Source organism: Ambystoma mexicanum, chromosome 4q (genome assembly GCF_040938575.1).
Source record: "Ambystoma mexicanum isolate Mex_15411 chromosome 4q, UKY_AmexF1_1, whole genome shotgun sequence".
In the NCBI taxonomy this organism is placed as follows: domain Eukaryota; kingdom Metazoa; phylum Chordata; class Amphibia; order Caudata; family Ambystomatidae; genus Ambystoma; species Ambystoma mexicanum.
In genome coordinates, this window is record NC_090928.1 from 321,483,046 (window position 1) to 321,627,224 (window position 144,179).

Genomic DNA, 144,179 nt, shown 5'->3' on the forward strand with positions numbered 1-144,179 from the left:
GACCTCTACGAGGGCCCCCCACACCCGGGTGACCTCTGGATTGTCTACCCATATTCCCAAATGTGTTATTCGACCTCTGTTGAAGGATGGGGCATTGTGCACGCCAATGGCCCTCTTTTCGACAATAGGCACACTGGTTAATGTTCACAGGACGCAAGGGCACATTCCCTTGCGGAACATACTGACCTCTAATCTGCGAACTACCCCCTCTGGGGCCTCTAACAATTTGCTGTAATAGTACTTTAGTCTTTAAATCACCTTTTCGTTTTTCAACTCTATCTTTTTCATTGTTGACACGATTCTCGTAGTACTGAGCCATGTGCAGTACTTCTGATTGGGACTTCGCCTGCCAAGCGCTCTCAGAAGACATAATTTGTGACTGGATGTCGGGCAGCAATCCACGCACAAATTTGTCCACAAATAATCTTTTTCCAGACTCTGTGCCTAAGTCTTGTCCGCTGAAATCCGAGAATACATGTTCAAACCGATTAAAGCACTCGGTAGCACCCTCAGACTTCCCTTGGACACAGGCCGTAAGTTTGTCCCAAATAATTCTTTTCTCAGGAATTATGGTTTTCAATTTTGCAATAATTCTATCCGGCAAAGTTAGTATCACCTGGGGCGGTCTTTCACCAGCTGGCCTTTCCCCATCGAATCTAGTTACATTCGCCCATGCATCTTCCAACCCTGGTACGTCGTTTATAGTCCTAACTTGTTTCCACAAATCTACGGGCAGGAGTACAGGAAATAACAAATCAATATCACCTAGGGTGAATACTGAGGACTGCAAGACAGACTCTATTTCTTTATAGAATCCTGTCAGATTTTTCCTAACATCAGGGATAGATTGTCTAATAGTATTCACTTCCTGTCTTGAGAACGGGACGTGAACAAACTGTGACACATAATGTGCAGGAATGCTCACAGCAACTGCATTTGTTGCAGGATCAGCCGCAATCTCAACCTTCGGGACAAATGTCAGAGGAACCTCTCTCATAGGAAACTGAGAAGTAGATGACTCCGAATGCTTACTAAGCAACAGAGCTAAGTCGAGCGATAAAGCAGTCGAAGAAGTGTCAAGTGAAAAAGCTGTCTTATAAATACTCAATAACTCTGTGGGACAACTAATCTTTCTTTTTACACAATCATCCTGTAGGTACTCTATAATTACCTGTATCTCTTTCCTCTGCATTTCTCGCGTATACTGACTATATGTGTCATATACCTCAACTGGAGTTATCGACATATCTGAAATCCATCTAAGCGCATCTTTCGTACAAATTCGTGCTTCCTCAGATATCGATTTACGACAAGGAAGGAACCGTTTCTGTACATACATACTTTCCCCCTCGACATCCTCATTCTGTAACCTTTCCAACTCCTTTCTATACTCAAATAACCTCTCAACATGCTCATTTACTTTCTCCACAGTGTCTCTTGAAAACGCTAAAGTATTTAGATCCCTTAACCCTTGCGGGAGATCTGTATTATTTAATTTTCCCCACATTACACATAAATGAATCCCTAAACCTTCAATGAAAACATTTTTCTCAGGAAAATTATCCATATTAAAAAGTGTGACCAAAACATTAGCTTGATCATCTCTCGCCATACAATGCTTAACCCATGCAATCAAATCACGTTTCTTCTCTGGCGGTACAGTATTGCGAGTGTCAACCCTTGACCCCGCACCCTGATCGACTACAAGTGGCACAGGACCACTTGGAAGAGAGGGAGCAGGAAATTCAATGGAGGTACTGTTACTGGTGCAATAGGAATGGGTGGAGGAATAGGTGGAGGAACAGTAACTGGAGGAAGAGGAACATTAGGAGGAGCAGGAACAACAGGAACAACAGCAGGAAAAGCAGGAATAACAGGAGGAAGAGGCAAAGCAGCAGGAAGAGGAACATACGGAGGTGGCGCAGATGCACCAGGACTTCGTTCATTTAACAATTTGTCGATGAATTCATCGGAAACATGGAGATCTTTAGAAGGATAGATTTTCTGAATGCCAAGTGAGAAAGCCCTATCCATATTCCTAGTTGACTCAGAATGTTTATCTTGGTCATATAATAAAGCTTTTTCGGCGTTCGTCTTATGACAGCGCGCATGTTTTTCTCTACTCTTAAGTTGCTGCAACGCTTCTTTTTTCCAATTCTGCAAAACATCAAATGTTGCAGGTCTAGTCTTTTTCTCGAATAGAATCGACAATAAATACTCAATACGAGGGATTTCAAAACTACCATTGATTGGCCACTGAAGTACGTAGGCATGTCTGTTTGTCTGTGCCAAATATCATTAAACGCTATACTTCCAATGCCATGCTTACAGTACATAGTGCACGCCGGTGACCCCTCCTGTGGTGCCAGACGGCTAAATTCAAAGATTGTCTATCACTCCGGAACAACCCCCTGAAGCAGGAAGACAATTTCCCAGGCATATCAAATTATTGTTGTTACCTGGTCAATAATTGTGTCTGCAGATACAATACACCAAAATCAAATTATCAGGATTATTTAAGAGTCGGGTCACGGCTCACCTGATCAATTCCTAAGGAGGTCCAATCGTAATACAAAAGAATCTTACCTAACTAATCTTACCTTGTGTTTGGTGATTTCAGCAAATCTGCCCACCTCGATAAGTGGACCCTCGTCAAGATGCTGTCTCGGACCACAAGCTAATCATCCAGGGATCGGGTCGTGCAGCACTGCTGAGGTGTCACGTCTCGTTCAGTGGGGCCCCTTTTTGTCACAACCTCCAATCCCGGTCCGATTGCGAGGGTCAACCTTCGATAATCCGGCATCAATCTTGAGGGTCCCTAACTGTGAAAATAAAATCAAAATATCGAGGCTGAGTACCCCAAAAGGAAATACACCGAACACGGGTTACAAAGGAACATACAAAAGAACTTTATTTTATACTGAACAGTTTTCCAAGAAAAGTAACAGATAGCTATCGGCCCTCAGTACAACACAACGAACTTCAGCGTGGTTCAGTTTGTTCAGTGAGAGACCCTATACATTAGAATTTGTTGCTCTTTTATACCATTTGCGAACATGATGTCCAACCCTACTTCGGGTTAATATTCCTCTAATACATTACTGATCTAAGTTTCATGCCGAGTTTGCATATCCACATGCAACTAGTTTGCTTTTAATACATATGTCAACAAGCCTACACAGCAACTGTGTATTTTAGGATCTCATAAAGGTCTTCTCAAACATTAATACAATGTAGTTTAAACAAGTGTTCTTAGTTCAGTATTTGGATACATTGTTCTAAACATATGCTCATGGATTAGTTTCATTGGTGCGAGTAATCCTTTACACACAGGTCAATGAAGAACAAGGTCTCAGTTCACGACCCCAACAAGTGGCCTGCAGGCAAGTTACATATTAATTACACACAGAGGTCAAGACGGCCATTTTGTATTTCGGAATGACATCGTCCACCATTTTAACTCACAGGGTGACTTTACAGAGAGAACCTAAAATGGCGGATTGACCTAAAATGGCAGCTTACTTTGATTCTAAGGTCAGGACCTTGCAACACGGATTTCTTCGCAAGTGGCTTATAAGCAGCTTGGCATAGGCCAATATACATATATTCGTTGCAATAGGAGGTACAATATAATTTCTCGTTTGACAAGATGAAATACACATACATATAATACTTAGAACCAAACAATCCTGTTGCATTTGATACATGGTTAGTCCTTGGATGCCTCCTTTATTTGTTGTCTGTGATTAGAACTCATATTTCCTGGGTTGTCCCACAGTGCAGCCATGTTCAATCTCTGTAATTCTTTATGGACGAGCCTAAACCATGTGAGTGATTTTGATCCACTCAAACAAAGGAAACGCATGAGAGCTGTTCGATAATCATTTAATCCTGGATTAGTCCATATTCGCACCCAATATAATAATGCTTTGGTGCACAAGATCTCTGCTACAGGGTGCAGGTTACACTCCCAACATGGGCTAGCCAAGTCGATCTCTCAAGTAGAGATTCTGGGATTCACTCAGAGCACGTACCTTAGAATGACCCCACAATTCTGCCCCATAAAGGGCTGCTGGCAAGGCTTGTGACCTATACAATTGTAATGCCAGTGAGATTGCTCCTCTGCCGTGAGTGTTATAAAAATGACGTATTCCCCCGCAGTATTTACCAATTGCGGCTGTTGTTTTTACCTGCTGGCTAAACCATTAAAGGTTTTCTGTAATTCTAATCCCAAGGTAATCATACCTTTTCACCTGCTCCAGAATATTACCTTCTACCTTGATTTTTAAGGTATGTCTCCTGGAAAGGCAATGCCTGAATATCACCAGCTTAGTTTTTTCTGTATTTATTACCAGGGGTAGACTTGTACATTTCCTTACGAATATATCTAAGTTGTGTCTTAGGCCCATAGGGTATGTAGCCAGAATCACAGCATCATCCGCAAAGAATAATTCAGGGAACCTATGTATTCCCAATTTTGGGGGGTCCAAACTGTTTTCTACAAGTTCTTCTATTAGATCATCGATTTATAGGCAAAAAAGGGGGCCACCACACAACCCTGTGGCACGCCCTCTCAACAGCCTTGTGGCCTTGTTTTCCATATACACAGGTTGCATACACCATAATAGGTCCCCGGAATACCCTTCCTCTGGAAGGCCACCCACAAATGTCCACGTGGGACACTATCAAAAGCATGCGTAGGTCGATTAAAATTGCATAGCCCTGACCACGGCTGAGCTAAACATCTTTGGCCAAAATCAGTTTTAATCGAAAACCCTGATCAACAGCCTGGATTAAACCCAGCTTGTAGATGATTAATGGGTTCAACCTCATCTACCCAGGTCTGTAATCGATTAAGTATCATTTTAGTGTGGATCTTCCCAGCAACATCCAACAGGGATATTGGCCTGTGATTCCTGGGGCTGTTCCTATCAGCTTTTCTAAAGGTAGGTATTCTTTCTGCATTACGCCAGGAGGTTGGTGCCTTATTACTTAATACAACTGCATTAAAGACACAACTTAATACCGGTGCGCAGCTATTTATCTCATCAATAAAAAGATCTATTGGGATTCCAAGATGGAGGCCGCAAGGGGAAGACGTGCTTGAGCTTTGCTCCGTCTCCCCCCAGGCCGCAGCACAAAAGACTGACAAAGAAGCAGACTTTTGCTTCAAAATCTCCTTGCCTTAAAGGATGGCATAGAGGACAAGCTGAGCTGACAACGAGGTGGCCCCCGGCAAGCCTCCCAAGACAAACAACGAGCAATAGAAGTCTGATTCTGTGAACAGGTACGCACACTGCAGGAGCGGACCCAGCAGGGCAGATCCAGCACGGAGAAAGAACCCGGAGAGCTGCGTGTGGCTGAGACAGGGAGCCCATTGACACTGCACCAGAAGGAACACCCCTGCTAATGGACCACTTTCAGCGCACAGTCCCAAACATAGGGGAGGACCCAAAAAGACTCCAAACAACCCGAAACCCGCAGGTGGAATTACCGGAGGAGGAGGAGGGGCCACATTAGTTGGAACCCAAGACAGCAGAAGAATGAAACCTTAGGATCTGTCATACGGCGGACGGCGAGGGCCTATCAGCACACATCCACAAGGTAGATAAAAAGAAAGAGGGAACGGAACCCCCACCATGGACGCCGACAGGAGCCATATGAGAATGGACACACAGTAAGGGCAGACGCACAGAGCCACGCAAACTCCTTCTCCCTCCAACACGCTGCCATGGACACACCAAGCGCCATTGGCTTCCGAGTACACCCTTCCACGGGCCCCGGGGTATATACAGAAAACTACGAGACACTCTGGTACCCCACGGAGAGAGTCTCACATGGTGGACCCAAAAGGGGGTCCAGAAATCATAGAGACATACCCCCCAGGGGCTAAGGGCACAGAGGCGTCCCATACGAGAGAACCCCACATCCTGGTAGCCAGATAATTGGCAAAAGAGCAGGGACAAAGGACCAGAACACAGGAATAGAGGCAAGTCAGGATAACGCATCGACCCCGCAAGACCCCGCAAATGCCAAGCTGTGGGGCCCCATCAGGCGAAATACATAACCAGGAGATGTGCCAATACTGAATTACAAAGGGAGATGGGCTAAGCCCAGCAGCGGGCCAACAGAGACTTGAGGCTCACCCAGTTCGCCCCTAACAGACTCTGAATGACGAGCACCGGCACACATGTCGAAATCCAGGGGAAAACAAACCAGGCCGTGGGGCGCAGATCACGCAACCCAGACAAGAATCTAGCCTGGTGCAACTGTGGGGAGCGGATCCCATAACTCAAACAAAAGGGAAGATTTGAGGTGACCAAAGTGCAAGAACAGTCACGGAAGCGGTGCAGACGGAGATGGCCACAAAGGAAGACATGAAGTCCTGAATGGGAAATTCCAGGCACAATTTATGGCATCGGTGCACACTCAATTTGAAACCATGAAAAATGAACGGAAACAAGCGGTTGAGAAGATAAAAACTGACGTGGGAAACCTTGGGGAAAGAACGGACACCCTAGAAAAAATCATGCAAAGCATGGAGGAGGAGGCACAACTAAACGCAGAGACACAGGAGCACCTAGTCCGCCTGACACATAATCTTGAACTCCAGTGTGAGGACTTAGTAAACCGCTCCCAGGGATCGAATATCAGGATCAAGAATATGGTGGAATCAGTGGAGGATAAAGATCTTACGGATGCAGTCCAGCAAGTTTTCAAAGAAATCCTCGCAACCGAAGATGACAATGACATCCCAATAGATAGAATTCACTGGGTCGGTCCACGAAGAACAGACGAACCTCGAACCCGCCCTCGTGATGTCCTGATAGCACTCACGTCACACTCCCAAAAGGAGCAAATCCTACGTAAGGTGAGAACAATGGATCATTTTCGGATGAATGGAGAGGACATACACCTCTATCAGGACCTCGCGCAGTCGACACTTCAAAAACAGTGAGAGATGGGCCCTGTATAAAGGAACTTGTGGCAAAACAAATCAGGTACGAATGGACATTCCCCTTTGGGCTGCTCTTCTCATGGGAAGGGAAGCAGCAGACAATAACTACATGGGAGGAATGGCTGCAGATCTTGAACATACAGGAACGAGAAGGACACCTGGGCAGCCGGAGGGAGGGACTTGCCACGCGTAGAACCCCCTGGGAGTGGAAAACGATCAACAGGAAAAACCAACGACCCAGCAAAAAGAATTAGGACCCACACAAAACACACTGGAAACCATACAGTGGGACGAATGTTCAACGCCCTCTAACGCCATATGCACCGAGCAACTCAGAAATCATAGAGAGCAAGAATCTACTTTCCAGGTGACGGAGGGGGGAGGGACAACCCTGGTGCCATTGGAGGAATCCACGTGGGGTTTACGACTCCCCACAAAGTTATCCCTGAGCGCATAGAGGGCATGCAAGACACTGGCAAAGATGAGACAAGAAATAACAGAAGGGAAAGTGCAAAACATGTGATGAAGGCGATACAAATCTTAACATATAATGTCCCTGGTAAAAAGGAAAAAGGTTGAACACTTCCTCCAAAAAGGGAAATATGACATCACAATGCTCCAAGAAACCCACATAAAGGCACAAGACAAAGTGAAGGTACAACTGAAAGGGTACAACCAAATCTTCCAGGCAAATGAACAGGAGAAGAGGGTAGGGGTCCTAATAGCCTTCCATAACTCCCTGAACCTACAATTACATAACACATACGCAGACAAACATGGGAGGTACCTCTTCGTAAACACCCGAATAGAGGGATACACGCTGACACTAGCGCCAATATACACCCCGAACTCGGGTCAAGACGGCTTCCTCAGAGATGTCCTGGACAAACTAGAAAACTTCGCCACAGGGGAGGTGGTGCTGTGGGGGACTTCAACCTTGCATGGTACCCTAATATAGACAGATCAGGCTCTATACCACAAGGATAGGGAACCCCATCAAAAGCCATGCGGGTGAAAATGGGAACACTCTCACTGGAAGATGTATGGCTGGGCACAAAAGGGCCACAACGAGGATAAACCCACTTCACACACTTTCACAACTCTATGTCCAGAAAATATTATATATGGGTCTTGAGGGGTCTCTTGGGGAAAGCTCAACACACCGAGATCAGAGCGATATCACTCTCTGACCATGCCCGCTCTGAGTGGAACTCTTGCTCTCCCAACGACAAACAGGGCTCTGGAGGTAGAATATGCCACTGGACATCATTCAGGACTCAGTCTTGGGGACCGAGCCAGGGCAGGCATGGTAGAATATTTCTCTCAGAACAATCTGCCCGAGACATCTAGGGAGGCCCTGCGGGAAGCCTGTAAGGCTGTAACCAGGGGATAATTCATAGCACTCAAAGCAATGAGGGGCAAACAATGGACAGCACAGCAGATATTAGGAACACATTGAAAGAATTCTATCAGAGCCTCTATTCCTCAGACCACCCCAACGGGGAAGACCAACAAGCGTACCTAAATGACATTTCCCTCCCGACCATATCAGAAGAGGAAAAGCAGCACTTAGACGAGGCAATTTCCGAAGCAGAGGTAAGAAAAGTAATTCGGGACCTGTAAAGAAATAAAGCCTCAGGCCCAGACGGCTTTACCACACATTTCCATAAAACGTATACAGACATACTTGCCCCCATCCTTAGAGAACTCTTCAATACCTTCAAAGAAAAAGGCAACATAACCCAGTCTGTGAATGAGGCAAAGTTGTTAGTTTTCCATAAACCAGGGAAGGACCCAGAGCTACCCAGCTCTTATCATCTGATAGCATCAATCAATTTAGATGCCAATATTAGCCCATAGGCTCAAACAGGTCCTCCCAAAATTAATTCATCAGGATCAGTCAGGATTTGTCCCGGGTAGACAGACTCACGATGATATAAGGAGAATAATCCACCTGGTAGAAAAAATAGGGATCACCCACTCACCAGCCATATTGCTGGCTCTCGACGCAGAGAAAGTGTCTGACCGCGTTGAATGGTCGCTTCTAGTCCGGATTTTGGAAAAAATGGGGATGGGGGAATCATTCATCAACATGATGCAGGTTTGCTATGTTTCCTCAACCGTTCGCATGGCAGTAAACAGAGAGGTATCCGACAGGGTCCAGATCGAGAGAGGGACAAAACAGGGGTGCCCCTTTCTACAGAGAAAACTACCCCCAAAAATTAGAGAAGAGTAAAAGGGACGTAGAGAGATGGAACCCCATGTCAACCTCTTGTTGATGCCGGATCTCAGCGGTAAAAATGACAGTCCTCCCCCGAGCCCTGTACCTATTTCAAGCGTTACCAATTAAAGTCCCCAATTCATATTTCAAATCCCTGTCCAAAATAATATGGAAATACATATGGGGGAAAAAGACCCCCTGTGTGGCTAGAGCAGTCCTCACATCGTCGAGACAGAAAGGGGGCTGTGCCCTCCCACCTTTCTGCAAATACTATGAAGCAGCCCAACTATGGGTACTGACAAACTTTTTGGAGTTGTGTTTTAAATTGGAACATCTCAATAAAAACACTTTAAAAAAAAAGATCTATGGGTATTTTATCGGGCCCAGATGCCTTCCCTGCACCTAACGACTCGATTGCCTCCTTCAACTCTTGCTTTGTAATAATTATTTTGTTGGTTCCCTCCCCCAACAACTGGTTCCTTTGCAAACAATACTTGAAAAAATCCTGAGGCCAAAAAACTAAAGGTGGATCGCCTCTAGTTCATTACTAGGTATTGACCTTACCCCACAGAACATCAGCAATAACGATGAATGGAATGAGATTGAAGCCTTGAGAAAGAGAATTATTCGCACAGAACTGCATGGAGCACTGATGACCGAATATCTAAGGGCGCATGCAGCCCCAAATGGTCTTATTATTCGCATCGAACCACGGATTTTTTTGGATAACTTACAATTTAGAAAAGACTGGTCCTTTATTGCCAATAAATGTACACGTGACTGGCTGGTACTCATCATTAACACCGCTAAAGCAATTACAGATAAACTAGTACGCGAACTGAATGAGAAAAGTGCCCTTTTGAAAACCAAAATAGCCACAGACATCTATATAGCCAAACTAAGTCTACTGGATACCACACTGAAAGATTTTAAGGAAACCAACCTTAGCCGTAAGATCACAAAACTGAAAAAAGATCTCACAGCATTTACACATGTGAAGGTGTACCCATACGTAGGGGAAGAATATTTTTCAGAAGAGGCTAAACAATCCAGACGAGACGCTGCACAACTACGTTTCCAAACCCTCCAACGAAGTAACGCCAACCGGTCTTACAACAGCTCGAGTAGCAACTCCAGCAATAGCTCGGGCAAGCAGCATTGGGACAAGAGGCGTGTAAATTTCGGCGGTCACAATCAAGGAACTCCCCCTGCGCTTCCTTTTTTAGGCCCACGAGGAGGAGGCCAGCACCGGGCACGATGGCAGAACCATCCGCCGCCCACGATAATCACGCGCAGCAGAGGACAAGGCAACATACCAGCGCTGCTCCCTCATTGATTGTCAACCAGTCCACGCATGTACTGACCAGAGCAGAACAAGAAATTCTACAGAAGGGGCTTTCCTTCATTCCCACAGCACGGTATGACCCTTTTCAAACGCGTGTCGAATGTACACAATTGATGCGAAAAATAAGATTAAAACAGTACTTCAATAACGAGACCATTGCAGACACCGACGCTACGGGCCTACGCCCACCCTCTCAATTCTTCCCTCCACACTGTACCAACACCCCAGAATCAATCACTTTCGAACAAGCACTGCTCAAGAAAATAGCAGAATTCGAGAAGACCATTCCATTTATCAATAGCAACTGTACCAAACCCCAATTGACAGCCCTTTCCGATCTAGCTTCCAATCCAGATATCACCATTAAGCCGGCTGACAAAGGGGGAGCCATTGTTATCATGGACACCACCAACTATGTTAATATGGTCAATATCCTTCTGAGTGACAACATCAGTTATAAGAAACTCCGCATGGACCCCACACCTTCCCTTCAGGCAAGAATAGCTCCTATCATCTACGAAGCAGAGGCCGAAGGTTACATCAGCAGCCGTGAAGCTGCTTTCCTCTCTCCACCCCACCCTCGCATTCCGGCCATGTATGCTTTACCCAAAATTCACAAGGGTATCGTGCCACCACCCGGACGCCCCATTGTGTCAGGCATTGGCTCGATCCTTGAACCACTCTCTCAATTCGTTGACTTTTTTATAAGGGATCAGATCCCTAAAATGACAAGCTACATAAAAGATTCTACCCAGATGCTAAATTTAATAGACTCCTTGCAGTATGATCCACAACAAGAGTGGTTAGTCACGATTGATATCGAGTCTCTGTATACTCGGATCCCTCAACAAGAGACTCTAAATATGTTAAGCAGGTTACTACATTCTGGCATCGAATTACATGGTGTGCCGCCCACCTTCATCCACCAATTGGCAGAGATTGCATTAACCAACAATTATTTTTTGTTTCAAAATACCTTCTACCAACAGACATCCGGCACTGCGATGGGAGCCACTTTTGCCCCTAGTCTAGCCAATTTATACGTCAACCTCTTCGAACAAGACCACATCTACTCAGCCACCAACCCTTTTGTCGTCAACCTGGGCATATGGCGAAGATACATAGATGATATCTTCATAATTTTCAAAGGGACCGAATTGGACCTGGTGTCTTTCCATGCTTGGCTTAACTCTCTTAACCCACACCTTCAGTTTACATTAGAAAAAGACAAACAATCCATACACTTTTTGGATCTCGCAATCTCAGCCAACAATGGGGGACTAGTCTCAAGCGTGTACAAGAAATCTACGGATAGAAACTCTCTGTTATCCTACTCCAGTTACCATCCCAGAGCACTCAGAGACAACCTGCCCTTTGGACAATTCTTAAGATATCGCAGGCTGTGCACCCAGACCCCTACATATACCACACAGTCTAGCCTCCTAAGGGAACAATTGGCAGCAAGAGGATATCCACAAAGAATCATCAGAGACACTTACAAAAGAGCCAGAAACATCCCGAGATCTGTAACCCTCCAACAACACTTGAAACCAGCTAATACCACAGGAATCACAGCAGTGTTTAGCTACTCGCCTCTTCTCAATAAAATCAAGCAAGAAGTCAAGAAGCTATGGCCGATCTTAAACACAGGAGAGACTACCATCCCTATACCCCGTTTTGCCCTCAAAAGACGGACTAACCTGCGGGATAAGGTAGTTAAAACACTAGTACACACTACTTTACCCTCAAGACCCAATCAATGTACCCTCTGGGATACAGCACCAGCCAGAGGACACGCACCATGTGGTAATTGCTCCATGTGCCCCCAGACATCTCGCACAACAGAGATAGACATAGGCTGGCATACACCTTGGAGGCAAATGACATTGACAAACTGTAATTCCAAAGGAGTGATATATATGATCACATGCCCCTGCGCTCTTAGATACATTGGCATGACTGCCCGGGCAGTTCGGATCCGCATGGTGGAACATAGGTCATGTATACGTACCAACAAACTCACAGCCCCCCTAGTCCAACATTTTGCAGCTGAAGGCCATACAGCAGACTCATTCAAATGGACCATCATAGAAAGGGTCACACCCCCTGCAAGAGGGGGTAACTACAACAACATACTCTTTAGAAGAGAACAGCAGTGGATTTTTAAACTCAACACATGCTCAAAAGGGCTTAATGAGAATATCCAGTGGCACGACCTAGCAGTGCTACCATAGTCTGCCTGTAAATACAGGCTCTGCCTAGCATATTTTGCCCTGGAAGTGAGGGATCGCCTGTGTGCCTCCCCTCTTTTTGATCCTTTCCTCCTTTTTTCGATCCACTCCCTTATTTGGTCCTTCCCGGTAGGTTTGCCTGCTTCCCGACATTCATTGATTTATTTTACGCTTTGTCCGGGCCCCCCTGGGGCATTAGTCATCTCAATTGCCCCCTTTTCCCGGTTTTCCCCGCCCTCCCCTCCCTTACCCCCCCTTCCTCCCCCCCCCCTTCCTTCCCATCCTTTCCTCCCCCCTCCCCCCCCTCCCCCCTCCCCCCTCCCCATCCCCTGCCCCCCCTCCCTTACCATACAGGGGTCCTCCACACACCCAGCCCCTCGGACTGTCTTCACTGAGGAGGACCGTGTTCACGTGTTTTGTGGCACGTTCTACGGGCGATAGAGCACACTCTCCCCGCAGTACCCACACCGCTCCACGCTACGCGGACACGACGCCAGCGTACGTCACGTGACGCGAGTGTGGAGCGCGTTTTTCCCATTCTTTAGAGGCGGTTGGCCCCGTTTCCACATCAAGCTCATTTCGAGCTGCAGCAGTTGCCGCGAGCGGACGCCTACCGGCAGACGGATACCAGGTAATGCTGCTCCTGTACTCCAGACTAGCTGGCTCGTTTTTAGTGTCATAATTCATTGATGCTAACAGCACCTTACCTCTTGTCTTCCAGAGTGACTGATCTGGCAGCACCAGCCCAGTCTGACATAAGGTACTCATGACACTAGCAGCTTTTCTGCTTTCCTCTCATACTCACGCCCTAGTTCCCTTCGCTGTCACCTCCTTCCCTCCGCCCATCCCTCCCACCTGCCATGTTGAGACACTGTAGTACACACCGGTGACCAGGCACTCCAATTATCCTGTTACTTTGCACCTCCAATTTACATTGGTGAGACTCACAAGGTTCCCTCTTACTCATTTGGGCTTGGTGTCCATCAAGTAAGCACTTCTCAATGATAGAGTGTTCAAACCTTCATGCTCTCCTCTTTTGTTTCTCCCCCCCTTCCCTTCTGTATCCTTACAATACAGCAATTGTCCTGGTTTCAGCCTCCTGAAACCCCGATTCATTCCTTATTTTGAACTACGGTCCTGAAGAAGATGGTTTAAATTACTACTAGCCATCGAAACCGGTCGACCCCATAGGTCATGAGGGCTCTCATGACCTCCAGCAAATATCTCAATTGGAAGGAATAAGATATTGCGTGAACTACCTCTCCAGCACACCCCCAGATGCTATGAGGGTGCAATTTTAGAAGAGCTCTCTCCGATCTCTCGGCCCCTTGGCCAAGAAGTCTCCCCCTTGTTTTAACTTTTGTGCATCTCCAAATGGTCAACACTTCTGATTCTCTGTTACCTACGGGAACCATTAAAGAAACAACACAGAATACAGTAAATGAACAGCCACCCCGATCTTGATCGGACCATCAGCTTACAGCTCCAGAATCTAATCCCCAGTTCTGAACACTGAAGCCCTTTCCCTCTTTGGAGCTGCTACCCTCCTGAATTTTCCTTGCCCTTGTGAACTAGAGGCGATCCACCTTTAGTTTTTTGGCCTCAGGATTTTTTCAAGTATTAAATTATTATTTCCTACAAAACCGTTTTGTGTGCTACCATCCTTGATTTATAGTTAACGGTTCAAAGGAAGCCAACGGCTTGTCCGTGCTCTCCCTCTATTGTTTATCCCAACAATATACCCTGTTTGTTACTATACTTCCTTTGCAAACAAGTCTCACCCCCATCATATATTTCACTCCTATACAAATTACCAAAATGTTGACACCAATCAGCTGGAGAATTCTGACATTGAATAGGTTTGGCTGCATTCAATTCCCTCCCTAATATTAGTTTCCAAAATCTAATGTAATCTCCACAGCTTTAAGCAAGCTGCAAACCCTCCCACAGATCTTTCGCAAAAGCAATTTTGTTTATTATGCACATGGATTTATCGTTTGCCCTAAGTTGCCTTTTATGTTGTTTATCTTTTACACTAGCATTCTTTAGATACTGTAATAAATTATTCTTGGCATTTCTACAATCCTCATCATACCATTTGTGTTGGAAACTGCAACCTGTCGTACCTTGCTTATAGGTTTGGTAAAGAAGGAAAACATTGTTGGTACCATCTCAACATAACTTGTCATAATGTTATCTGGTCCTGTGTCCTCAGTACAAATGACTGCAAGTTGGGCTTCTATCAGCGCAAATAAACACAGTTTGATGGCAATAAAGTCAGTAGCGTTTGTTTTATACTGCGCCTGGCATGGCTGATCAGTGTTATTGCTACAGCATCAGACAATCCCAATTCCATGCCCTCCTGTTGCCCACCACTAGTGATAACACAAGACACTGGGTGATGATCACTCTCACTACGCTTAATTACTTCCAAACTAACAACCTTACCCCCATCACATGCACTTATGAGGATATAATCGATCCATGATCTACCATTAAGCCCAACTCAGCCGTTTGGTCAAGATTAATTCTACTTTTGCATGCTCTCAAGTTTGCCTCAACCACATATTGATGGGATCGTGTTGGTTTATCAAACATCAATGTTGGTATTCCACATACGAGATCCAGGTCGTCCGATAGGCCCACTAAATCCTCAAGGGGTTCCCGTTGCTGATTAATGTCCCCCATTGCCAAAATCAAAGGGTTTACCATACCATTCTGCTCAAGTTCACGAATTATCGCAAGCATCCTCTTAATACTCTCCAGTGCAGTGCTACCATGAGGTCTATTACATATATTAAATAGGACAATGTTCCTCCAATCCTTGCTGCTTGCTACTAGAGATTGCAGATCACTAGAGCCAGTGTGCCTAGACTTAAAAGCTAAGGTGATCTTGGGACTAACCAGAGTCAGCAGACCTCCCTTGGGCCTTCGCCTGGGGACCTCTACTAGCAGGTAACATGAATGAACTGAAACCTTGTATATCCATCATTTCTGTAGCCCATGTTTCCTGTAAACATACCAAGTCGAAATCATGAATAAAGTTTAACCAATCCTGATCAATCACATGCTTTTGTAAACCTGCAGCTCAGGCCAGTAACATTGGTTACCAACACAGGAGGAACAATATATGGGGGGTTTATCATTCAAACAAGCCAATAATGGTCAGTTCACTTCATGAAGGCCCTCATTCCCCACTACGCCCACTTCAATTTGGCAGATGTTGTCCTAGCCACTTCGATGTTGCCCACCTGATCATGGGTAGCAGTTCGCTGCTCACATCCCAATATTTGTGGGTGCAGGCAAATTCTAGAGCCTCTTGGTGAATTAGTACAATGGTCAATAGACAATAACCCATCCACCAGCCAGTCATTTACCAGAAATAGCCGGATGTAGTCACCTCTACCTTCCGGCATATTACCTCTCTCCCATTTTACAATGGGCCTCATTACATGGCTGGCGGAATGAGATTAACGACGCCGGTAATGGTGCTGGCGCCATTAATCCCAATCAGCCCTATTATGAGGTTCCCTTGTGGGACCCGCTCTGGACGTCTGGTTTTACCAGATTTCCAGAGCGGGTGCCGTGAGGGGACCAAGGAGCTAACAGCGGGCCCGTTATTAACGGCCCGTTGTTAGCTCCCTCCCCATTCCCATTGAGCCCTATGGGGGCTCGAATGGGAATGGGGAAGGACCGGGTCCGGGGTCCCTGAAGGAGGAAATACCGGGCCCTCCAAAGTCAGAATGGCCCGGTATTTCCCTATTCAGGGAACCCGGACCCGGACACGATTTGGAGGCAGCCATGCCCTTTGTAAGGGCATGGCTGCCTCGAAAGTCGTAATGAGGCCCAATGTCTTCTCGTATAATCGATCGACAACCTCTAACATGGCTTAGCCAGTGAATTGGTTTGTTGACAAGAGATTATTGGTTTTCATAGTGCCCCATTTGTAATTTTGGCACATTAACCATACACACAGAATTTACAGGATTATTTTCCCACCCCTCACAACGGTATCCCGATCCCAATGGGGTAGTATCACTGATGTGTCCTTGATATGGTTTATCTAGTTCGCCATTGGTTCCTCCAGTGCCCTAAACCTGACTGGTGGATTCAATTGAGAGAACCTATGTAGGGTCTCTGATAATGCTCTGGGTGCAACCTGATTATTACTAATTCTGTTTACAGATACCGGTTTCGTTCCAGGGGGGCTTAGCTCTAAGAACCACCCTCCATTCTATTCTCCATCTGTCCCAAAGGCTGGGTTATTTGGTTGTTACGGGGACACTGGTCCCACAGTTGTGCTGTGGTTTTTATGGCAGTATGCGCCCTATTCTCAGAGGACAGAGACTGAGAGGTTTTAATAGTATTCACTTCAGGTAACTGCTTATTTCCTTCGCATAACGTTGGTTGCTGCACTGCACATCCAGCAACTATTGCAACCTGCTCTTCAAGGAAGCAACCTCGATTAACAGCCCCTCAATACATTTACCAATCGTGTTCAAGATCAAATCCTTTTTTTCAAGGAGGCTATCCTCAACACTTATACCATGTGCAAATAATCCACAGGTAAGAAGGTGCAGGGGATGGGCTGGACATAAAATCCATTAGGTCCATATCAGTTGTATACAATACCATCCTTGGATTAATGACCCCTATTTCCTGTGCTTTTCGTCCTCCATTTAAATCTACAATTATTATGCCCTCATTTTCTCCCACCTTGTCACTATCAGGGGGACTAAGATCTGAAAGCACTGAGAATCTATTAGAAGTTGTTATAAGGGGGTTGACAATTACTTCCTCCCCTACAAATTCATGCAGTATTTTGTCAGTACTTATGTTTACATAGTAGATTTTAAGGAACAATTTAGCTCTAAATTCTCCTTTTCTCAACCTACTTGCTCTAGTATAATCAGGTTCATCCGTGTACAGCATTTTTTGTAAGTTCCCCTGAAGATGAATTTCGACCATATTTGCCACAGGGCCCTCGTTCCCAGAGTTTGCCTTACTCGCTCAGAGGACATAGTTCTTACCCTCCTCTGGCCCCGGTCTATGTACAATTAAGAATGGATCAAGAGGGTCCTCTACTGATCCATGTTCCTCTGACTAGGTCTGTTACTTTTGGCAATTACTGATACAATTTCATTGGGGATGTACATATCTTATCATTTACATCTTTAACAATACCATTTGAAGCACTACTCCCCTTAACCTGCACTACCCCAGGTGTGCCGCAGTGTATAACATTCGGCACTAGCAGGTTAGGCTTGGGCAGGCCTATGCAATCAGTATCACAAAAGAGCCCTTGGATTTCTGAAATTAGTGTCTTAACTTCTGTAATAGGCTTTAACATTCTAGGAATGTTGTTTTGTCTTGCTTCCTGGGAGATTAAAGTAGTTGCTTTTCTTTTTGACATTTTAATTATAAATGTTTCAATAGCAGAAAAAAGTACCAGCATTACCCGTAATGCAGTTATGCAGACCAAATAAGGTGCTAACAGTGCAAACCGTACTTAAACTGCAAAGTGCATACAGTACATGTCGTGCAAAACAGGAAAAAGTGCGAGATGTACCACCTTCTCAAAGTGCAAATAGTGCGACCAGAATATGAAATACACAGTGCAAACAGTGCAATCAGTATAGATACTACAATTAATGCATAAGACCCAGACTTGAAGTAATTAAGACAATTCAAGCCAGCAATACCACCTTTAGGATCTGGGCTATACAAATGTACAAGTAATTCAAACAGTTGAACATACCTTTCTAAGGTGTCTCCTTACACTACCGTTGGGTACCTCTAATGCCTTACTAAGGTTTGAGGTCGACTTGTGTCCAATTGAAGACAAGATCAACTTGAGACCGGCTTTGTACTGGGCCAGACTTTGGGGAACCCCTGGGTTCAATTTCAGTGACCAACATTTTAACATCAAAAGATGGGAAATCTTTATGAAGCTGTGCTGCACCACAGATGATCGAGATGTGGTGTATTGTGTGGCAAAATACATACACGGGGCATGATTGAAGCGTAGCAAAACACTTAAAGGAAAGTAAATGTATGTATATAACCCGTTATCAAATTGTACCTTGATTACAGTCATGACATTGTTATGAAAGGCCTTTTATGGTTTTTAAAGTATTCATGTTTGTTGATGTTATCTGTGTACCTAATGATCAATATCAATTAAAAAGGTCATCGAATCAAATAACCCATTTATTTTGTTCTTCATGTCTTCCTTCATGCGATCTTGTTGAAGAGGGTGTAGCGATCTTAGGTTTACGGAGTTCGTCACTGATACAAGAGTCCTTGTCCCCAAAGGGGAAGCCTCTCCCGGTGTGTTCCAGCTTACCTCTACCCCTAGGGGGGTATTGCGTAGCTGGCTCACCTCCTTAGCCTCACAAGGAAAGGCCCCCCCTTGGGGAGAAGTGGCAGAATCCTGTGATTCCTCACAGTGAACCCAAGTGGCCTTGAGAGAATTATGTTTTCAATTGGATAGTCATTTTACAATTAAGTGGAAGGTACATCAGTGAGGGTTCCCAATGTGTAAAATCTTGAGAAAGCATCCATTTGTAATATAAACAACTGCATCAAGGCCAATTATTGACTGGAGAAGACACTGACATGACTTACTTTTGATTTGGAAAGGAAATGAGAAAACTGCACATTTTATTTCTGGAATGGATTCACCAACAAATCTTCCATGTCAAGAATACCTCCACCTGCAATAGCCACAAAGAAAATCTCTTAGCTCCCACAATCTGTAAATCAGAATGTGGCTTGGATTTGAAGACTTTTAAAAAGATCTGTTGAAAAAAAATATATATATATGGTTTAAACCATGTTGATTTACAGCTCAGTGCATCCTAAATTACACAAGCAGAGTCATGGGGGTCATTACGAGTTTGGAGGTAACCATGGCGCTATTAGCGCCATGGCTGCCTCCAAACCCATACCGACTCCGCCCTGGTGAATGGAGGTATTACCGCCCCATTCCAAGGTTGGTGGGGGCGGGAATTCCCCATTCACCAGGGCCCTTCCCCATTGCTATTTGAGCCCCCATAGGGCTCAATGGGAATGGGGAACATGGTAATAACGGTACTGCAAATTGCGGTACCGTTATTATCTCCAAAGTCCCTTTGCGGGTCCCGTCCATTAACGCCTGGTAAAACCAGGCGTTAAGGGAGGACCCGCAAAGGGACCTCGTAATAGGGCGGTAAGGGATTACCGGTACCGGTGCCCTTACCGGTACCGGTAATCCCTTACCGCCCGGGTCGTAATGACCCCCATTTTGTACAAAGTGATAACCTTGTGCACTGGATCACCAACGTAAGCACTTACATGCTTTTGGGGTCAAAGCATGCAAAGAGTAAAAACAGGCGACATTCTCTTTACTCTTTACTTTTACTATCCGTTTTGTAAAATATGTACATACAGCAAGCAAATAACTCTGTGCAGGTGGCATTTACAAAGGATTCTAACGCAATCTGCCTGTCTTTAGCAGATGTAGGAGCCTATTCATTTGAGGTCTGCATGAAAATCACATGCAGGCGTGAAAGCACATGTCTTTGGAAGTCAGGGGAAGAATCTATGCCGTTTTGGGCTCCTTCTCTGACTCTGAGTGGCAGCAAAATGCCCTGGAGTGGAAAGTAAAACATACATAGCTAATACTTGGCTTTTGCACTCCAGGGCTTGTAAAATGACCTCCTGGGATAATGTACCTGTTGGGCAATGTTCACAGTTGCATCATAGTAGTACCATCACGGAAAGGGAAGAAAACATCAATTAAGGCATTCGAGACCAAATTGAAAAACGAGATAAAGCAATGGTGGAAAACGAGGGGCATTCATCTAAAAGGACTATCTGCTTTTTGTCAGTACATTTTCCCCTTCGTCATACAATATAATATCTGTCATTACCAAGGACTGGAATATTCTTAACACCCCTGCTCATTGCATACGAGTGAAGTAGACCCACAAGCAAGAGAGCTATTCAGAGTGAGATGAGACACAAGACATCTGAACCATGCCAGACTAGCAATATTGCACCATTGTGAGGTGTATCCCCCTTAACTGGTCATCTTTCGTGTGGGACCTTCTGATTACACGTCTTTATACCAAATTAATTTATAGAGAATGCCCATATATCGATTCTTTTATATTGAAAAATGTTATAATGAATGCACTTTTTTTGTTTGTTGGAGGTGCGGGGTTCCCCACAAACCCCTGTTTCCCACACCTAAAAACCCATCCCGACCGTTTCCAAACAACACTTAACCCTTTACCCCACCCTAAATACATTCACTATAAAAGTTTTCAATATGAAATATTCAAAATATATGGGCATTCTATATAAAAGATTCGATATAAACACTGTATACCTGACCTTCTGAGTCTGGAAATACGCTAACTATTCAAATGATGTAGACATTACCATATCACCATGAATATGTGTTTTCAAATTGGTAAAACAAAAAAGAAAGTCAAAATACCGATGGGGGTGCACAGAAGTTGTAGCCGGAATAAGACATTTAATAGGCAGTTGGCCTTCTAAAGTGCTGTCCTTAATATGAACGTTTCCTTTGACCTATCTAGCCTGCCGTGCATTACTTATTTTAAAACCTTACACCTAATTTAACTCGCTCATACTGCTTTCTGTGATTTATTTACCAAATCACCAGAGGCGTTGCTAGGGGGCGGCTGAGGGGGCTATATATCCCCTGATCTTTTGGTTGTAGCCCCAGATAGAATCTCAGGGACTACAACCAAAAGGCTAGCTAACCCCGAGTCCCGACAGTGCCGGCATTAGCATAGCCGTGGATCTTTTCCAGACCTAGCAACACCCCTGCAGATCACTACATTCTCTCTACTCCACCAAAGGCCAAGCTGGTATGGCTTGGGTGGGGAAAATTCTTTGGCATGCTTTCCTTAGCCGCCCCCACAGGACTCATTCTGCACACAGACAATTCCTGGCTCTTACACGCTGTAATTCTTCCTTTTCCATGGACAGCTTTTAATTTACTCTTAACCTTCTCTTGCATTCGAGGCTTATAGGAACATCACGCACCAAACCTTCACAAACACTACCAATCACAGTCCACCTTTTTGATTATGTTTGCAGTTTGTTAGCCTTTTTGTCTCCACCCCAACTCCCTTCTCTTTTATCTTTCCATGCAGAATATGGGCTGGTCATCCCCTGTGGAGATGATTTAATGCGGTATGAGCATTTCCAAACATAACAAAGGGATCTGGCACTTCTGACAGCAGGCTGAGCAATCCCAGATTTATTTTCCTTCCATCAGATGTCTTACAGTTTTGGGTAGCATCTAACAGACAATTAGACCTCGATACTTCGAAGGTATGCTGGAGCACACCCATATATTTATTGGGTTGGCTAAATGTAGGGGTGGGAGCTGGCACACACACACTTGCATACAAACCTGCACTTGTGCATTCACAGATCACTCCAACAACTCCTTGCAGGCACACATACATACAAACACACCAACATACAAGCACACATACATACATACACATGGGGGGAAAGTTTGGAATTGAAAATTGTATGTACTCCCCTAGTATACAGTTGCATTATAATATTGAGTAGGCACTGTAACCTGCCATGTTTAAACACTTTCTTGCCCCTGCGAGGAGAGTCTTTAGGCTTTACTGTGCATGTATTTGCAATGACGGCGCTTCGCCTAGGGTGTACAAATGTTCACCTTCACATCTCTCGCTTCCTACGTGTTTCCCTTTTGGCAAATGTAAGCATGTTTTATGCTCCCACTTTCTTAGGAATAGCATTGTTAGCAGACAAAAGTCATCATACTGTAATTGTTCTCGCCTGCCACAGTGAAGCTTTGAGGAGTATATTCAACCTCACTAAATGTATCACGTTGTTCTGTCCTCCCTGAAGTTTATTGTTATGTGTTGTAAAGTATTATCTGAAACGGGTTGAGGTAAATGTTTGTCTCTGAAATCTGAAGTCTGATATCTGTTGTCATTATACAAGGATACAGGAGGGAAAGTAACCTGCCTATAGAAATGTTTATCTGAGTAACAAAAAGTAAAAGCGGCTGGCCACTGCATATTAGAATACAAATGAAAAAGCAGTGCATCCATGCTCCCTTCTGATTTAAGAGAACATGAGACCAAATTAAATTACCCATCAGGGTAGTGTAGTATGGATTAGGGACTAGGGTGAATGTGTTCTGCAAGAGTGGGAAGAAAATATTTCGATGAGAGCCCTGTGGTTGTCTTGTCTAAAACCTGTACTGTGATACTGAAAACCCTAAATGTGTAACTCAGTTGCAAACCCGCTGCATATTTCACACCCTTCCCCTATTCCAGTACGGGAGCTGTAATAGGCTTTGTTTCTACCAATTATGTGTCTTGTCTTTGACGCTTTCCTACCAAAAACTGTGAAACAAGGTGAAATGCTGCTCTGCATTGTAGGTAGCAAAATGGGAGATATAGGCTGTGAACCAGCAGTACTCTGAATCAGACCAACACCTGCAGGTGTTTCTGAAATGTCTGTAACTGGGGAGGAACAGAGGTTGGGAGTTGATACCTCAGCCTCCGGATAGTTGTGGCAGAGCGGTCAACAATGAGCCGTATCGTCGCCGCCGCCATGGGACACAATTGCGCCCTGATGCAGACGGAGTTAGGAACGGACCTGGATATGTAATAACACATACCTTGTCTAACCCCTGTGAGAATGGGCTCAGGGCAGTCTAGACAAGTGGCACATCCTCCTAAAAGAAGTCCAGCATACTACGTTCTTTATCACTATTTGCCCAAAGCATTTAAGTACCTGGATAAATGGCATGAATATACACAGAGAGGGTCACTTAGACAGTTTCCTCAGAAAAGGCATATTTGACTTATGAATTTTAGCAAGGTGTTAGAAAAGAAAGACACACATGTACACCAACGGGACAGTTATTGTTATTGGTATACCGAAGCTGCTAGGAGACAGGCTGAATCCAAGACCCGAGCATCAAAAGACACTCAAGAAAAGCTCCAGGAGCAAGCTAAATCCTTAGGAACTGAGTACTCTAACCGGACAATAAAGGCAGGTGCAAAAGATTCTATCCAGTAATCCAAGGGGAGTCCCCATTGAAGGAAAGTCCCAAAGATATTTTGGAGAAGAACAACCCTGCTATTTGAAATGTTACACCTGACCAATAACTGGCTAGCCAAGACCCTACCCAGCCGCCATCCTATTATCAGTACACACCAATACATTCTATGGTCAGCCCGTTCAGCCCTTAAATGCAAGCTCTGATTTCCAAACTTTCTTTACCTTCCCAGGCATGTTTGAAGGTTTCCCGAATCTGACTGCCAGTACAGGTACATTTCTTCTTTGGCAACTCCTGGTAGGATGGCAATACTTTAATTAACATGCATGCCCCCTGGAGTGATACTGATTTTTTTAACATTGCTCAGAGATTTTCAAAGATACGAGAAGATCCTGAAAAGCTCCAGGGGGAGCTTCAGGTCATAATGTATTGCTGTCACCCCACTGGTGTAGATTTGAATCAATTGTTGTGAGCAGCCAACAGATGTATTTACCTTAATCAAAGTGCGCGCCAATTGGGCACCTGAAGAACCTGCCACCTCTAGGGACTTGAAAACTTTTACTGATAGACTGGTACAAACTATCACTGAAATTTGTCCTTGAAAGACCGATTGGTCTAAAATGAATGTATGCAAGCAAGCCAAGGTAGAACATCCTGTGGAATATCTCAAGTATTTTAAATGATGCTTTAAACAATATTCTGGGATTGTTGAGGCAGCCCTTATAGTGCCTCAAGCCTTGGTGGCTCAGTATACAATGGGTTTGAAACATAAGGTATCTGAAGGAATTAAAGCAGTACTAATAGGATGGGAAGGTAAGGGTTTGGTAGAAGTTGTATTAGCTGCACAGCACTTTCATGAAAAGGTTGAAAGACAAAATGTTACTACTGAAGACAGACTTAGGGCACTGCATATACAGAGTTTACAACCGCTCGCGGGATGGGGACGGTTTCACCCTGCACCAAGTGGGCGAGGACAGGGAAGGGTGAGAGGAGCCATTCAGTATTAGAAGCCAGGGCACATTTCTGAAAGATATTGCACAAACACATACAGTGATCAGTGCAATTACTGTATGGAAAGCTGATTGTCCACATCGGCCTCAGTATGAAGGTCGAGGTGGACAGCCAAATGTGGTAAGCAGAATAACAAAATCCCTGCCTCCACCACTTCAAACCAATGGTTAGGATTGCCAAGGGGTCTCTGAACTTGTTGCACCACTTACATCAATTGATCCTACTGCCCCGTACATTGATTGTGTTATTGGTGGTCTAAAGATGTCATGTTTGGTTGAAACTGGAGCATCATGCTCCACACTAAAAGCTTCTGAGTTTTCCAGAATGATGCATTCTGATGAAGTAGTCAATGCTGTAGGTATAGGGGGTACTCCACTACCTCACCCTGTGTCTACTCCTCTCATGGTCATAATAGGTCTTATTTCTGACCAACATGCATCTTGCTGAGACCCTGTTGTCCTGTGACTTTGTTTGGATTAGATGTATTGTGTAAGCTAGGTTGTTCTATGTACTGTTCCCTTGATGGTGTATACCTTGATATTCCTGCTAACAGAGCGCACAAGCTGCTGGAAGTATTACAGGGAATTACCTATTAGAACCCTTGAGAATAGATGGACACTCCCGCAAACGACAGGAACTGTTGGACAGAGTCCCAGTCAAATTGTGGTCAACCCATGCAATGACACTGATTATATGGATAATGTTGAGCTAGTCAGAATTACTCTAAATCCTGTCAAGCCCCTGCCATGTGTACACCTGTATCCTATTTCCCGACAGGCTGAAGAAGGTAGTCGCCCTGTGATTGAATCCCTTCACCAACAAGGTATTATTGTATCAACTCGCAGTCCCTGCAATGCTCCAATTTAGCCTACTAAGAAGCCAGGTAAAGAATGCCTGCATCTCATCTCTTAATTCATGAAAAAGATTCTCGAGTGACCCACCAGAGGGTTCTGTGGGATCCATCACAGCTCAGGCAGAAGGTCAACATGGGCCTTTCATACTGTCAGAATCACACTCTATCTTCTCCGCAGGAGCTGCTGATCCCACAGAACCCCTCTGGACGCCTCCAGCCCAACCTACCTAATTACAGTTGAGTAACCCCAGGAAGGGTAAAGGGGTAGTGGATAAAATAATAAAGAGACAGATGATTCTCTGGCAGGCTGACTCTGCTCTGGTTACCTCGTTCTGCAGCCGAACAATAAAAGCATACAGTTACTTCAAATCTATTCTCCTACATTGATGTCATTTAAGTTTACCCTTACCTGTCACACCGCTTCCAAAGCCTAGAGATTGATTTTGAAATAAAAAAAACTCTCTTTTTCTTTTAAAAAAAAACTGCTGAAAGGTTTCTTGGTAAGAACTTCTTAGTCCATTTCTTGTTGCATTAACTTAACTACTAAACATCTGAGGCCTCTGAGGCCTTTGTGTGGTGTATTCACAGACTTTGATTCATACGCATATGATATACTTGAGCTATGATAAATAAATGTATACATGCTGAAACAAGTAATCTTCATTCTGGGGAGTGTCGTTTGGGGGTGGCATCGTGCGGCGGGCAAGAGTCAGGTAGAGTGGGCTTAGTGTGAATGTGAGAATGGGGAGGATTGGTCATCGATTCACACCCCCGAGACTTGCAGGAACTCTAGGGGTCCCATTCATGGAATATTTGCCCGGTTCAAAGTGAATTTGCGCTGCTGAAAAGTGACATTACACTGCCGACACAAACCCTGATTCATGGAACTGTGCAAAGTGTATATTTGCAGTGCAAAGTCCACTTTATATAATGTGTTTACAAAGCCTTTGTCTAATGATCTTGACTATTTGGGTGTCACCTACACGAATTATGCGGATGACACCCAAATACTCATCCCTATTACCGGGGACTACACAACAGACTCTAAAGCAATTAATGACATTTACCTCATTATGCAAGCATGGATGGCTAGGCATGGACTCTGTCTTAATGATGATAAGACAGAGCTACTCCTCCTAGGATCCCAACACAAACTCAACAGATTAGACGGATAGTTCAATGCCTTCAATATTGATGGTAACATCATTAAGGTTTCTAAGGCTGTGAAAGCACTAGGCATCTACATCGACTACGCACTCTCATTAACAAGAAAAACGAATGTGATAGCATCCTCCACGGCCTACACCTGCAAACTGATCACAGCCTGCAGACCATTCTTAACTACCGCAAACTGCATCTCTATATCTAGAGCACAAGTCCTCTCAAAACTTGACTATTGCAACGCTCTTTACTTGGGTACCAGCCAAAGGAACATAAAAAAGATGCAAGTAATACAAAATAATGCTATTAGATCAGCATTGAGCATACCCAGATCCCATCACATCTCTGCATCCAGACGCAACCTGAACTGGCTCTCTGTCAATCAAAGAATTGCATTAAAAAAACTGTCAATCACACATAAATGTCTTGCGAACCTAGTGCAGAGATACTTAACTAACCACTTCTAACGCCATATTTCAGTTCGCCCTACCAGATCCGCTCAAGCACACTGCCTCAAAATCCCCAAGTTCAAACTACAAAGGGCAGGAGGCAATAGCTTCCCTGTGCTAGCAGCTCAATTGTGGAGTATTTTACCTCTTACTTTAAGATGTGAACCTTCCTACTTTACATTCAGTAAAAATGCGAAAACCTGGCTCTTCGAGCAAGAGACTTAGTAAATGTCTATGTCCACTTGTTACTGTACTGCACTTTAATGAACCTGTTACATCCACTATTCCGTATGTAAGTATAATATGCATATCTTTTTTCCATGTATAATTTGTACATTCTTTTCTATGTGATCTTGTAACAAATGTATATGCAAGATATGCGCCCAGATGCCTCAGGGCTTGGTGCACTTTACAAATAAACTAAACTAAGCTAAACTAAACATTTGACCTTATTAACCATATTAATCAACATTAAACACCTTACATTAGTGCAGGTTACCAAAACTGCGGAGGCATGGCTTGAAGATAGTACCTGCAGTTGGGGAGATGCATTCAACTACTAATCCCCAGTGCTTACTTTGTGGGGTGTTTGCCAGTGCTCAGCCCTGGCACTTATTTCTGAGCCCCAGCACTTAATGTCTCAGGCTCACTTTAATTATAAATTGGTGATAGTGCATCCATCAACCACAAAGAGCTGGTGCGAGCTTTAGTGTAACCCCAAATATGTCAACACTGTAGGAGGCAGCTATGGGTGCAGCTAGCAGGGGTGCCAACCTGCAGTGGCACAGGAGTGCTAGTAAATGTTTGGGTCTTTGGCACTTATTTTTCTACAAATTAGGCCCTGGCATACAAATGATGCACTGCACGCACGTGAAGGCCGAAAAAGCGTAGCTAATCAGTAACATACCCCACTAAAAATCACCAGGCACACGGCTCTGCCAACAACTTGCACATCGGCTGGGCAGATTCCATGTACAGCCACGCCATGGAGCGAGTGGAGAGGTGTCTTTGCATTCTCTCACAATAAAGCACCCCAAGGTCACTCACAAAGACTTGCATTGCGCCAAAGGTTGGAGGAACCCATGGCAGCCAATATGCCAACAATCCACAACAGGTACAATACAGTATTGACACAATCTACCGACACAGGTAAGAGTAATTAACTTTCTTTATTGGCGAGAACCCACAGCCACAAGCTACGGCTCCCCTCGCTCAACGGCCACTGTGGAATGTTGATTGCTGAACGTGCATCAACATTCCACTAGTGTGCCTATGCACGAGCCCGTGCATATTACAACATATCCTCTTCCCTTGGATAAAAATGTTGGCACCCACAAACAATTTCCTTTTTTTTTCCGAACATGGAAAACAAAAACAAACATCACATGACATGTCATATTTCAACTTACTTTAACAGCTGTATCCATACAAGTAGCATGGTAATATTAAATGTACTTCACTCTTAACAAACATAATCCCTGAATTTTATGGGCCGTCCACAGCTCCTACCCACACGACCCCTTTGTTGAACTGCATCAGGTTGCTGATCCATAGCAGACTGAAATTCCACATTGACCTGTGGATCAACAGGACCTGGAAGTGGTACCCCCTCTTGCTGTTCACCCCCGATGGGTTGCGAAACCACAGGATTATAATCCAGTGCATTTTCTTGTGAAATTCCACACCATCCCTGACCACACGTCTGCATCCATCCACCACCACTCGCCTCTTACTCCACACAGATCCATCCTCCAAGTGCACATACCCTTTTCCAACTTTAACAACCTTCCTTAAGGGCATAAAAGTGCTGTATCCTTTATGAACTAACCTAGGATTCTTTATGTACACCTGATCCCCAGGCTTTACGTTCAACTCCTTCCTACTCATTTGGGAGGACCCCATGGTCTGCTGGCGCTCTAAAATGCTGCGATGAATTGCTCGCAAATCCATATCGCATGGACCACCACCCCCCATAGCCAGTGTTCTCAACATTGTGCCTGCCTTCCTGCCCCTCATTAATTCAAATGGAGATCTACCCGTAAGCATGGCAGGTGTTTTCCGATATGCAGCCAGGTATTGTGACACAACTTCTTGCCAGTTCAAACCATTGGCCAAAGCCAATTGTATGGCTGACTTAATAGTGCCATTGGCCCTTTCAACCAAACCATTTGCCGAAGGATTATACAGAGCTGTCCTATAGTGAGAAATGGCATGCTTTTCCAAGAATTCTCTCATGGCTCTAGAAGTGAACTGCACACCATTATCCGTAACTAAACTTGCCGGTAAACCCTCACGGTCAAATACTTTTCTCAGAAAATCAATTACGGTATTGGTCGTAACATCTGAACACCCCGCCACCTCAATCCACCTGGATGTGTAATCCACCAACACTAACATATATCTGGACTCAGGCTCTAAACAGTCAAACGGCCCCATAATATCCAAAGCCAATTTCGACCATACCTGCTCTGGAACCTCAACAGGATGCACCGGTTGTGGATGCAGTACCTTGCTCTTATCACTGACAGAACACGCTTGACACTCTTTCACCACTTGTTCTACATCATTGTCCATTGACGGCCACCAATACTCCTCTCTCAATCTCCTTTTGGTCAAAGATTGGCCCAAATGACCTTCATGTGCCAATTCCACCATTCTTCCCCTCAAACTTATCGGGGGTATCAATCTGCTGCCCCTAGACACACCCCTGGGACCTTCTGCTAATTCCGGGAGAACCGGGGCATATCCTTTCCCTTCCGGCCTTTCCTTCACGGTGTGCCACCCCTTCACCAGACCTTCCCTAATCCACTTTAACTCAGTATCATCCTCAGACTCCTGATCCCACGCCGACTTCTCCACAGCAGACGTGACCAATGCAACCTGACACTCCTGCAAATCATCCTCCTTAACTACTCCCCCCTCACTGTCCTCCTCTACCCCTGGCAAGCGGGACAAACAATCCGCGACAACATTAAACTTCCCCGGAAAATACTGCAAGGAAAAATTGTAATCTTGTAACTGTACTGACCACCTCGCAATCCTCTGGGATACTGCCATGACTCCCTTGGAAGAAAATACCTGTACCAACGGTTTATGGTCTGTTCTCACTACATAGGGTATGCCCCACACAAATGTCCGAAAATGTTTTGAATCCCACAGCACTGCCAAAGTCTCTTTCTCAATTACAGAGTACCTGGTTTCCACATCTCTCAATGTCCTTGAAGTAAAAAGCCACCGGGACCCATTCACCATTAATGTATTGCTCTAGGACTGCCCCTAGGCCCACCTCACTTGCATCCACCGTCAACGCAGTTCTATTTTTTGGGTCAAATGATTTCAGACAGGGAGCCTTCTCCACCTCCCTCTTAACCAACTCGAATTCTGCCGCACACTCCGCAGACCATACAAATCTTACGCACTTCCTCATGAGAGCTCTCATGGCCACTGTCTTTTCAGCGTAATTTGACACAAATTTAACATAATACTCTGCGAGACCCAGAAAAGCCCTTAGCTGATCCTTATTAACCGGAGCTGGCGTATCCCTCAACACTTGTACCAACTCTCTTTTTGGACTTACACCTTGTGAACTCAACGTGTGTCCCAAATATGTGACCTCCTCCACCCCCACTTGACACTTTGTTAATTTTACAGTCAGACCTCTCTCTTTAAGAATCTGCATGACCTTCCTCACCCTTGCATCATGTTGCTCCCTGCTGCTGCCCCAAACCAAAATGTCATCTTGAAAGTAGTTGACACCCACCACCCCTTCAAACAACTGATGCATCAGCCTCTGAAATACTGCCGAAGCCGAAGCTAAACCAAAAGGCATGCGACAAAATCTGAACGCCCCAAACGGAGTCACAAATGACATAAGAGGTCTAGATTCAACATGCAGGTCAATTTGGTGATACGCCGTTGACAAATCAAAAGTTGAAAAATATTTAGCTTCACCCAACGTCAATAGCAACTCATTAATATTAGGCAAAGGATGCCGATCCACCCATATGCTGGCATTTAATTCCCGGAGATCCACACACATTCTGATGCTGCCATCACTCTTCTTCACTAAAACCACAGGAAACAACCATTCCGAAGCCTCAATGGGTTCTATTATTCCTGCCGACTGCAACTTAGACAATTCCGCCTTAAATGCCTCCCTCACTGAAACTGGCACCCCCCTCACCTTGTGAACTTTAGGCACTGCACCCTTCTTCAACACAATGCGATGCGTAAAGCCCCTAAGCTTACCCAGGATGTCAGAAAATACTTCAGGAAACTCACTCATAAGCACTGTAGGGGTAACTCTTACATCCTTCTCTTCCATTCCCTCCCTGACACTGAGAACCGGTTCTTTTTCACCTGGATGAATTTGTATCTTTAGTGCAGCCTGCTCATCCCATCCCAACACACTTTTCCCTTTTTGAGCCACATACAATTTACCTAAGGTCTGCCTTCCTTTGAATGAAAAATTTGACCAATCATAACCAAGTAGATCAATGGAACTTTGCCCGTATGCATACGGTCTGATGTTTGGTGCCAACAGCGTAGAGATCGGCTTACCCAAAACCTCTTGATACACTTCCGGAGACACCAGGGTATAAGGTGACCCAGAGTCCACCAGCATATCCACAGGGTGCTGGTCCACCAACACCGACACCCATGGACCCTTTCGCCCACCACCCTCCACATGTAATATGACACTCTGTTTGGGATCCCCACCTGATGCTCCCTCCAGCCCCGTGGTAAACTCTTCTGCAGTTACATTTGCGACCACCTGCCCTTTACACATTCGTGCAAAATGGCCCACCCGTTTACATTTCCTGCACTCTACATTGCTAGCAGGACATGATTTCGAATCCACTGTGTGACTTGACCACCCACAATTTTTGCACACCTCTTTACCTTTAGGTGCTCTGTTCCCTTGTACAACCTCTTTGTCCAAACCCTTCTTGCTCCTTGACACCACCGCATGCACCGTTTCCCTATTTCCATCCCTTTCAGTAACAATTTGTACACTCGCCTGGAGGCTTCAATTGCTCTAGCAATCTCCAAAACCTTATCAAGAGAAGGATCGCTCTCAATCCACAATCTCTCTCTAATTTTTTGATTAGACGTTTTCATCATAATCTGATCCCTTACATGTTCCTCTCCGTTACCCGGGAACCCACATGTAGCCATGAGCGCACGTAAGGCAGTAACGTATGAATCTATACTTTCCGCGAAACCTTATGCCCTAGAGAAAAACTTATAACGCTCTAAAACCACATTAACTCTTTTTCCAAAACGTACTTGCAGTTTCTTCAAAGCCGTCTCATAGGCACTTACAACCATTTCCCCTTCGCCTCCCCCTTGAACCATTACATTCTCTCCAGGCAGGTGACGAAAAACTCTCAAGCCTTCAGTACCAATACAATTAAGCAAAGCAGCCTCCTTTTCATCATCGTTGAACTTTGCCCCACCCGCAGCCCGCAAATATACCTTAAAGGCATCTACCCACTGCTCCCAAGGCGCAACCGGCTCTCCTGGGTTAGGCAAAAATGCTGGTGGAGGCCTAGCAGCTGTATGCAACATGGCCGAAATTTACTGCCCAAGACCTTGTGCCCACCAAAGTAACCGACACAAAACTGTTCTTTTGCGTGCCCCCTTATAATCCAAGAATTTTCCTCTCTTTCACTTAAAGTCAGTGGTCACCACACCAACCAAGGTGACCGCACATGCATATCTTCCCTTGTAGCCTTGTGAGCGTGCACCCCCACGCATATGCAGTACAACAGGTCCTGGAACAGAGTGAGTCACAACCAATGATGTCTTTTTTTCCAGCACAGGGTAATCACAACACCAACCAGAATGACCGCACACGCATATCTTCCCCTGTAGCCTTGTGAGCGTGCACCCCCACGCATATGCAGTACAGCCAGGTCCTGGCACAGGGTGAGTCACAACCAATGATGTACCCAAAGATGTGTACAATCCCAGCCCCAGACAAGCTGCAGCTTTAACTTGTCTGGGCCCAATGGAACAGGGTGTTCCAACCTTACCAGCAACACCCCTTCATATCCACCTTAAATCTGAACTGTGGCTCTGCAACTTGCCACGTATTTAACGGTGTTCTCCTCCTGTCTTCACTCATCCGGCAGCCGCCGCAGTAGGATGCTGTGAAAGCACCGCAGCCCCTCCTGCTTCCCTGGAGTGACCGCAGGCAGCGCAGAGCGGCGCAGGCATCACCACGGCCCCTCCTCGTTGGACTCAGCCCACGCTAAACCGGATAGCGTAAGCACGCTATCGGGGGCGGAGCCAACTGCCGCGCACAGGCCTCCGATCCACCTGGAGCAGGACCCCAACTGGGGCACACGCAGACTCCGCCGCGACCAGTGGAACAGAAAGCTACGGCCTCCGCTCCTCCACAGAACAGCCGCCCGCCCGGCGCCCCAACAAATCCAGGCACCAGCGCGAGCCGGCAGCAGCCAACAGCTCCTCGCCCTGCGCTCCTCCACTGGGGCACACGCAGACTCCGCACGCCCGACAGCAGCCAACAGCTCCTCGCCCTCCGCTCCTGCACAGGGCACCCTCCCGCCCGGCCCTGCACCGGTTCAAGCCCGCAGGAGACGCTGCAAAAGATCCAGCGCCGGTCGGCCACCGTCCACGCCGACTGCGCCCGAGACGATGGGGAGCCACACAGCCGATCCGCACACACGTGGGACAGGGTCTCGTCAAGATCCTGATCCTTGTCGCCAATGACACAATCTACCGACACAGGTAAGAGTAATTAACTTTCTTTATTGGCGAGACCCCACAGCCACAAGCTACGGCTCCCCTCGCTCAACGGCCACTGTGGAATGTTGATTGCTGAACGTGCATCAACATTCCACCAGTGTGCCTATGCACGAGCCCGTGCATATTACAACATGTATCCATGTGTTTGAAGCCGATTTACCGGAAAGTCGTTAGGAATGCGCATACCACTCAAACATAGAAATAGCCATTTTACAATTTCCTTCCATTTGAAACAGTACACCCCTGTTCCTAAAAAAACAATTTGGTAGATTTATATCAAATTCTAGTTGTAGTACTGCAATTCTTTTATTTACCAGGCCATTTCGCATTGTTTGGTGATCGCTTAAGTATGAACGTGGGAAGTATCTGTTTTTAACGAGGTCATGTTCCTCGTTTGCACATTGGTCGTGCATTTTTCCCCCCGTGGCCGTTTCTTTAGATTTTTTTTAATGGGGTGCTCTACCCCAACCTTCCATCTAATACACCCCATACCACCTCACCCTGCCACCCACCACACCTACTGCCAAACAAACCACATATCTATATAAACAAAAATCGACGAAAACGACCACGAGGAAAAACGCACGACTTATGTGCAAACGAGGAAAGTGACCTTGTTAAAAACATGGCATAGGAGGGCTGCCTTTTACTCCAGTGTACCCATGTGACTATGCCCTGGCTCAGTTGTGCAATTCTCCTGGCAGACAGAGCACAGCAATCAGGTTCATGAGTCACTGGGACACGGCCAACCCCAAGCTTACATCCCCAATGGACAATTCCAATCAACCTCGTTCAATTCTGCAACTTCTGCGGGGTGATTTCGAAACAGGAAAGTGCAAAAAGATCGAAATGGCCTTCAGCATAGTTGACCCGGCAAGGCAGCAAATATCAAGGCCGCAGGAGGCAGAGTTAATGTGAGTGAGTGCTAATCCTGTTAGCGCAAATGCCTGTGTATACAGGATTAATGCTAAGCCTTACAGATGCCCGCACGAAAAGCCGGTGATGCAGAGCTTCCCCCGTTAAACCCATTCCATGGCTGGATCGGCTGCAAATGGCGCCCTATCCACGCCCCTCGCCCCTTATCCGTGGGCTGCACTGGCTCCTAGTGCGGCAAGCACCGTGACTAGATGAAGTGCAAGTTTATTGCACGCATGCGCGATGTGGGCGTGGCAACGACAACTCCTTTCTGCAGGTTAAGGTCTAGCAGATATTCCCTTGAGCAAGTGCTGCTGTTAACTTTCATTCCTTAGCTTTCCATTCCCTTTTTTACCAGGAAAAGATGTGCGGTGCCTCCATTTATAGCACAACAGATGTATGTGTAGGGTGCACATTCACTCTCAGATGGGTATATTGGCGCTATGTGTATTGTTACCCAACTCAATGCCACTCATTTTATCCAGCTCTGAAGGATTTATGCTAGGGAGCACTATCAGTAGAACGGTTTGATCTTTGTCGTCCGAGGCCATCTGTCGTTCCACGTGCATCGGCAGTCAATACATATTACACTAAGCATACTCCTCCACAGCCGCCCCAAGAGACCCTCGAGTGAATGTGCACTTTATACATGACCATAAAAGAAAGCATACAATAATATCTAGCAAACCAGTTACACAAGGTTGTACTGGATCCAACTTCTTAGGATAGAATTCCATATGACTCCTGTTCTACCTCAGGAACTGGTAACTGTCTCTTAATTGTGTCCATTGGTTTCACTTGGTAATTTTACTTGTAATTGTAATTGTTTATTTGTAGAGCGCTTAGACACAGGTGAAGTGCTTCAAAGTGCTTCAAGGCGGGAAGGGTACAAGGGAATACAGTCGTAATCTTAGGCCTTGAAGATTCTGCATGATCTAACAACAGTAACTAGCATACTAGGCCTGTTTCTTTTGTATCCTTCAGGGACACACCATTTAAGGAGTTATTTGCACACGTATACATTTTACGGATGTCCTATCTGCATACGTATTCAATTCTATTCACTGGATATCAGACGGGACTAGCAATACCTCATCGGTTTGCGGAGTGCCATCCGGTTTATTATTATTCACCAGGTACTCCTCGACACAGAAGTGTTCTGGTGCACGGCGCCATTTGAACCTGTCCGATCCAACTGAACCTGTGACACCCAACTCGATTTATAGAGCCCTGCCTTGATAAGGACCCAGGAAGGGTCGAAACACGTGTTGGCATAGTTGATACAGTTTACTTCTTAAGTTTTGTGATATCTGATGCAAAACTGTGATTAAAGCACAGCTTTTTGGCTTAGATGATATAGTTGACTTTCTGTGTATGGCAGCACATTTCCTTGGAACAAACAATTTTGTTTGCCTTCTAATACTGTAGGTTGGGGGACCCTATGGTTCCAAAGGTTTGCAGCAGCTATCATTTCATTTCACTTTAAACCAGTAGTTCAGTAGATCATTTAACCCAAGTGCTCTATTATCTGACACACCCTCGTTTTTTGTCTTACACAGGAATATCTACTAGTGAAGTGCTTGACAAATGGTGCGGGGAGGCGCAAAGAGGGAAAGGAACATAGAGATCAATAAACAACAGTCCTGGTCTGGCGAACATTTCAGTTTGCTTGGTGGTTGGTCATCTAGTGCGCATGACCAGGCTAGGGAGGCGAGACAGAGGGAGGACTGGCCAGATAGACTTGCTATGCCTAGAGAATGCAAAGTTGTGTAATTGCGCAGAACAGGAAGTGCAGGGGGGGGGACAAGTGCGCCCAGTCCAGCATGGGCCAGGATTAAGTGCAGAGTGGTTGCCCCTATCATGGAGCATATTGCAGTAGTGCCAGTCAGAGTGCAGAGGCCTGGAAGCGTGAGGCCAAGGATAAGTCTTGCGGTTCTGTTCTGGATAAATTGAAGAGGTCGGAGAGTAGAGGTTGGAAGATTGATAAAGAGACTGCTGCAATAGTCAAGTCTGTAGAGAACCAGGGCTTGGGAGACAATGAGCCTCTGGGGAAAGTGAGAAAAGGTAGAATACCTCTGAGGAGGGGCAGCTGGTAGTTGGACTTTTTGGACATGTCCGAGATGTGAGAGGAGAAGGAGAGAGTAGAGACGAAGATGACCCTAGGATTTTTTGCCTCAATGGTGGGTGGGGGCGCAGGACGAAGGGAGGTCAGCCAGAGTGAGAGTGGGAAAGTGGGAGCAGGGGTCCCAATGAGGACAATCTTTGTCTTGCTGGCGTTAAAGCAGAGATCGTTAGCAGCACAACAGGACTGAATTGCGGACAGTCAGGAATGAGCGAGGAGGTGGAAGAGGCACAGGGTAGCCTGAAAGAGAGCTGCGTGTCATCCGCATAGCACTGAAAGTTGGAGGTAAAGGTAGAGATTTTGTGGGCCAACGGGGCAATGTAGACATTGACAAACAAGGGGGATAGATTAGATACCTTGGGGACACCACAAGTAGAGAGAGTAATAGCGGAGGAAAGGGACCCAAGTTCCACCTTGGAAGGGTGGTCAGAGAGAAAGCACGCAAGCCACGCCAGGGCCTGAATTGTGATGCCCAGGGTATCACAGAGACGGGAGATCAGGATGTTGTGGTTTACTGTATCAAAAACAGAGGAGAGGTCAAAGAGAATGAGGATGGAAGGAGAGTTGGAGTCAAGGTTTGAGAGCAGGTCTTCACGGGCGTTCAGAAGAGCAGTTTCCATGCCTCTTGATGCTCTAAAGGCAGACTGATGGTCATGGAGACTATTAGGGAGAATTCTCATTCTATGGCTAATTTCCCTTACCTAGTGAGTGCCTCAGCAGCTTTGCTGGATTTCTGGAGTTTATTTTTTTCACTTGGTAAGAGTGTGAGTTTTTACCCCACTCTTACCTGTGTTTTGCCATGTGTATTTCCGTCTGTTTTTGTGATTGTGGACTCTGGAGTACACCACTTCAGTAGCCCCCCTCTTTTGTGTGTTACAAAGCACCTTCAGTGCAGTGACACAGGGTTGTCTTTTAGACTTCCCCCTGACTCCATTTCTGGGGCTGACTACTGTCCCCCAGAAAACGGTAAAGTTGCCATTAACTTTACATAGTCATTTACCACAGATCCAGTACACCCCATCTTACATTAATTCTTAGCCCTTTTTATCTGTACCTCTTGGAGCATTGTTTAGCCCCCTTAACATTAAGACTTGGCTGGTGGCAGTGATACCTACCCTAATTTTCCTACCGCGATTATATTACATAACGTGGTATTGTTTTAGGCTATTTTAGTACCCTCGAACTTTAAACCCGCTAGACCAAATACTTTTCATTTTGGCTCCGGTTTGGTTTAATCGCCATTTCTTTTTGTTGACATCCTTCTTGGGTGTTTCTTTGCGTGGCAAACCAGGTTTGCCTTCTTTGTTCGCAGACCTTTGCCAGGCTTCTGACCAGAAGCCCTCCTTTGGCATCTGGGTGTCTAGGTGGGCTGAATATGAGGGAGGGGTGTAGTCACCCCTGCACAGGGTCCCCTTGGAGACCCAAGTCGCGCTTTGTGTTGATTCGCTAAGGTGGTTGTCCGGGCTGGGCAACCCCCCTGCTGAGTGATTGACAGCCAGGCTGTGTGAATGGGGGATTTTGGCATGAAAGGCAGGACTCTTGGGCTAGAAGTTAGAGTCGCCCCTGGAACTGCAAGCAACCGAAGAGAAGCGGAGAAGAAGATGGCTGCTGCAACCCTGAGTCCCGGTGAAGCCCTGGTGCAGTCCTGAGCTATGTACCCCTTCAACGGCAAGAGAAGATCCATTCCGGAGTCTTCTGCCCTTGAGCCTGGCGGGATTAACCAGCTCATCTTTTTTTCAGTCAGAGAATCCTCTACTGGGCCGAAATCACTGCTGTGCTGTAGTGGCCCAGATAGCCATCAGAAAAGCCCTCTCCTGATTTAAAGGAGCGCACCTTTTATTCATCGTTGCCTTTTTTGCTGCTGCTGGCCTCATCCCTGAGTAGTGCAGATCGCTCCAGACATCCTCCTTCTTGTCCCCACGACTGAAGCCGCAGGAACCGTGAGTCTGCAGGAACTACCAGGAACAACTGCTGTGGCACCAGCTTATCACCAACGGAATAAGGTACTGTGCATATTTGGTCGGTCTCTCCGTCTGACCATCCGGAATCGGGACAAACCCTTTTCCTCCACGATGATTTGTTCTTTCTTCCCTCCCTCTTATAACTTTTCCTTCCATTTGACAATCTTTACGAACTTCTTGGCATCTCAAATCTCGAACTGTTCAACGTGTGATCCTCGGCAAATGAGCTTCTGCTCCATTGACACTGGCGCAGGCCTATTGACTTTAATCTGTATCTTTGAACAACTCCTCAAGTCTCCTTGCCTTGAAAAAGTATTGCCTATGATTTTTATCCACTTTTCCCTTGTTTGAAATTCTTAAGTACAAAGTGTGTTTTAACTTTGTGAGCATTTCTATCCGCGGGTATGCGATAGTATCGCAACATCGGTCTGTCAAATCCTAATGTACTTACCTTGAATTTACTGGAACAAGTGGAATTGGTTGTGTGTAGTGTATTTTACGTGTGGTTCAAATTTATAGAAGTGAAGTGTTTTGTTAACAGAGGGTTTAAAATAAATGTACTTGTATTTTATACCTGAAAGCTTGAGTCAGTGTTTCCTTGAGTCACAGTAATTGTGGTCCTTTGTGTAATCTCTACTACTGCTCATTTACTCTTGAGATAAGTCTGGCTGCTCCACTACTGCTACCACTTTAACAGTGTAGTACAGGCTTGTACCAAAGGTGAACTTGTGTTACCACTTGTAGTCTTAATTGTGTGTATTGGTCCCTAAGGGCACTGCACAGGATTCTGCCTAACAGAGACAACCAACAGATTCAGTGTGGAGGGTAAACTGAGAGATAGCCAACTTCTCCAGGAGTTTACCCAGGAAGGGAGTAATGGAGATCAGGTGATAGTTAGCCAGAATGGAAGGGTCAGCAGAGGGTTTATTAAGCAGAGGGTGCACAAGACAGTGCTTGAGAGAAGTGGGGGAGACTCCAGTGGTGAGGAAGAGGTTGCAGAGGTCTGCCAAGGCTGGAGATAGAGAGTCGATGTTGCCCTTGATGGTTTTGGAGGGGCAAGGGTCCACCTGTTTGAAGAAGGCTTTCATAGACTGGACTTGTCTAGTAACCTCCTCAGGTATGACAGGGCAGAGGGAGGAGAGAAGAGGGGAGAGGCGGGGGTGATTTAAGGGGGCCCAGGAGATGATGGTGTATGAGTGGGAGTGGAAGAGAGAGAGGACAGGATGTCCTGTCGGTGAAGTGTGAAGCTAGGGTCCCGCAAAGGGCCGAGGTGGGTGCAATAGAGGATGAGGCTGCAGTAGGGTTGGCCAGCTCCTTACAGACTTTGAAAAGTTCAGCCGTATTGTTGGAAGCCGTGGAGATGCAAGCTTGAATATGGACTCTTTTCTTGCACCGGATGCAGAGTCTATATTTACTTTGCAGATAGCGGCAGGCCATTTTTTCAGAGGGTGCACCTGAAGATCCCCATTTCCGCTCCACTGCCCTGCACTTGCATTTACGGTCAGCTAGATCAGAGTCGTACCAAGAGTTGCACTTTTTTGGAGGCTTCAATCGGAACTTCATGATAGGAGCAAGGATGTTGAGAGTATTGTAGATGGGGGAGTAGGTGGAGGCAAAGGCAGCCACAGATACTGTTTTCATGGGTTGGAAGACCTTGCAGGTGGGAGGCAATGCTGGGAGTGCCAGTGCTAAAGGACAAGAGAGCTTCAAGTGAGAGGAGAGAAGAGAGTGATCAGTCCATGAGAGTGGAGTAGTGAGAGGGATAGAGAGAGGTATGTCTGTGGAGATGAGAGCATCCAGGATGTGGCCAGCAGTGTGATTCGGATCAGAGGGTAGAATGGAGAGAGAGAGCGAGTCGCATAGGTTGCGGAAAGCTCCTGAAGAGTCAGGAGAGTCAAGATGAATGTTGAGATACCCCAGCAGGAGGAGTTGAGAGGCAGAGGACAGGAGAGAGGATGCCAAGTCAGCCAATTCTGAGGGGAAGAGGGTGGAGTGGCCCAGCAGCAGATATAAGGTGGCCAGAGTAAGAGAGAAGACAGGGGAGAGAGAGAGCCTGCAGACCAGTCATTCGAAAGAGCAATAGGCCTTAATGCGAATGGTAGAAACAGGGATCCACTCAGGAATGATCAGGGCAACTTCCCCTCCTGGCCTGTTGAGCCTGGGCTTGGAGAGTATTGTGTAGCCTTCAGAGAGAAGTGTGTCAAAACTCGTGACAGAGCTGTGCATAAACCAGGTCTCAGTGGGAGCGAGAACATCAAGGTCCAGGTGGCAGATGTTAGAGGAGTAATTGACTGCGGAGCGAGAGTTAAGTGCAGCAAAGAGGAGCAGATTGCCAATTTGGAAGGACTTACGGGGGTGGGTGCAGGGGACAGAGTTCGCCACCGTAAGCAGCATGTGTGCCAGAGAGATAGAGGCAGGAGAAGGAAGAGGGGCTGAAGGGAGTGCAGGCAAGGGAGCCGGGGCAGTAGTAGATGGCAAGGGAGCCAGTGGAGGGAACACCGGGGGCAAGGGAGCCCCAGTTGCATCAGCAGTGGATGGCAAGGGCACCAGCGTGGGAGAGGGTGACAAAGTCAGTGAACAGTGTGTGCACAAGGGAGCCAGGATAGGAGAAAACGTCAAAGGAGCCATAGTAAGAGAGGTAGTGTGGCCAGGTGGACACACAGAAGCCAAGGTGTGCCCCACAGGCATGGGAGCTAGAGAGGACAAAGGTGCAGTTGGCAAGGCAGCCAGTGAGGAGGAAGGTGGAAAGTTAATAAGGCAATGGAGGAGCCTCTCAAAAAGTAGGAGGTTGGTTTGAGGCCCTTGTACCAAGATGGTACCATTTCGATAGACATTAATGATGAACATGGTGGTCGAGGAGGAGGCCAGAAGTACCTCCCAACGGGTGCCACCATTGATGTGTGAGGAAGAGTAGGGAGAGAGCAGAGAAACCATATGAAGAGTTCATAGGTTGGGGAAAGGAACGACAAAGAAGATGTTGGTGAGAGTCTCTCTGAGGGAAGTACTGACATAGGTGTCAGCAATAGGAAGGCCATGGCTGGAGCCAAGAGTGTCCTTCTTAAGTTTTTTTCTGCCAGACTTGGTGAACGGTGAAAGATAGGAGATAGAGAAACAGTTGGAGAAGATAGGAGAGATAGAGAGCTCCATGAAGGGGCAAGGGCTACACTTAACCCGGCTGAGCTGCTGAGGACACGGGCACACGGGAGGGAGTTGATAGGAGGGTGAACACAAACAAGGAAGCACAACAGGAATAGGGAGAAAAAATGGGAGCTAAACGGTGAGGGGAGGTAACTCCTTCCCCTCGCTCCCCCTTCCCTAATGACCTTAAATTGGTCACTGAAACTACTTAGGGGCATTGAGGACATCAGATCACTCCCCCTTCTCTTCCCCTCCCCCTTCCCTTTCCTCCCACTCCCCTGACCTCAAAAATGATATTGTAACCCCCATCACCCACCTCTCCCCTCCCTTTCCACCACTTTCCCCCTCCTCCTAGTAAATTGTTCTACCTATTGTTCTAATGACTTGTTTAATGTTTGTAAATATGCTTCTCTCACTTTTGTACCTGTTGTTATACTGTAAAGCCCTTTGGCTTAAGGTGCTATATATATTCAATAAACATGAACACATAAACATAAACAGGGATCAGGGGACAGAGAGCAAGGGAGTACTTAGGACAAAACAATTGAAGGATGGGAGTACACCTAAATTTGATTTTTAAACAAACAGTCCAAATCAATGCATGAAGAGAGCACACCTAAGTTCGATTTTAAACAAACAGCCCAAATCAATGCATGAAGAGAGCACACCTAAGTTTGATTTTAAACAAACAGCTCAAATGAATGCATGAAGAGAGCACACCTAAGTTCGATTTTAAACAAACAGCCCAAATGAATGCATGAAGAGAGCACACCTAAGTTCGATTTTAAACAAACAGCCCAAATGAATGCATGAAGAGAGCACACCTAAGTTCGATTTTAAACAAACAGCCCAAATGAATGCATGCAGAGAGCACGCCTAAGTTCGATTTTAAACAAACAGTCCACATCGATGCATGAAGAGAGCACTCCTAAAATACATTTTTAACAAACAGCCCAAATCAATGCATAAAGAGAGCACACCTAAAAATGAATATTATGATGCAGGTAATACAGCATAGCAGTACAGGTGTTTGGGCAGTGTAGTGGGAGCTCGGAAGAGGAAGGAATCAAATTAAGAGGTAGATCTTGCATGTAGGGCACATAAGTAACATAGAATAAGCAATGAGAATTGCCTGGAAGGCAGAGGGTAAGAGTCAAGGAGAGATGAGGCAGGCCGTTGAGCAACAGTCAGTACTCACGTGATGGCAGGAGGGATGCCACAGTTCAAGGAAGCTTGACTTTGTTTCTTCTGCTGTACTGTTACAGTAACATTTACAGAAACAGCTATATTGAAAATGGATAAAGTAGAAACCATTTTCGACTGGTCAACTTGGAAGAAATTAAATTATTATAAATCCTAAACTTGTGAATGCTGATCACACTCTGCACATGAGAGAAGCAATACATGCATTTCTAATGTCAACATTGACAACTGTTACCATAAGGACACACTATGCAACCAATTAACTCTGAATACAACAGCACAGCAGCTCTCCGATGCATTCTATAAAAGAACAGAAACAAACACTTCAGGCGGAAGATCGGACACTTGGCACAACAAAATCCACTAACTTGATTGACTAAACAAAAAGGTTGTGCCGGAAACTTTTAGTATTCAAACATTTAAGGTTCTCTACTGTGGCGATACAATGAGAGAAGTGGTGTGCAATAGGCCCCAATTCATAGAAAGGTTTGCACAGTGCACTTTCCGCCACACAAAATGTAAGTTGCCATTTACAGACGACGCACAGCGCAGAGTGTGGATAGGGTCAGCGCAAAGAAATAAATAGAGGGCGGAACATGCATATTCCCCATTCATTGCGCAAAATGAGGAAGAATGAGACATAACATGGGCGTGATGAAGGACGCGCTGTACAAACAACAAACACAACCAGTCTAGCACAAACAAAACCCAATTCATGGATTCCAAAGCGCAATTGGCAGGAGTCCAAAGGAGAACACAAAGCACATGACCCTACCGCCACATGAAACAAGAACATGACGCAAAGCACAAAGCCCCAAGAAAGACTATGTACAAAAGGGGATGTGTCAGGCCCCCAGGAATTATAGGCCGATTGCCCTTTTAGATTCTCCCAGCAAAAGTTTTCTTCCCATTTGTTAAGAGACCTAAACCATCAGCTTGAGCCATTAAATTTACCACCAATCTCCCATGTGGGGTTTCGCTCCGACCTGGGCACTACATTAAATGCAACAGTGCTATCGCACTTGTTGACCACCGTAAAAAAAGGGGGCGTTGTGCCCGGTCTAGATGACATCTATAGACTTGTCAAGTGCCTTTGACACTGTGAGCAGAAAGATCTTATGTAAGAAACTCTGTGATTGAAACATTCCATTAAAAACGATCAAACTCTTGGCCTGGCTGCATAGCGAATATGTGGTGAGAGTGAGATTGACTATGGAGGGTTCCATATCGGGCCCGATTCTGACATGTGTGGTGCTAAAACAGGGCTGCGTTGTGGCCGCAACACTTTTCAATCTATACATCTAGATTTAAATAGGCTCTGGGATGCAAGAGTCACATTCCCTGTAAAATTAGGCAACCTATTACTCAATTGGCTGGTATTTGCCGACAACATCACCTTGTTTGACAAAACACCCATGGGTCTTCATAGGAACTTCACCCTATTCCATCAATATGCCGTGGACAATAACCTGCAGGTAAATGGGACTCATTCCAAGGTTATTGTATTTAGAACCAAAAGGTGTTCAGTGGGCTTTGTCTGGAAGGTGGGGGGCCAGCCCTTGGAGAGGGTGTTGACGATGAGGTACTTAGGTTTTACCCGTTCCAATAGTCCCTCGGGGGAAGCCTGGAAAACTTTTCTGAGGAACGGAGCCACTCTTTTTCTTGCACAAATGAAAAGAGTTTTATTCACTTATGCCGTTACACCCTTCTCCCCTTGGTCAGGTTCTATATGCAGAATTTGGAGCCGACTATTTTGTATGGGTTGGCCATAGTACCTTTTGATATGGGACCTTGCTTGAACCTTTAACAGAGCCAGCTTTGGAAGAAAATGCTGGGCTTGGCAAATTCCCTTCCAAATGCGGTCATTCGGCATGAATTTGGTCTGGTCTCCTTGGCAGGTAGGGCTCTTTGGGAGAAGCTGGCTGATTATGTTAAATTCTTGAATCCTCCTAAAAATTCCCTTTAATCAAAATTGGGGGAACAATCTACTCTGCGTTTGGCAACTTCAATTGAAGAGTTAAAGCAGGAAATGTGCCAAATACCCCTGCAAATTAGTTCAACTACAGAAGAGCTAGAAAGTACACCAGATCTAGTTAAAAAGAAGCTGTTTAGGATAGATTGGTGTGAAACATATGATCTATTGGCAACTTTCTCCCTTTATACTGAGTACACGAAATTTAGAAGGAAGAGAGAAGAGATCCCTCAGTATGTAGCCCTATTTCCCTGTCCTAATATTTGTAAGACTTAGCTGCTTTTCCGGTTAAATAAAATTCCCACCCTTGATTAGAGAAGCAAGTGGGACAGCTCCATTAAAAATACAAATTGTAGGTTTTGTATGGATCACAGTGGGGAGGAAACACTGAAACATTTAGTGTTGCCGTGTGCTGGTTTCAGGGACGTTAGGTTACGTTAACTGGGCTCCATAGAACTTGCAGAGTTATTTTGAGCCAGGTTAATGCAGGGTAATGGTGTGAAACTGGTTCTAGCTTTGTATGCTTTTCTGTTTGTAGTAAATAAAAGGTTGGAGGAATTACAGATTTGAGGAACGATATCTAAACCAGGTTATGTTACTATTTATCGTGATTTTAGTTTTTACTATTGTACTGTGCAACATTATTTTTGCTTTTTTAATTCATTTTATTCTTATTTTGTACTGTTTTGTGAAAGGCCTATTTCGATAGGCTGAAACACAATGAAAAAAATAATAATGAAGCATGCAATGCACACCATCTACAAATAAAAGCATGCAACGCGCACCATTTACGAATAAAAGCATGCAACTACGTATAAAAGCATGCAACGCACACCATTTACGAATAAAAGCATGTGACTACGTATAAAAGCATGCAATGCACACCATAACAAAACAGGACTTTCAGGATGGCACAACCCGGTTTAGTGGCACTGGCAATTCAAGGAAGAAGGGGGAGGAGAAGGATTTTCCGTCCTTGCACAACGCTATTCGGGAAGGTAGATGAAGAGGCGTATGCAAGGTACAGATTCCCTCCCCATGTCATCCTAGACCTGCCTACACACTCAGGAAAGGGGAGACTGACCTTGCATCACCCACCATCTGCTCCCATGCGCTCACTCCCCTGCAGAAGGCGCTGACTGTACTACATTTTCTGCTTATGGGCTCTTTCCAGCACACCACAGCCATTGTTGGGGGCATATGGCAGTCCAAGCAATCCTGGTGCCTAGACCAGGTATCGTTTTTATTGGCACATATACATGCCACGCACAGCGCAGGCAAGGCAGAGAGTGTTCAGGAGTTTTATGCCATAGCACAGTTCCAATGGGTACTGGGAGCTATTGACTTTACCCATCTTGCGCTCCAGCCCCTGAGAGAGTGAGCACATGTACCACAACCGCAAGCTTTGCTATTCAATCAATGCACATGTCATTTGCGATGCAAATAGAGTCATCATGCATATGAATGCCAATTTCCCTGGAAGCACACATTATGGCTTCATTTACCCCTGCGCTCCGCTATACCAGGCCCTGGCATCGGGAACATTCAGGAACACCTGGTTCATTGCTGAGTATCTACTATCACGCACATGCAAGCAAGTCTCCCCCTGCCACTCTGCCCTCCTAGCACCACCCCACTGACCCCCACCCCATGCATCCAACTCAAGTCCTGTCAGATTCCACTACCCCCACTCACCCTCGCCCAACCCCGGTCAGCCCCCTCAAGTCCTGTCACCCTCCCATTTACCCCAATGACCTCCGCCTCAAACCCCAGGCAGCCCCATCAAGTCCTGCCAATTCCCACAACCCCCACGGACCTCTGGCCTAACCCCAGGCAACCCCCTCAATTGCTGGCACCTCCACTACCCCCACTGACCTCTGCTCCAATGCAAAGCAACCCCCTCAAGTCCTGTCACCCTCCCACTACCCCCACTGACCTCCACCACAACCCCAGGAATCCCCCTCAAGTCCTGATGGCTCCCACTACCCCCACTGATCCATGCTCTCACCCCAGGCAACCCCATCAAGTCCTGCCAGCTCCCACTTGTCCCACCCACCCCGCCCCAAACCCAGGCAGCCCCCTCAATTCCTGACACCTCCCACTACCCCCACTGACCTCCACCCCAACCCCAGGAAGCCCCCTCAAGTCCTCTCACCTCCCACTACTCCACTGACCTCTCACCCAACCCCAGACAGCCTTCTCAAGTCCTGCCACCCCCGACTAACCCAATGAACTTCGCCCCAGCCCCAGGCAGCCCCCTCAAGTCCTGCCAACTCCCACTACTTCAATGAACTCCACCCCCACCAGCCCCCTCAAGTCCTTCCGGCTCCACTACCCCCACTGACCTCCACGCCAACCCCAGGCAGCCCCCTCACAACCTGCCACCCTCCCACTACCCCCTTTGGCCTCTTCCCCAATCCAAGGCAGCCCCCTCAATTCCTGCCACCCCCCCACGAGCTCTACTGACCTCCTCCCCAACCCCAAGCAGCCCTTTCAAGTCCTGCACATGCAAGCAGTCACATGACACAAACAAAGAAGCCATGACAATCAATGCCAACAACCATTTCCACCTTTGCAGGGGACAGTACCTACCCACTATCACCATTCCTGCTCACACCATTCAGGGATCCTGCCACCCCAGCTGAGGTAAGGTACAATGCAGCACACATAGACACAAGGGACATAGTGGAGTGCAAGTTTGAGATGCTTAAGCCATGCTTTCACTACCTTGACCACTCTGGTGGTGTATTGCTAAACGCACACCAGTAGTATGCCAGATCATTGTGGCATGTAGTTACCTGCACAATGTCGCCACATGTCGTGGCATGCCAGTAGAGCTGCAGGATGGACATCGTCCTCAGCCACAGGCGCCACCCATCTCATTCACACTCCAAAGGGCCCACGGACAGGAGACACATAATCAGGTTGTGCAAACATGCCTCACCTAAATTGCAGTCCCTGTGGAGCACACACAACGAAGCCACATCCCTGATGCCCTTCAATGAGGAAATAGGGCCAATACACCTTTCCCATAACAACACCCTGAGAATGTGCATCAGGGAGCGGCAAACTGTGTGTATCCATGTCCATTAAATCAAGTGTACAAATCACTGACAATGTCATGGGAATTGGAACCAACAGTATCCATGTCGCTGACACAAAAGCACACAACGCAATCAAAACAATATGTTACCAGTCTGTCTTGCTCTCCAACAACAATTGTGCACTCAGACACCCAATAACACACAGGAGACCAGAAGTTGCAAGGCACAGCATATAATGCAAGCAGGAACCAATTCTGGTGAGGACTGCTCTGCCCACCCTACGTGTCTCTCAACCTACTATACAGGCGGAGTGGTTACTCCATTCTCCGCCAATAATACATCTCATAAAACACATCTCGATAGAAAGAGCCAGACACACACAGAAAACTGCAAATTGTGTACAAGAAAAAAGTCCCTGTCACGTTTAAGCTCCTTCCCTTGAGAGCCTGCTCCAGCTGTCCTCAGTCATGTAGCAATGTACTCACCTGGAGGTGCCAAAACCAGCCTACACTGCCTGGGGTGTGGCATCATTCAGGTATAATACATCCCTGTGACCTTGCTCAGCAGCAACCGTCTCCCCTTGCTGAATGCCTCAGAAAAATAGAAAACACCAGGTCAGACCAGGTAACACATCGCTGCCACCAATGACAACGTACCCTGTGCTCGCCTGAGTCCCATGCAACAATGAATTACCAGGCTCACTGCTTCATCTGGGCTTGCAAAATCGCCTTGTCAGCTCCTACAGACATGCAGTGCATGAATCAAAAACAACTGCACAGCCTTGAGGTGTCCTGTATTGAACAAGGAAATTTGACAGCTATGGTCTACCTAGTGACACCCACGGGTGGGGTTGCACCCCTGGCTGTTTGGGGCCCTTCCCTCAATGCCATTGAGATTTGTCCTCCTGAGTGGGCTGGGGCACCCGTGAGGAACGCTACTGAGTAATGTGGCTGGAGCACTGCATCAGACGCTGGTGCACAATGGATCTGTCAGAACCCATGGACACCTGGGGTTCTGGCTGGGACACCTTTGAGCCATATCCTCTGGAGACATCTGACAGCCTGGCCCAGCCCCTGTAGCACTTCCCTGGGACACCTAACAGAGCCTGGCTCCCACCTGGCCCTTCAGCTGCTGGGCATGATTCACCTTTGCCTCTGTAGCCAAGCCCAATGGTCCCCACCTGCTCTGGGCATCCAGTCCAAGTATGGAGGTGCCCCTCCAGCTCCTCTGACACAAATCCATCCCACAGGGAGACACTTGCCACCTACAATCATTAAACCAGGCCACAGACAAATGTAGGAGACAGCCATGTCAAATGCGACTCAGCATATCTGCACTGACTGCTGTGGCCATATGTCAAGTTGGGCCCAGCCAACCGACCAGAAGGCCTGGGACAGTTTTCCCCGACCATGTGGCTGTGCGGCCATGAGGACATGCCTGCCTTATGGCCACCATCCAGGGTCTGGGGTGTAAGCTGACATCTGCAACCAACGCCCAGCCACTCTTCCCTGACTCCCACGGGCTGGATCCTGCCACTGTGCCACTGGCTGGGCCAAGGCCATCTGGTCTGCTAGGCTCTCCAGAAAAGGAGGAGAGTGCCTATCGCCCCAGCCAGCATCCCCACAGGTGCACCCATGATGTATGTGAGTTACCCATGCACATCGTGGTGCAGCAGGAGAAGGAAGAATAGAGACACCTGTGACACTGGCACCGAGGTTGCACCATTGACAAAATCGCGCCTCAGAGGATGACTCCCAGTAGATTGAGTGAGGTAGCTGCTCGGCTGCTTACGTACCTTTGGCCAAGAATCAGGTCATCATCAAATGATTATGCACCATATTCCCCACCAACATGTGGCTCATGGGAGTGAGAGGTGGCCCCCTCATATCCACGCTCGAGTCCTGAGTCAAGCAGCTCCATGCACGGCATACAGGCGAGCCATCTAAGGCCAACCGAGGCACCACAGTGCTGCGTTGCCTGCACAGTTTAGTGGGGATACAGACTTACAGGCATTCAGTCACAATGCAACAGATGGCAGCTTACACCTATTGGCTCTTCAGCCATATAAAGCGTGAGAATAGTTTGCAATTGTTTTGGCCCAAGACCACTAAACATTTGTCTCACCAGATTAAACTGGGGAATCTGAGCACCAGCTATCCTGAGTGAAACGTCAGAGGGGAGCAGGCACTATATGGGTTGATTGATCATCTGCCCCAATTCCCAGGTTGGGCAAACAATGTGCATGGCAGGACCGCTATGGACCTCCAACACAGTAGCCTCTGGCTTCACCCTGCCCCGGCACACCTCACCATCTCTTGGATCATATATGCAACACCTCCCCAACAGAGTGGACAAGAGGTGCTGGTGACCGCATTCAGAAAACATCTGTTTTCGAATAAAAGACATGATTCTTGTTATTGCAGATCTATAAAATATTTCTAAAACACAACACATAAGTGATCAAGAACATCATCTCCTGTGTCAATGCCAAATGTAGGGCAGTTCTAGCACATGCCGTGGAGTTAGTAATAGATAAACACGCCAGATGGTCGGAAGGGTTAGAAAGAGGCCACATGACAGCAACAAGGTGCAGGCGATGTGGCAAGATCAAATTCATATCTGTAACTTGTGTGTGTGAGGGAGTGCCATACGGTGCACATTTGTACTTTAGTTTCAAAATTATGTTATAAATCAGGAATACACGGTATACATATCTTAGTTTTTAAATGATGTTATGAATCAGGAAAACACTGATTAATCCGGCTAAAGCCATATCCATGAAGAAGTGAGCCTGGTTTGGGGGCAATAACCCTTTGTGTATGGTTAACATAGCTATTCAAAGATGGCGCTCGCCGTATAACATGCACTTTACTGGCTTCCGTGTCACCATTGTAACGCTCCCTCATGGATTGATGCTCGTGGTAATGAGCGAAATGTATCAAACCAAGTGCACATATATACATAATAAAGACACAAGAGATGTGCACTACAACAAGTTGAGAATTGCACGGCTAGTCAATTTGATTTGAAATGTCTGTATCCATGGACTGACCTGACCCTGAGATGGTAGCTGTTTTAGACATGTATTTACAAACTGTGCGCCATGAGCATCACCTCCTCAAAGGGAGGACTACGGGATCGCGGCTGGCGCCTCTGTGTTGTTTGAGACGGGAGGAGATTGCAGCCCACGTTCGGGCGCTGAGCACTGCGGTTTTGACGGGTAAGAGTAAATCTGTGATCACAGAGCCATCATTACATGCACGTGTGTGTGATGAGGGGTACAACTTTAAAAAAAAGGGTTCTATACTCTGCCATGAGTTACAATTTTTTTAATTAACTTTGATAGATTCACCTCTTCAACCCCTCGAGTAGTCTGTGAGAAGTGAGGGAGAGTTTTGCATTGTTCGTGAAACAAGCATCATTAATAAGAAAAATATCCCTTATTTCAGGGACCATAGGACATTGATTTTCCTGTGAGAATTCAAGTTGTATGATATTACACCCCATGCATGACGAAAATAAATGCAAGGTAAGAATAATGCCAGACCAGGGCGATGGCCCAGGATTCTTTGTGAATGAAGTTGGTAAATACACATAAAATACCCATAATTGGTTTTAGATGACTGTGTGTCTGAGATGCGGCTAAGAGAAATGAGTTACGCTCCACTGTATAACTACGCAATAAGGTTAGTAGTAAACTTAAAAATGAGATTAAGCCTACGCATTGACTAGGATACTCCTACTCGTAATGTACATTTTGTATATTTTTTAGAGAAAACACATGTTAATGGGTCAGAGAAGATCTTTGGATCTCACAAGAACCATATTTGTCCGGACGAAGACCTAGAAGAGGGATTTTTAAAGAGATTGCAATGGATGGCCGCACCTCTAATGGGAAGGCCAAAACGCTGAGTGTTGACATCATGTTATAAGTACATCCTGTGGTAGAATGATGAGGATATTGAACAACAAGAATCCCCCAGAGAAGTCAATGAGTGCCATACCAAGCTATAAGAAGACAGCGACACAGCTGTCTAATTAGCAACGATAAGGACTGAGTTTTGTTAGGGACCTCACTGTATTGATCCAAGGGTGCAACAAATTGAGCATGGAATGACTACGATACTCCCTGACACCAATGTTTGCAAACTGGTTGAACATTGTACTGTATTGTGCGTATTTGCACAATAATTGATTGCACATTAACTAACCCCCTTTTTTCACAATTGCACTCATCGCACTTTAGGATATGATATATGTTATGTGTTGTATTTCTAGAAATAATTTATAGATCTACAATAAGAAGAATCATGTATTCTGTTCAAAAACAGATGTTTTCTGAATACGGTCTGTATCGAAAGAGTTGGAGTATCTAAAAGAGTAAGTCATATGACTGCTCTCTAAAGCATTTATAGGCTATATATTAGTGAAACACGAGGAGGGGGTACTCTGTGGATTTTTGTATTTTTTTATGCCGGCCCTCTTCTCAATAAGTGCCACAGGCTTAGGTTGGACTCTCCAACTCGTACATGTTGCACTGTCTTACAAGATTGGTTGGATGAGTAACCAGCATCGTGCAGACCCCTGGAGCCCTTAATGGCCCTCCACACCTGGTGGTGCAATGTGGTAAGGCTACACTGAGTACAGCCCACCCCAGTTAACAGTTGCACCGGGAGCCAGGGGTCTGTTGCAGTGATCCCTGAGAGATGTTATGACGGTTACCAGAGGAGGGTGCGCTGGCAGTCAATCTCCCTCCACCATGTGGATAATTTGAAACTGTAGCCAGAGGTCAGTGCCATCCTTCAAAAGAACGGAGAGACACCTGCTCCCGTGGCATTCCCAGCCAACGAGCAGCCTGTTGTGGTGGACCACTATGGAGGTAATGTATACTGTGCAGGCCGTGTGTGCCTGTGTGGCGGTCTTGCAAGGGAATCAGAGACCATGTTAAATCCCTACCTGTTCACCTCTCAATGGTATCATGCCCTCTCGCACGCACTCTTCTAAGTACTCTGCAACTTTCATGCAGGGCACTTGTTGGCTATCAGTCTCATCACCAGACTAATCCTTGAATGGAGTCAACCACCTGCTTAGTGCTGCATTCCCAAGTACACGACTCAGAGAATACTTGATCTAGTTATGCTGGTGGACGCTACCAGCCTTACACCATCCATGTGCTGTGCCCTGAACAGAAAGAGCTGGGCCCGCCGAGTGATGCTGGGGAGTCGGTCTTCTGTGTATGTAACATTTCCTGCATGCGCCGCTAGACATGGATGCAGCGCTGGGCTCTTCCCTCTCAATGCTTCGTTACTGAGGGTATCCTGGTTAGTCACTTCACCTCAGCCTAGTGTGCGGCTAACATTCAGCGGCTCCCCACATTTGATATGAAGCCATACTGGGGGAGCTGAAGCTCTGGTGGCAGGGCTTGGACCTGGGGCTGTTGGGGGGGATTGCACCAGCCTGGCGCCTTTGGTGTCGACAGGTGTACACTGTCGCAAGCTTCACCAAAACCACCTGGAGAGTGGTTGCAAGGCCTGCATCCCAGGTCTGTACCATGCTGCCAGCTGTGGAACACCACAGTTGCCACACGTGGAACAGCCAGCTGCCCTGGTAAAGGGGAATGTGCGTTGGGGTGTTCAGCCCAGCACCACCATCACCAGGTGCATGCTGTGTGCCTGGCTCACCTGACCCCATGAGGGGTGAAACAGGGAGGCAAGGAGAAACCGGAAACAAGTAACTGCACCAAGTTCATGGATATAGCGACAGTGCTGATCAGAGTCTGACCTTAGGGGGACAAACAGAAAAGCATCCCTGTGACAGCCCCAGTTGCACCCTGCGGAGGGCCCGGAGGCAATTGACATTGAAACAACCCTCAGACAGGCATATTCACAGGAGGAACCCAGGGCTGCAAGGCAGAACGAAGTGTCAATGATCAGTGTGTCCTACAAATCACATCAATCAACCACATATCGGTGCATTCTGCATTGACGCCTTAGCCGAGTGATCCACAAACAAAAGTCACAGACAACTTTCAGCCATCCAGATGTCAGCCTGATCCCACCGGTGCAGGAGAGGCTGGGGGAGGCAGCACCACCCATCCCTCCCTTATGGCGAGACAGACCCATGCCCTTTTCCAGCATCCCACAATACAAATGTGGAATACAACAAACAGGTTCCCGGTGCACAACCCATTAAGTCTGCATGCTGTCCCCTGTGGCAGCGTGACAGGCCATCACATGGTAATGGTGGCTGGTGCTGTGACAGGCATTTTCGTGCCTCATAAAACTACACAAAAGAGAGAACAGCCCCTGTATTGTTTTACAAATCAAGTTACTGAAAAAGCATTTTGCAAAGTAATAAAACACGAAAAACTGTATGATTTAGAGACTAAACACATTTCAATTAATTTAAGAATTGAAATTAAGGAATCACAGGGATGATCAAACACACATACACCACAATGGGGGACATGGTGTTAGCATGAACAGAAGGATAACACATTTTGTTCCTCTGCCCCCTAGACCTCACCTGATTTATTATTTATGAATCCAGAGAGAAATATTCAAATCTGGTCTGGTTTTCTACTAAGTAAGGCCACAACCAGTGGTATCCACCTCAGCACATGCTGACTTTGTAACCAGCAGTAGGCCAGTGCACAATCCACTCATGATTCATTCAGCCTGTACGCATGGCTCCTTGGCACAGTTTCAGGCAGTATTTTTGTGCACTTCCTTCGCATGATTGAATTAAATTGCATACACACGATCATTTTGCATGGCCACCTTGGGGCCAGTACTAGAGACATCAGGTCTTGCTTGGCTTCAATTTCACCGGGCACACTTTGGTGATGGGGACCCCTGGCGGCGGACCAGTGATGAGGGGGCATGGTTGAGTGCAGCACCCGGCATGTTGGCCGTCCCACACATACATCGGTGGACATGCACCCTGGTCCGGCAAGCAACCAGGAACATCAGATGATGCATGCCCGCAAACCTTTTATCCAGTAGCTAAAACCTCTATTTGTTCGCACACACATTTGTTTTGACACCAGTTTGTACTTTTTGGCAGACCATCTGACTGGGTCTTTGGACCATCTTCTATGTTCCCATCTTCTTGCCCTGAAGAAGGCCTTTTTGTGACCCATAGCCGATTTGCCACAGCCCCAGCCGAAACTCAAGTTGGCACAAATTGTTGACTTTCTTAAGACAAAACTACAGTAATCGCCTTAGGCTTTGGTCCATAAATGACTCTGACATAGGTGTAATACTCTCGGAAACACCACGTCATACTGAATAATGGCGCAGAGTGTTCTTCAATGACAGCGCCTGCTGTTTTTTGTACAAACAGATGGGGGAGCCAATAGGCACTTTCAGCCCCCAACAACAAGACTATTACATAGACTAAAGACAAAAGAACTGCATAGTTTGCTATGCAGTTCTTTTGTCCTTAGTCTTTGTAATGATCTTGATTTTTACATGTTTCCTTTGTGGTAGTATATGACAGTATGGATATGAATGAGAGTTTGGTGGTATGAATGCGGTAGGATTTGAATATTTCTCACTCGATTAATAAATAATACATCAAGTGAGGTCTAGGGGTCAGAGAAGTAAAATGTGTTATCCTTCTGTTCATGCTAACACCATGCCCCCCTTTGAGGTGCATGCGCGTTTGATAAATCCCTGTAATTCCCTGAATTCATTTACAATTCTTAAACTGATTCAAATCTGTTTGGTCTATAAATCACACAGTATTTGATGTTTTATTACTTTGCAAAATGCTTTTTGAGTAATTTGATTTGTAAAACACTACATGGGCTATTCTCTATTTTGTGTAGTTTTCTTGGCCCAATGGGCCCCTGTCTTCAAATAATAGTTTGCTGACCTCACTTCTTTGATACTATTTTTGTCCCTTGTGCCAGACCACCAGCTCAATCACAAGATCCAAGCAGGAAATATCTAACTGCAGGAACCATAACATGCAAATTTGGAGCCGGATTAACCACGTCCGCTGGCACCAGACCAGCCTTCCAATGAATCCCCAACAAAGGATGTGAAGTGAACACATTCAAATCAGAGGGCCTCAAAATACTCATGTTATATTAACTCAAGTCACTACGATTTCGAATTGGGAGTGGGTAACTTTCATGCCTGCTGCCTTCATTGGATGTGGTAGCTGTTTCTCATGCTCCCTGTCTGGATTTGCATACTGATTCAAGGTTACCTGCGAACACCACGGTAGGCACAGGAAGTTTACAGGGCAGACATCGCAATTTATGTTTGCTGTCATGGGGAGGTGCAAACTGCCCAAGTGTAGCTACAGTCACCAAAGTGGTTGTGCCATGGCATATTGGTCTAGGTGTGATTAATGCATGCATCCCAGGAGGTCAGTGTTTGTATATACACCACAGTAATCCAAGTAATAGATGCAGCCATCAAAGGTAACATCACAGATTCGATCATACATTTGCACATATGGCACAGTCTTTGAGACAAGCATTCGCCACTGGCATGATCGACCCGGTAGCTGCACCTGCTGGAGGGTTTTAAAGGGGAAAGGTTGCTGATCCACATGCCCTTGCGCCCATCTGCGGGACCCAAGCAACAATGCATGGGAGGTCGGACAGGTTGGACAGGTCAACTACACGGGCACCGGCAGGCCAACCTGCTACAGGGTGGTAGTGGAAGGGGAGAGGCTGGACTCAGGGACATCTGTATGTGGGAGGAGTCCCTCCATACGCCACCATCAGTATGGTGACAGGGAGGTTTGCACCCCACTGAACAGGCATTCTGAACCACTGCAAATAGGTGCCCAGTGGAGAAGGGTGAACAGCATGGCATAGAGGACCCACACTGTGGCCATCACCACCCAACCCCAGCAACACTGATCTGCCCACCAGTGAGCTTCCATGATGCTCAGCTTTTTCTCTGTTTGGAGGGGGAGCTACCCATGTAAGGGGGCCCAGCTGAGGGGACACACACTTGACAAAGTCCCAAAGTGGATGGAATCCATTTGCTTAAAAATGTAGCCTGTGGATGTGGGAGGCGGCCGTGTGGGAGACCCGAGGCAGAGGCACAGTTTTGGATCAGGGATCAACTGACCTGATGGGAGTGTGTTGTATGCGCAGATGGACTGGGTCCCCCCTCTGGCAACAACAGGCAAGTTACATCAAAGACTGAGAACACCAAAGTATACACCATGATCAGAACTCTGGAATAGTAAAATGACTTGCAGAGGAGTATAGTCTTTGCCGGCAGAGTACATTATGTGCACTGGACACAGGGTTGTGTCTGTCCTGGGCTGTGGGCACAAGTCAGGGCATTGATGGCAGGCATACAAGCATGGTATACATACTGTCGGGGTGCCCGAAGGCCTGTGGGTCAGTCATGAATGCAGGGGAGGGAAAGAGACACAGAGGGAGTAGGTGAAGGGTTTGAGATTGAAAGTATGAGTGTGGAGGCAGCTGGCAAGGAGGAACAAGGACAAGAGAGACTGAGGAGAGAGAGGAATGAATGGGCAGCTGGGGAGTGGAGAGAGAGTGAGTGGCAGACAGAGGAGGAGATCAGTCTCTGGGGAGATGAGGGGATAGAGGGGGGCTGCCAGAAAGTGTGAGGGCTGAGCAAAGGGGTGTGTGAGAGAGAAAGAGAGAGACAGAAAGAGAGAGAGGGAGAGAGAGAAGGAAGCAGAGCACTGAGGCTGGGAGGTCCACTGATGGAAGAATATAGGAGGTAGGGGATGAAGCAGGACAGAAGGTGAAGAGGGTAAGGGATAGACAGGGAAACAAGGGTACTTGCTAAATGGACTCCTCTGTCTCTCTGGCCCCAACCCACATGGTCAGCACACCATGGCAGGCAACTGAGAAATAGACCTTGGTCCTTGCTCCCCATGTATACAGGGCTGTGGCAACCCCACTCCAGAGTCTGCCCCCCCCACTACCTCCTCTGATGGACACAATACTCCTGGGACAGTGGGACAGGAACTGTCTCCACAGATGTTGCTTAACCCTCCTCCGGCTCCCAAAGCCAGGATGAGATGACCCCATGAACTATAGGGTGTACTGCAAAAACATGCAGGGGCAACAGATGCTTTGGTGAGGTGAGGATGTTTCCCAGACATACACCCACAATATACAGCCACATACAGAGCAAGCTGAGAAAATAATTTTGGAAATGAGAAGTCATGCAATACGTTGAAAATGAAAAATCACATACAGAAAAGCAACAGGAAATGACAAGTGCCATATATGTCGAACTCAGCTAAAGGCTGTCAGGGGACAACATTTGTCAAGCAGTCCAAACCTACATGCTCCAAGGGCGCTACATTGGTCCTGTGGAGTGCAGGGATGCATGCGCGCAGGCCACCCTGTCGTCCCTGTGAAAGTCAGCTGCAGTACTACTTTTGGCTAGGCACCCTGCTGGCCGGAAAAAAAAGAAGCACTCACTGAAAAACACCACCAGCATTACACTTACTGCAACAGTGTCATGGCCCAGCATGGTGCTTCCAGTAGGGCAAGCTGTACTGGAACATTGTGTGGGGCATGGACCTCGTCCGGCTTGGAGAAGGAAAGAGACGATTTTGAGGGCCTTCCGGAAGGAAAGGTGGTCCGCTACACGGCGGATGCTGATTGGGAGGGAGTACCCAAGTGTGAGAGCTTGGACGGAGAAAGAGGATCCTCCAGTTCCAGTGGAATTGCAGGAAGGGATGACATGGAGGAGAGCGGAGCCTGACCTAAGGTGACTGTTGGGTTAGGAGCCTGTAAGTCAGTGTAGGTTGAGGTCAGGGGTGGTCTTGTGGAGTGGTGTGTGGAATTGGCACTGACTAAAAATTATTTCGAGTTTGAAGGCAAGATATACCAACAAATTGAGGGGACGGCTATGGGTGCAACCATGGCCCAGAGCCTAGCCAATTATATGTTGAAAGTTTTGAAAAAGCAGTGATTTATGCAGACACTAATCCGTACAGGGATCACATATAAGAATGGGCCAGATACATCGACGATGTGTTTATGGTATGGGAAGGTTCAGCAGAACTAGCCAATTGTTTTTTTTTAATGGTTTAACACGAAAAATATACATTTGAAGTTTAACATGGCCCAGAGTAACCAAGAGATTCACTTTCTGGATATCACAATTCATCAAGAAGAAGGGAAACTTTTGAATAAACTGTATCATAAACCCACGGATAAAAACTCCTTGCTACAATACACGAGTCATCACATAAAACATCTATGTGATAACCTGCTGTTTGGGCAATTTCTGCATTTGAAACGCAATAGCAGCACGAAGGCTGCATTTGAACATCAAGGCGGGGCACTCTCAACTAAACTAAGGGAAACAGGATACCCAAACAAAAATGTGAAAAAAGCAGCAAAGCGGGTATATAATAACCATTGAGAGGCTTTATTGGAAAAGACCAAAAAACTCCTATGAATAATACACTTATATATGTTTCTACATACACAAATTTTAGTTTCAATATACGGAACATAATATACAAACGCTGGCGAGTATTTGACAAAAAGGGAAACAAAGAAGAACGACTAATTTTCGTGTACCGTAAGGGTACCTTCATTGGAAATCTAGTTATCAAGACTAGACTTGGAAAAACGAAAGAGAATAACAAAACTGTACAAAGGGCTTGTGGGTTGAATCCAATCAAAGGACACTTCCCATGTGGTAAATGCGTGGCATGTAAACATACCAAAAAATCCCAAACAGTGGAGATTGGACTGACCGACCCATGGATACAAAATGGCTTTACTAACTGCAATTCTGACCATGTGGTGTACATGATTACCTATCCATGTGGACTCCACTATATAGGTAAAACCAACAGAAAAGTTGAAGTCTGCATTATATGAACACCAAAGCTGTCTAAAAAATCAAATAGAGGTTGCTCCGTTAGTTAAACACTTCATGATAAAAACATATAAATGGGACGATTTTTCATGGACTCTCCTACAACAAATTCATGGTATGAACACAAGAGCAAAAGAAAAGAGGTTGATCCGAAGGGAACAAGAACTAATTTTCAAGACTAAGGGCCTCATCACGAGTTGGGCGGTAACGCTGGCGCTATTAGCGCTGGCGCTAATAGCCCTATCGCCAAACCCCCGGTGCTGTTAGCGCCAGATCACGGGTTTGGCGGAACGGTTATTGCCCATTCCCCATTGGGCCCATTCGGGAATTCCACATTCCCCATTGGGCCAAATGGGGAAAATTCACGCTATTACCGCCGGCGGATTTCCCACCGGCGGTAAACGTGCCAAAAATCGGAGCTGGGGAGAAATCCACCAAGGTCATGATCTGGCGGACCCTTAAATGCAGCGGTAACAGTGCTACCGCCGCATTTAAGGGTTACCGCCAAACTCGTGATGAGGCCCAAAGTGTTACAGCAGAGGTCTGAATAAGGAAGTCGAGTGGCACAAACTCTGGACTCTCCTCTTGTGACGAGGGGTAAGGGAGTGATTTTCCACAAGGATCTAGTCTTATGTAATGTGACCTATAAGAGGAAGCATTTAGACACACTTTGATGAGACTAGCCACAATTAGCCTCACAATAGGGACATACGCCAGCAAACGATGAGCCAATACTGGGAGTGATGTTCCATAAGTATCTAGTCTTATGTAATGCAACCTAGAAGATGAAGTATCTAGACACACTTTGAAGAGACTAGCCACTAAATTTGCCTCTCCAGTCTGACTATCTTAGACACAGGCTCTGTAGATGGCCCGACAGTCCATATTCACTAAGAGTAAAATCCCATATTGTGGGATGACTACCATCTATTTAGAGGGGAGACCAGATAAGAAAACAGTAACACAAAAGAGGGGACCATCCTGTAAAGATGACATGGCAACGACTACAATGTTCATACCGTCGGTATTTGATGAGCATAACAAGTTACAATTTGCAGCACAGAATTCAGTGTTGTGAGGGCTGGTTCAACTTCCCTCACAGAAGTTGGCTGCACTTAAAAAAGGTAAGTACTATATAAGCCATGGAACACAAGAGAGCGGAATGGGTTCTGGCAATGTTTCATATGAATACTGAAACAAATAGCTACTAACATTATCATTGATTGCTTGTCAATGCGGGGCACGATGGTTAACCCGCACCAAGATGGCTGCTAGGAAAAGCCCACTAACCATAGAGAACTGTTATGATATGATATGATATTACATTTTATTTGTATCACGCTCGTACACAAGTGTTTCAGAGCGCGACTAGGCAAGGGAGGGGAACAAGGGAGAACACATCACAACATAAAAATGATCTTACACGCCCAGTGACATTGAGAACGCGCAAGTGCCTGGGAAAGGGAAAAGGGAAACAGTGCATGGAAGGGGGAGAGTGGAAAGTGCAGAAGCCGAGGAGCGCAGATAAATAAATAAAATAAATAGAAAATTGAGGCAAACTGTGGTAGTGCAGCCAGCAAGTGGCAAGTGCTGTGGTTAAGGCAGCAGACTGGGTACTGGGTAAGTCTGAATAAGTGCAGAAAAAGAAGAAAAATGGGGGGGGGGCTGTATGGGTACAGATACAGTCCCCAGTGCAAGGGGTGGCCAGGAGGCAGTGCAGGAAGGTGGCAGGGTGAGCAGGTACCTGGGACCAGGGGACAGAGGGTGGCCAGGTGCACAGTGCCAAGAGAGCAGATCAGCAGGGGAGAAGGGGAGCGAAGGCAGAAGCAAAGAGGAAGGTTTTGAGGTGCTTCTGGAACCAGAGATGGTTCTCCTCAAGGTTTAGAGTGGCAGGGAGGCTGTTCCAGAGGGAGGCCCCAGCCGAAGATAGAGATCTACCCCCAGCTTGTTTAGTTAGAGGTAGAGGAGCGAAGAGCTTGAGAGGGGAGGTATTTGCGGAGGGATAGCTGAAGGTATTTTGGACCCAGGCCCCAGAAAGCCTTGTGGACAATGCAGAGGGTTTTTAATTTAATCCTTGCATCCACTGAGAGCCAATGGAGAGATTTCAAAGCTGGAGAGATACGATCCCAGGGCTTGAGGCCAAGGACAAGTCTCGCAGTTCTGTTCTGCATAAATTGTAGAGGGCGGAGAGTAGAGGCAGGTAGATTTAGAAAGAGGCTGTTACAATAGTCCAAGCTAGAGAGAACCAGAGCTTGGGATACCATGAGCTTCTGGACCAGGATGTCAACCAGCTAAACTGGAATAGTTTCCACATCCAGATGAACCCATTAAGGTAAAGAGTGTCTTGGATAGAAATATCACTCCAAGAGTAGAGAGGAATAATCAGCTCATTTAATCACCTAATCCGTTGATTATAGGTGGATAACAGTGAACGCCCACTTGAATCACTGATGCTGCCACAGTGGCTGCCAGAGACACCCCACAAGTAATCAGACCAGTGAGGGTAATGAAGGGAGTGTAAGGGTAGTTTCCATACACTTTCAAAAATGGGACTAGCATTCAGGGCTAATCAATGCCCCGTTTTCTTCTTTTTTGTAGTTGATGAGGAGGAGCCTCTATTGAAAACAAATTAGTATCCTTTGTGTAGAAGCGCCCAAAAGAAATGCTCCTGAAGGAAGTTCCTCACAAAGTGTTTTGGAACTGAAACATGTTGCGCATGAGAGGAAGAAGGATAATCTACTCATCTCATTGTCCTCCCCCTAATATATCTTGGTATCTAAATCCAAGGGTGGTTAGATAACTATCATAGTGTGATGGATCAACTTCTGGGGCACCATTGATCCAGGGATGAATATCGGTTTCTAAACCATCTATCAACCCCACACCTCTAGTACACCAGAAAGGATCCGAACAGATTGGAAAGCAAGTGAATTATAAAACCTCCTTGTCCAATTTTTGGTAACATGGGCGGAACGACAGGCTTATCTCCACAAGGTCATGGATTGTTGGTTAGTTGCAAAACAGGAAAAATACAATTATTACCCAATGATAAAAGGAACTGTCCAGTCAAGGTTGTATAAAAATATCTACGTTATTATAACTAAAACAGACAGTTCTAGCCCACTACAAAATACAACCCACCCTGTAAAGGAACACAGAGGACAGACAGTATCACAAAGGATAGGGATGCACTCTGGATACTGGATACTGACAGGAAGGTAGTTGGTAAAGTAATCAGTCTTACAGTTCAAGGTTATTCGGTTCCAGCACCAAAGGGGCAAAGGTTCGTAACTGTCTCTAGGGGCCTTCGGAGAAGTACCAGGGGGCAGAAACACAATGTACCTGGTGCTGAAGAAGTTCTTGGTGCTCAACAGCGTCGATGCGGTTTCAGGGTGCTTCCCAGCCCATGAGACAGATTTAGTGGCGGGAAACAGCTGTGGGTACCAGGTGGCAGGCAGTTCAGCAAGCAAGGCTGGACGGATGTCTGCAGGCTCTCCAGCGGAGCAGCTCAGGGCTAAGAATCATTGTCTCTGTGCTGGTTAACGGATCTGGAATGCTGGTCGAGGTGGCTCGGACAGCTCTTGTGACTGTGGCAGACAACAGTCAGCGATGAAACCGGAGGCATTCGAGAGCTAGACTGTTCTTAAAGGATGGACACTGGATGATGCTTGTGTGGCACTCCTCGTAGCATCTTCACAGGGCTTTGTGTCCTTTCAAGGTGGTTGGCCCAAAGCTCAGGAGAGTGATTGCAGCCAACAGCCCTCTCCTTTGTCCAGAGACTCTCCAGCACTTCCCACCTAGGAAGCTTGCTGGGAGAAACTAGCAGGGCACGCTGTGCGCTGGCTGGGTACCAGTTCTGGAGCTGCTGGATGGCTCCTCTGAGTCTGGCATCTCCCTCTGTTCCCTGTGAGATGTTCAGGGGAGGGAGCTTGCTTCCCTCATGGAACTCCAGGCCTTCCTTGACTGGTGGAAGATGTAAGGTAGACTGTACCTTCAGCTCAGATCTGCTAAGTGAGGGGTTCAGCCCTCTTTTAAAGCCAAATGGGCCCCACTGATTGGTGCAGTCTAGGCCCACCTTAATGAACCAATCTTGGTCCCCACCAACAATCTTCTGTTATTCATGAGATCAGGACCAGAGTGCTCTGCAACAAGACAGACGAGGGCGTGGCAACATATACCTAAGTCCCACCCATCTCCCTGTCTGTTGTAGATCAACGTGTCTCTCTGGTTAACTGAGCCCTCTGTGACTCTTGTTTAAAGCGCAGGGTTCCCTTGAAGTTTGTGCTGGGAGCAGACTTCCTGTCTCCCCCAAACCACATACTTCTCCCCTCTGAAAGGGGTCTGCTCTGCAGGGACACCTGCAGTAACTGCTGGACCCAGACATGCCATTCACTGCCTTTCATACAGAGAGGTGTGAACTAGCTTCAAGATGACACATTGCATACCAAAGGGGTGTCAGTCCCGCCTTCCTGTTGTTTCTTCGGCAACTAAGCCCACTCTGCAGACTTGCCTCAATTATCTCGTTAGTATGCACTGCCACCAGCCGGAGGACAAAAGAAATGCAGATCCATGAAGCCTTTGATATTTAAATTAGGCTGCCCATGCTGGAGAAAGGTGTGCCTTCCCCCTCCTTGAGATGTCTTGAGATTCCAGCTGAATATGACAGGGGAAGATAGCACCTGGAGGCTGTGTCTTCCCGGAGTACATGTGACAATGCATTTTGTGCGGGAAGCCTCACACAGACCCCAGAGGTTGATCTCCCATCATTCATTCTCATTATTAAAAAATCTAAAAGCCCAGGCGAGCACACTCTCCCCGTGTGGATGGTCAAATTCCTCACACATAGTCACTTGTATATGTTTTTTAAGGTGTTTTTTTATTGTGAATGAATTGGTTGTTTTTAGGAGTTGTGTAAAATGGATTAATATCATATTAGAAGTTAGTCATTAAATTGTATTTAATTATGAACTGTTTTTGAATAAAATTGATATGTTTTACTACTCCTCACCAAGAGTTGGAACTGGTAATTGTTAAATGTTTCCCCACTTGGAAATCAATAATGATGTAGGCTGATAACTACCTCACCTACATTTTAGAAAAAACGGGCCAGAGACCTTCCTTCCTGTTTTTGTTATTTAGCGCATCCAGGTATAGGTTGGATGCCACACTCCTTTACTTTTGAAGGCCCCCCCCCTGTTTTCTGCAAATCTGCATTGGTATGCCTGATTCCAGGTTTTCCCTTTTGTAACCAGAATTTGTGTTGCACTGATCTACACCGGCATACAGCCTCATGCCGATGCTGCGCGTATTTGATGGCAGACATCTGTGAAGTGGGCAGGCGTAGTTATGTGCACTGTCAGTTCTTGGTGAGTGTGTGCACTAATGCACATGCAATGTGAGTTGATGACAATAAGTACTCACATAGGTTAAAAATGCCAGATTGCAATATTGGGGACAAGTGCGGGACATGCATGCACGACACCTCTATGGGTTTCACATTTGCAAGTGAAGATTGCATCATTCACACTCAGCAGCTGAGACTGACACATGTGTATGGATTTCTTGAAATGTCATGTCGGTGCATTGACTTCACAGGGATGCAGTGTGATCTGTCAGCCCACTGCATGAGGAGCCAGATATGGCGTTTGATCCTGCCATTTGTTTGGGCTGGGAGCAACAGAATTAGTGCATGCACCTAAGCAATGGGTGCCTGTACGTATTGCATGCTTACAGGTCAAACTGTCAGGGCTACATGTTACTACATGTAATTGGATGTACAGTTGCCCAAGCAGGTGTTGTGAGACCTCTCCACCCACTCGCATGGCCATGCTGTGCGTAATCATATCATGACTAGCTTGTGGGGTCCTGCCTAGAACATGGTGGCTTGAAAGCTATGGTGCTCCCATCAGTGCACCATACATGCCGGGAGTCCCCCAACCAGCTATGCTCCCATGCATTCGGTGGTTGGTAACCCTACCAAGGGACACGATGCCGACCACTGTACCCCTGTGTTCTGCCTCCCGGGTCCAGGCTTGGAGGGGTCTTTGACAGGGGGCCAGAGCCATGGGCCGCATGTGCCCATCATGATCCTTTAAATTACCAATTGTCTGCGCTCTATCCCCGGTCATCTGATGGTGGACCTTTGGAATGCATGATAGGTCCGGAGGACTGGCCGGCTCCAGAGGTCCGGATGGGCTACAATCTGGAATAAACTTCTGTTGTGTCTATGAGGTGGCATGACACTTTTAGCCAGGCCTCCTCCTCTGTCAGCCATGGTACACATTTTACAAGTAAGCATGGTCGCCTTCCTCTGGTCTACTGTTGACAGTCTGTAAGGGTCCTGTCTGCCCTCCACTTGCTTCTCGTGGACACACCCAGACGCCGCACATCTCCAAGATGGACAAGGGCCATGCACCACGCAATGTGCCAACAGAGCTTTGCCTGCTGGGGGCGCTCTTCTGAGTGGGCAAATTCCTTTGCAGGCCAGCAGGGTGCCCTGTCGTCCAATGACCCTCAATGACTTCCACTGCAATGGCAGGGCAGCCTATCTGTCTGACTCCCTGCATTCCACAGTTTCATTTTGCGCACTTGGTGCATCTTGGGTTTCACTTCTTGTCTGGCCATGCCCGCTGAGACAGCCATTTACATGCCACCTGCCTAGGAACAATGTTGACTCAAGAGGATGCCCGCTCAGCGAGTGCCCCCTTACATGGGTGTCTCTCCCTTCCATGCAATGCAGAGGCAGAGCAGGTCAGCAGTTCCCCAGTGGTCACGTGAGAGTACAGGAATGGTGGGCTGACCACAGGGCCTGGCCAACACACAGTGGGTGTGGGCTCATGTGAGCCATGACAATGCACTTCTCTACCAAGCTATTTTTACAGCTGCAGTCCAGGGCGAAGACAGTTCCATGGGTGGCAGCCCACCCTTCCCCACACCCTCTCGCAAGATGAGTGCCTGCGCCCAGGCTCATCCACCCATCCAGCTTGGCTGATGGTGCATGCATGACCAACAGGGTGTCCCACCCTGCAGCATTGGGCCACCCATTGACACTGAGGTCACCTGGACAGGCCCAAGGGTGTGAAGCTCATCCCAGGCCAGCCACCTGGGCTCCTGTCACCTTGCTACGTACTCAGATCAGAGGTGGCAAACTGCTGCATTACGGCATGTTACTTGAGTGGATCATCATTACATGTCCAGGAGTCCCTCCGTCACATCGAGTGATGTGGGAAGTCTACTGCACAGTGCTATTTTGTCATCCGACAGTGGACACAGGACATGTGGCATAAAGTGGCCATCTCCCAGCACTGCACAGGGGTTACAAGTCATTTTGATGGGGCTCAACCCACAGACAGAGTTATGCCACTAGCAAACCCCAGCACAGTGTTGGTGGCTGAAGGCCAGATTCTAGATGGTGGCCTTATGGCTAGCACTGCCTCATGGCACACGTCCATCTGTTCCTTCGTCCAGTTCCTTTGGCCAGGCCCAACTGCACATATGGCTGGGCCAGGACCACCAGATGGCCTAAGTCGCATCTGGCCCAGCTGTGTCCCACATTTCTATGCAGCCGTGTTCCATGGACCCCACTTTGTGCATGCATTGTAGTCTGTGGCAAGTGTCTCTCTGTGTGACGGACATGTGGCATGGAAGATTGAGGGGCTCCTCCATGCTGGTACCAGGGCAACTGGGCAGTCGTGTAACTAAAGGCCTTGATGCGGTTAGAGTGGCTAAGCAAGGCAAGCAGTTGAAGGTTCAAGTAGGACACAGGCCTCAGTAGATGGCCCAGGGAAGTACTAGTGGGGCTCCATAAGGCAGTAGGGGTCCCCAGGCCTCTCAGGAGGGTACTGCTCTAGGGCGTCAATGGCATAGCCCCAGTTGAGCAGATTGTGGTCACACACTTGTGTTCCATTGTGTAGGCCATGGCTGTAAAGATTCCCGGTCACATGTGTGACTACTCGTGGCCGTCCTGTTAGTAGCCTTTCCTACTCTGCATGTCTATGCGAGCAGACAGGTGATAATGCAACCCAATGCAATGGTGTTAGTGAGACAAGTTCCCAGGTGCACTTCCCATGGCTCTGGCTGTGGTTTACACTTGGATCACTTTGCATTAGTATTGTGCCATGTCAGGATATCTTGCCATGTGTTTGTGGCCACAGGTCAGTGTGCTGAGTTGACATGTGCATTTGTCATGACTTTGACTCATCGTTGTCCCTACACGTGTGTGCTAGTATTCATGCTGATTGCATAGGGGAGTGTGACATTTGCTGGTTGGTTTGTGCTGGATCCATAGTACTGTTAATGTTGTGTAGACCACAAATGCAAGGTAACAGTTGACTGGTGTTTATGTTTTTTTCTCCACTTTTCCACAGTTACTGCAGCTGGTGAAGAGAGCAGAAGCAGTGCCATTGAGCAAAGGAGCAGGGACAGGGCCACCAGACCCAGGCACAAACCCCAGCTACTCACAGTTGACATCTCCTCTTCCGAGAGTAATGTGGCTGGGGGAGCGTCAGTACCGTCAGGCGAATCTGCTGAGGGTAATTCCCAGGAGGTGGTTGTGGTGGGGGATACCTCAGCAGCAGTGGAACAGGATTCTGCCACCTGTGGGCTATCAAGGACAGAGGGCTCTCTGGAAGTGGAGATGGAGGTGGAGGAAGTGACCATTACGGCCCAGTCCATCCGGTCAGGTGGGGACATCGGGGAGGGTGTTCAGGCAGCACACCTGGCCCAGAGACGTAAGGATGTGCAGTCCACCGTGGAGGGTTCAGCACAACCTCCTGTCTCGGGGCTGTCTGCTGGAGCAGTGACCTCCTTCTGCGATGCCTCCAGCCAGACCAATCCCCCACTTGTGACCGTTTAGGCCATCCAAGTTGTGGTGCAGCCCCTGCTTGTAGATATCGCTAGGCGCACAGCAGCTATATGTGATGCTGTACACGTCTCTCACATGAATCTTGTACAGCATCACGAGCAGGTGAATGACTTCTGTGCCAAGTTGGCACGTGCACTGCTATTGGGTGGTCTCTCTGGGCTGGCCACTACAATGGCCCCCTCCACCACTTCTTCCTCTGGTGATGCTGATGCATTCTTTTGTCAAAGATACTACCAGTATGATCAATTTGTTAAAAGATCAGGTCTTAGATCAAGATGACCTCTTAGTATCTTTGGATGTTACAGCTCTTTATACGAGCATTCCACAGGCTGAATGCCTAAAAGTAATGGAATTACATCTCAATAAATGGACTGATACTTTGGAGAAGGTTCCGACAAAATTCATCATGGAATGCATAAGGATCTCATTAACTGAGAATTATTTTCTCCACAACAGCATTTTCTATAAACAAATACACATGACTAGCATGGGGGCTACTTTTGCCCCGGACCTGGCAAATTTGTTTATGGATCAGGTGGAGCATACATCTATATATAGCATGAACAACCCTTACAATAACAATATAACAAAATGGTTCTGCTACATAGATGATGTGTTTATGATTTGGGAAGGTGATATTACGACTCTGAAGATGTTTCTTGAGTGGCTGAATAGCAAGAATGAACACATTAAATTCACCATGACATATGACCAAAATCAATTGCCTTTTTTAGATCTAGTCATTTGCAAAACTCAGTCAGGCAATATAGCCACCTACCTTTATCGTAAAGCGACTGATAAGAATACCTTGCTAAAATACAATAGTTTCCATCCATTGGGATTACGTGAGAATCTACCTGTAGGCCAATTCTTAAGAATTATAAGAAACTGTTCCAACATGGATGATTATGTTCATGAAGGAAAAGCCCTTAAGAAGCGCTTAACGGAACAGGGCTATCCAAAAAAAGTGATACATTTGGCCTATAAACGAGCTCAGCATGCTAATAGAGACAGATGTTTACATCGTGAGAAAAATACATGAAGATAAAATCACATGTGTAAACACATTCAGCCCAATTAGCAATGGGTTACGAAGAATTATCAAGAAAAACTGGCATCTGCTAAAAACCTCAGAATTCAATCCAGTGACGCCAAGATTTGCCTTTAAACGACAATGACATTTAAGAGACATGTGTAGTGATTTGCTATTGTTGTTTCCTTCTATTTAGTTCTTGTTTATCTATGTTATGTTTTGTTATCATTATGCGTCCTCGCTCCATCTGCACAAGCTCATGCTAGGATAGAGCTCGTGGAGATGGAATGTGGTCAGTGACAGTTGATGGAGGGAGAACTGGTGGGCCTGCTGATTAAAGCTTGTTCCTATGAACAATTTCATCTCCTGGCTCGTACTTTTTACATTGGCGACGAGGATAGCTCCAAATCACAGCGGGCCCACCGCACACCAGTCAGGAGGAAAAGAGCGCACTGTGAGTAGAGGAGCGGAGAGGTCCGCATCCTCCTGAGGCCTCCATCCCGACCGGACCGTGGAGAGGTTGTGCGCGTCTGCAACGTCGCCGGTTGAGAGCCGGTGAAGAGTGGACACCGGCTCCACCTGCCGGTGTTGCAGCGGCCACAGGAGTCAGCCGCTCGCCCCCTACGGCAGCCACAGAAGAAGTTTGGCCGCTCCGCCCCTTCGATCCCCAGGGCGTAGAAGCGGCCAACACCCCTCACTGCCACATCTCCGCGTGGATCCGGAGAAGCAAGCCGCTCCGCCCCATTCACTCTATGGGCATAGAAGCAGCTGGCACAATGTAAGAGACATGCCTTGGAGGTAATTACCGTATAATCTGTAGAGGAGGGGCAGCAGCTTTTGGAAATTACTGTATTAACCGCAGAGGAGGGGCAGCAGCCCTTGGGTTGTATTACAGAGTGGAAAAGTCATTTACAAAGGACATTTTAAAGTGAAGTGAGCAAGAGCAACCCTCAAGTACACGCCAGCAGAAACATAGTAGAAATCTCCAACATACATACCTTTGTTTAAGGAAACTGCAATAATCTTCATTTTTATTAATTGGGGATTACACTGGAGGACATTTCTACAAGTATTACATTGTGAATTTGGCAAGTTAGGATTAAGCATCTGAAATAGCAGCAGCAAGCATGCCCCCCACCACCCTTTCTGTCAGAACCTGGTACCCCTGTTATAAGGTGGGACAGGTGGAAAAGACTTTTCGACACATACCTGATAGCCATTGGGGGAGATAAATTTGCTCCGGCAAGGAAAGAGACAATATTATTGCACAGCCTAGGGACAGAGGGGCAAAGTGTCTTTGATGGGCTATCTGACCCCACAGACACAGGATAAGGAGAGGAAGACCTGTTCACAGGGGCCATCAGAAAACTACAAACACACTTCGAACCAAAGAAAAATATCACTTTCGAGAGAAACAGATTCTTCTCTAGAAGTCAGGAATCCTGTGAACCAGTAGAAGCATTTGTTGCAGCTTTACGCACACTAAGTCACTCATGTGATTTTGGACCTCTATCTGCTTTCTCATTCGTGATCAACTAGTATGTTGTACTAACAACAACAGGATACAGGAAAAATTGTTGTCGAAAGACCTGTTTCTAGAACAAGCAGTTGAAGTAGCCAGGGGCATGGAAGAAACTTCTAAGTATATGGCCAGCATGAAGTCGGATAAGAGTCACAGTGAAATAGCAGCAATCATGAATGGGAAGAGACAAATCACAGGTAAAAGTATAAAGTGCTTTAAGTGCAGTAGCAACCGCCATGTCTCTTAAAGTCCTTTCTGCCCCGCAAGGAATGCCAGTTGCCTCAAGTGCAAAAGAAAAGGGTATTTTGCTAAAGTCTGCAGAGATAATTCTACAGTAGAGAATATAGAAACGAGCATCAGAAGTCCTGAACAAGAGGAGAATAATAGTAGAGCAACAGAACATGCAAGCCAAACATGTCTTAGAAATTGGAGACGCCACTGATGGAGAAAAAGGACCGGTAGACGTTTTTATGGTTAATAACAGAGTGGTCACGATGAAGGTGGACAGTTGCTCACTGTGGACAATAATGTCCGAAGAAACATTTCTGAATTGTGTAAAGGGTAACATGAAGGATCTATGTAAACCTACAGTTGAACCGTATTCCTACGGAAATGTCAAAATTGAGCTGCTAGGGAAGTACACTGCTGTGAAGAAATTCAAAGGAGGAAGCTGTGAAGCTGAAATATATGTAACCAAGGAAGGGTCATCATTATTGGGCTGGACTGAACAGAAAACATTAGGAATAAGAATACAAGCCAATGCGGAATGTCCAGTTATGGTTGCTGAAATTAGAGATCAATGGGAAAAAGAATTTCCTAAGGTATTCACAGATGACCTTGGAAAACTAAAATGTTATGAACACCAAATTAAACTAAAGAAAGATGTTGTATCAAGAATAAGTAAAGGTAAGTTGGTTCCACAGAATCTCAGGAGTAAAGTGAAAGCTGAAATAAACTCTCTGCTCCAAGGAGGAGTCATAGAGAGGGTGGAAGGTGCTGAATGGTTGTCACCAGTGGTAGTGGCGACTAAACCCAGTGGCGACATAAGACTATGTGTGGATTTGAGAGAACTTAATAAGAACATATTAGTTGACCGCCATCCTTTTCCGAACATCAGTGAGAAGTTGTCAACATTGAGTAATGCAAGTATTTTTTCAGTCATTGATCTATCGCAAGCATACCATCAGGTTCCTCTTTCGGAGGATTGTCAACATCTTACTTCTTTCATTACCCCAGAGGGAACATTTAAGTACTGTAGGATGCCATTTGGCTTAGCTTCGGCAGCCGCAGTATTTCAGAGGGTAATGGAAATTATCATGGAGGGAGTTCATAATGTGGTAATATTTCAAGATGATGCATTAGTGTATGCTGGTTCCAAGGAAGAACATGATCAAATACTTAAGATGGTACTGACAAGATTGAGGGAGGCGGGCCTAACGGTCAAGAGAAATAAGTGCAAAATATCAGTAGACAGTGTTGAATATCTTGGTCACGTAATATCTAGTCAAGGAGTAAATCCTAAAGTGAGTTTGGTTGACGCGATTGAGAATGCACCATATCCATCAGACAAAGACCAAGTTAGATAATTTCTTGGTCTAGTAGAATATTATCATACATTTGTGGAACATTTTGCAATCATATCTACACCTTTAAGAGCGTTATTGAAGAAAGGGCCGAAATTCCAATGGTCCACACAATGTGAAGTAGCGTTTAGAGAAATTAAAAATGGAATTGTGCGTGCACCCTCTGTTGGGAGGTTTAGTGATGATGACTGCACTGTGTTGGCAGTTGATGCTAGCATTTTGGGTTTGTGGGCTACCTTGTTGCAATATAATTCCAATAAGAGGCAGAGAGTCATAGAATCTGCCTCCAGAACTCTCAAAGGAGCAGAAGCGAACTACTCAGTCATAGAACGAGAAGCATTGGCTATGTTCTGGGCCATTAATCATTTCAAGTATTTTTTGTGTGGAAGGAAGCTCTGTGGGCGATCGGATTACAAACCTCTGGTTCAATTATTCAACGGTGAATGGTGGGCAGTAGGATCTCTGAGAATAAGTAGATGGGGTCTTGGACTTCAGGCATACAATTTTATAGTAGATTATTTACTTGGAAAAAATAATGTAGTAGCGGACAGTTTGTCTAGGATGCCAATAGATGACAATGTGAAAATGAATACTGTGTATGGTGAAGAGTATGTTGTAGGTAAACTAGTGAGTGTGGACAAGGAGGAGTGGGTCAGGGCTGAAGCGACTGATCGGGATCTAGAATGTATCAAACAGTGGACCATAGACAGGTGGGCGGATAAAGAAGTTCTTGATAGGAAATTTGAAGCATGGTGGGATATCAGGAATGAGATGAGTATTGTGGGATGTATACTAAAAAGGGGCAACTGGGTTGTTCCCCCAGAGAGTGTGCGAAGGAATCTCATAGAGTTAGCTCACCAAGGTCATTTAGGGGAAGGGGCAACTAAGAGAAGGGTACGGCAGAGCTACTGGTGGCCTAAAATGGACAAAATGGTGGAGAATTTTGTAAAGAATTGCAATGATTGTCAACAGAGCAACAAATCAAAGGTTGTCTGTGAGGTACCAATGGTGCCAAATAGTGTACCAATTCAACCATGGCAAAAGGTAGCTGTTGATATTTGAGGGCCGGTTGCAGGTCTAGGAGACGGATATAAATACATCTTTGTGTTAGTTGATTATCATTCTAAGTGTTAGAGTGGGAAGCATCCAGAGAAGTAACAGCCAGAGATTTTGTGTCCTTCCTAGAGAAGGTATTTCTCGGGGAAGGGTGCTTGTCTGAATTATTCTCTGACAATGGGGTGCAATTTGTGTCTCAATTTATGAAGTCATTTTTGGTGGGTTATGGAATCAAACACATACGGACTGCACTATATCACCCAAGAGCAAACGGATTGGTTGAGAGGGTTAATAGACTGGATCCAGTTGGCCTTAAGTTCGGATCAAGACTGGAAGGAGTTGTTAAGTCACATGTTATGGAGTTATCTAACCACACCACATTCAGTGATTAAGGTATCTCCTTTTGTGTTGCTTAAAGGGAGAGAACCTGGAACTAAGCTTTGTCCTGGATGGTTGGGATTGGCAGGTACTGGGGTTGTTGATAGAAGCGCAATCATGAATCTCATTAAGGAAGCACAAACTGTCAATAAAGAATCTTTTGACAGGGGGGAAAGTGTAAAAAACAAGATGTGGAATGTAGGGGATAAGGTATTTGTTAAAAATCTGAGGTACTCTCAAAAATGTGTAGAAAGCAAATACATTGGCCCAAAGAAAATTATTGAAGAGCATGGAAAAGTTGTTGTTTTAGAAGGTGGTGAAGTGTGGACACAGGGTAGGTTGGAAGAGGCTAAAACAAAGGAAGGAATTGTGGAAACTCAAGTTGTGGATGAGGAAATAAACAAAAATGAGGTTTCTAAGGAAAAGTTTCCTATTGACAACAATGTTGAAGCCAAGGATGGATTTAGTTCTAAGAGACTAAAAAACAAACCTGGATGGATGAAAGATTTTGTGGAATGAAATATTTCAAAGTCTGTCTAGAAGTTGTTAAAATGTTTGGGGATGAAGATGTGTAGTGCTTTGCTATTGTTGTTTCCTTCTATTTAGTTCTTGTTTATCTATGTTATGTTTTGTTATCATTATGCGTCCTCGTTTCATCTGCACGAGCTCATGCTATGATAGAGCTCGTGGAGATGGAATGCGGCCAGTGACAGTTGATGGAGGGAGAGCCGGTGGGCCTGCTAATTAAAGCTTGTTCCTATAAACAATTTCGTCTCCTGCCTCGTACCTTTTACAATATGCTAGTACACACATATCCAAAAAGGCAAGAGGGGATAAGACAAGGAACTTTGTGGGATCTTCCACCAGTGACAGGCCATTTTAAATGTGGCCAGTGCTCTGTCTGTTCTTGAACATAATGTGTTTTTTGGTACTGTTTTCTAAACTTGCTTATGCAAAACCACACGTTGGAAATCACTTGTGATAAGTCCTTTCTGTAATTGTGTGTTTTTATGTGTTTATTGCCAGTGCAATTTGTGTTAATTATCTCAAAATGGGGTTGTAAGAGATATCCTCTAAGCAGAAGAAATATTTTGTCCTGAAGAAGGCCCTTGTAAATATTGGAAAAGGCGACTAGAGATAGTGTCTTATTTTTTTTCTGAGGCCGAAACATGTCGACGATCTATAAGACTATAAATAATAGAAGTCTTTTTACATTATTGAATTGTGTTAGATATATGTTTTCACCCCTATGTAGTTTGTTGTAGTTGTGAGTACTGGTGGCATACACAAAAACTGCAAACTTGTTTGATAATTGTTAACCATGACATAATTGTATCCACGTTGTCTAGTTTACAATTTTTTATATGTTTTTTTATGTATTGAAAACAATGAATAAAATTGTGTTTTTTCAAAAGTAATGTGTTTTTGTAAGGGGAAATTCTGTTCCCTGTGTAATTAAGGATGGTGTTTGACTCGCATAAATAGCAAGTTCTATAAAGGCATAACCAATCTATGTGACATTGGCGTAGAGAGGGGTAATCGTTTCTCTTATTTTGTATATACCAGTAACAGGTTTACAACTTCAATTAAGTAATTAACTCTCAGAAGACTGATTTGAAGAAACACTGGCAGGCTCTTTGGGTGCAAGGTTTGATGGTAAGGCTTGAGTAAAGCGAGCTGAAAGAGTTCCCACGAGGAGGTGTTTTTGGCGGGGAGAGGCAGGATCTGGGTGGGAATGGCCATATGGATTAGCTTGGCCATGGGCAGTCATAATCAAACAACACTTACAGGCTGTGTGTCGCTCCTCATCATCCATTCCTCCCTATCATGCAATAGTTTTGGCTTATAGGTGTCGCAAGGGACACCCAATAGCCCAAACTAACTAGTAGCTGAATAAGCAACAAGAACCAATTCCTAGAGCCACAGGAGATCATTAATTTCTAAGTACAACAGAGAGCAGCCCTAAAGCCACAGGAAAGAACCAGCAGAATGAGCGAAAAATAAGCACAAAGTCAGCATTTGACAAAAGGTCACGCAGCACATTCATTGCTGCGTGGCCTAATGTATGGCATGTATGGAAATGACACATTTATGGAAATGACCCTCACGCATGCACTGGTGGAACACAAATAGACGCCTAGAATGGCATAGTTAACAACATGACCCATTCCAATCTGTAGGTGCTTATCCAGTCCTGTTTTTTTCTCTGCATTCTGGGACTTGTAGTCTGAGTTTTATAATGGGGGAAAAGTGGAATCAGAATGCAAAGAAAAAAACCAGGACTGAATAAGCACCTACAGAATGGAATGGATCATGTTGGCAACTATGGAATGGTTCCACCACAGCTGCCATTTCGCTCCCAAAAATGGCAGACACCTTGACGCGCATTAGCAGCCCTGCTGCCAATCCATTTCCAGGCCCATGTTCATTCACCGCTGTGCACATACACCACTATAGCTCTAACCAGGGGCCTTCAACCTGCCAACACTCCCGGTAAGGAGTGTCGACAGGCACTTGTGGTGGCGGGAGCTTAATTCATTGATTATTTTGTTTCTCCTTTTCTTCTCTTTCTTTTCTTCTCCTTAGTCCTTTCTTTCTTGTTCTTTCTTTTTTCTTTTGTTCTTTCATTCATCCTTTCTATTTTTCTTTCCAGTTATTATTTAGTTGGTCATTCCTTCTTTCCTTCAATTCGTTTCTTCTTTCTTCCTTTTGCTGCCTTTCTTCTTTTCTTTGTTCCTTTTCGCTATTCTTTTTCCACTTCTTTCCTTTTCTTCTTTCTATCTTCTCATTTTCTTTCACTTCTTTCCATCTTTCCTTCTTTTCTGATTTCTTACTTCCTTCTTTCCATGTTTCATTTTCCACAACTTTCCCTCATTTCATTCATGTATCCTTTGTTGTTTATTTTCTTCTTTCTTTTTGGCTTGCTTCTCTTCTCCCTTCTTCCTTTGGTCTTCTGTCCTACCATGTTTTCTCTATTCCCTTTCTCTTGCTGCATTTTTAGCTTTCCATCATTCCTTCTTTCTTCCATGATTTCTTTATTGCTTTTTTCTTGCGTTCCTTCTTTTCTTTCCTTCTGTCGTGCCTGCTAACCTGCTTTCCTGCTCTAAATACTTCTTTCCGTCTTCTATTTCTCGAGGTTCCATCACTTGTTTTCTATTTTGCTTATTTTCATCATTCCTTCTTTCGTTCATTTCTTCTTTTTTCCACCATCTTTCCTTCTTTATTTCCATCTTTCCTTTTTTTCTGATTCTTTTCATTGTTAATTTGTGTATTTATTTCCTCCTTTTCTTATTTACTATCTTTACTTCTTTCCCTCTTTCTTTCCATACTTCTTTCCTTCTTTCTATTCTACATTCCTCCTTCTTCCTTCTTTCCTTTTCCCTTTTCCATCTAATTCCTTCTCACCCTACTTCCTTTCCTCTTGTCTTCTTTTCATCCATGTCTTTCATTCTCCTTCTTTCTTTCTTTCATTCCATTCCAGTCTATTTAGTTATTCGTTTTCTTTCTCTCATCTATCCCTAACTGTCTTTCTTTCAGCATTGCTCTGACTTAATCGCATCTACCTATTTCTTTGTCTAATTTTTTTTTCATCTTTCACTCTTCCTTTCTCCCTTTCATTTTCTACTTTTCACTTTCTCTCTTTCTTTTCCTCTTTTCCGTACTTTCTCTCTTATTTTCACTTTCATCGTTTCTCTCATTCATTCAAGTAGATGGCATGTGCCCTACTAAGTGCATTACTTCAATGTTTTAACTTAAAACAATTCATGACAACTCAGCTTCACACATTTTGAATACATGCATTTTTAATTACTTAGAAATATGCAAGAACATTACGTGGAACGGACATCGAAGCATTTCAGGTTCCGCAAACATAGTCGATATCTGATCCTAATATGATATCCAGACATATGGGAACCAGTGTGCGCTACACAAACATGCAACAGCAAGAGCGCACACAGTTATCTCTCTCTCTCTCTCTCTCTCTGCCTCTCTCTCTCTCTCTCTCTCTCATCCGCACGGATTGCGGGAGGTGAGGGCACTGAGAGGAAGATTTGGGATTGGGAGCGCAGAGATCGATTTGGGATTGGGAGCGGAGAGACCGATAAATAATGGTTGAGGAGAGTGCAGAATCAGCTGTTCCAATTGATCACGCAATGCCCCTTTGTGTGTCCACAAACATCAGCTTGAAGTTTTCATTAAGGGCCTGATTCATTAAATAATTTGCGCAGGAAATAGGGAGCTTGCGTGCCAAATTGCTTGCGAAACCCCATTTGTCGATTCATGGAATCGAATGTGTGGGACTTTTCAAGGACTTGCGTGGAGTTTGTGAAGGCTCGGGACATCTCTGCAAGCCTTCAATCTCCTTGCGGGGGACATGATGCAGAGCGTGGACGTGGCTTGTGCCGAGAGCTGGGAAGGAGGCGGAACACAGAAAATGTGGAAGAACATGCAAAAAAGTGGGCTTCCCAAGGGACGCCCGGCAGTCAGTCCTGGGCAATGCTGCATGGGCATCCCACAAGCGAGGCAGGGTAACTGCTGTTACCATCGGCAGCTGGGAGAGGGGCAGCCCCACCCTCCCCATGCCTGCTCTTCTCCTCCCCCCAGCTACGGAGACACGCAGTCTCGGCAGCACAAAGCCACGGAAGGGTAAGGTGCGAACAGTCATCTTACCCTTCCTCCAAACAGCAAGGTGCTAAGCGCCATAAGGAAAACAACCTTCAGGCAGGGCCCAGGTTCAAAAGATCTGCCCCCACCAGGTGGTCAGACAGTCCGCTATCCGGCCGGGGGCTGCGACAACAGCAGCCCCCACCACATACACAATAAAGACCCAGGGTCTCCCTGAGTCCTATAAATGAGAGCAACATGCTCAGAGTAAACACAATCTGTTTGTGGACCCTGAACGGGGACCCAAGCAAACAGGAGGTTCACTGTTTACTCAGTGTCTTCCAAATCTTCTTGCTTCTTTAGCAATTCTTGAAGTTCGCTGTACATCGCAGTGTCTTTTTTCCTTCCTGAACATTGTACTGTTCAAGGCAATTGCAATGCAGCCTTAACGAAGGAAGAAGCGGCAACCGAACGGCCAGCGCGGATGCTGTCAATCTCAACATCTTGGCATGGAGGAAAAAGCGAGCGGCGAGCGTGTCCAAAACAAAACAAACAAAGACGCGTGCTGCGGAATCATCCCAAAAACCAGTGCGAACGAAGGAGAGAGAGACACCTGAGCAGCCCGGCACGGACGGCGACCGATTCAACAATTTACAGGTGAGCCACCGCGCTGGGGCTACGAGGGAGGAAAAATAGACAATTGTGTCCGGAAGAGATACAATTTATTACCGTAACCCCCACGTTATAAGGCAGGCGGGGCAAGATAACACAAGCCAGTTTTAAACTCGGGCAGAGTCACAAGCCAGCTTGGTAGCACAGTGAGCCGGGAGCTTGTCTTTTCTTGACAGCCACGCAGAACTTGCGAACACAGTTTCAAGCTCGGCGGGCCCAAATACTGCAGATTTAAAATAATTTCTGTAATATTGCAGGGCGACCTCACAGCGAAACCAATTATTTAAATACCAGTGAATCAAGCCCCGGGGGGCTGCCCAATTTTTAAAAAATAAACACAGCACAAAGTGGACACTAAGAGACCATTTTCTTTGCAAGCAGGCACCAGCCAACAGTTACCCAGCACAGGCAACAAATAGAACAGACACAAAGAACTTGCCGATAACAACAGTTTAACTCCTTGATAAAACTTTTTCCCTTTTCCTATAGCAGGCATAGAAGACCATGGGGCCCAAACGGAAGGCACCTCCAACACCGGTGCAGAAGCCCAAATCACCACAATTGCTAGCAGCCATTGAAGCGGCAGAGCACTACGGATGGGCATGGGTTAGAGAAAACATGTACGGCCTACCCAGGGAAGGAATTACTAGCCCACCCAGCCAGGAGGAGGTTTTTGCACCATTATAAAGGAGAAAATTATCCGAAGGTGCCAAAAAATGTACCAAAAAATTGTCTTAACTATGCGAGAATGTAGCGGAATTACAGCAACTAATGGTAGAAATAAGGGGGAAACAGACACAGCCCACAAGGGAACCTGGGGCCTCAAACCCTACCATCGCAATAGAACCTACAATAACGGTTGTCAACCCACCCATAACACTACCTACAGCAATCCCGCCACAACAAGTACAGCAGTTGCCAATAGCACCCACAGCTATAAATACAACAGCCTCCACAACTCCAGCAACAGATTCAGCAGGTGCCCTAAAAGCATGGGCAACCCCAGGCACAGACAACACGGGCACGACAGGGACACCCGGCAGCAACACAACTGACATTATAACAATCTGTAATGCACAATTAGACCAAAAATGAAATTTTTCCAAACAGAGATATTAAATAGATACAAAAGATGCCTGGCATGGAACATTGATACCCCAATCAAAGAAGCCATATGGGCCAAAGAATTTATAGAAATCTTTTCCCTAATAGAAGCCCAATGCAAAGGGAAAGACGCTTTCAGAGACCCCCAAAAAATAGAAGAAAAAGCTATTGCCAGAAACGCCCAGGTCGAATAAAACTGGGACAACTGGTTACAGGCCTTTGCCATTTTAACAACAATATATGAAGAAAAATTCCCCATGGATGGTAGGAAGATCTGGGCATACGTTGATAAAATAAGGGAAGTAAAAGTAACACAGAGGGGGAAGACATGGCTTGCATACGACATCAGATTTAGGAGGAGCATGTCAGAAAGGCCAGCCATTGAGTGGGCTGAAGTCCAGAACGATTTATACACCCTCAACGCCGAACCTCCCCAGTAAGAAGATACCATGCATTCTTCTTCCAAAAATAGCAAAAATTCGCAAATAAGCAAATACCATGACAATGATAAATCCAAAAAAGGGGAGCAGCCCTTTCGGAGGAACCAGTCTTGGGCGGCTAAAAATAATGCCCACAGACAGAACAAACAGCAGGCTGTCAAATCCAACATCCCATGCAGAAGAAATTCTGGGAAAAACTATGTACATGGGGCAAAGAATGCTGGTACAAACACGCCTGCACAAACTGCAACGGTGACCATGCAGCAAGCAACTGCACCAGACTACCAGCCAAGAAAGAATGATATCCCAATTTTAGAACCAGGACGAACGCCCATCAATCCGGGCAATTTTAGGGACGCCCTAAACAGCTACCCAGACAAGGAAACCAGCAGGATACTATGGCAGGGTTTCACCAAAGGTTTTTCCATCCCATTTAAGGGCACTGGGTCACAATACATCCCGATGAACCTAAAGTCAGCCAGGGACAACCACCAGACAGTAGAAACCAAAATCAAGAAAGAACTGCAACTGGGCAGGGTAGCAGGTCGCTGGGACGCCATGCCTTTAAAGGACTATTTAATATCTCCACTAGGCCTGGTCCCCAAAAAAGAACCCGGAAAAATGAGGCTAATCCATCACCTCTCCTACCCTAAAGGCCAGTCTTTAAACGACGGCATCCCACACACAGAATCCGCCGTATCTTACACGCATTTCCAAGAGGCGGTAAGGCTCATACAAGAGTGCGGCAGAAACGCCTTGATGGCCAAGCTGGACATCGAATCTGCTTTCAGACTCTTGCCAGTCCACCCAGAGTCACTGCAGTGTTTCACTTTAAACAACAAATTCTACGTAGATAGATGCCTCCCCATGGGGTGTGCAGTATTCTGTGCACTATTTGAGCAATTCAGTTCCTTTTTACAATGGGCTTTCCTAAAGCAGAGGCCAGGGACAAAAATCGTGCATTACCTAGACGATTTCATGGTCATAGGGCCACCAAACTCCGGGGAATGCGGCCGGGCTTTAGCAAAACTGGAGCACACTGCCGCACAGTGGGGAATTCCCCTAGCGAGGGAAAACACCACCAAACCAGACACAAACCTAATTTTTCTGGGCATCGAAATAGACTCAGCAAAGGGGCTCTGCAGAATCCCCAAAACAAATATATCAGAACTCGTGTCTAAAATACAAAACCTGATAATGAGAGAAAAGGGGACTGTAAAGGAAATACAATCCTTAGCAGGCAGCCTCAATTTCGCATCCAAAATAATACCTCAAGGGAGGATATTTTCCAGAAGCCTGGAGTTCAAAATCAAATCACTCACCAAACCACACTTGCATATCCGGCTAGGCAGAGAGGTGAAACAAGACCTGGAAACATGGGGAAAATTCCTCAGAGATTTCAACGGGTCTCTACTTTGGCTAACGCCTTTAAATACACGGTCAAACAGGGTCCTATACACCAACGCAGCTTGGAGCAAGGGGTTTGGAGGCATACTAGAATCCGAATGGGTGGCAGGACACTGGCCCAATTCATGGCAAGCAGCAGGGTGGAGAAGAAACATCACCCTACTAGAAATATTTCCCATCTGGCTAACATTACACATCTGGGGGAGGCGACTAACGAATACAGAACTTTTGATCTGGTGCGATAACATGGCTGTAGTGGGTTCCATAAACAGAAGGTCTACAAAATGCCCTTTAGTACTGAAAGTATTACGAGCCATTACAACAGTCACACTACAAGTAAACGTTGTACTCAAAGCAAAGCACATTTCAGGGGCAGATAATAACATTGCTGATGCCTTATCTTGTTTCCAGTGGACAAGATTCCGAGAGCTAGCGCTGCACGCCCAAGAACAGATGACGCCAATACCAGCAGAATACTGGGCAATGATGGGAAGACAAGAATAACGGCATCAACGCCAATGCCAGAGAGCACAGGCCCGGATGCCCAACGAAAACCAGGCACCTCTAAAGCGGGTGCCAACAACACATTGGCATCAACGCCAGCACCAGAGAGTGCAGGCCGGGATGACCAATACAAAGCAGGCACCTCTAAAACGGGTGCCAACAACACATTGGCATCAACGCCAGCACCAGAGAGTGCAGGCCGGGATGACCAATACAAAACAGACACCTCTAAAACGGGTGCCAACAACACATTGGCATCAGCACCAGAGAGTGCAGGCCGGGATGACCAATACAAAGCAGGCACCTCTAAAACGGGTGCCAACAACACATTGGCATCAACGCAAGCGCCAGAGAGCCCAGGCCGGGATGCCCAACAAGAATCAGGCACATCAACAACGGGTGCCAACAACCTCACAGGCTTCCTAACGGAGATGGCAGAGAGGGCAGTGGTAAGCACCACTGCAACACAGTACAGTAAGTGTTTGCAAACAGTATTTAAGGCCACAGGTGTAAACCACGTAGAACTAATAACGATTAAAGATATAGAAGTATTTTTAAAATGGGCTCAGGAACAAGGTTTCAAAAGGGATTGGGCTAAAAGACACCTGGCTGCAATTTCATGCTTTACAAAAATCCGGGGCGATTCAGACCCCACGCAGAACGCCCTCATCTCTTATGCAATGAAGGGATGGGGCAGAATAGAGGGTCCTCAAGTGGACACCCACCGACCCCTTGATTTCAGCAAACTGGTGCAGATAGCAAGCCAGTTGGAAGCCATATGTTGGCACCCATACGAGATAATGTTATTTAAAACAGCCTTTTTCCTAGCCTACTTCGGGGCTTTCCGGGTAGGAGAACTCATCGCTTCCAGCACCAAGGCCACAAACGGCCTGGGCATCATGGAAATCAGGGTGAGACAGGAGAGTGTTAACATAGAAATGCAACAGTCGAAAACGGGTGCAAAAAGAACCATCAACATTTGTTGCATCGATGAAGCAACAAACTGCCCGGTTTGCATCACCAACCTCTATTATGCACAACGACCCAAAGTGGGGGGGAGTTTTTTAATCCACAAGGATGCATCGGCCCTAAGCCGCTACCAATTCAAAGGAGTGCTGACGAAAGCAATCAGCAAAGCAGGGTGGGATCCCAAACATTTTGGCACTCATTCCTTCAGGATAGGTGCCGCCACTGCAGCATGGCAAGGAGGCTTAGCACCGCAACAACTAAAAAACATAGGGGGATCGAAGTCAGACTGTTATAAAAGATATATCACACCACAATTGATATAGCCATTCGCCCTAAAATGTTCTTTCTTTTCCCTCCCTCCCACCACCACAGAAACAACAGGCGAATCGAGGACCACACTCCGATCAGCATGGATAGTTGGCCACTCATTCGTTTTCAGGACAGGCAGATGGGCAGAAGAGACTAAAGAAGGGCCACCTTTCAAAAACACCATTACTTCATGGTGGGGAGACAGAGGCCTACGTTGGGCCGACGTCCACGAAACACTGGCAGAACTGGTAGCATACAGGGACCTCCCAGAATTCCTGATCATTCACCTAGGGGGCAACGACCTAGTCAACACAGCTAGACGCATCCTATGCAAAGAAATCTGCTCCTCCCTAGCAGGCATTTTGCACAACTGGAGGGATACTGAAATATACTTCTCAGCCATCTTACCAAGAAAGAAATGGCTAGGGGCCAACTGCTACAAATCTATAGACTTATCCAGAAGAAAACTGAACAGGACGTTAGAGAGATTCTGTATGACTACAGGACTGGGTTTCATAAAACACCCAGCCATTACACTAGGCAACCCAGACCTTTTTCTCCACGACGGCACCCATCTGTCTAGCCAAGGCAAGGAGCATTTCTTTCGGGAAATCAATACAACACTTGCTCACAGGGGCTGTCTCTAGGGCATACTCTTGGGGGAACACGGTCAGCCGCCAACCTGCCCGTGTGTGGCGGCACAGGTCTGAGGGGGTAACTTCAGGACCCGGTGCCCAAAAGTATGATACTATCATGGTATGTGATATTGTTATTGCCATAACTCATATCTGTACAATAAAATCCTACGGCCTTTTATTGCCAACACTTGATACAAGTTGTGAGCCGATCATTATGGGAGAGGGTTTGGGGTTCGGCCATTACTAATGCGTGCATATGGATTCAGCAGTTACTTGCACACGCACAATTGCACCAAACAGCACGTATTCATGGAACCACACGCGCAGCCTGTCAGCATAGAAATGGTCACGCAAATCCCTCAATCGCTACGCCACTCGAAGGCAGGCGTAAAGACACTTGCGCATAGGAATCGCAGCATGGAGGTGGGTTTGCATGTCGGATTTAGGGTTTCCGATTTAACTTAGGGGTGCGCGTATGCAGTGTTGCGGGATGCAGGAACGGTTTACGGTGGTACGCGCGCAGATTTTCTGAGTTTAACCTGAGTTACCAATTTTCATACGCATATTGTTGGGGTGCCAGCAATAGTTACTGGGGACCCAGCACATGGTACCCGAGAAGCAGGCCTGCTTGAGGGGGGCCCCATGCACTGTTTGAAGGATGCATGTATCTGCACCTGTTGGTGCACGCAAAGGTAGCTGTTCTGGCTGTTAATGCTTTGCATGGGGGCGTGTCGGGGGTGTTCCAGGCCCGACTTGCCAACATGGTTATTGTGCGCACTATATTCCATGAATATGTGTGGCGCGCAGGCTTGAGCAGTGTCGTTCTCGGCGCGCGGCATTTACGGGAGAAATACACACTTTTCCATGAATTGGGCCCAATGTGCTGTCATTAATTAATGTCCTTCGTTCCCATCTACCATGATACATGCCGGGAACACCTGTTATGCCATGTTCAGTCTTGCGTTCCAATGTGCCTCTATGATATGCCAGGAACACAAATTCTCTCGAATAACAAAAACAACTTGTGTTTGCATATTGCTAGCTAGCACAATGTTACTGCTCCACAGCATTGCAAATCACAGATTTTACAATTACTCATTTTATCACCTGCGGTAAGATGAAAGGCAGATTTAGCTCTGCCCTAATCAAACATATACGCAGAGATTGCCCCCAGACTTTTGCTCATACCTGATACTATGAGATGAACCCAATTTATTATCAGTAGCAAACATGTTATGCTTTGACAAACACAAGTAATTTGCATCAGCAGTAGCATAGCATGGCTCTTGAGCTCTTGATTATAAACATTTGAAAGTCGTCAAAATGAGTACAAATGTGGACAAACCACCTGTCCGCTTTTCATACCTAACATCACCTGTGATGGAACCGCTGACAGTAAAGCTTTGCATTGTATATTCTGCTGTTTAAGCTTTTGTAACACATTATTTTTCCGTCGTTTACAGTACTTGTCGTTTTTTCGCATTAGAAATGCAGAACTACAGGTAACAGAATGCAATGGGAATTGAGCTTAAAAGCCAGGACTGGCCGATTATTTCCCACCTGATGTGGGCCAATTTGAGATTGCTGCAAGCTGCCCTATGAGTTATTTTACTTTTAAGATATAATGGCACAGCCAAAAAGCATGTGTGAGAAAGACACCTGCTTCTAGTCATTGTTTGACTAAGGCAGCTAGGCAGCATTGAAACGTGTACTGGGGACTTTTAAATGCCAGGGCCAGCACTGTATTAACCCAACATTAACATTTAACAGAAGCTGCAAATGATCAGAGAATAGGGTCTCGCCAATACTTCTTTTATCACTGTTTGAGGTGTCTGCTGCAGGCCTGTATTGCAACAGCACTGCTTAAAATAAATAGACTGTGAAAAGACACACTAATTATTGCAAGCCTGAGAAGAGGAATAATGAAGGAATGGGGTAGGGATATCACGTGACGTCTCTGCCCGGGCACATTTTACCATGCTTTTGTCAAAATAGTGGGGCGCGTCAGTCCCTCGTGCCAGCGGTAAGTGCTGTCCTCGGTGGATGCAAGGTTGTGGCCTGGGGGACCCGTGGGGTCTCCCGAATCCCATTTATTGGGAAACGATGGTATGCAGAAAAATAAAGCCTCTGACCACAACATGGGCACACACAAAATAGTAGCTCGTTTACTATGACACATGCAATGAACCTTTGCATAACTAACTGCAAAGAGCATCGTGGTATTTTCTCTGTGGGATTGGAACACTGCGTGCCTCAGCTTTCAATTGCAAGCCAAGTCCCCCCACATGTCATCCATTCCCGCCCCCTTATCCATTCCCATGCCCCTTTTCTTGAGTCTGTAGCTTGTCCTTCTTGCTAATGGCCGCTTTCATGCGTGATTAGCTGTTGCCATGCCAATGTTGTTGATTTCATTTTGCGTTCCCTCTTCTACTCGGAAGTAGGGGACCCTGACAAGGATCTGGGATTACTCTGACATGATCTGAGGAGACAGTTTTTCAGTCGCATTTCTTTCAGAACTGGTGCCTTCACTTTGTGCTTGCCACGAGCACCAGCTCGTGCCAATCTGCAACCGGCTAGTGCGGAAATGTAGCCAAGACAGTCTTGTACTCAGAGGTGCAACGAACCCTACATTTCGGGGGTGGGTGGTGGGGGAGGTCGCAAGGGGGAGCTAACCCTTCACATGTTGGGAGAGGCGCTAACTTCAGAGACGTTGGGTCAGAGGCAAACCTATGTTTGGGGGGGGCATCTAATTTCTTTACGCATTGTAATGAGACTATTTGAGTGCACTACAATGTTATAAGCAGTTAACTCTCTCCTTTAAGTCTGATAGCACCCACTTAAGGACTGTTGTGAGAATGAATGGTATCCTGTACCCTCTCTAACCTTGCAATCACTCCCCTGGCATGTAAGTACTAACCCCACATCACGATTTCAATTGCTCAAAAATGTATATAAAAACGCTGCCCTGCCCAACCGAAGACCCGCCAATGTTGCATCCGCCCTGCGTCCCGCTACGGGGTGATGCAGGGCGTTCTAATACAAGCCCCGCCCCCGAGCACGGGAGGCAGTTCCGGGCCAACCTACACATGGTGTGCTGCGTGCTTTCTTCACTCCAGCTGGAGCTGCGACACAGAGGCCGCTCGGCCTGGTACCACTAGTCATCCGGTCTCCCCGCACGCAGAGCCGCGGAGGCCGGATCCAACAATGGCAACGAGGTGAACTACGTCAGACACACGCCCTCGGCGCTCGACAGCCTCCAGATGGCTCACGGCTGTTGCAATTCAATTTTTGGACACCCGGTGGGGGGGACACGCACGTGAACCCCCACCCAAAAAAAAAAAAAAAAAATTTTTTCTCTTCTGCATCAACCTGGCATGACTTACAAAGGCGGCTCACCAGGACGTGGAGGCACCAGGACTCTCCATCTGCCTCCCAGGGGTCAGAAGCTCCAGGAACGTCGGAGGAGGCCCAAGGCTGATCCACATTGCCTAGGTCGGCACGAGTACACGTGGTGAGTGCCGGATCTCGCTACTGCTGCCCATGTGAACGATCGAAGGGATCGCCCAGGGACCTGCACCGAGGGGAAGGCAAGCGATCCACAGCATGGCGACCGGGACATCCACCCCCAGACCCAGCACATCATCGAGATTGGCGGCAAACCTGTCGATGTCATCACCACAGCCTCGCCCGCAATGAAGTTCCTCGGGATTGATCCAGCCTTTCGACCCCTTCACAAACCCGTCATCCGTCGGCCCCAGGTGGCAGCTATGGATCCAGAAATTCGAAATGGCGATGGAATGCAAGGACATAACAACAGCCAGAAAGATGAGGTCGCACCTGCTGCTAAACGTGGGGGATGAGGTACTACGCATTTTCAACTCTCTAAACGTTGATGATGGCCAGGACGCATACCAAAGCGCAAAAGATGCCCTGACGGCGCACTTCCTCCCCCAATTAAACCCAGACTATGAGACCTTTATATTCTGCCCCACCATTCAGGCAGAAGAAGAAACACTGGACGCATACCACACACGGCTGAGGAAGTTAGCCATGTCCTGTGAATTCACAAACGTCGAAAAGGAAATCCGGAGGCAACTCATCAATGGCTTCCAATCGGAAAAACTGAGACGGATGGTACTTGGTGAGAAAGGCATCTCCCTCCAACGGATTCTCGAATTGGGTTGACGAAGAGAACTGGCACACACCAGGGCTGCCGACATGGGGGCAACGCTACACAAACTGCAATCCGCCCTCACCACAGCCATGGTGTCCCATGTCACCAACAGACAATACACGAGAGACGAGGCTGGTGGCAGCTACGCTCAAAACAGGTGGCAACCACGTGTCCCGGGTCCCACAGAGTGTGGATGGTGTGGTGGACCGCGACATGGACGGCGAAACTGCCCCGTGCAAGGAACAACATGCGGGGCATGTGGTAGGAACGACCACTATGCGAAGGTATGCCGGTCAGTGTGCACCCTGGCACAGCCCTCACAGAACCGTCAAGAAAAGAGCGGGACCAAAAAGAAGAAGCAGGTCAGTGCAAGGCGAGTGGAAGCGGCCAACTCTTCGACCGAGGAAGAGGGTGATGATGTCTCAGGCACACAACATGATGCCGGTAAGAAACAAGGGAAAAAAGGGAGGAAGGTCTACCCAGTGTCGGCGTTGGATCAAGGGCAGACACAACAGAGAAAGAACCTCTGAAGGCGCAAATGTTTGGTCACCATTCAAAATCAGCAAGTATGGATGACCATCGACACGGGAGCCTCGGTTAACGTCATGCCCACAAGCATGTTCCAGACGTTACGACCACAACCGGATCTGAAGGACACAGACACACTTCTGTTTGCGTACGGCAGCAGGAAGCCCCTACCAGTCGTCGGCAGATTCCGCACCACTCTAGTCCATGGCGAAAACAGGCTATGGTCAAAAATCTACGACGTGAAGGCGGGGATCGAATGCCTTTTGAGTGGGGACGCGGCGGAGGATCTGGGTTTGGTCAAGTTCGTCTGCCAAGTCGATGAAGTGCAAGAAGTCGAGAAGATTTTAAAGCACTACCCCAAACTGCAAAAGGGGATAGGGTGTCTAAAAGGGAAGACCATCAGACTTCACATTGATGAATGGGTACAGCCGAAAGCAGTGAGACACAGGAGAACACTTTTCCTCATGCGAGAACAAGTGGAGAAAGAACTCAAAGCGTTGGAAGAAGCCGGCATAATAGAGGAGGTGACTGGGCCTACACCATGGGTCTCCCCGATGGTAGTAACAAGAAAGCCCAAACAGCCCAGCAAAGTCCGGATTTGCATAGACATGTGTCTCCTGAACACCGCCATCAAGAGGGAGCGCCACATCACACCCACGCTCGACGTAATCGTGGGCGACCTTACAGGTTTGCGAGTGTTCTCCAAATTTGATCTGAAGGCGGGGTACCAACAGTTAAAACTTCACAGAGACTCTCGCTACATCACGACCTTCTCAACACATCTGGGGCTGCGGAGGTACAAACGCCTGAGTTTTGGGATATCGTCAGCGGCTGAAGTTTTCCAACAAACCATCCAAGAAGTCATCCGGGGCATACCTGGTGTCCTCATTGTGAGCGACGATATCCTGATTCACACTCCTGACAGGGAAGAACATCTCAAGAGGCTCCAGGCCCTACTGGGCAGGCTAGAAGACGCTGGATTAACCATACATAAGGAAAAGTGCGAGTTTCTCAAATCTGAAATCACATTTTTTGGGTACAAATTCAGCAGTACAGGCATCTCCCCTGACCCCCAGAAGGTTGCAGACATTCAAGCGGCAAGCCCGCCAATGACACCCACTGAAGTGCGCAGCTTCCTGGGCATGGCCTCCTACTGCGATTGGTTCATCCGAAATCTGGCAACTCTCTCGGAGCCCCTACGCGAACTGACCAAACTAAACGCCACATGAAAACAGGCGCAGGAGTGCCAGGAGGCCTTCGAAAGCATTAAGGAGTCCCTGTCCGTCGACATGAAAACGGCGTACTATGACACCGAGCTCCCAACGGAACTGTTCGTGGATGCGAGCCCTGTAGGGCTAGGGGCCATCCTTATACAGGTCACCAAGGAGGGGGAGAAGAGGCCCATCGCATACGCATCAAGAGCTCTCACGATGACAGAACAGCGGTACTCTCATATCGAGAAGGAGGCCATTGCCGTGCTATGGGGGTGTCGTCATTTTCATCTATACCTCTATTGAAGGGGATTCACGGCGATCACAGATCACAAACCCCTATTACACTTCTTCATGGGTACGTCGTCACACCCACCGGCAAGGATCACTAAATGGTTGCTGCACCTCCAGCAGCACAATTTTGAGCTGGCCTACCAGCCGGGGAGTGGAAACCCGGCAGACTTCCTCTCAAGGCACCCTCGAGCGGCAACCTCACAAGAAGTCCAAGTGGACGAAGAGACCGAGGAGCACATATGCCAGGTGGTGCGAGCCATGAGGCCAAAGGCTGTCAGCATCGAGGACATCGAGCCTGAGACCCACAAAGACCCATGCTGCGACCTAGTGAAGGATGCCATCATCTCAGGCGACTGGAAGACATTCATGAAAACCACCCACAACAGGACAGTGGAAGCGAAGGTTTTTCTCTCCGGGATAAAAAAAACCTGTTTTTGTCAGTTTCACCTCTCCAAGGGTGTTTTTGTCCTCCAGAGCTAATACTGTTCTTAGCTCCACTGCAAACCTTGGTGACCCTATGTCACGCCATTGGTCAGGGTAGCTTCGACTCACCTGTTTCTCCATTGTACCTATTACCCTCTCGAGTCAAGCCCCCATACAAAAAAGAGGGTTCGCCCCCCTTTCCTCTCACCGCTCTATTCTCTAAACAGCAAAACTGGTGCTAAATTCATTTGGGCAGAGTTTCCATAATCTGGCCCCAGAATGGAAGCAACAGGTTTTGTCCTAATCCATATTATCTAAAAACACTTGCACTTGGGCAAACATGAATCAGACTGTTTTTTTACTTTGCTTACGATGTTTCCAGTGTAACATCAAATGCACGTGTTTCTTGTGCTCTCGTTTCCAGCAAACCTTTCACAATGTAAAACAATGAATCGAAACTAACTGTAATAAAAGTCATTGTGACAAGCCATGCTCGGACCATTCTTAAAACTAACTGTGCAAAGGAAATACAAATATTGACGTTACATTAAATATATCGCACAATAACTATTCCAAATACTATTTGGCATTGTACTTGCGTGTTTTCAGTGTCGCTGGGCCTAGTAAGATTGTTTTTTTGGTCTCCCCTGTTCCCCTTCCCTTGCCTCGTCACGCCCTCAAACACTTGTGTACGAGCGCAATACAAATAAAATATCAATATCAATATCAATAGTATATTTCTTGACCTAACGTTACATGCAACTTGAGCACAAATCCAGTAACTGCAATAATTTGTGAGAGTTGACCACCTTCCAAAATTCTATGGTGGAAAACCTCAAATGTTAAAAAGTATTTGGTTAACCACAAAACACCTATCTACCCTTACCGGTGCAGTGGCCTTGAAGCCTGATAAAAAATGTTTTAAGCTCTCAAACTGTCCTTCACTTTCACAAAGGTAACAAGCTTGATATTTATGCCGCAATGCCCTTATTTCCAAACTAGGGAGCAAAGTTAAGCGGAAGCACAAATATAAGAATTTGTGCCTAATACAAGGACATTTGCAAAAGTATTTGGGAACTACATCTCATTTGAATGTAAACTTCATACATTCAGCCAGGTTTGTGTACCTTGAGGCAGAAGTCAATGCGATTCTGCCAATTCCATCCCCATGATGTCCTTCTTAGAAGTGTCAGGTGATTTACAGCTACCTCCTTCGAAATACCTAAGAACATTATAAACGTCTCACAATATCGCATGCAATTGGATGCAGAAAGCGTGCTGCTAATAGTATGAATCTGATTGATGTTATCCGGAAGTGAATTTCCCTCCGGCTTATCTTGGAGTGTGATGTCAATTTCTTTCACATAGCCAAACTCTTCAGCGAGGTCAGTCCGAATTCCAATCTAACCGGGGAGTCATTTCAATATGGTTTTACAAATAAAGGCCTCTGTTCTTGTAAACCAATCCCATTTACCTATGTCAACAATCTCCAAGCCGTAAAATATACTGGACACAGCTTTCATTTTGTAGACCTTTTTAAAGTTGGTTAAATCGAATATGGACCAAAATTGTGCCTCAACGACGGGATAATCATTAACCTTAATCTGGGTTCCAAAGCCAATTTCGATCTCCCAGAATAAAATGGGAAAACCAGGTATATGAATAAGTTTACATCCTCCAACAGAGTATCAAACATTTCACAACTAAGCTTTTTTTTTTTTTCTTCTCCTTTTCTTTGTGAAGGTAAAGATTTTTGATCGCAGGCTATTAAATCGCAACATAAATCTCCTTTAGATACACTTCCATCACATTTAGACTGGTCTTTAAATCAATAGACCTATAAATCGAATAAAATGTAGTCGGTATAGGCTAATCATAGCAAATATAAGCGGCCTAGCTTCAAGAGGAAGATTCTGATAGCTATCAGTTTCCAGCAAGAGAGGTAGAGCTTAAAAAGCAGGGTGCCAATACACATCCCTGCTTTAAACCTCTATAGGTTGGAATCTCTGTTGTGAGCAACCCGGTTCCATTTAATCTAAGTGGACTCTCATTTCAGTATGAAACAGAATAAGGAGTTTAATTATACCCTCCTGAATACCCCATCTCGTGAGCTTTGGCAAAGTCTCTTTCGCTTCACCAAGCCAAAAACGAATGTAAAATGCAGGCATGCCAAGTACACTGTGGGTGAGCCATGCTTTAAGGCTTGGGTTTGCAGGAAGCTAACGATCAGGCCTTTAAGAGTGGTTCCTCTGTTCCTACAAAATCCAGTTTGAAATGTAGATACACAAGCGTTGGAAGGGGGCCAGATGGTTAATTCTATAAGTATAAGAGAAGCAAAGAGCTTGCTACTCACGGTCAGTAACTCAATTGGGTGGAATGTTTTGGGTTTTTCTTCCTTACTGCCCTTTTTATAAATGCTTGTGATTCCTATGCACAAAGGGCAAGATTTATTTCAAAAGGTGGAGCAGGATGTGGTCGGTTTTTGTGAGAACATTGATTTGCGGGGTGGATAATAGTGTTGATTCACATAGGATCACCAGATCCTTTGCAATCGCAGTTGGTTCACAATTGATATGGGAGGAGTTCTCAGGTTTGGAAGGTACTTAAAAAGGAATGTGTTGCATCAGCGTCTGGCCAATGTTGAATTTCAATTTTTGCAGAGTTGAAACAGAGTTTGTTTATCACCATCGAGTTTTGGCTGGTGGTTAAACATAGTGAGAAATGAGTATTGTTGGACTCATTGACCCTCATTCTGAGTCTGGCAAGCATGTTTTGGTGGTAAGTCTGCCAAATTAAGAGTTGGCAATGGAAGTCTTATCACGCATAATGGTGTTGCATTGAGCTCCATTGTGATGTGGAGGAATTACTGTTGGTAGCAAATCTGCCGCCAATTCCTCAATTATTCTGTAGAAACTACCTCCAGACACATGCTGGATGCTTTTCCTCCACATTGCCACACAGATCAAAGTATGGCAGTGTGGTCAAAGTAGCGGTAAACAAGTTCCCACCACTTTTTACTGATTGTGCCGTACACATAATGAGGCCCACCATTGTAAACCTTGAACAGCATTTGAGTTGGACAGACTCTGAGTTAATCTCTGGCATGGTAGAAAGGGATTGCATTTATGTGTTGACCAATAGATAAAAAGGGGAGCATTGGGCTACTGTAACATGGCCAGTAGAGGTGGGGGTTTACCTTGTTACTAGCAATCCATCAGACATGACTCAATTCACTTGTTTAATGTATTATGTATTGCAAAAGAGTGATTGGGCCTCATTACGAGTACAGAGGTAGCCATGCCGCTTTTAGCGGCGTGGCTACCCCCATACTGGGTACGGGTACCGGGTTCCAGGAATAGGGAATTACCGGGCCATACCGACTTTGACGGGCCCGGTAATTCCCATTCCCAAGCCCTGGACCCGGTGTATCGCTATTTCCATTTGAGCCCCCATAGGGCTCAATGGGAATGGGGAGGATGCTAACAACGGGCCCATTAATGACGGGCCCGTTGTTAGCATCCTGGTCTGCTAGCGGGTCCCGCTAAGAACGCCTGGTTTTAGCAGACATCCTTAGTGGGACCTGCGAGCAGACCTCGTAATGAGGCGGTAGAGGGTTAACGGCGCTGGCAGCTCTACTGGCGCCGTTAACGCTCTACCGCCTTCCTCGTAATAAGGCCCATAGTCTTTTCAGGAGGCTATTTTGAACCCCTGTATCATAGACAGACGAGATTTTGGAGAGTATTAGGACATCTCTTTCTTTCGCTTTGGTCAGAAATTTGAGACTGGATCACTTGAAGTCAAGCAAGGACGACTCAATGATACCATGAGGTCCAAAATCTGATTATGTCTTATGAAGCAATTTTTGCCTGAGTTCAGTTTTGCATATGTGATGTGGCTAGTCTCTCAAGGCGTTTAGCTAGAAATGGTAAATTTGAAATAGGTCACAGGTTTGAAGAGTCACTAGGGTCTGCATTCACATTTTTCAGGTCTGGCATGATTGAGATGTATCCTCATAGAAGGAAAATACATTGTTCTAATTTCAAGATGGTGCTCTCCATTTACTGCTTACCACTTCCGGATTGGCTTGTTAATGAAAGGATTAAAGTGAAAGGAGAACTAAAGAACAGTGCCAAGCAACTGTTGAGTTCCACACTGGTTCCTACCTATTGCTGTTGTCCGCTTGCATCCCTAGCTCACTTTTTGGAACTCTTCCCTCAGCCCACATTCTTCAATGATCTTCCGGGTTCTTGGACTGTGAATATGTTTCTGTGTTCTAGAAGTTCTTCTGCTCGCAGGCTCAGTGCTATATTTACTGGACACTATCACTTGCAGCAATCTGTACTTGTTCTCAATGGTTCCCAGAATTCCTACTCCAAAGTGTGTAGTCATGCTGCTAGGGTGGGGAATCAAAGTATAAAGGGAATGCGTGTCCAGACACACTCCTCCATTTCAACCAACACAACAGTTTACTTGCCCATTAGCATGGATTCGGGTATGAACCCCCTATTGGGATTGGTGCAGGCCTTAAAAAATGCTGTCTTCTTATAAAGAGCTGCTGGGCTTCAGGCAAAGATCACAGGAGTTAAGCCACTAACAGGCTCTGCTACTAGAGTCACTACTGGAGGTACATCTAATCACACATAGGCTCACCCACATTCCCAGCACCAGCTAAGGCTATAGTATTTCTGATGTAGACCCCTCACAGCATTGTGCAGGAGGCCCCAATATTGTGCTGTCTTCCTAGAAAAGTGTACATTGCATTTATTGAATTGCTCCAACACTTTCCGGTCAGATCATGGCCAGGTCAATGTTATGTTGTCCAGACCAAAGGTGCCTTAGGTTGGGCAGCTTTATTGATATTACAACATAGAACCTGGCTACTTGTTCATAACGCCTTCTTAGCCACCTAGTTTAAGTTTATTTTTGAAAGAAGGGAGATTAAGAAAACGGCACAAGCAGAATTCTTAGAGTTAAGCAAGCATAAAGGGAGTCAATACCTTATATAACCCACTTCCAAAGGTTAGTACCAGAATTCATTGGTCCAATGAATCGCCTGCAGCTATTATTTTTACAAGGGACCCAATGAAGAGATTAAGGATATGATATTGCAATGATACCACACCCTAAAGCCTTGTCTATCCTCATAGAGGCACCGCTCCAAATTGAACAGCTCTAGGAATGGAAAGGGGTCAGTAGAGGACAATATAGGCAGTGGATACTCACCTTCAATACTGGACTACATCTCCTGCACCAAATTCCGAGGAACCTACGAATGTTTGGGCCCAGCGAAAACCTGTTACAGTTATGGAAAGACCAAGAAGAAGTCAGGAGAATGCATGCATGTACTGTGGTCTAGCAGGCCATTATTTCAAGCACTGACTCCCGGCTTCATGGAGTTGACAGTGCTTGATCATCAGATGCTGGAAATTAGTCATTAGCCTCCTTGCTCACATTCCCACTTTCTCAAATAACTTTGTTGCAATATAATCAAGAAATTTCAACACTTGTTAGACCCAAGAAATTCCAGAGTCTCTATGGACACAAAGCTTGCCAGTTCCCATAGCATCCAACAAATAGCAAAACCCATCGCCAAGACGATTAGCTCTCTATATGATAGTGCTCTAACCTATGGCAATATCATTTTAGGACACTGTAAGAAAATCTAATTTGATAATATTGATTTTGCTTATTTTCCTATTATTATGGAAACAACTTGGCTTCGCCAACACAAACCCCACATCGGTTGGACCAGGGAAGTAATATTCTGTGAACATCACTGTAAAGTGTTGAAATAACGCCTAGTCTATACTGTCATGCAAACACGACTATGTAATAAACAATAATTTCCTTTACCTTCATTTCAAAATGCAGTTGGATTTTGTGAACAAAAAATAGTCCATAGGCGCCCATCTGCAAGAACGAACATGGCCCATTGACCTGTTCTTTGGGAAGATACCCACTCGAGAGTCTGCAGCCACACTTTAGCTCATTGTACCTTTCACAGATGGGAAATATCCATTTGCATATCAGTCTTTGGCCCGCCCACATGTTCTTAGAGAGGCACAGCTCCACATCACTGATGAGGCCCGACTAGGCCGAAACACGTGTATGGGGTTGCTGTTGGTACTCTTGTTCAGAGGAGAATTGCCTAGCATTTCGATGCTGGACTGCCCCTGGGCAGGAGAAAGACTGATATGCAGGGATATTTCGCCTTTGTGAAAGGGACAGTGAGCTAAAGACTTGGTTGAGACTCTCCCGGGGGCCATGCACCCAAGAACAGGTCAATGGGCCGTGTTCGTGCCGGTAGAGGGACTCCCAGAACACCCCTTGATTTGCATATTTAGTAACTTTGGGGTTCACCCTAAGTTACGACTGGAATCCAGACGTGGACCCCTTGCTCACTGTTCGTAGAGAGGCCCAGCTCCACCACACTGAGGAGGGCCGACTAGGCCAAAACACATGTCTGGTGTTGCGTTTGGTACTCTTGTTCAGAGGAGACTTGCCTAGGATTTCGGTGCTGGACTGCCCCTGGACAGGACAAAGACTGATATGCAGGGATATTTCTCCTCTGTGAAAGAACAGGTCAATGGGCCGTGTTCGTGCCTGTAGAGGGACTCCCAGAACCCCCCTTGTTTTGCATATTTTGTGTGGACAGGCAGCAGAAGCATTGCCTCTGCACCACCCATATGATTGTACTATTGATTTAGATCCCGACAAACCCCTTCAGCATGGACGCATGTATGGGTAAGTAATACAAGAATATGAAGAATTAAGAAAATATCTCCAAGACAACCTCAAGAATTAGACTTTTAAGGCATGCCACCTCTCCTGCCTAGACACCAATCTTTTTGAGCCAAAAGACAGTGGTGCATTAAGGACAATCATTGACTACCACAATCTGTATTCCATCACTACTCAGAATAGGTAACCTTTTCCACTGTTAGCGATCATTTTAGAACAATTCCATCAAGTGCAGATGTTTATGAACCTTGACATTAGGAGGGTTTGCATTCTAGTCAGAATCTGTTCAGGTGAGGAATGGAAAACAGCCTTTAATTCCTGGTATGACCTTTTTCAATATATGCTTATACCCTATGGATTGAGAACAACCCCTACAGCATTTCAACACTTATTCATTAATACTTTTATAGAAATTCTGCAGTCTTGATTGGTAGTTTAATTGGATGATACTTTAGTCATCTCAGCAAACCATCGCAAACACTAAAGGCATCTAGAGTTCGAATGGCTGCGGGAGCATTGTTTATATGCTAAATTTGAGAAATGCACCTTTCAGCAAGCCTGTGTCTCCTTCCTCGATTTTGTGCTATCATCACATGGAGTTCATAGGGATCCATTAAAAATCAAAGTGGTTCAGCATTGGAGAATGCCTACCTTGGTAACGCAGGTAGAGCCACTTTTGGGCTTTATTCATTTGTATAAATGTTTTATTAACATTTTCCGCAGAATTACAGCACCTCTAGTTCATCTACCTTCAAAAGGATACCATTCTTGTGTCTGAAGAACAATAACTGTCCTTTTAAGCATTGAAACAAAGTTCACCAGGTTCCCATCTTGTTCCAAAAGGAAACAGAAATCTGGAGCGTCCATATTTTACTTTTTCTGACAAGGCAGAACAAAATTACATCAACAGATTTAGCAGAATCCACTGATGTGGCTGTCCTACACTGGGAAGTGGAAGAGTCAGCAGTGGGAGCACTGAGAAAAGCACAAAGTTGCCTGATGATACGTGGACTCTTATGTAAAGATGATAAACTACTTGTTCCAAATACATAATTGCAGAACATGCTCTGGAAGTGGTGCCATGAGGTACAGCAGTGGATGCATCAACATGTCCATTGACCTGTTTGGAGGAGGATGCTCAAGGATTTTGTATACCATCCTGCATACAGGCTAAAGCATTTGGGGAGAAGTTCATTGTCTTACTGAAGCCACTTCCTCCACTGGCAGCTGCCTGGTGTAACATCTCGATAAGCTTTACTGTGGACCTTCCTCCCTCGGTTGGTTTGACAGGGGGTCTGGATTATAGCTGTTTACCTGACCCAAATGGCCCACTTTGTTTTGTTGAGAGGGATGCCGAGTGCTCCAGAATTCGCCAGCGATTTTGTGAAATGAGACGGATCACATGAGTTTCCTTAGATAATCATTTCGGATTAAGATACTCAATTCATTTTGAAATTATGAGGACAGTTTTTACAGCTGTCTGCATACCTGTCCACAAATCCTCGGCCTTCCATCCACAGTTGGATGACCAACACAACAATTCAGGAAGAACTTGGAGCAATATCTGTGTTGTTTTGGTTTGAGAAATGTGTCAGGCAGAACAATAATCACTAGGAACACCCCTCTCCCTCTCTCTCTCCCTCTCCCTCTCGCTCTCATCTTGTTATTACCCTCCTGCCTAACCTGTGTATCCAGAACACCAGGTAAGTGCTACCGAATGTTGACCCTTAGTGGCTAAGAGCTGACTTGGCCTATAGATGATGACCTTAATGCCGGCCATCTAAACTCCTCCAGGGACTTCCTAACTGTCCAGTTGCTACTGATCTAATCTGAATTGGGATGTTGCCTTACAAATGTTCTGATTGATTCAGGCTCCATCAAACATGCTGCCCTTCCTCCACCTTTTGATGTTAGCTCTCCTTCCCTTATTACTTCTACTACCCTCTTCTCTGCTCTTCTCCATCCTCCAAACTACTACTACTGTCTCTGTACCCGTTTCTCCCTCCTCCAAACCACTACTCCTGCCTCCAACCACAAATTGCCTTGAGTCTCAGTTGCTGCTTCGTTCCTCCTGCTGGTCTCTTGGTCATCCTCCAATTCCACTTCTAACCTCACCGGAATAATCCACACTTCATGCTTCCAGTCCCCGGCTTATATTCCCCTTTATTTCCTAGGATTGGATAACTCTCCCTGGCCAATCTGGCCCTGACTTCCCCACCCAGAGGATGAGTGTGTATGACAGCGCTGCCTTTTTTTTCTGTGCCGGCTTTTCCGCAAACCAAAGATGGTGACCTTGAAACGCCAATGTTTATGTTTGTGTTCTGGGACTCGGTTCCCTAGGTTCTCCCGGTCAGTGTTTCACCCGTTTGTCTCCCTGGTGGTCTACGGGACTCTCAGTTGTTTGGGAGCTCTGTGGTGTTTGCCACTTATGTACATGCCATCTTTCTCTTCCTGTAATGCTTTAATGGTGCACGTTAGCAGCGCTGTAGCGTCTTTGTCTCTTCTGGGCAATGTTCTCACTATCTGCTGCTGATAGTATTTTTGTCTTTTCTGGGCAATGTTCTCACTGTCTGCTGCTAATAGTATCTTTGTCTCTTCTGGGCAATGCTCTCACTGTCTGCTGCTGATCACAATTCCACTTGAATGGCCTTTCTTCTCTCTTCTCATAGTGTACATCCTGATAGTTTTTCTCCCCGTCTTGCACAGATGTGATGTTTCTGAAACGTATGAGAGAAGACTGGCAAGCAACTTGTAGAGGCGTGGGATTTCTTTGCAGTGGTCTGCATGCACACATTTTGGCACGAGGGAGGACTGGGATTGGGGCCCTCTCTACTGCCACCATTCACCACAGGAGTAGGGCTGGCTCTGGATTTCTCTGTGGAAGGTGTCCCACCCCAGGTGAGAGGGGTTCCCATCCCCTCTTGGCAAGGCCATATTATTGGCTTTGTCACAGAACAATAACATTCCTGGTTGCCCAAGTTGATCTACAAAGCATTGCACCATTCAACACTCAAGATGTTGCATTTTTTGTTCTTATGCTCATCACACCAGGATGCTCCCTAGGGTCTGGATACCCAAGCTGTGGAATCCAGATTATGACAGATTAAATCTGTTCAATGTTCCTTGATTCAAAATTGTATACCAGTGAAGGATTATTATACACTCTATATGGTTAGAAGGCAGCATCCAGGTCCTACATATAAGGTTGAGGATAAAGTCTGCCATCAACAAGAAACAGCCATGCCCCAGGTTGCCTAAACTGGGCTATGTGGGCCCTTTCCATCAATGTCACTGTCAAGCCTGTGGTGGTCTGCCTTCTAGCTGGAAGAAGCATCCAGTGTTGCATGTCTCCCATCTAAACCCAGCAAAGTCTTTCTGAGTGTTGAGGTGAAGCCACTCCATCTAGAGCTTTCCTCCTGTCGCTTTTAGTCCTGCTGCGTCCAGAATGTAGTAGTGTTTTTGGTCCGTGATGTTTCATTTTTGGTAGTTACTGGGTCCAGAGTGAGTCAAGAATCACTCCCAGGCAAGAATAGAGGGCATGTAGAATTAGCCAGTTAGAAGAGAAAGAGATGTGCACAGAAGCTGTAGCAAAAATCATCTGTTGTCATGGTGTGGAGATGTTTCCTTGGGAATACCACGCCAGGCAGCGGCTTCTGGGTACTCTAGTTTATTGGGAATTGGTCATTCACAGGAGACTCAGTTAGGGGAGCTGTGTTACATCACCGTGTGGGGCAGATACGCCAATCGGGACGGTCGGCGGTGCGAGTAACTTCTTGTGTCGCAGGAAGACAGAGGGAAATGAACAACAAGGAGTTGATTTCATTTAAATCTCAGTAAATTCAATACAATCATTTGTTTAAACTTGAATTTGTGTGTCTCCCGTGTGTGATGTTGGCAGGGAGTCCTCGTATGTGATTCAGGCTACAGTCAACCGGCAACTTAGTGAGATGCAGAAATGCACCGCAGAATTGTAACCACAACCCTGGCAGTTTAGTGTTTTACAAAAACCAAAAAAGGTCACACAATACATACCATGCATACTTGTTTCATTAAACACAGGGCACGCCTGTAATCCTTTGTTTAACTGCACGCCTAGCGACGAGGCTTTGCCATTCCTTTAGCTGATATAAATAAGTACTCTTTCCATGGACCTTCAAATTGCATTTTATGAAACACCACGCATTTTACCTACACGTAATTGCTTGGATTGAACAACAGCAATGACATATAATGCATAACTGTGGAGATGGTGGGTGTAACGTAAGAAATCAAATGTCGGGTCTCCTTTTGATAACGTTGGAAATCCCACTGGCTTTTGCTGACTCTTTGGTTTCCTGACTTATGTTTGATGGCAAGGAGACTATTTGCAAAGATCTGCTGAAAGCTTCAACTTAATTATAATCTGCAGCACTGTGCAGCCTTTTAGCTTATTGGTAGCCTCTTGCCCCCTGACCCACTTATAATCCTCATCCTTAACCGTTCTTCCAACAATAAGACTGTGCTTTTCCTTTGCATAATATAAAAAGGCACTCATATTGTATTTTATTAAACACATAACACTTTACCTACGTGTACATGCTTATGTTAAACAGAAAAAAAATCAAGCTAAATCGTCAACTAATGTAATGCTCTTTTGTACACAAAGAGAAAAAAATGCTTTTAATATTTAATAATAAGCCGGGCCACTTACTATTCCAGGTAAGCTTGCTAATTAGCATAAGATGCAGTATAAAAACAAATCGTAATACCGTTAAGTGCATTTTCAAAGGAGCATCAGTAAAGAAATTGAGATGAAATTGACAATGACAAAGACACTGTTGTTTGTTCATCAGAAAATAAATAGGCTCCCCTTTTAGGCACCATCTTTGATTTGTATAACACAACCATTCTATCTATGTATTGATGTCTTGTTTTGAGTAAACAGGAGCTAAATGGTAGAATTATTAGAACGATGAGAAAGGAAATGAAGTCATATATTGACAGAATTATAATCAAAAGGCATGTGTAGTAGTTCTCAGGACTGTCAGATGAGCATACAAATTAAACTTGGCCCACTTGTGTGGCTAATTAGCTCGATACAATCAATTTAGTTTGCATGGTATTGAGATCGTTCAAAGTGAACCCAAGCAACACAACTTCCTCCTTCAAAAACATGCCCTTGCAGAATCTGAATGACGGCAACAAAGAGCAAATGATAGGTACTGCCTATGTCTTAGGAAGTGCCCACCCATGTCTGAATGGTATGTGAGGAAAAGGGGGCGTTTTAAATCCTGTGACCTGGCCATTTTCTTTTAACTCCCCTGGTGTGTTTTACTGGAAAAATTGTCATTTTGGCTGCTCTGATTTTGTGAGCTATTGCCACACTTCGGAACGGCTCCTTTGTGTGAATGGGGCAGGACTGTGTGAGGTCCTTCAAGGTACATTAATCAACATTCCAGTTTGTATGTCTACAAAAGTGGAACTTGCCCAGTAATCCCGTCTAAATGGCCACCAAAATGTTGAAAGGGGAGCGGATTGTGAATGGAGGGCTGTAATAGCTCGCAAGCAAGGCTAAATAAGTTCAGGGAACAGGTTTTCCTGCAAGGTCAGGAAATTATGGTACATAGCCAAAATGTGCTGGTCAGGAACAAGGATGCACTGCACAGTGCTTGTTCAGGAAACCAGGGGCTTCTAAATAAGCAGGAAAAGACTGAAGTGCATAGCAAACTCAGAATCAAAACATTCAGCAATGTTCTGAACCAGACCCTAGGAACAAGAGGGTCCATCACAACAAGAGCAATGCATCAAGAACCATCACAGGACTGAAGCAAATTCAAGCTTTTGAAGACCTTTAGAGCTTACTTAAAGATTGCATGTCTCAAGCATGTCTCCATTGTGAACAGTCCAAGCTTTCAGCTGCCAGTCAAAGGTGTTCTATTTACTCCAACAATCCTTGGCCCGCAAGGATGGGGATGAAGTGGTGCGCGAGTAATTTTGGGGGAAATGTAGTCATTTGAATGAAAAAAGCACACAGGCTTTCCCAATCACAACATGGATATGTAAAAACTCCTAAATGCTATTACATCGCTTTAAGATCACTACGCAGGTTCTGGAAGCACAGTTGCACACACCAAAAGCGATGCACCCTAGTGTTGGGCTTTCATGGCCATTTAGGGCTGGAGGGCCCTAAGGCGCTTACCTTTAGGCACACTGGTGCACACATTATTGGCTTGCAATTTGAAGGATTCCCTCCAAGTTCCTCAGTGCTGTAAGGTGGCCGAACTGTGGCAGAAGGTGCTATACAGCATGTCACAGCCTTTTGTGGTAATAATCATGTAAGACACACAGAAACCCAAAGCTGTGAAGTGACTGCACTCTCAGACAATATATTGTGACACTACTATTCTAGTCGCCCCCTTTATCATGAGTGCCACACGTGAAACAAATCCCAAGCAGCCTATCCTGCCCTGCTGTTCTCCAACACAATTCATCTTTCGCACAGTCGGTTCTTGACCAGGCCCCATCTTACCTCCAGGCTTGGAAATCCTGAATGACTACTCCAGAGTTTGCCCCATGGTGAAATGTACAGGGTAATCTTTTGTCAAAAATGCACCACCATTTAGCTTCACACATCCAAACACTAGGCGGTATTGACGGTATCCAGTGATGTTAACGAACTTAAAATAACGAATAACTTTTTTTTACAAACCTACAATACCGAAAGCACTGAATTTTGTATTAAAAATATATATGGGGTGGGGTATTGGATTTAAATGTGTGGGGAGAGGGTTGGGATGGGGTTATAAACCTAGGGAAACAGGGGGTTTAGGGCAGGGGCCCCAATGTTAAAAAATTGAATTATTTCAGTATTTTCGGTTCGTTAGAAATGTTTTAGTTATTTCATTTTTCGTTAAGATCACATTGATCCGGTATTGACTACCTATCACTCCTTAAAACTGCTTCACCTACACAGTTGGTTTCATTAAAACAAGTTCATATTATAACTTCCTTTCTGCAATCCCAATCTATGGCCCACCTTAATTGATCCACACACCAAGGTTCCACAAAACCTGCCTTTTCCTCTTCCACATCAACCCGTCCCTACATCTCACCCACTCACTGGAATGCCCTACCTCCCACCATCGGCAGTGAGCCCTCCCTCCTCGCCTTCCGCAAAGCAATGAAGTCCACCCTCTTCTCATAAGGTCCCTCGCAGCAGCATGAATACCAACCATAGGACCCACTGCTTAAGTTGTATTGACCAACCGCATAAGCTGTAATGATAACCATGCTTGTACCTATCTGTAATATGCCATTTACTGATACCATGCCTGTAACTAAGCTCATGCAAGTAACAGCGCCTCAATGCCCCTGGGCTGTTTGCGCGCTATACACATTTAAATAAATAAATAAAAAATAAATCTGTGGCATTTAGCACACCTTTCCATCCGCTTATCTTACTCATAATCATTTACCTTTGCGGACTAAGATCTGGATACCAGAGACGGGGGCACAATACACCACCTTCCAGACAAGCTGAGTGCTCCGCGGCCACTGCAGTAGTGATTTAGCACAGTAGAAAAGCCTCATAAGATAACAAAACAAGAAGCGAAGGTAGTGAATTGTGACAATTCCATTGTATCAGATTTTGGATGTTGGTTGGATGTCTCATTGTTGCTCGGGTGTTGATCAGTCGAGTTTCTACCTACTTGCAGATCCATCCAAAAAGAGACAGCCAGCCCACCTAAAGAGACACCAAGCCCACCTAGCAAAAATATACACAAAGCCCCCTTTATACCCCTAAGAAAGAAGCACCTGAAATTAGAAACTGTCCCATAGTTTGCATTAAATGTGATACCGAAGACTGTATGTTCATGACAGTACAGGAGCATCTGTAGAAAATAATTGGACCTGTCCATTTTAACTAAGGAAAATGTGGAACTGATTTTGTGACATTAGAAACTAGCAATAGATTAATAATGTCCATGGTCTCCCTCTATTGCATGCAGCTTGTAGCACTGATGATGTTATCAAGATGAACACCAAAGCAGTGCATACAATTTTCAATATCTCTTTTATTTAGGGATAGATTTTAATTCTCCAGGCCTTATTTGACAGATATTTTCAGGCCTAACAGCCTTTACTTTCAAGCCAATGGTGTTTCAAAAATGTCAACATTTTTAGTATAGATAAGCAATTTCAGCACTAGTGTTATATGTTCCGTTCTTTTTTTAATGATTAATTTGTGTTATCTTTTGCGGGTGCAACCAATTGACTGAATTTATAGAAGGCATAATACAGAGAGATCAACCCTTGTTGGCGAAACGCAAGCCCTCGAGTGGCAGAGACTTTCATTTGTATTTATTGTGTGAATGCCAACAAAAGGAGACTCAACTCAAAGTCTACTGGGAAAACAACTTGATGCTGATTATGCAAAGCATACAAAGCATGGATTATACTCGCCCTCCTGGGTGTACTAAGCTCAATAACTTAGTTAGAGGCCAGCCTCACCACTGCCCCTGAAACTAGACAGTCAGGAAAAGGAAGAGAAGAATATACCACCAATGGACCACCAACAGTAAATAGAGAGGAGCTGGTCAATGATAATATACCACCACTATCGAACTGGGGGATAATGCTCGCCGAACCTGGGGTACTAAGCCCAATTTATCTGCTGGGAACCAGCCACGGTATCACCCCCGAAACTAGTAAATCAGTAAACCAAGAGAAAGAATATACCTACCCAGTATGACAACCTGATACATAAAACTAAACTACAAGGATTATGAGACATACAACCCACTAACCAAAACCTCAAATTTCTCCATACTTAATTCACACAAAAACCCACACAACCACCTCTCTCACAGCAAACCGCACAGACTTCACCACACCGCAACAACAGACCATCAACACATAGATCGCAACAACAGCACGCGAGAACTCGCTTCGATCCTATATGCAGACCCAAGCTCAGCGCACAGTGAAAATCAAACTGAAGGCACCAACAGTACACCGTCTCTCACTTTCCTACACCCTCTTCACCCACTAACCCACCCCCCACCTTTTTGTTTACATATCCGCCTGAGCGCCTGGAGACCAACTCTTTTGGTGACGGTGCGCTATATAAATACCTTTAACATGAACATTATACACACCTTGTAGAACACTTTCATATACAACTGCAGCAGATATAAACCAATGTAATGCAAACCGGCATCTGTCCTATTACAAGAAGAGCACACACAAAGGTAATCTTGATAAAGTGCCGGCCAGATATAAAAAAAAACTGGCAGAACATGAAGATGGTTTTGAGAGCTCAGCGAGTACGAAGTAGCTTCCCCGTACAAGATCTGAAAATACTGGTAAGCAATTACAAAAAAATGGATGCTTCCTTTGCAATAGACCTGAAGCTAGGAGGCATCCATAGCACACTGTTAGCACTGAGGGTGGAGGTCAAAAGATGTCTCATGATGTTTAGTTGAGGGCAAATACTCAATGGAAACTGAAATTTAGTTGGTTCATCTATTTATCTATCTATCTATCTATAGATTTCTTATATCGTGCTGCATGCTCAAAGGCCTCGGGGCGCTCACGAGACAGACAAAGATTAAACAGAAAAAGGGGGTGCAGGAGGAAGGGGTCAATAGCACAGAGGGAGGTAGAGAAGATCCAGATCTTAAACCTATCCCCTCTCAAACAGGAGTGTCATCAATCCAAAAGTTGTTTATACCTATGACAAATGATATCACAAAGAGTGTTATGCATACAATGTGCAGAGCACCCTGCGAAAGTCAGAAAGATCTTCGGAAACACAGCAGAATGTGGGAGAATGTGCAACTCAGGTAGACTTCATTGAATGTTTATTAGACGCCTCTCTTTAAGGCAGGGTTGCCGCAGTGCAGATGCCAAGCGGCTCTACAAATCTATTACTCAAAAGGTGTTAAAGAGCAAGATATATCAAGAAAATCCCTGAAAACACTTATAGAAGACACATTTCTAGGATGTCGTATTCAGCAATCGTATCTTCAAGGACCAATCGCGGCATATTTCTTTGGAATTAGTTATGATGATGTGCTTTCATATGGAGGAGCAAAGTTCAACATGAAATCAAATTTGAAGGCTTTATAACAGGCTGCTAAAATACAACCAGAAACCAACCTGGCAGAGGAGAAGTGGGAGTTCACAGGTTCCAACAAACACAGGACAAAGTTACAAAAGCAAAGTCAGAAGAAGTGTAATCGTTTTTCAAACTGTTTGCCGGTGGGACAGCATATTCGATAGCTTCCATCTTGAAAATGCATAATTGAACCAGAAGTCTGTTGCTTTGTCACAAACTCTTATGTATGAGGGCCTAGCAGAAAGGCCGACCTTGTATGGTGCCTTAAGACACAATGTGAAATTCCACTTCAGGTTGCTGCTAATCCCTAATCTTTCGCCCAGTGTGGGAACAAGCGGATGGCAGCATCTGGTGCTTAAATGTATCAGCTCCCACTGTGTACATGCAAGTAAAATGATTATGCATATGCTAGTGGCACAGGCAGCTTATTGGTGCTGGGAGGATGGCTGATTCCTGAGGGGGCACTGGCATTGTAAACTTTTAATGGTCAGTGGTGGCAGGTGAATGTTTTTAGTGGTAGGGCATTAACATGGGTGGGGTTTTCACCCGAGATTTTTTTTTTAAATAATGCTTTGAAAAGGTCCATTTTATGGCAACATTTTATAGAAAAATGGCGTAAAAAGCCAATTGGTTCTGTAAGGTAGCAAATTAAAAAATCGGGTGGATGCCATTTCACAAACAGTACACAAGAGAATTTTACAACGTTTTCATGATGCATGTGTCCACAACATACCCTAGTATTGCGACTGTGAGTCACTTTTATGAAGCTGTAACCACAATCTCGCTATGCCAGTAATGGTGGGAGCACATAACGTTCATAAAGCTGGAGACAAAATCTATGCCAGTAATGGTCACTGTAAATCACTTACTTGAACACGCTGTCCCAACCTCTGCCAGTATGTGGACATACAAATCACTTTCATGAACATGCAGACACAATATATTCCAGTATGTTGACTGTAAATCTCTCAGGAAGCTGTGGACACAAACTATGCAATTAACAATCGATAACAATCACGTATTATTTTCGCCAACCTCATCAAGAAAGCATGCATTTATTTCTCATGCATGCATGGACAGTGTCAGGGTCTTTCAATCTTTTCAGTGCTCTCTCAGTCACCCACCCACAAACTATAGAAAGTCGCTGCACCACATGGAAAGAATGGACTGAGCCAGAGGCATAGAAAGGGTAGTGCCTGAGCAGGCATGGCCTACTCAAAATCTGTAAATGTACACTCAGCAGTGCTGTGTGGTCATTTGCAGATGTGAATGTCACTGCTGTGGGCACAACTAGATTAGCTTCATGCCACGTTTGTTGGACAATCCTGGCCACGCCTCTGCCGTGAGCTCTGAGCTGCCTAAAAGAAAAAGAAAAATGAAAAAGGTGCTTGTAGGGCGTGTGCAGAGCTTGTTAGTGATGCACGCGGCATGAACCATCCCACCTGCGGGTCTGTAAAACCTAACAGAAACAATTACACTATCTTGCAAAAAATGCACATTTATTTCAATAAACTGAAAAAACAAACCAAAAAGGAACAAAACTCCCCTAAAACAGAAACATCAATTTGGGTAACACACGGGAAAGAGTATGTGTATCTTTAAACCAATCAAGTTTGGTTGTGAATGTTCAGCGAGAGTGCCTTTGCCATCAACAACATAGCATCATATAATGCAAACAGGGAAAAAGTTCCTCAAGAATGTAATGGAGAGATTAGCTCACAATAATGTTTTTACACGTCACAGCTCAAATTTGTGAAACACAAGGAAAACACCCCCTCAATAGATACATTATTACAGAGCTGATGCACACAATTAAACCTTATCGTTGTTAGGTGTGTTTGATCATTTCAAGAAGGCACCTGTGAAAATACTGTTTGTTAAGATGCATATGCCAATGAAAGAAACTCTCTAAATGATAAAGCAGCTGGTTGTTATCGATTGTAGACTCTTTATTAAGGCCTTCAACCACTATAATTCAGTAGAAAAGTGTGAAAAACATCAATGCACTAAATAGCATGGAAATTGCAGAACCTTAAAAACAAAAATCTAAATTTCAACGGCTCTACCCACAACGTTCACAGTTATATTAGCTTCTTTTTTTATTTCTTTTTTTATTTGCGGTTTGGTTTACATGAAACCTTACACACAAAACTATTTTATGAACATAGAAATAAAACAAGCAAAATCATCTATATACATAACAGGATTAAGCATCATGACAGCAACTCAAACCCTTTACAATTTACAATGTATCTAAAGAAATAAAAACAGAAAAAATAAATCAGTTTCATTCAAATAAAGCATTCATGCGTGCTAAACATAAGTCCATTGGGCCTCATTACGAGGTTGGAGGTAGTCATGGCGCTATTAGCGCCATGACTACCTCCAATACCTGTACCGTGTCCGGTCCCATTGAATGGGGACTTACTGGTCCATTCCGACCTTTGCAGGACCGGTAAGTCCCCATTGAAAAAGCCATTCCCCATTCCCATTTCAGCCCCCATAGGGCTTAATGGGAAGGTGCTAATAACGGTACCGTTATTAGCTCTGAAGTCCCTTTACAGGTCGTTTCCATAATGCCTGGCAAAACCAGGCGTTAAGGAAGGGACCTGCTAATGGACCTCGTAGTAGGGCGGTAAGGGATTACCGGCACCAAGGGCTGCTTTGTGCACTTTATAAATGTAAAAAATAAATAAATAGATTGCGTGAAGACACATCGCGCGTGTCCATGCTACAGTAAATCAACTAGCATTGAACATCCTTCCCCTCCCAAAGGGATTCTGAAACACACATTTTATTTTAATAAAACCTCAGCTGCTTGAAATCTCCTTACTCGTTATACACTGCATAGTCCTCTAAACAAGGCCTGGTCCCCCCCACCCTTTTCGGATATCTGAAATCTTCAACCTGTTCCTCTCAGATGTTGACTGATGTGTCAGGTTCTTGTGTGCCACTTTGCAGTTTCGAAGTTTGTGGCAGCTTGTCCCTTGCATTAGTTTGTCCTTGCTTTTGTCGTGGAGCCTCTGTGTCCTCTGCTTCCAACTCACTGTCACACTCTTCCACCCTACTGCTTCTCCCTAAGCCGTCTTCCACAGGGTCATCTGACAATGTCGCCCTAAAGAAGCTGCTATTTCCATAAAGCCTCTGCTTAATTTGTCTAAAGTGATCCCGATGGTCTGTTATGGTTTGGAGGTCCACCACTTGTTGACGGATTATAATTTTGATACTTTGGAAGGGCTTACATGGAAGACCTCATTGGGCTTCCTAAGTCTGTTCCAATGGTAGCTATTAAGGCAGAATTGGACCTGACTTCCTTAATTGCAAAGATACAGTGGAAGAGGATCCAGCTTTGTATAAAGGTCTACTAGCCCCCTGAAAATTCTATCTTCGGGAAGATGGATCCATCTAGAGCTCGAATCAAGAGCGATTTGGTCCAGTCATGTAGTAGGCACCTGGGTTTGGTCACTTGGGTTTGGTTGAGATGACCCCGGAAGAAGCGGCCGACAGGCCCCTGCTGGCTTGCAAAGAAAGTCACCAACATGACTGGATTAACACGTGTGAAAAACTAAGATGCTACGGGAGATACATAGATTTAAGCAAGGTAAATCGTAGCGTGGGCCATACCTATTACTGTATCCATCACGGGCATTTGCAAGAACTATTTTATGTTTACGCTTAGATCCTTTACTGACAAAGGAAAATCAGTTTTGTTGGAAGACAAAAGATGGGTTAGACTCAAGTTGTACTCGCTGTCTGACTCCAGTGGAGCTCTTAAACATGTAGCGCCTTATTCACAGAGCAGTTTCCAATGGGATTGTGCCATTATAAAACGCTTCTATGAATCAGGCCTTAGTGTGTGAATGCCCAGAGTTGACCACTCTCAGAATTGACATGTTTGCTGATTTTACTGAGGGAATCAGATTGCAGCCGTGGTATTTGCTCTGGGGACGGTTTTATTTAGACCACTGCTCAAAGTCGTTATTGATTGCCCTGTGTCGTTTATATTACGGAAATTGAGTTTATGAATGTTTGGTGCTATTGAAGTGTAAGAATGGAAATGTATGGAAATGTGTCACATTGCTTCTTTTAATTGTGATGAATGGTGTTTAGACCTAATTTTTTTAGGGCACAAGACACTAATAAATTAAAAATCTTAAAAAGCAGCTGCTATTCCTGTTATCACTCCTCACTGGGGCCATAGATCCCTTTATCCTTTCTACTTTCCAATACTCTCGTTCCAATGCAGGGCTGAGCTCATGCAATGCATCTCTGAGTAGGACGTTGTCCCCTTCTTGTAGCCTGGATGATTTGATGTGTTGTCTAACCCTTTCTTTGGAGTTTCTTGAGACTTGTTGGGTGCAGGCCTGGTCAATGTCTACGCATGGAACTGTTCTCATAGGGTGACTTGGTATCGCTCCTTGTATGGGGTGGCCCATGTGACAGTCTTCTGGCACCCCTTCTGTGGAGCATTGTGGGGTGGTAGGATGTTCCCTGAGGAACTGTTATAGAGTTTGTCCTGTACTCTTGGTTGGCTTAGTGCTACGCAAAAGGTTTTGTTGACAGTGCACATAAACCTCCCTATCTCTCCAGTGGCCCATCTCCATACTGGTGTAATTCATCTGTGTTTAATACTCAATGCTGACAAGACTTTGCTGAAAACCTGCCCGTGCAATGGGGGTCTATTGTCGGTACATACAGATATCGGGGTACCGTGTGCAGCACATATGCATTCCAGGTTAGGTATCAAGGGGGATTTTGGTAAAGACTGTAGCCGGTCCATTTCCGACTTTCTCGACCATTCCCCCAGCACCAACACAAGGTGGGTGTCCTGCTGGATTGTGGCGAAGTCCATAATCGAACACACTGACATAGCATGGAGGCGCATGTTGAGTTTGAAAGGCCAGCAGAGAGCTCAGCTGTACCGATGATAGGCACGATACACACCTGTTCAAGAAATTATCCACTTTAGCGTCAAGGTGCAAAAACCAAACATTTTCGAGGAGTGTTGCTTTCGTTGTTGCCACACTCTTGTGCCTTTTGTTTGCTAGTGCAATTACTTTGCATGTTAGGACTATAGGAATTACAATTCTGTGGCCTCTCAATATGAAACCGTCAGGGGACTATGGTAGTTCATAGTGAATCGTCCACAATCCATGCACTACGAAGAGGTTTCTAAGCACGGAACCAGGATTCAAAGCTATACTACCCGTGCAATGTCCCGACAGGACTGCTTCAACGTCTAGCGTCTAGCAGAAGGCAACCTTTCCCTGCAGTAGCTTCTGCTATCCCTCCCATTGACACATTCACGGGGATTGTTGCAGTGGTGATGACCCCTACATGTTCCTCAACCATCAGTTCTTTCACCCCTCCCACTACAGGAGACCGCAGGGTTGTCTGCTCATGTTTGAGTCACTAGCGTCACATTGTATTGCTGCGACTTCAGGAGTCACCTTTATATATGATCATGGGTGGGCAGAAATGAGCCTATCATTTCCGGTGGCAACATTTAGGCTTCGATGACCACAACACGGGTTTGTCTACATACATAAATGTGATGGAGGCGGAAGCGCCAGTGGATAGCTAATGCTTCTCTTTCTATTTCAAATAACCCTGTTCCAGTGTTGCCTGCCATGTCTACTAAGGGCCTCATTACACGGTAGGCGGTAGGGATTTACCGGTACCGGTAAAATACCGGTACCGGTAAATCCCTGCCGCCTTACTACGAGCTCCCTTAGCGGGTTGGAGTTTTAACGCCTGCTTTTTGCAGGCGTTAAATACCAACCCGCTAAGGGACCTCGGAGCTAATTACGGCACCGCTAAATTGCGGTGCCGTAATTAGCGCCTTCCCCATTCCCATTGAGCCCTATGGGGCAGAAATGGGAATGGGGAAGGGCAATGGCGGAAGGGGGATTTACCGCCCCTCCAACCTTGGGATGGGGCGGTAAATCCCCTTTCCGCCAAGGCGGTGCCGGTATTTTACCGGCATGAGCCATGGCGCTAATAGCGCCATGGCTCACCGCCTACCGTGTAATGAGGCCCTAAGTCAACAAACCCCCCAGGCCATAGGGATTAGTGGCTGCCATTAATTGCGCACCTCTTTAGCTCAAAGAATGCCTACATTGTGTCCTCTGTTAATGCTGCCTTGGTGGCAAGGAAGCCATTTACTTCAAATGCTGTCCACATCCAAGGGAAAACTATTTTGTACGTTTGTGCTGTGGTTATAATATGATGGCAAGAGAGGGGATGAACCTTCTGCAATATGTCACCATACCCAAGAAGCTGCACACTGATTTGACTGATTTCAGGGCACAGTTGCTAGGTGACCATCTTTCACCTTTTTTGGATTGGGAGAGAGGCTTGATCCCTGAAATCTATAACCCACAAATTCTATTTTTGGTCTTGAAGAACTCACATTTCAACTTGTTAAGTGTTAGGCCGTGTCACTGGACCATGCCCAGTACTTTTGCCAAGCAATCCATTGTTTGCTTCCATCCTTGTGTGTAAGTGTCTGCCATTGCTGACATGTCTGACCTCCTCCAGCCCTTCCAATATACTGCAGATCATTTGCTGACACATCTCCACCGCCAATGATATGCCAAAGTGCAGTCTCTTCTAAGGATGCAGGGCCTGGTGTGTTGAGAAGGTTGTGATGTATCTCGAATCTGTGTGTAAAACAGTCTGGCAGTAGCATGCGTTCAAATGGGTGATTGGCGGGGGCCATTGCACCGGGCAGGTCTGACCTGCCCAGCGTAATGGCCCCTGATTACAGAGTTTTGACTGAGGCACCGGCACTGTTAGCAACGCTGGTGCTTCAGTGTCCCCATTCCCACTCGATGGGAATGGGGACTAAAACTTTACGGCGCCTGACTTCCTGATCTGTGGCACCGCAAAGTCAGGCGCTGGAAAAGTGTTATGAAAAAGGGTTACCGTCAGACTCGTAATGAGGCCCACTATCTATTAATTGCCTCATTGGGGAAGCACATGACCACACATATTGCTTTGCAATAGGCTGTTTGGATTTAGTGGTCACCACAAGGAGGGAGACCCTGTTGTCTGCTCTATGATGTCCCCACTTAGCAGCTTGTCGGGCTCTCTCCTAAGTTGCTTCCTCAGATGATTACAGGACCATGTGATGCTTGAGGGCAACTGGTTGTATTGTAGTTTCAGTATGAAGTCTGTGGCATCCCAAGCCTTGGAACAGCTACTTGTATTTTTTCAAAGGTCTTGCCTCATCTGTTAGGCATACCCATACACAGAGTTGGCCACATTGAGTTTTTCTGCTCTGTCGCAGCTTAACAGTGACTTTGCTGACACTTGGGACATAGAATCTTGACTTCATAGGAACATCTCTATGTTACACCACTGCCTGACACATGCCACCCAAGGGAGTAGGTTTGGTGCCACCAGATGTCACTATTCAGACTCTTGTTGGAGGGCCATGGGTCAGGGTGATATGGCCAAGAAAAGAGTCTTAGGCACGAAATTGATGGGCGACCACTGTTCCCCAGGATTAGTGTGCCGTGCCCCCTGAATGCATACTACAGACCTTGGTTTATGTTGTCTTAAGGATTTTGTTGTCAGGACGAGTGAATTGAAGAACATGTCTTACCCTCCTTCCAGGACAATCCCCATCTCTTCAGGTGGTAGTTCTTCCACCTGTGAAAGTGGGGATTTGAGTCGGGGCACTCCTGGACACCATCTATGTCAGTGAAGTAGAGTATTTGACCTACATACTCTGGCAACATTCTACATATTTCTGCAACTCCAACATGGCTGTCCTTTTGGTAGGCAGCGGCCCAGGACTCCTAATGTTTAGGTGACTAATGCATCTTTGTGCTGGCCATGGCTCCAGAGGACTCCGCTGACCTCCTCAATGCTGATGTGTTTCATGGCTCAGTCCATGGCTGTTGCTCTCGTGTTGGCCAGTTCATGGCATCTGCCCAGTTCAAGTATGCACAATTGAGGAATGCACACTTCGTTCAGCTTGTGTCTGTATAGTTTGATAGAGAGCATGCTGTGAATGAGCTGAGCCCTGACTTCAAGCTCTTCGCCCCCCAGGCCAGGCCACATGTCTGAGGTAGGCAGAGAGAGCATGGAGGGATACTCCTTCCGTTTGTCATGCTTCCCTTGGCTTGCAAACTCTATGCTTCCAGAGCTTTTATCGCTGGTGCAAGACGAATTCGTGGGGTGCAATGTCATTAATATCCGATTCACTTTCTTGCCATCCATGTACAGGAGCATGGACTTCGGTGCTGAGTCATAATCTTGGTGTGTTGCTATGAAGTACACTTTTAGGCATTCAACACACATGGGCTACCTGGTTCAATGGTTTGTGCGCATGTGATGTTGAATTATGCTGAGGGCCCGGCGTTGCCCATGATGACACCAGGGCTCAAGTCGGGGGTACACGCGGGTGGATGGAGTCCTCCACATTTTTCAGAGGGTACCTAGATATGCAAATTTCTGGTAACGCCACATCCAATGGTATGTTAATGAGCCCCCCCACCTTTTTTTTTTAGACCTGACCCATGGATGACACTACACCTGATTGTTGACCATCCTCGTCGCTCATGATGGATGGGCAGTGTAGATCTATCTACTATCTATTTGCACACTGACTTGTCATCTGATCTGTTACCTCGCTGTATGACGTGTTCGGGCACATGAGCACAATGTTCACTTCTTACCCCCAGGCTGGATTCGATAGGGGCAGTCCCCCCCCTCCCACCACGTGGATGGCTGCCTTTTTAGTTTTCCCTATTAGGGGGCGTTTACCTATAAGCCAAAACTATTGCATTAGAGTACAGCTCGGCATAGATGGGCTATGTGCAGGAATACAAAGTCTGTAGGTGTGGTTTGGCTATTTACCCGCCCTTTGACTGCCCATGGCCATGCTAATCCCTGTGGCCATTCCCACATACTTCCTGTCCCTTCTGCCCAAAACACATCCTCCTGGGATCTCTTTGAACTCGAAGTGCCTGCCAGTGTTTTTTTATATATATAATAGTCTTCTGAAAGTTAAGGACTTAATGTGAGCTGTAGAGGCTCTTTGACGACAGTCACACAATTGGTGTTGGGAATTCACCCCTTGCACTTTTTTGGATCAATTTCGCACAAACGCAAATGAGCATTTCTGCCAGTGAATGTGTTCCTTTTTAAATTGAAACCAAAACCTTTACTTACTGCAGTGTGTTATAAACGGATTGGTCAAGTTAAAGTTCTAATACCTGCTAAAATATTCATAGTGAAGCTTCTTAAAATACGGTTCACATATTCTTAGCTGAAACCTCATCCAAAAGGGTGGCTCATTCTCCCCAGCAGTTTAGATGACAGAAAAGCCTTTTCCAGTAGCTTTCCTAAAAGGCTGGCTTCTGGCCTGTGGCGGCCTCATGTTCCATCACAGAACAGTCTCCCCCTTCATCCCAGGTGCTGGCAGCAGATGAAACATCACCTCTGCATTGAAAATCCTGATATGACCGTCTGTCGCCTTAACATGTCTTTCATATTCCTACTTGTCACACAGAAAGCAGCCTATGTTTCCACACCTGTGCGTGTGAATAGCAGTGTATTAATTTCCGCACCTGGAGAGGTTTGTTCCCTAGTGGACCTTAATCGCTTTAGAAATCAAATCCGGTTGCATAACTGTTACGAAATATAATTTAGGTAATGTAAAGGTACTAACTAGCTCAACACACAGGAAAGTAGGAATCCTCTCAGCCCATAAAAGATGTCAAACACTATCCTCCATAAAAACTCCTTCTATGAATTAGGAATGTGCACAGCCATCTTTCTTCCAATCTGCACAGGGAACTGGACGTCAGTAGAGGACTGGTGTATCTTCCATGGTATGCTTACATACTAGACTCACGGTCTGAATAATTACACATGCTGCAATGCTTCAAACATTTTAATATTAGAGTACTGTGAAAAATTACATGAGCAGCAAACCCAGTGTGCATTATGTACTTTAAAAAAAAATGTTTTAATTGTTTCCTTGTCACAAAAGAACATAATGCGTGGTGCAACCACGTGCATCTATTGGACAGAATCGTTAAAACCTATCTGTGCCCCCATACTCACAAATTCCAACTTCCGCCCTCCACCCTAACCCAGGGCTTTAAGGGGGGTAGGATTCGAGGGGGGGGGGGCATTTTTGGGGTGTGGCTTGATGGGTGAGCGTGGTCTAAACAAGTACACAAATAACAGTAAGGTACGCAAACAAATATATAAATGCATGTAAGCATTTATATGCGTACCTTACTATGCAAGCCATTTTTTATAAATCTAGAAATATGTAACATATTTCTATGTTTATGCAAGATGGCTTGCAAAGTACACAAACTATAGTAAGGTATGCACACAAATATATAACATTTATAAATTTGTGTGCGTACCTTATGGTTTGTGTACTTTTCAAGCCATCTTTTTAAACATTTATAAGTTTATAAAAGATGGCTTGAAAAGTACACAATTCAAGCCATCTTTTATAAAGCTTTGACGTCGGCAAAGCTTTATAAAAGGTAGCTTCAAGCCATCTTTTATAAACACAGAAATCAGCACAGATGCCCCAGGTTCACCGAGGGTCAAAGACGCCTCGGTGACCTGGGGAGGGGGTGGGAAACAAAAGGACAGTAACTTCCTCTGTTGACCCCTGCGCGAGGCTGGCTGGCTGGCTGGCACTTCTGTCTGACTTAATGGCAGGCGCATCTCCCGTTGCGGCTGCTGCTGCGGTGGGATAATGTGTCCTGCCAATGTTGTAGTGGGAACGGGGGGCCCCGGCTCAGCCCCACATTTTGGAGACAGCCAGGGCCTGTCCCTGGCTGGCCCTGGCCCACTTAAAGCACTGCCCTAACCTAACCCCAAGAAGGAACAAAAACAATACGCCAAATGCCAGACGCCAAACACCCCAGTCTCTTTATGCTATTGTCCGACTGTGTTGCTTTTGTAGAGCCAGGCTAATAGCCTGATGGGTTTGTCCCCATCTGCATGTTGTCTTTTCACATATTTTGTACAGTTTAATTTACCCAACCTATCCCAGTGTGTTATGCAGTCGTTTCTCAGTTTAACTATATCCTGGGGGCAAGTGGTCTGAGTACTTCCCCTCTTTTCCAACTTTTTGAGTTCACTTTCTGCTCTAGGTAGGTCCCTCATTATTTGAGCTCGTATCCCCCTAGATCCAGTAATTGCTGACCCTCTGATTACCACCTTAGAAGCTTCCCAGAGCGTGCGTGCCTTAGCCACGCTCCCAGTGTTATGCTCAAGTAGCCCTGGATTGAGTCTCGTAGATGTGTCCTGAACATCTCTTCTTGTAAAGATTCCCCTCTCAGTTTCCATGTCGGTATACCCGCTCTGTGTGGGACAACCCACCAACCCAGTAGTAGTGGCGCATGATCGGAGAGGACACGCGCTTTGTATTCTGCTTCAGCAAAGTCTCCTACCCATTCCCTCCCAACAAAGATATGATCTAGTCTGGTGTGAAGGTTGTGTGGTGTGGAGTACTGGGAGAAACCCCGTGCATTTGGGTGGAGTTTGCGCCAAATATCGATCATGTCGAAGGAATGTAATAAGGTGTTCAATGTTTTGACAGCGGGGGCAGGATGTCTAAATGTGTTGTCCGACCTGTCTAGCAGCAGGTCACAGGTGCAATTAAAGCCCCTCTCCCCATATTAAAGTGATGTCGTATTGTATTGTATTGTATTTGGTTATTCATATAGTGCTCTTTCTCCACTTGTGTGGCCTCAATGCACTTTTTCTAGTTGGAACACCTTCAGGGACTGCAGTCAATGTGCTGGAGAGTTCTAAGAGGATTGGGTTAGGAGATGCATGTGTGCATTTTTGCCGGTCTAGGACTTAGATGGCTGGCTAGTCTTGACTAAGCAGCCCAGAAAGAGGCCAGGCACGTGGGTGGGCACTGTTGGAGGTTGCCGATGTGTCACCAACTATACTGAATTTCCTTTGTAGGCAGTCGCCCTATGCTAGTGGCAGAGGTGTTGAGGCACGTCAGGTGTTTCAGTGTTAAGGCTATATGTGCTGCTAGACCGGAAAGCATAGCCGCAGCTGCATTCTACGGTGCATGGATGCTTGACCATGCCTGCCGCCTGTGTCCACAGATGTGATGTAAGGTATACGTATCGTAGTCTCCATGGTTATATCTACCGTAGTCTTTGGAGCTGTTCAGCTGGAACGTTCTTTGTCCACTGCAGATGGTGTGGTCTCCTTGTTAATGGTCTCTCTAGTGCGAGGTCCGCGCATGCACCAACCGTGGGTGAGTTTATTGCGTTGTGTCTCAGCGACAGCTGGAAGCTTCCTTGTTCTATTTGTCTCATTATTTGTGGTCTCTCTAGAGCAAGGCTCTATGGGGTGGGCGCAGGTGAGTTTGTTGCAGTGTGCCACAGCAAAATCCGCTGGCTTCACTGGTTTCTTTGTCAGGTGGGAATGTTGTTGTGCATGGGGTAAAATGTGTCACATGAGCCACTGTGAAACCTTCCAGCCACTGTGTAGTGATTGGTGCACGGGATGCTGGTTTCAGCACTGTAGTCTGGAGGTACAAGGGTTCAGGGGAATTTTGGGAACAGCCAGGATTTTAGGGCCTTTCTGCATTTTAGGAGGTTTTCGATGTTGCGAATGTTTAGTGGTAGGGAGTTCCAGATGATTGGCGCTTGGACGGCAAAGGAGGAACCGCGCAGCCTGGAGGAGTTGTGTGATGGGATCACTAGGCGAAATGCTGTGCGAGATCTAAGGTTCCTCGAGGGTTGGTAGGGAACGATATTGTCTCGGAAGAATTCCGGTCCGGTGTTGTGGAATGTGCAGAGGGTGATGCACATGGCTTTAAAGGTAGTGCATCAACCAATCGGGAGCCAATGGAGCACTCTTAGGGTAGGGCTGATGCGTTCTCTGGCGGGTAGTTTAAGGAGCAGGCCCGCTGCCGCATTTTGAATTCTTTGGAATTTCCGTAGTAGAGATGCCGGGGCTCCTAGGTAGAGGCAGTTTGTATAGTCTAAGCGGGACAGGGTGATGGAGTTGATGGCCGAGAACTGGTGGGGATAGGTGTGGTAAGGGAGAATACCCATGAGAATTTGTAGATGGAAGAAGCAGGTTTTGGATACGATAGAGGTGTGTTGGGTGAGGGATAAGTCTGAGTCCAAGGTGCATCCAAGGTTTTTTACCACATTAGAGATTGCTGGTGCTTGTCCTAGCGGGTTGGGCTACGGGATTGTTTGGGGGAGGAGGGCTGTTTTCCCGCAAACTAGGATTTCAGTTTTCCCAGGGTTGAAGATGAGGTGGTTGGTCGTCATCCAGTGGCCAATATCCAAGAGGCATGAGGATAGGTCCGGACTGCCAGAGCCTTGAGTTTTGGGGATTTTGAGGATGATCTGGGTGTCGTCTGCGTAGTTGTAGCAGGTAAGATTGTACAAGCGGATGATCGACGGAAGGGGCTTTAGGTAGAAGTTGAAAATGAGGGGTGATAGGCATGCTCCTTGTGGAACGCCTTTACTAAGTGGTCGTGATGTGGATGTGAACTGGTGGACGTGCAAGATTTGTGATCAATTTGAGATGAAGGAGGAGATCCATGAGAGGGCCATGTTTCTAGTGATTGTAGATTGTCTAGTAGGATGGAGTGATCGATGATATGATATGATATGTTAGGTTATTTATAACGCGCTTAATACCCAAAAGTTTCTAAGCGCAGATCCGGGGATCGAACCTGTCTTGCTCCATGTCGTCTTGCTTCCAAGGCGAGCATGTTGCCCCTAAACTATCCTCCCGAGACAAATGGTATTAAAGGCTGCAGAGAGGTCTGTTGGTTTCGGCAAATGGGCCAAGCTGTTTGTATGAAAAGGCTGTGGAGAGGTCTAGCACAATGAGACCACACAGCCTTCTGCGTCGGCTGTTCTTTTTAGGTCATCCCAGATGGAGACTAGGGAAGATTCTGTTCCCCTTAGTGGTCTGAAACCTGATTGTGCGGGATCTAGGAGGTTGTTGGTTTCAGCAAATGGGCCAAACTGTTTGTATGCTGTGCGATCCATGAGTTTGGCGATTAAACGTGTGTTGGAGATAGTCCGGTAATTCTGGGGGAGGAGTGGGTAGAATGTCAGTTTTGGATAGGTTTGATGTAGGATGTTTTTAAGGGCTTTCGGGGAAGACCCTGATGTGAGTGAGTGGTTAAGGATTGTGCGTGCGACACTACCCGCCCAGTTCGAGGCTAGGATGTTTTTGAGGATTGAGGCTGGGCAGGGGTCCTCAGGGGAGCCTGACGGGTGTCTGACTGCTACAAGCGAGAGGAATTCTTGGTGTCTGATAGGATAGAATGTTTCGAGGAAATGTGTCTGGGAGGGGTTTTGGACGGTGGTCTGTGGGCGGGAGGGTGGTGGCGGTATATGTTTTAGTTTAGAGATGATGGCAGAGTTTTTTTTGTTGGCGGCATTGTGGAAGTGGAGAGATAGGGTGTCACATAGGGCTTGGGAGCTTGGAGGGGGCAGATTCGAGCATGCAGCCGATTTGAATTTGGCTATGATCCCATGTAGTTCCTTACTCGGGTTACAAGCATTTAGGATTTGGTTCCCAAAGAATGTTTCCTGAATGGGCTCCCTCTCGAGTATAATGAACGGAAGAAACGTGTGGCATCCTGGTTGGGGGCGTAGGTATTAACAATGAATATTAATTTATCTTCCAAGAACCCATGTATTAAAATCATTCTACCTTTGTTATCTGCTACCTTTTGCAAAATTTGGAGGGGTACTGACAGCGCTACCCAAATTAACACTCCTCTTCCATATGCCGAGTATGTTGAGCCTATTGTCTTGCCACAGAAATTCTTCCCAAGTGCTATTTGCCTGTCTTTAGTGAGGTGAGTTTCATGTAGTAGTGCTATGTCTAATATTTGCTTAGGCAGGTATGGCATGACCCTTTTCCTTTTTATGTAAGTGTTGAGACACACGAACATTCCATGTTAATAATCTAATACCCTCTGCCATGTTTTCCAGAGTTTGGTGTATCTTTGGGGCCGCCAACCATTCCAGTTCCACGTAGTGCTTGTCCCTATATGTGGTACCTGTGGTGAGTGTGGGCCTATGTAACTCTGTATGCGGCAGACCCCCCCACCTTCTGAGTGCTTCCTTTGTGTTAGAATCTTCATAGTCATTACCAGAGGCTATCTAAGTTAACCCCAACCCTTACCCACCCCCAACTTACCCTATACTCCTTAACTGTAGCCCAGCTGCACTTGGCAAGCTCAGGCTTTTCTGCCCTTCACTCCTTGTCCACCCTGTCCAATGCGGTGGTGGCTCGTGTGTAGCAGGTGGATACCAGTTTAGAACTAGTATCCGAAAAAAGTATTTACTACGCGGCAAAAGCTTGTTCCGTCATCGTGTGTTTACAGTTGTAGGACGTTTCTTACCACGTTGCTCCTGCCTTATTGTGGAACGATAGCGTCTAAAGCGTCTCCTAATGCCTTTCTCAGTTTTTCCCTAACAGCCCTTAATCTTTACCAGCTGCTTGGTGTGGCAACGGTAGTGTGCGCGATGGGACTGTCTCTGTTTCATCGGTTTTGCTTAGGTTCACACTACGCATGCCTGCCCTCTGAGAGGCAGTAGATCTGTGTGAGCGTCATTCCTCCATTGGCACCAGTTTTTCTGTATCTAACCAACTGTGTGCATCCTTGTATAAATCTTTTAGCCGTGCTGGGTACATCAACATGTATTAGCAGAGTCTTCCTTTTGCTGTTCCAAACTGAGCTCGGCGTCTATTGTATTGCAAAGTGTAGTCTGGGTAGACCGATAGGTTTGCGGATGCTCTCTGTATGGTGCCCCCATTCTCGAGAATGTCAGTATTTTTCTCTATCTGTATAATTCAGAATCTTGGCTATGATCAGTCTTGGCGGAGCCTCGGGCGGAGGTTTGTTGCTAAGTGCCCTGTAAGCCCTCTCCACGGTGAAGCCTTCTCTACTCTCCCTCTCTACTCCCTTCCTCCCTTACTTTTTCTATGCACTTACTCTATCAGAATTGTCCCTGGACCTAGTATGATAGCAACAAATGTTCGTCTCCTCCCCATTCCCTTACTTGTCCCCCCTGCCCCAGCACTACCTGAAATGTCGTCAGGCCTAGTACGATAGTCACTTGTTTTGTTCCTCTCCCTCCTTCTCCTCCCCTTCTTTCTCTCCTCCTGTTAATCTCCGGCTCTAGCAGAAATGCCGTCAGGCCTAGTACGGTAGACACCCTTCTGTTCCCATTTCCCTCCCACCTCCTCCCTTCCTTATCTATGTCTTAGCTCTTGCACTATCTGAAATGTCACCAGGCCGAGTAGGATAGTTAATTTCACATTCTTGTTGTTCATGGCCTGTAAGAATGTCATTGTATTTTCCATTGTTCCTTCCCTTGCCGTGAAGCGCTTTGAAACACATTGTGTATAGCCGCTATATAAATAAACTATCATATCATATCATATAAGGGTACTCATCTGCAGGTCCCGGGAGTAGCCCCTTCCCTACCCCTTGCGCCCCAACCACTGGACTTATCAGTCGTCCTCACGTTGATCTGGCTGGTCCTGCAGCGGAAAGCCAGGTGTAATCCTCCTGCTCACCAGGGGGGGGTATCAAGGAGGGTGTACGCAGCTGCACTCCCCCGCAAGGCACTTGCAGTACTGCACGGCTGTTTGGAGTTTGTTCCGTGCGATGCCCTTCCAGAGGAGGGTTACAAGCTATCAATTGTCCAAGAGTTTTGTGGCAACTGCTGCGCTACGTTTCTTCCCTGGAACTACATTTGGTGTCTGTATGCTTAGGAGGTGGAGACGGCCATATTATGGGCCAACTACTCGCCGCAATGTTGACAAAGCATATGTTTGCGAGAGACTATGAGTGTGACCTTCACTCCAGTCGATAGGGGGAAGCAAGTACCAACCTGTGATGTCACAGGGTTCTCTTATTCCCCCATGGTGGTAGGGGAGCCACTTCACTTATCTGCTGGTCCCTGGTGGTGGAGGCACTGTCCTCGGCAGGTCTGCCTGACTGTCCCCACTGTTTTTTCAATAACTTACACCCCCCTTCTCCCATGGCTCTCCCGGACTGGGATCCACTGTGTGGATGATTCCACCAATGTGGGGTCGGGTCGTGCACATCTGTTGAGCGCTGAGGACAATCCCCCACTTCCTGCTATGTCCGCACAAGGCTATTGGGTGTATTGCAGCTCACGCCGGATCCCCAGCAGCCCGGTCAGTGCTTTGAAGCCGGGACAGCCACATCTTGCATCTCTGCCGCGGTGTATGCAAAAAGAACTCTCCTGGGTCACCCCAGCTCCAATTTTGATTGGAACAATGACAGGACAGCTGATGGAGCTATGTGCTACCAAATCATGTCAACAGAGATAAACTTTCTGGTATCAGGATATCGCTTTCAGGATGTCGTTGCGGATCAAGGCAAGGAACTCAGGTCAACCGCCTTCTCACTGCATGAGCCCAGGCCACGCCCCCCGCATTACGTACTTAGTGATTGAAGCATACAACACATGTATCACAGACATAATGATCAAACATAAAGATTTGTGTTTAGCCGTGTGCTCTACTCCCTTTGTCTTTCTTCCATAATTTACTCCCCCTATTATCCTCCATGGGTTCTTTTCCTCAAGCCTTAAGTTCTTTCTTCACCTCCTCTTCTCTGTCTATCCCTTTCAGAAGTAATTCTCTGGCCTCTCCTGTCTCCCCCTCTCTGATGGTTGTTCTCCTCCTCCGGCCATTCCACTCTTCTTTGATCTTCCTTCTTCCCTCCATTCTCTCTCTCTTCCTATCTCTATGTATCACCTCCTCCTTCTGACCTTCCCTTCTCTCTTTCTGCTTCACATCCTCTCTGATGTTATGCAAAGCAGGCCAGAACCCTCATGGTTGCTATTTGTCCCCTGCCCCTTTCTCAAAGGGGTAATTTGAAAGAGTACAACATGTTTGTCCTGCACTGTCCATCTTGAAAACATAATCGTCTATCAGAAAATAATGTATATGCTTATTCTCAGTTTTAATAATGTGCTTTTCTCAGTAAGGCATCCGATAATGTCAACAATATATACTGGAAGTGATCATTAGAAATAAACATTGTACAATTATAAAATGTGAAATTACTTTCTTTTCTGCTTTTTTTGCTGTAACCTAGGAGACAGACTTCTTGGAAACCAGCAACCCGACCGCTCATGAAAGCAGTAACATCCCATCTTATTTATCGAAAAAGTAGACTACGTTACTTTTTCACTTAAGTCAACATTTCACGTCCTATTACAGAACACCAGAGCTGCTCCACAGCGCCATATTCCTTGACAAAGTGCCTGCCACAACTTTATAACAGGGTAAGAATCTACTGACTTTATTACTATTGACTATATACTCAGACATGGTTTCAACACTCTTACAGGCGACATCAAATCATGGATCTATAGATGGATATAATACTGAGAGGTTTATTGCATCAAACGCAGATTACGCAACACTTGTATAAGAATTTTGATTTCTAAGTGACCACAACATATGAGGTGTTTATTCCCTGTTACTTTTATGATTCCCCATGCTTTCCATTTGGCTCTACTGTTACCAGAGTGGGACAACCATTTTGGTTACTTTCTTTGCCCACTAAAACAGACCCAGTAATTCTTTAAGAATAGGCTGAACAAAAGTGAATCTCACGCAACAGATGCACATTGATCTTTTGAACATTCTGCCATACGGGTGAATTTCTAAGCTATTCCCCACCTCATCGCAAATTGTCAACATCCCACTGATACAAACTTCCTGTTTACCTTGTAGATTGTTTTGGAGTTTGAAGAATCACCATTTAATTGACTGAATTGAACACTTATTTGCTCCTGATGAAGGGATATATATTTCCCGAAAAAGCGTTGAGCTATATGTATTGTTGTATATACCTATGATTAAAAATATTATTTGTAAAACACTGTTTATTTGTAAAAATATAAGAAATGCGAACCATATCCACTGACAGAATTACATCACTACAATCTTCTTGAACTTCTGACTGGTAGTTACCAGTAACAAGGGTGTGCAGGGGACGGGAGTGTTTGTCAATTGTGGACACTTTTTCTTTTTGCAATTAGTCCAACGACTTTCAATGTCAGAGTGTTTTTTTTCTCCCCTGCACCCTAAAATTGAACAACCTCTTCTTTACACCTGCCAAAAACGATTACCCCATTAATTAAGGTGTGTGCCAGCCTATCTCTGTTGCATTTCAGAGACATAGGGCCTCATTATGACTCTGGCGGTAGCCGTGCTGCTAAACACCGGGACCGCTGCTGCCGGAGCCATTAATTTTCCGGCAATGGGTGGACCTGGTAATTGCCCATTGCCGGGCACTGGAAAAAATTGCTCCCCATTCCCATTTGAGTCCAATTGGACTCAATGGGAATGGGGAGGACGGATGCACCGGCACCATTCATGAATGTTGGCGGTGCATCCGTCGAGGTCTGCGAGTGGGTGCCGTTCCAACCGCCAGGTCAGACCTGGCAGGCTGAAAGGCACCCGCTCGCAGAACTCGTAGTTCGCCGGTCCGGAAAAAACGGTACTGGCAAGCTTACCGGTAACGTTGTTTCCTGACCGGCAAACTTGTAATGAGGCCCATAGAGTGACACATAAAGAGATAAAGAGACAGGGGGCCTCATTACAACTCAGGCGTTAAGGGTTAACGCCACCGTTAACCCTCAACGCCTGATTCTGATTTTAACGCCTGATTTTAGCAGGCGTTAAAATCCATGGCGCTAACCTGCCATGGTGCTAATTACGCCGCCGTAATTTACGGCGGCGTAATTAGCGCCTTCCCCACTCCCATTATGCCCTATGGGGCAAAAATGGGAATGGGGAAGGGAAAATGGGAAATGGGGATTTACCGCCCCACTCACCTTGGAATGGGGCGGTAAATCCGCCATCCACCATGGTGTAAACAGAGTTTACACCATGGTGGTAAAGTTGGTGCACTTAGCACCAAGCTTGTAATGAGGCCCAGGGAGTACAGAGAGAAAGAGCGAGAGAGAGAGAGAGGGGGAGCTTTATTGGCATCTGATATGCTGGGTCCAGCGAGTGATTTCCTAATATACTTACCATTACTGTATCTTGTTTAGTTAATCTCTTCAAAAATAAAGATGAGGGAAGCTAGTATGCCCTCTGCCCCTGGGTAGAGTGCTTTTGAGAGATGTGGGTATGTGTGCTGTACAGATGGGTGCATGATTATCAGTCAATTACAAGACCTTGCTGTGGAATGGTAGACCACAACACAATGCCCACACATCAACCTGTAACATTTTTGTGGGTATTATCCGATTTTAATTCTACACAGCGCAATGATATGATATGATAGGTTATTTATAACGCGCTTGATATCCAGAGGTTTCTAAGCGTGGACCCGGGAATGAAACCTGCATTGCTCCATGTGGTCTTCCTTCCAAGGGGAGCACGCTGCCCCTGAGCTATCCTCCCGAGACAATGGCCTTTTAGTCTTAAGGATGAATGATTACGTTAGTGCAAGGATACCAAGTGAGTCTCCTTAGCTGGGGATAGAGAATGCACATATTTATTCCACAATTATCACTAGTTCGTTTCAATTTTATTATCTAAAAACCACAATCTAGACAATGCTTGGGTTATGGGTTGCTCAGACCCAAATGTCACTGTACCTGTTATATTATTGATAAGAAGATGGATGCATACACAAGTTAGGTTTCGGCATCAGTTCAGTTATAACGTTACAGACCCCCAGAACAGCCTCTCCCTCACATCTCCTTCTCCAACCGCTGTTCCAGGAACTTGGAACTCAATACAACAAATACATTCCACATGTAGTGTCCACTACCTCACACTCCACGTGATAAGAATACATTACAACACATCTCCCTTTGTTTAACCAACCAAACCCCTCTTCACCACCTCAATCCTGTTCCTATTCCATACCTGACCCCCACTCACCCTGACAGCACCTTTCAACACTGCCACCACCTGTACGGGGCCAGAATATAGCATATCATCCTTTCTCTTCCCAACACCTTTCTTTATTCTCACCCAATCACTGCACTCCACTCCCACCTCCTTCTTTCCACATCTCAGATTCTCTGTCATGACTCATACCTCTTTGTTCCTCTTTAACCTCCTTCACATCTCATCAACTACACAATCCGACTCTCTCGCTCTTCCATGAGTTGGGAGCCTCACTTGTGTTTGCCTTTCGCCCCCTCATTAATTCAAATGTACTTACCCCCATCACAGCATGGGGTGACATCTGCAGCGCATATAACCTCTCATGAATAGCCACTTTCCTGTCCTTTCCACATGCGCCTGCCAGGTGACTCGCATTCATGACACACCTATTCATCATCTCAACCATACCATTCCCCTCTGGGTGATACAGAGCAGATCTTCTGTGTTTTATTCCACACCTCTTCACATACTCCACAAAATAACCACCAGCAAACTGTGTACCATTACACAGTACAAAATCTACAATACTCTCTCCACTGATGTCACAAGCAATTTTATACTCCGTCCATCTTGATTACAAATCCACAAGTACTATTTGGAATGTCAAACTCCACTACAGGTTGTTCCTTGGCAGCCTCACCCTTACCAACTTTGGCGCATTCAATGCAACTAGCCAACCTCCTCTCTAAATCTCGGTCAAAACCAGGCCACCAATATTCACCCCTCACAATTGCCTTTATCCGTGACACACCCACTTGTCCTACATGGGTCAAATTCACAATTGTGTCTCTAATCAATGCCGGAACAATGGCACATTCCCACTGAAATAAAACATTCTAACCACACTTAATTCTCCACGTATTTCCCAATATGGTCTCTCTCCCAATCGCAACTCAATCTTCATAGGCTAAACTGAATTCACATATCCATTGATTTGCGGCAGAATCTCATCACTATTTATAGCCTCCAGCCATTCTTCCTTGCGCACAATGCCCTCATGGATTACAAAGACCATTTCTGAAATATCAACTCACTTCCATCCTCCATGTGACTACCCATCCTTGATAGGCAATCAGCCATTACATTCTCCTTGACATGTACAACTTGAATTTCAAATGTATGTCCTTGCATCCTAGTTACCCAACATGCCACACGTCTGGATACTTTATCTATGCCCTTACTCTAAAAAATGCATTTAAACGGTTTATGATCCATCCTTATGACAAACTCAGTCCCCCACACAAAGTTCTGACATTTTCTTCAATGACTCCTTTTCCAAGACAAAATCATTATTTTACGCACCTCTCAATGCTCTCGAGGCATGGGCAATAATTCCTTCATCAGAAAAATTCCCCACATCTGACAACACAGCTCCAACAACACACTCACTTGCATCCACAGTAATTATACTCCTATGAGTATTAAAACTTCTCAAAGTTTGGGCTAAGTTATTATTATTTTGCATTTTTAAAGCACTCGCACAGCCCGCGGGCATCGAGGCGCTGTTACAAGAATTATTTATTTATTTAGTTGCGAACGCGCTTAAATACCCAGAGGATCGAACTTGTGTTGCTTTGTGTCACTTTGCTTCCAAGGCAAGAACGTTGCCACTGAGCTATCCTCCCAGGACAATCAATTTCCTCTTTTATCATGGAAAAATCTCTTTCACATTTTGTATTCCAGATAAACTCATCCCCTTTCTTCAACAATTTCCTCATCTCACACACCTTATCAGCAAAGTTCTTCACAAACCTCTGATATAACTCAATCATGCCTAAAAGTGAGCTTAACTCTACTTTGATTCAGCCTTCACAGACTTTTTATTGAGGCCACCATGTTACTTTTTGGTCTCACTCCATCCGCAGACACTTCATGTCCCAGGTACTCTACCTTGCTTTCTCTAAAAATGCATTTTTCCTCCCTCAATTTCACTCCTCTCACTTCCAAAGTTTTCAAAACCTGTTCCAAAATCTTATCATGTTCATTTTTATACTCTCCACATACCAACACATCATCCTGAAAACAGAACAAACCTCTCATTCCTCTAAACAATGCATCCATTACCTTTTGGAATACCGAAGACACCCTTACGAGACCAAACGGCATTCTCCAAACGGGATTGGAAAATCCCTTCATGCATGTACTGGTGGGGGGCGTCTGTTCTCCTACTCTATATGGCAGAGCGGAGGCACAGAGGACCCCAGTCAAGATTCTCTATTATTGGTAACATACTCAAGCAATCAAGGCCTAGCTTCTCAGGAGGTGATGCGGGCTGGTTCTTAAGTACAGTGTAGTCACCAAGCACCCACAAAGGAATGTCCACACACTGTATTTGTTAAAACACAGTCTTTATATAAATAAGGTTCAATGTTATATACACTATCACGATAATACACTTTGTGCTTCGACAATTCTAAAATGGTAAATATATACAGTTCTAGTTGGTACCACTCTTACTCTGATTCCTTTAAAATGCAACCATGGCTGGCAGCCCCAAATAGCATACGAATCAACACAGTAAAACAATATCTACCATAGATTTAGGCGCAAGATAAATTGGTTAGACAATTGGCAAAATACTGGGCCCCAACCCCTAGGCACAGTTCCGTATGAGGATCCCCCCACCTGGGCAACCTGTAAATAAAGATATATCGTACAATGTATTGTCTATTGGAGTCTTATCTTCTTCTATAATTCTGCAACCCAAATGTACCTTGCATTATAGAATTCTTCGTCCGGGAATCGACGGGCCCTTCTTGAGTGTGCTCCCTTTCAAGTGGGAGCCACAGGTCGTCGAACTTCCGAGATGAAGAGAAGATGAACATTGTCATTGAGGCAGCAGCTTCGGTCCTTGTGGTGCTCGTAGACGAGTGATCGAAAACGTCCTGCAACAGGGGAGGCGTGCGCTGCACCTCGACGACGATGGTTCGTTGCCGCAAAGAGTTAGTGAAGAACTTTTGCCCAGCAAGGGCGTTGAGCCGTCAGCATCTGGCGTCGACGAATGGGACAGGACCACGACTGGCTTCTGTAGCTTTGTCGGCGTCTCTGAGGTCTTCGAATGTCGGGAAACCCACCGGCTGATTCTCCTCGGTGGTCGACAGGCTTGACTTTCTCTGGCAGGGTGAAAGCGGTCGACAGTGATGAACAAGGGAGTCCATGGATCAAATGTTCTGAGGCAAATGGGAGCATGGCGGATCCGGTCGGTGACGGCGGTCGTTAACAGTGGACGGCTGTCCAATGCTTCTCTTTGTGATTCCGCGGCGGTCCCTGTCTTCGGTCGGCAGCCTTTCGTAGGTCTGTCTACCAGGGAGCTTTGGCAAAGATCAGCTATTGCACGATGGTCCCTCGTAGCTCGTGGCGCAGTCTCCTTACCAGGTCCTCTCTTGGATCAGTTCTTGAAGACACAGCAGCTTTCAGATTACACGGAAGGGAACAGCGTTTCACCTTCTCCTTCTGGCTCGGCGTCGAGAGTAAGCATCAAGTATCAACTTCAGCTTCTGAACGATTTCTAACAGTGAGAGGCCCCCACGTAGACTAGTTGATCTCCCATTCATTCTGCTGGGTCACACTCAGGCAACCAATTACTCAGAAGGGCATTCAGGCAGTCCGTCAGCCAATCAGGCGCACAGTGCATCCAGGCCTTTCTTCTCCATCCAGACACTCACAACACAGAATGTGGATTCGGACAAGTACTCTGCCATTCAGCACTACACACTGCATTCATACCAGTTTTGGGCAGGACTGTCTCAGTCATTGTGTCAAACACCAGGTACTAGACACCCATAACAAGAAATGCGTATTCGTCACACACTCTATTCACCCAGGTCCCACCCCATGGGCGTACCCACAACATACAGTCATTGGGAAGGCTGCAGCCAGTCTGATTGGCACTTGCCCACACTACCATATATGGAACTTCCACCCAACAGCCAGTCAGTGGGAAGGGACAGAGTCAGGGTTTCCTGGGACTTCAGGAAAATCAAGGAAACAGGTGATGGATGGCAGGGGGCCACGGGGGCCATCTTGTCTTCAACAGGAATCCACTGATTCCAAGGACAGGGCCTGGGCATCCCAAAATGGAGGATTCGCAGGGCACATGTCAATTCAGCACGGAGCTGCCACCATCCCGTACCCTGCTCTGTGGGCCACCCACAGGAGCTCAGAAACATACACTAGGGGTACAGGGTTGTTCTCCCCGCACCCAAGGATAATATAAGGGTATCCCAAGGGTCTGTTCACCAAACCAAAAGAGAGAGCTGAACTGCCAGGGGTCCCACATGAACTCCTGTGCGGAAAACATGACAGAACACACGATAAAAAGCAATAAAGGACAAGGATACAGAGGCCCTGTCCCTCCGATGCATTTCCAGCATCACAATGCGTTACAAACACTGTAAGCTTTCTACATCCCTCCTCCAGCTCTATTTGGTGGTACGCCGAGGCCATATCTAATTTAGAGAAGACTCTTCATGACCAATCATGGGCAACATCTCACCCATATTTGGCTACGGATGCCTATCCGCTACCAAACATTTATTCAATTCATTAATATCCACCCATAATCTCAATCACTCGATGCCTTCTTCACAGCCACCAAAGGTGTGATCCACTGAACTCCTCCAGGCCTTTCAATGATACCCATCTTGAGTACATTTTCAATTTCTCTTTTCATTCCATCTCTTAGCACCATAGCAACTGGGCGTAACATAGCTGACATTGGTATACTTCCCTCTTTTAAATTATTTGGTGTCTCATCCCTTTTACCTTGCCCACACCTTTCTTAAACATGTTACTGCACTTTTCACACATCGAGGAACCCACATATACCACTTGATCATCAGCTGTGTTGGGGTCCAATCTTCTTTGCAACCTTTTCTGATCACGCTACCCCAGCAAGGGTGCCCCTTTACTAGTCACATAGACCTTGCCTTGGGCATTCCTTCCTTTGAATTCATATTTTGCAGTGAAATACCTAAGACTTTCAATCTTACCCACGACTTTCAATCGTATCTTGTTTGTAACCTCCTGGTTTAACATCTGGCTCCACCAAGTTCTGCACATCTCCCCAATGTCTTGTTCAAATAAAATTATTGACATAAGTGAAATTTTCTAACCAGAATCAGCCACCTCCTTAACATCACACACACCAAGGCATATGGGTGCTCACACTCTTCTACATCCACACCTTGAATAGCATAAACAGTAATGTTCTCAACATGACAACAAGTGTTCAGTGTATATCACTCCATCAGGCCTAGGTTTTATTTACTTTGCAAGCTGTGGAAAACAGAGTGTTGTAAATTTATTATTTTTATTTTTTATTTGTTTATTTGTAGAGCGCCGACCGCTCGCAAGCATCGGGGCGCATACGAGGAGACAGAGACACAAAAGAGGATAGTACATTGGACGTGACAGATTGACACATAAGGAAGTTAGCAGTAGGTGGCGAGGGTTCTAATCAGGGATTACTTGAAGAGCAGAGTTTTAAGTTTTTTGCGGAAAACATGGAGATTAGTTTCCAGTCTGAGACATGTCGGAAGATTGTTCCAGATTGTAAACTGTGAAAGACGGGACAGGAACATGAAATTACAAAATATATGGTTTTTGAGACACTCTCAGCCTGAACAAACTATCAGAGGCACCTCAAAACCCAAGGGAGCTTTATTTTCCGTTATTCAAATGTGAGCTTGTGGTTCAATGGCCAAGCAGCAAGAAAACTAGGTCACATACTGTGTTTCATGGACATGCAGCTTGATACAGAAAACCAGTTCTTTCAGAAATGCATTTTGTGCTTTCAGGTATGTCCAAGAAAAGTAGCTTTAGTCAGTTGGGATCCTCCTCTTGGGAGGATAGCTCAGGGCAACATGCTCGCCTTAGAAGCAAGACAACACGAAGCAACAAAGGTTCAATCACCTCATCCACGCTTAGAAACCTCTGGGTATTAAGCACGTTATAAATAACCTATCATATCATAGATTGCAGTCTTAGTTGTTTTATTTAAGCACATCCCTCAACGTCATGCATGACAATTCTACTCGCTGTAGTATTACACACATAATACAACACACTCCTCTAAAGTGAAAAGGTTGCTTTAAATAATGTGAGATGTCTAAGCTTAACATTACTATTGCCTTACAGGCTCAAAGCAGACAACTTCTAACAAAACCTGTAACTTTAACTCCTGCCCTCCCCCCTACTTACTCCCTTGTGTAACTCTTCACAGTCAGTGGCCAACTGTTGCTTAAGTTCGGTTCCCATGACAGCCATCACTAACACACTGTCACAGGCAAGCACACAGTACTCCCAACCCCACACATCACCACTATTAAATATGATACTGCAGCAGGGGTCCTCTCTACAAAGCAATTGTTTTTTTATTTTTACTGCAGTGTAACTCACAGTGTTTGTGTAATGAGTTTTATCAAAGTTTCCGACACACAGCCTACAGAGCCTGGAGGCCATAAGAGTAGCAGTTAGGCTCTATACCCATTTTCACCTAACATAAGATAAACATCCATGCTTAGCATTAAACATTCAGGGCTCCCTCTACCACCTACTCCAACTAAGTCAACCCCCCAAAGCTCTGTGAGCTGGCTTATCTATTCAATCAAAACCCTCAGAACCAAAGCCCTTCTCTACAACTAACAGCTGTAATGCCTGAGCAGTTTGCACCCCGCCCCCCATCTGCACGCCTCCAGTCACCCCCTAAACTATTTCTATTCCCTTTTGCAGCTCCCCGGGCACAAAACCAGGCCGACCCGCCACACTAACAAACAAAAACATTTGCATAATATGAGCCCCCACCCCAGTTACGGTCAAGGGATCAACCTAGAAACCAACTTGACGTTCACTACTTATTTTATTCTTAGCACAATAAGGGATTAGGGTTCATTGAAGCACCAGTAATTAGAATGGAAGCAGTAGAGCGACATGTATTGTAGTGAAATATATCCTTAGTTTCCTTTAGGACCGGGTCCTTAGTCCGTCCATTGCTTCCTTGTGCCGCCTCCAAAGTGGTTTCAAGCAGTAACTCATAGACTCTGGGATTTTAAAGTGAACTTCTTTCTTGGCTTTTTGGGTGGATGCAATGATCGCCCAGCTCTCACATTGGTCCTCCTAGACCCTGCTACTAGGCCCAACAACAATCAGGGAACCTGGTTAGGGTAAAAACGCACCTTAGAGGGGTGTCAACCATACTGTTAGGTATTCAATGTTCTATATCACACACAATCATAGAGCATATTTCTTATTTGTACCATTGGTATTTCAACAGCAGGCACTTAATGTATATGCTAGCACTATCCCTAGCTAGAAGCACACCTATCCCTATAGAGTGATGCTGCCCCTTGGTCAGAGCATCTACATTGTATAGTATTACAGCATAGTTAGAAATAAAGTACTTGTCCCTCTAGGATTATTGCTGCTGCGGTCCAACTCGCGCATGCAGAAAACAAACTAGTTGCTAGGTGATACGGTATATGTTCAAAAGCATTCGGTCTCAATAAACTGATGTGTTATGACAATTTTTTAAAAGAATAACCACATTTTTTTAACCTTTTTTAACTATTTTTATGTTTGTTGAACCATAACATACCTACTGATCTATACAGTATGCACACACTTCTTTGGGGGTGAATAAACGAGAAAACGTCTCTTTGCCGGAAGGAAATGCTTCCTCCTTGAAATGTTCATGCAACAAATATAGACTTGGTTCAACAACTCCTGTTTCTAACTACGCTGTAATACTATACATTGTAGAGGCAGGGATAGATTCTCTCTGCTCTTTCCTATTAGGTAGGCGGCACACCAGCTCTGACCAAGGGACAGCATCACCCTATAGGGATATGGGGTGCTTCTACCTAGGAATAGTGCTATCATAAACATTAAGACCCTGCTACTAGGCACCAGTACCACTCTGTTGTTCGACGGGCGCTAGGCATCAGATGCGGCACCAGGGTACTCTGTTAGCTCTCTCAAGTGGCGTCTCGTAACTTAGGCGTCTTTTAGTCTCTTGTCTCCGGTTTACCTCTGAACTTAAATGTAAGCTACTAATCCGTATGGATAGAAATTAGGCATCTCTACTCATGCTGCTTGATCTCTCTGCGGAATTCGACCTGGTGGACCACTCAATCATGTCCACAAGGTTGTATGAGGTTGCAAACCTTTCCCCCCTTGCAGCTAACTGGGTCTCATCATTTCTCAATAATCGAGACAGTAGGGTGTTCTGTGGTATGGCAGAGTCTGAGCCCATTACGATTTCTTGTGGGGTTCCTCAAAGGGCTTGTACCTCTCCTTGTTTTTTATAACATTTTCACAACCCCTTTATTTGCCACGAGAATGTAATATTCACCAACTACGCCGATGACACGCAATGTGTCATCCCATTATCTGGTTCACACGAATTGGATGAACTGGCCATTATCGAAACTTGGATGGTGCATAACAAGTTGGCATTAAACAAATCCAAATCTGAGCTTCTCGTTATCGGATCCTCACATGCATTAAAAAAACTTGGTGCAAGTTATGATAGCTTTCAATTGGGAGATGAAACTATTATGAAAACGCTTGCCGTCACTTTTGATCAGCGATTGTCCATGAAGCAACATGTTAGCAGCCTGGTCTCGGCATGTGCTTATTATATAAAATAACTAGCACACTCAAGACCCTTTATATCACAAGAAAATGCTGAGACTATTGCCAGAGCAATAATAGGGTCAAAAATCGATTATTGCTCAATTCTTTTAATAGGATTGGATAAAATTGATTGTTACAAACTCCAAGTGTGCCAAAATGGCGCTATTAGAGTCATTATGAAACTCAAGCATAGAGATCAGGTCATGTAGGCTAGACATGCTCTCCATTGGCTTCCAGTGGAGACTAGAATTTTGTTCAGACTATTATACAAAAATGTTTACAGGGTAAAATGCTGGATTACCTACAACAGCTTCTCCCTATAAGAACAAACTTAAGAGCCCTGAGATCCAATAATCAGCATCTTCTTTCTGTTCCAAAATGTCAAACTGCAAAGGTGGCCAAATCAGCTTTCTTTGCTATTGGGCCCAATGTTTGGAATGCTCTTTCTTTAGAGATGAGAAGTATTGAAACGCTTGAGATTTATTTTTAAAAACTGAAGACCTACCTTTTTAACTAATCTGTTTTTAACCCACTATTGACACTTTTACACTTTTAGTCTGACTTCCCACCTCTGGCTTTTTAACTGTATTATGATGTTTTGTCTTGTAGCACCCTCACACCCTCGGGTCTATGGCTGCGCTATATAACTAATGTAAAGTAAAGTAAATAACTCAATCCAGCCACTATCCACCAGCCCAGGAGCACCCTCCTGACCCAGGTCATAAAGGGCTGTTCTCCCTTTGTATTTCTTCCAGGACTTTCTCCCCCAACTTTCATCATTGGGTTCTTCTCCTCAAGCCTTAACTTCTTTCTCCACCTCTTCTTTTATATCTCTCCCTTTCACAGGTCATCCTGCGCCCTCTCCCCTCTGCCCTCTCTGACGGTGGTTCTCCTCCTCATGCCTTTCCACTCTTCTTTGATCTTCCTTTCCCACTCCCTCATGTCTCTCTTCCTATCTCTGTGTGTCCCCTACTCCTAACCTTGTCGCCTTCCCATCTTGCTTTCTGCTCCACATCATGACCACTATCTCTCCCTTCCTCTGCTGTAACCTCAAGCGCACCTCTCTTTCAGCTTTCGCTCTACTTGACCCTCTCCATATTCACAGTCTGTCGCTTAACTCCCCCGCCACCTTTCTGGCTAGTTCTGCTCTTATCCTTTGGTGGGGCTGCATGAGATGCCCATTAGCTGTGAGCAGGGCAGGAGCAGACTTTGTGACTGATCTGGACCTGTTTAAACGTTTCCACGTTTGAGTTAAGTTGTGAAGCGGACAGTACTGCAGGGTTCCATGTGATAATGTTGCCTGGAAAAAGTCGGCAGGTAAGCGACTTTTTTTTCCTGACCCCTAAAATACTTTCCCCAAATATTCTAAGAGGGGTACAATTTTATGTTACAAACTCCAGTCCTGGAATATTTGGAGAAAGTGTTGGATTTTAATGAGGGTGCATTTTTGGGGAAATGTTGCCGAAGGCGGCCATTTCCAGGCGACTTTATCACTGGCCACCTCCTGCTGCTCTCTGTACTGACGTTAGGCCATTGCCAACCTCCACTTTGCAATCAAACAGTACCCCCATGATTCCAGGTTGTTAGTGTTCTGGTCTGCTATGGGCTCACCTCTCATGTGCTATGGTTTCTTGTCTTCCATGCATGATCTCGAGCGCCATCTAATGGATGCAGGCTGAGCTTGTGGAACTTTGATCGAGTATCTGTTCCTGGATGCCAACTGAAAAGGGGTGGCTCCCAGAGCCCTATTACACAAGACATTGAATTCCCACGTTTCTTCTCTCAGAAGGCAGGCCACATTTCCTGCCCACAATAGGGTTCTTCTGGCAAGAGTTATCTGGCAAAGGAGGCTATTGATGGGACAGGGGTCCTAAAGGAACCCTGCATGCTGCTTCCGGGTCAATGGTTGTGTACAAGGGAGCTGTCCCTGGCCCACAGGATCTCCTCGACCTCAGTGTTAACCCTCTCCTCTGTGTTTTCATCACACTCCCTAATGCAGAGACCTGCACAAAAACTCAAAAAAGTTGCAAACGTAAAACTCCCAATTCGGCTGGCTGGCTAACTATGCAAAAAAGGGCCGCATTTCACTTACTAGTGCATAAATCCATCCACCGTAAGGCACCGCCATATCTATCCTCTTCTATCAACCCCTACAAACCCTCTCGCAGCCTTTTCCCTGCCTCCTCGACCATCCTTGTGGCACCTCACCCACGCTGTGCTTCCTCTCGCTTACGATCGTTCACTCTTCTTGCTCCGCTTACTTGGCACTCCCTCGCCTCTGCAATAGCAAAATGAATGCCCACCTCCTTGCTTCTGATCTATCCTCTTAACTCACCTCTCCAGCCTTACGACTTACACCTTGCCTCACTGCTAAATGGTCTTTCCCCTCTATTATCCCCACCGCACTAGCACTTAATAGTTTGAGGTCAAAACTCATGTTTAGCTGGCTAGACTGCCTACCCGCTGGCACTTACTTGTCCTAAGTTTGTCCGCCGTATTGTTCCCTGTATCTGCCAATATACCCCTTCTCAAACCTGGTCATCCTGCTACTAGAACTATCCCCATCATAAGAGGCTTGCTGCCTCCACCTTTATTTTATTTATTTATTTTATTTTTACATTTGTAAAGCGCTCTAAACCCTTGGGCATCAAGACGCTAGTTACAAGGTTAAGCAACAGTAGTTGGGTTCTTAGTCGGAAGTGAGTAGATCAACCCAGGGAGGAGCCCTGGGAAAAGAGCAGAGTCTTAAGGTGTTTGCGAAAGGGTCCAGTAAGATTGTTTCGATCTTAGAGTTATGGGTAGTGAGTTCCAGTTCTTGGTGGCAATGATCGCGAAGCTCATCCCTCTGGCTCTCTTTAGTCTGAATCTTGGTGTGATAACCCGGTGAGCATGGGAGGAGCATGTGGGTCTTGACAATTGTGTTTTTGAGAAATGTAGATGGGGCAGAGTTGGATAGAGATTTGTGGGTGATGGCTAAAGTTTTGAAGATAATGTGCTCCCAAGTGAGTAACGAGTGAATGTTTCTTCTGGCTGCCAAGACCTGCTCACGCCTCAGGATATTTAGGGTTGCCCGGAGTGCATTGTTCTGAATTACCTGGAGTGTGTTGATGTTACGTGGGGAGGTGCCAGCAAAAAGAGCACTACATTAGTCAAGTCTGGATCCGATAAGTGCATGGGTGATGGTAAGGCAGCTGTCGTGGAAAGGAATGGCCTGCTGGGGTTACGGAGCTTTGTGGTATATGCAGCTGAGGATTATATGGCATTGACCTGATGTGATAGCAACAAGGCAGCTTCTAGGTGAACGCCCAAGGTCTTTACAACACTGGAAACTGGAACAGGTATGTAAACAATTGTGAAGGTAGTGGTACTGTAAGCTTGGTCTAGCTCGCTGAGTAGGGTTTGTGAGCCGACATAGAGAATTCAATTTTTTTAGGCATTGAGGTAGAGAGAGGCCACCCATGCGTGGATGGTTGGGTAAACCGTGTGCAAGGTGTCAGAGTCAATAGCTTAGTGTCCGGTTAGAGGGAGGAGGATCTGCGTTGCGTGTCATCCGCGTAGTTGGTGTAGTAGATGGCCAGGTCATCCAGAGGGTCAAACAAAGGTTTAGTGAATACGTGATAGAGGGTAGGGAAAACTCACAAGCCTTGGGGCACACAACATGTGACTGGGAATGGGGAAGAGGGGGCGAGGCACTATCCGCGAAGACTCTAATGGATGATCTGCCGGCCAGGAAGGAGGAGATCTAGGTCATAGCTTAATGTGAGAAATTAAGTGCTGAAGCAAGGTGCTGGCACAGAATGTGGTGGTGCACGAAGTCAAAGGCTGTATTTATCTGCTATAGTACCTTGTGTATCCTCCTTGGTGACCAAGAGCTTGTTTCCATCTATGTATGTATGTATGTATGTATGTATGTATGTATGTATGTATGTATGTATGTATGCATGCAAAAATTAAAATTAAGCCAACAACCAAAAACATGCCACCCTCATTTATGGAATGGAAAGTGGGGCTTTCTTGCCTCTTCTGACAAAATATGGGTTCTGAAAATGTCCCTATACAAACCCTGTGTTCCTGTGGGACAATCAGTGATCCACCAGGTGGGGAGGTATCAATGTAGAAAGAGCCTCAGTGAGAGACTCATTTTTCACTCCCAAGGGCCCCATTCCTTAGCCCCATTCTCCCGGGCCCTCCTTTGGAGCTGAGGTTACAACTGTAAGGGCCTCATTACACGGTATGCGGTAACCATGGCGCTATTAGCGCCACGGTTGCCGCCGGTATTTTACTGTGTCCGCCTTGGTGGATGGTGAAATTACCGGCCTATTCCAAGGTGAGCGGGGCCAGTAATTCCCCATTCACCAAGGCACTTCCCCATTCCCATTTTTGCCCCCATAGGGCTCAATGGGAATGGGGAAGGAGGTAATTACGGTACCGCAAATTGCGGTACCGTAATTAGCACCAAGGTCCCTTTGCGGGCCCGTTCCTTAACAGCTGGTAAAACCAGCCATTGAGGTCGGGTCCGACAAAGGGACCTTGTAGTAAGGTGGTAAGGGTTTACCGGTACCGGTGCCCTTACCGGTACTGGTAAAACCTTACCGCATACCGTGTAATGAGGCCCTAAATTTAGTAAGGATACACGCATTGAGATGTAGCTCCATGTGCCCAGGGCAATGAAGGGATCATGTAAGTGTCCATGTAAGATTTGTGGGGTCACCACAGGTAGTCTATACATTCATTCTGGTCACATTATGTTATGTTGCATGTTTTCCTTTAGCATTTTTAAACCAATAAAATTGGTCTCTTGGCGCTGAGGTGCCTGTCGTGTCCCGAGTGTCAATTTAAAGAGTTTATTGGTATTCCATCTTATAAAGAGGAAAAGTTGAAATACCACATCTGAAAAAATGCTCGCTTTTCAAATGCTTGAGCAAATGCATAATAAGGTATGTTATTTAAGCAATATACACCAATGGTGGTCAGGTAATGCCCCTGGACGTACCCCACCCAGGGGGGTTTATCGCTAATAGCATCCCAGAATGCTTTTGTCCGTGATGCTAATAGTTGTATTTTTTTAAAGTTGAGAATCAGGTGTTTGCCGTTTCTCAATTTGAAAAAAGCAAGATAGCCGACATGGACAAGGGAGAAGGGAGCTACACATGGTCCCTTCTCCATTTCCATGGCAGTCATTACATGACAGGGATGCGCAGGGAACCCTAAGTATTCCCGCTGCCGGCGAGGAACAAGGAAGCGCAAGGTAAGTGGGGTTGGGGTGGGAGTGGATTAGGGATGTGGAATTTGAGGGTGGCAAGTGGGGGCAAGGAGTTGCAGGGGAAGGATTTGCAGGGGAGCTTGGGGGCCGATTTACCTTCATCCAGCAGGGAAGGTGCTGGCTTCCCACTTCTGAGGAGGCTCGGAACGGGGGCTTTACCGTGATTGGCTGGGAGGCCGCCACCCCATGCCCCCCAAACTCCCTGGCATGGTGCTAATAAAAGATAGAGTGACAGTTTTTCTAAATGTAGGAGCAGCTGGCAGAATAAGATTTTTGTGCCAATCCTACTTTATTTGACTCAGTGGACCAAAAAAAAAAGATATTAGATTTCAGATTTATACCCCATATATATAGAATAGGTGTGGATTTCAAGAAAATGAGACTATTGCTTTACATTATTTGGTGGATCATACATACATTTTGGCATTTTATTTGTGGTTTATTGTAGAGCTCTGGGAACCGGGTTGTTGTGACTTCTCTGATGGGTTTGTGG